Raw genomic sequence first — 105585 nt, forward strand, 5'->3', positions numbered from 1 at the left:
AATTTGATTGCTTGTATCACTTACAAAAAGAGAACAAAAGAAAAATATTTTCATCGTTTCGAAAATATTTGGATATAAATTGTTGTAGATAATAAAACATTTTTCATTGGATAATTAGTTTAAGCAATGCGAGCGGTCGTTTTTAAGAAAATGTTTTTCAAATCACTCATTTTTTTGCAAAACAAACGGAGCCATGGTATTTGAAGAAGATTGTCCAACTTATCCATAGAAAAAGTTGGTGTTAGGTTACAAAATGAATTTACGGAGTGATACAGTCATTATAAGGCTTCATTTCATGAATAATTTGGAATTTTTGTCCCTTAAAAAATGATTTGTTATATCACTTAGAAAAACATTATTTCATCGTCCATGAAAATTTTTAGGCGTAAATTATTATTGGCAATGAAAATACATTTTGCTGGCTAATTATTTCTCGAATCATCCAATTTTTGTGAAATAAACGAAATCTAAATTGGATCTTAGCGTGCAGTACGCGTGTCTACTTGAATTACTCTGTAAAAGGAAAAAAAAAACACTTGATTGAGACTTGTCTCAAAATAGCAAAAAAAAAAAAAGCAAGTTACTTTTCAGTGGAGGAAATGAGTTAGGCTAGTTACTATTTGAGTAAAGCAAGAGGGCGCTTAAACTGTGGGTAGAATTTAATTATGTTCCTTTTATATAATTATTTTATAAAGGGTAGTTTTGGAAGGAACAAAAAGTAAATTAATTGAACTGTTTTTGGTTTAAGGTAAAGGAGATGGTACACCCAGCCTCATCATAGGCCATCTTTCTTTATCTCTCGAGAACCTAAGGCAAAGCTTTCTCCAAACGAGCATTCGGACAATGAATCGTCATCCATCAAATAGTCTATCGTACTAAACTGTTATGAATTATCTTTTTCCTCTTTTAATAAAAGTAAGATTATATAGAAAAACATAGCGTTTACTCAAATCAAGTCATCAAGTGTTCGGTGTGAATGGAAAGAGTCTCGTGCTGAAAACACAATCACTAATTTAAAATAGTTTCGTTGGCTTGAAAGCCTCGGGTAGCGACCTAATTTATTTTTCTTATAAATAGTAATCGAAATGAAAGATTTTGCATCGTAAGAAACTTGTTCGACGATCTCGGCATCAATAGCTTGTTTAGTGATAGAATAATTAAAATATTAAATTACATCTTCATTTGATAATTTAAAATTTTAAAATAATTGGTGGTGATTTAATAAAATTTCATTGACTACCGATAAATGAGACATATGAAACGCAGGGGGATGACGTGACACTTTCGATTAGGTCCATACGACCGGGCATATTCTTGGGAGAACTAAGCATGAAAAAGGTCACTTTCCCCAACAAGTGGACTTCCCCATACACTGGACACGTGTCCAAAGAGCAGGACCTAGGCCCCCGCGTTCCCACTTAGACGACGACACGTGTCGAGCGGCTACTCCCAATCGAGCCTTTGGACCTTTTCCGCAATGTTCTGAGGACGACCAACGCCCCCCCACCCCGGCGTTGACGACGTGGAGCGAGGTCATATCGACACCTGTCACCGTTCCGATCCTCCGGTTCCACCGTTATGCCCTCTGTTTGTGGCGCCGGCGCCAACGCCAACAGCTGTCGTTTCGCGAACCATCGATTTGCAAGCGTCCAGTTTACGGCTCCGGTTGACGTCTCGTCCAACGGGATCGATTCGGGTTTAAAGGGAAGGAGATCCGATTTCAACTTGGACTTCCCATCTTGAAATCACTCTCAGCTTCGTGTTGCGCGCAACCGCTTATCGTAGTCAAGCAAGGAAAGCGTAGTTTCCGCTCCTAATTCTGGATTCATCTGCTTCCGATTAACCGGGAAGCTCCAATTTTAGCCCCACCCTTGATTTCAGTTCCATCGGCTATTTTTGGGGGGTCGTCGATTTCGATCCCTCACTCTCTCTTATGATCTCCCTGCGAACGACAACGTTTGCAACGATTTCGATCCGCACCCACAGGGCAGAGCCTCAATCTCATGGTAAAGTCAGCTGCTTCAAGCCCAACAGGACAAACCCATCTTTAGAAACTCGCTCGCCCGACCAAAAATCACTGGCAATCGCGAGAATTTTAATGGTGATGGAACCAAAGCAGGGCGCATCGTCACCGTCCACCTTGATGCTAACATCAGGCGCGAGTGGCCGCATAAATGCTCTCTTCTCGCTGCGCGCGATGACAAGCCTGTTGATGCTGATCCGGGCCTTCGTCCTTATGCTTCTCATGCCGTTCCGGGGCCGGAAGCGGGTCGTTCTTGTCTCGGGGAACGGGGCAGAGAAGTCCAAGGATGAAAGGAGTGAGAGCAACGGTGCGAGTAACCGGAAAGTTGGGCCTGTGGTGAGGGTCCCGGCGACGGCCCTGCAGTGGAGGAGGACGGCGTCGTCGTCGGTGGAACAGGAGGTGGCGGCACGGAGAGCCATGGCAAAGAAGCGGGTGGCGCAGGATGATGATGAAACTGTTGTTAGGGAGTTTTCAATTTTCACCACCCCGAGGGGTGATGCATTGTTCACGCAATCTTGGAGACCTGTTAATGTAAAGATCAGGTGAACTATCTAGAAGCCCAAATTGTTTTTGGTTTGCTGTCATAATTCTAGATTTGCCTGCTGACTTCTGATTTTTAAGAACGTTAATTTGGGAAAGGATGTTTGTCGCGTTTGCGTAAAATATTATGACAAAGCATTGTGCGAAATTTGCATTGATAACATTTTAAGATTTTGTAATCACATTTCTGCATTCATGATTTACCCAGGCGGGTTCATACTCTTCATGTTCTTCTGTGCGATATCTTGTTTTCTTGCATTGTGCATTTAACACTGGAACATACACGACAAACTTAGTGTTGGTCGTCATTATGACAGAGCATGCTCATGTGTTTTGCAGGGGATTGGTCATTCTTTTGCATGGTCTGAACGAACACAGGTTTGTTTTCCACCCTGAGCTCAGGTGTTTAATATGCTGCTGGTCATCTCTGGACCTGATGATTGAGATTTCTTTTCATCTATTGTGCCAGTGGGAGGTACAGTGATTTTGCAAAGAAGCTGAATGCCAATGGTTTCAACGTTTACGGAATGGATTGGATTGGTAAGTCCAAATCTGTCTCGGTTTTGCATGATCCAGGTTTTGAGTTCACTCCTGGGAACCAAGATGTTCGCATTTCAATTGTCTGTCTTTGTATTGTTAAAGAAACCTGGAGTTTGTGATACTCCTCCCTGTTTTCCTAGAAAGTGAGCTACACTAGGCAATCTCCGTGTTCTGATTTGTTTTATCGACCCGGTTTTAACTGGAAGCTGATAATGGAAGGGAGGATGTCCTAATTTACCAAAAACAAACCACTCTTCTTTGGCCGTGAACAACAGGAAATAGGTTAAGTTAGCAGCTTATCATAAGCTGGAAATCCAGTAATTACATATGAAGTTCACTTTAAAATGTTATACCGGCTTCAACAGTGGACTCAAACTCTGGAGGAAGTATATGATGGATCGGCTTTGTTCAAAACTCCATCTTAACTTCAGGATAGAGTCACATTTTGAAACACTAGTCATGTGAATTCCTGATTGTTTTGCACCATCACTGGCCATTTGCATTCTACTGTACATTTTTACATATTGGGGGTCGAATGTTATTTGCATGAACAAAATTTTAGTTTTGTCGATTGGCTGGAGACTTGCAGTTTCTTTACTTGTGTCCACTGACTATTCTGTGTGCGTTGAGGTGATAACTTGCTCCGGTGTAACAAAAAATTTACTCGATCCGACAGAATTTGCGCTCCTGTGCTCTTGATGTCGGATGCCATTTGTTGGACGCAAGCAATTTTTGTTTCCCTCTGCTTCTTTGTTTACCATGTAAAATTATGTTTCCAAGCAGACATATCTAAAACCCCCATCAAGTGATGGCTGCTTTCAAAAACAGTGAACTGCTTTACATTATTCTAATGTGTTTTATTTATTAATGTTCCTTTAGAAAAATTCCAAATGTTTCGTAGTTATTGCATTGAGAAGAATCATTCATTATCAACAATGCATCTATATTTTGATGCAGGAAATGAGTATTTCATTTCAGATGCTTTTGCGTGGGAAGCCTCTGCTTATGTGTAAGCATAATATATTAGATTGTTGCCTGGCCTTGAACTTCTATGATTATGTAGATGGACCGCGCAAATATTTAAAAAGGTTAAGCCGAGGAGAAACTGTCTAAATGTTTAAGTTAAATACAACTTTAACGGGCGGAAATTGCTTTGCATTTACGTTCTTCATTCTGCGAACTGAGAATGCCATCTCCCACTCCCTCTCTCTCTCTCTCTCTCTCCCCCCTTCCCTCTCCCTCCCTTCACAGTGAGTCAAGTGTCTAGTTGGAGATTGTGGTACTAGTTGCTGCAATTGCAAATTACATCTGTATAGGTTGTGTTTTGAGTGGATGAAACACGGTTCTTGGAGCGTCGGGGCTGTGAAAATGCTGAATTTTCCCATGAGTATGACAGGATTGCTAGGGGGTTGTACAATAGTAAGGTTTTTGAGTGTGCATGTAGTCGACAACATAGTTACTCGTCGCGACTCTTGGAAATTTGACAGATAGCTTCCTTGAAGATTTGACTGGCGTTGCTCTAACGTGCTTTTGTTCGTCTCTTTTGCCATCTCTCAGGTCACGGTGGAAGCGACGGGTTGCATGCTTATGTTAATTCTCTTGATGACGCTGTATGCGATCTGGTAAGTATGATGTGCATTTCATACTCTTCCACAAAGCCTTTTCTTCTTTCAAATTTTGGGATTGTTAAGTGATCTTGCTTTTTTCACCCTTCTTTTCTTGTTCTTGCAGAAATCATTCATCGGAAGAGTCTTGGCTGAGAATCCAGGGCTACCTTGTTTTTGTTTTGGGCACTCAACAGGCGCGGCAATCATACTTAAGGTAAGATTTCAAAGTGAGCAATGTCAAATACTTGGGGCGGCATCTTTAGCCTGTATCATGCTCTCTCCCCATTGGTTAATGATCTGCTTCTCGTAAGTGAATTGCGCATCTTTGCAGGCTGCTCTTGACCCAAAATTCGAAGCATGCATATCAGGCGTCGTGCTAACTTCACCTGCTGTAGGAGTTCAGCCGTCGCACCCGATTTACACTGTAAGGACCCTAGTGATACTTGCAAACGATACAAGGACCCTAGAAAAAAAGTAAGATGCGTCCCTGACTTTGTAATAACATCTGCAGATACTCGCTCCGATCGTCTCCCTCTTATTGCCGAGGTACCAAGTTGGGGCTGCAAATAAGAAGGGCTTGGTGGTGTCAAGGGACCCAGAAGCGCTCGTAGCCAAGTACTCCGACCCCCTCGTCTATACCGGATCCATCCGGGTGAGGACGGGGTACGAGATCCTCCGGATAGCATCCTACCTGCAGCAGAACCTCAGGAAACTGAGAGTTCCCTTTTTGGTCCTCCATGGCACTGCGGACAGAGTGACCGACCCGGATGCTTCCGCGAAGTTGTACGAGGAAGCATCGGCGACGGACAAGACGATCAGATTGTTGGAAGGGCACCTGCACGATCTGCTCTTCGAGCCGGAGCCAGAGCGTGAAGCCATTATGAAGGAAATAATCGAGTGGCTGAATTGTAGAGTAGAGAGGTAGGAAAGAGAAGCAAACTTCAGTTCCTTCTCGTCAAATGCATTGGAAGGGAATCGACTGATTGGTAAAAAAAAAAAAAAAAATTTCAACTTTCCAGTACTTTTCTTTTGTCTGAAAGAGGAGAAGAAAGAATCCTATTCACGGTAAGCTTTGGAGTTTGACCTCCGGCTTACGGTTTTTACCCAAGCAAACTACGTTGTAAATGTTGTGAAATAGGAAAACCTGAGCGCTGGATTGACGATATGGCCAATCTGCCTCGATTACTATTAAACGTTCTACAATCACAACCGATTTCGTGATTGTATCATCTATATAAAGTTCGAAATATGGTCTAACGAAATAGATCATGTAGAGTTGAACTAAACCGAAATACTAAAAAGAACATAGAACAACCGAATTAGAATTTTGTCAGCAATTTGACAGTAAAATTTAACTGAAATTAATAGAGAATAAATTTATCATAACTATATCGGTTTGAAATTTGTCATGGTCACAAAATTAATTTGAAATTTTTTGTGATATTATCATTTAACTAATAGTTTTCTATAGTCGATGGGATTCTAAGGGTGCGCATGAAATCACTTCTACTTCTGGATTTCTCTGCCATAAGTCATTCTGGCGGGGAAATTCGTTTGGTAAAAAACCTTGTCGAAGTAGAAATCCGTTTGGTAAAAAAATTGACTTATGGTAGGATTTTCAACTTCCGGTAGAATTTTTAACTTCCGGCAAGATTTTTTGCCAACTTTGAGAAGTAATTTTTTTTTTACTTCTCCCCTTAGAATCACTTCTTCAATCACATTGACCTCCACCGACCGCCCATCGTTGCCCGCCGCCGGACACCCACCGCGGTCGCCCGCCGCCCGCCCGCCGCTCGTCGCCGCCGCGGTCGCCGCCGCGCCGGCCATCGAATATTTTGTTAATAATGTTCTAAAAGTAGAAATTTTCAACTATAATCAAACGAATTTTTTCGATAAGAAGTTAATCTGAAGTAAAAGTAGAAAAATCATCTTCTGCTTTGAAAGAGAAGTTGAAAAATCAACTTCTGGTCAGAAGTTGAGAAGTTAATCTGAAGTGTTACCATGCGCACCCTAAATAATGAGGATTATGCTATAATCGTACCTCAATGAAATAATCTCTTCTCCCTCGGCCGCCCGCCTCTCTTTCGGAATTCTTCCCACCACATTGTTGCCCTGCGGAGAGTCTCCGCGAAGTTGAGCTCTTTCGGAATAATCCTCTTCACGATCGCGCCCTTCCGTTCATCGGTGCAGGGATCTGTGGAAAAGCTCCAACCTTGATCGCGCCCAGAAGAAACTTTGCCCAACCCACTCCTGAAACACAGCTTCTCTGTGATTCCACCCAGCCACTTCGAAAAACACAGTTCCTCTCTGATGTTTGGACTTGGAGTTGTCGGACGACCATGGACTTCAACCAAGAATGGAAGTCTAAGTTCCCAATTAACGCCGTCTTCAAGCCTCCACTTCTCGTATCGGACCCCTCCTCCTCAAAATCTCAACTGGGTCCTCTGATCTTTAACCCCAAACCCGATTCTCTAACCGAACTCCTATCGTCTCCTTCTCTTGTCTCGCCTCCGGTTCTACCTCCTCTGCCTCGTCTCTCCCTCGCCAGATTCCTCTGCACCACCTCTTCGGTGCCCCCCTCGACGTCCTCCAAAATCGAAGCTTTGTTCGGCCCGGAGCAGACCGACCCGGCTTCCGTCTTCGCGCACAACCGCCTCCAGTTCCTTTGTTGCCCGGACACTGGCGAGGTGATTGTGTTCTTCCCAACAGGTGCTAATTCTGATCAGGTTGGGTTCTTGATTTTGTCTGTGGAGGATGGGAAGTTGAGGGTCAAGATTGGCGAGGATGGTGATGTTTTTAGGTCAAAGAAGAGATTTTGTCACTCCATTGTTAGAATTGTTGTTAACCCAATCCCGGATTCGGGAAATTGCGTGGCGAGCAATGTCGGGTATCTGTTGGCATACACAATGTATTCAGTGCACTGGTTTGTTGTGAGGAGTGGCAGAAACTCCGGGGTGCCGGTCTTGGCCTTTTTGGGTAGTAAGGTTTTCAAGACTTGCTCTATTGTGCATGCTTGTTGGTGTCCTGAGTTGCCTGAATTGAGTGTGGTTCTGTTGGAGAGTGGTAATCTATTTTGGTTTGATCTCAAGGGTGTCTTGCTTGAAGTTGGTTTGGAACATAACTTGAAAGGTACTTGGTTGAGAGTTCCGTGGAGTCATATTGGCGGTTCAGAGAGTGCTGAATGGTTAGGATGTGAGTTCAGCTGGCATCCAAAAATCTTGATCGTTGCACGATCGGATGTGGTCTTTCTAGTGGATTTTAGATCTGAGCAATGCATTGTACGTTGCGTAGCAAATATTGGGATGTCGGGTAGTTATGCCTCTACGGAGAAGGATCAGTTTCTTGCATTTTCTCGGGCTGGATCTGATGGATTTCACTTTGCCTTGGCTTCTAACAAGCTTTTACTTCTGTGTGATACGCGTAAGCCGCTGAACCCAGTGTTGCAATGGTCCCATGGTCTTGATAGGCCATGCTACATCGATGTGTTTAAATTGTCTAAATTGAGATCAAACTCTAAACAAGACACATATGAGCATTCTTCAAAATTGGGTTTCTCCATTTTACTAGGATCTCTCTGGAATTGTGAGTGGAGCCTGTTCTGTTATGGGCCTCCTTTACCTGACGCCAGAGGATTGTTTCCTTCAAAAGTTTCAGGGATTTGCGACTCTTTTTATGCTTGGGGCCTCCCCTCAGAATTCTCACTTTCAGGTCGTGAGTGTGGCTCTGGAAGCTGCCTTTTGAAAGAAGAATTCTTAAAGAAATCTCTACCTCAATGGGTAGATTGGCAACGGAAAAGAGAATTGGTTTTAGGATTTGGAATTTTAGGCAGCCATCTCTTTTTACCAACTTCCGATGACGATGAATTCGGTAGCTTCACACTTATCAGGTTGATGTCCTCTGGGAAGCTTGAATATCAGAGATACTCCACGTCTTGGGACTTCGCAAGAAGTTGCAAAAATGATGTTAAACTCGCATTTGTGGATAATGGTATGCGTTCAGTGGTGGAAGAGGGTTACAAGTTTCCCAAAAGATTCAAGTATCTGGAACTTGACTACCTCTACAGTTTTTTAAAGGGCAATCTTGCTTCAGTGCTAGAAGGAAAAATTGAAAGGACTTCTAGTTGCCCCAAAGAAAAGGAATCTTTTGACCCCGCTTGTCATATAGCTTTGTGTAAAATGCGCAAGGCTTCCGGTTCCCAACTCGGATCTCCTTCAACATTGGCTTTTGACGACATTCGTTCGCCAACTACAATTGGCGAGATTATATCGAGGAAAAAGTGTGCAGGCTTGTCCACGGAGCTTTTACTTTTAGCATTTTCTGGCTACTCTGAATTCCTTGAAGTACTTTTGGACCAGAAGAAAGTGTCTCTGGATTTCTTGGTTGTTTCAGACACGGTGCAATTGCAGCCTTTCGTTTTGAGAGAGCCTTCATTCCGCAGCAATAAGTGGTCAAATAAAGTGCATCGAAGCGATGCTCTTGTTGGTCCTGTGCTTCCTGTCCCCTTGCTATCAACACTTCATCGGGTCAGAGATGGTTCTTCAGAAGCATCAGTAGTTGGACTTTCTTCAGAGGCAGAACTTAGCCTGCAATTCAGTGAAGTTATGCAGGTGGCTACCAAAATGGCCATGTCGGACTCGGGTCCTGAGGTTCGTGATGAGCATGCCGTTTCACTTGCAGATGACAGAGAAGAGACCTGGACTGCGTCGCAACGAGAAAAACCGTTCTTTTTGTACCACATAGGTTCCTTTAAGCCTTACGCGCATCCTGTATGTTCACATATGGTCTCCAAAGTGGTTGACTCTAAGGCCGTTTCTAGCAAGAGCACTGATGCTTCTGGGTTAGAAATTTTCGACAATATATGCCCATTTGAGATGACATTCAATTCCGGTCAACAGGATTTTGGGTCTAAGGAACTAGCTATCTACAACATATTGAAAGGACAGTACATAAAGCGGCAAGAAAGCTTCGATCCCTACCAAGACTTTCTTGGTCGGTGCAAACTTCAGAAGTCAAGAAGCAGCGTCTGAGTACTCCTATTCAAAGCTATAAGCAAATGCCGAAGGCAACTATTGTTTAATAGCAGGAATGTTGATTCCGAGATAGTCATCTGATGTAGGAGAACAATTTTTTTTTTTTTTTTTGGGTCGAAAGGAGAACAAAAATTTAAGAAGCTGAAATATGGACAGATTCATGTGCTCCATACTTCTAACTTGTTCTGTTCATTTTTTTTTTTTTGTTCCCTTGCTTTTCTTTTACACAGTTGGTCTATCTAAATGCCTCCATCCCATTGTCCTATGGAGTAACTCAAGGTGTATATTTATGAGAAAGCTATATACAAATGGGTGCTGTAAATATGTTCTGGTTTAAGCCATTTTGCCTAGTGGGAGTACCCCCTTGGTACCTTAATGAAACTTTTGTTTATCATTCAAAGAGGAAAAGAATTAGAATATATTCTGGGTCATCTTGTGTGTTGTGATACAAACTCAGGATATTTTCTCTCATTATGCCCTTAGTTATGATTCTTTGAGGGTAAGTAAAGAGTCATTCACATCCTTCAGGTCGGTCCATTGTTTGTTCACGCAAAGATATTTTCATGTCACATCTTAATATGCTTTTGACTAGGAAATCCGACATGTTGCTTTATGCCTTCTCGGTCAGATTCAGCGATCTTGATCGGTCGTTTTGTCTCGAATGTGTTCCTTCTTTAGCTCAGGGGTGAGGAAGGTTGATTTTCTGAAGCTTCTTTATCGATTCTTGTATACCTGTTACAATAAGGAACTTGGTTTGATAGGGCTTAATAATTCATTGGGAACAATGACCGTAGAAGTGTAAGTTTCGTATGGCCCTCATTTTAGGACTAAAAGTTTTTATCGGCTTATTTAAGTGCCAAATCAAAGAAAAATTGATCACTTAAAGTATTTCTGACAAGAAGTTTCGATAAAAAAAAAAAATTACGTGGCTTTTATAACTAAAAATTTTAATTTTTTGTGAAGTTGCGATTGTGGGGACTAGTTTTGTTTCTTTCTGTCCACTAAACGAAAACATTTGATTCATTGTTTAATAAATTAGGTGCGATTCTGGGGGCGTGTCTTTTCTATGGTGTAGTCCCAAGCTAATTAATATTTTTTGGGATACGTGTATTGAAAGTCCAATAACTTGTCACGAAAGTTGCAAAAAGTTTCGTTCAAGTTTTAAATTTTGTTAAATTGGTGCAACTAACTACGTTCAATTTGGCTAACGTGGCTTTTTTCAATGTTTTTTTTTTCTCATCTACATGGTGATGACGTGGTTAAAACACGAAATTTAAGGCTAAACGATATCATTTTGGTCGAATTACAATTTATGATACAATTTTTACTTAAACTACATTAAAAAAAATGCTAAAATTAAAAATAGAAAGAAAAAGAAGGAAAAGAAGAAGAAGAAGAAGCTAGAACCAGGCGGCGAGGGTCGCCTCGACCAGAACTCTGCGAGGGCCTGCTGTTCATAATCATGTATTTATAAAGCTTACCAATTTCTTGCTGGACTCATCAGCTATTTGTTTCTTCCTTGATGCTATATTAATGGTGAAAGAGCAATGCACAGTAGGATCTCCAAACAGGTTTAAAAAAAAAAACTATCATGAAAAGAATAGAACTTGTGGCTTTCCTAGACAAATGGAACTGGAAAGCCGACAGTAAGAGACAACCAGCTTCAGGAGTCCCTCTTCTTCTGTCAATTAATGAAGATGAATGTCCCTCTTCTTTTGTCAACTACCAAGCATCTTTGTTTGGAAGAGATAATGACAGTGTTTTTTGACAGCATGAATAAGTTGGTTGTGTATCCTTCCATGTTTTGTGATGGGGAACTGCAGCTGTTGGCTCTAATTAGGACTAAAACTCATGTAAGTACTTCAATTTCTTATTGATAAAGAACATGTTTTAGAGTGGATGCAGTGGAATTAGCTGATGATTTGAGCTCTTTCCATGTTATGAGTCTTTTTTTTTTTTTACTTACCACAGTGTACAAACAGACATTGTGCTACGAAATGTACTCTCTTTTTTCCACCTCATTAGGAGCTTTCATTTTTTTTCAAATATTGGCATGAAGGAAACCTCGTTTTAAATGGGCCCCACAATGGACATGCTAGTCTTAAAAAAGGTCTGACCTTCAAATTGGTTAAGGGTATTTTCGTCTTTAGCTTTTTGAATTTTTTTTCCTTTTGTCTTTTTTACATTTTTTTCTTTTCTTTTCGCCGGTGGCCAATATGATGATGCTTGAAGAGAGAGAGAGAGAGAGAGAGAGAGAGAGAGAGAGAGCTAGGGGAGGGTCGCCGTCTCCCAATGGGCGAGGGCCGCCCCTACCGGCCACAAGAGAGCCTTGGGAGAGGTTGGTATTGCCTGGGCGACGATCGGATGCGGCGAGTGTCATGAGGTCCTCACCGGCCGCAGCAAAGACAAAAATAAAAAGAAAAGAAATGAGATTGACGTGCCCTTATTTGAAATTGTCATTGATATTTTAGGCCATTATTTGAAAATGAACGGCCACTTCAAACCCTTATTTGAAATAATATCCACTTCAAGTCATTATTTAAGAAAATTAATACTCTTATTTGGAATTTTCCCACCTTCTTATTATGTCCAAAAAAATCGAATTCTTGATCTCTTGAATTATGTACAACAAAGACAATCTACAATTAATTCGTAAAAGACATCCATGAGTATTTCCTTTAGCACATCCTCTACCTTTGTCTTATCCTCAAATTGTCCATTTGATTTGGACTTTTTTCCAATATGTGTTCCTTGGAAAAAGTAATCCTCAAATGACTCTCTCTCCCAGGATTAATTCGCAAACTGGTTTCTCATTGCCAAATTATCCCTAAAATTTCCCATCATCACCCTTTTCATCCTAGTAACTTTCATCTCTCTCTTAAAATTGTTAAGATAACATCGTCGGATATTTTGCACAATCTTTATTACCATAAACAATTAAAATCTAAAATTAAAATTAAGGGGCCTATGTCGAGCACGATTATCAAAGCATTGTAAAATAGTACCAGTTCAATAATAAGTTTAAAATATTGTACTATCTAATCGATAAATGAGGAATTGCAATTGAAGAGTGAATTAACTTCTCATTACTTTTGATGGATAAGAACACCAATATGTTGAAAGAACATATACATTCCACTTTTGATTTAATTTGTTGGAAGATAAATAGCTTTGTCTCCCGATACTTAAGCAATTAAAGTTCCCCATAAGCTATGTAATATGATAATGGAGTCTTAGTACTTTTACCATTACTTTTGATATAAACTCCATGAGAGGTTAAATTGGCGGAGTGAAAAATTAGTAAAAGAAAAGTTAGTTGTTGATTGCATGCAACTTATGTTGATTGTGAGAAACATCAGAAACTTTATTTTTATAAATTTTTAAGAGAGAAGAGAAAGTGACTAGTGATCAGGCAATTTTAGGAATGATTTATCAGTCAGAAATCCGGTTAGGAAAGTAGCTTAGTGAGAGATTCATTTTAAGAAGTAATCTTATAGAGATATTTATTTTGGACAAGAGGTCTTCAATTTGTGCGTAACAAATTTTTTAAAAAATTCAAATAATGGCCTGAAATAAATATTATTTTAAATAAGGGCATGAAGTAACCATATCAATCTCAAATAAGGATCGGAAGTGGCTATGGCAGTTTCAAATAAAATTTTTACGTTGAACCTCTAAATATTCAAGCCGATCAAGAGCATTTACCTCTAAAGACAATTTTAATTATTTTATTATTATTATTATTTCTTGTTTTCTCATTTCTTCTTTTTTCTTTGTTGCAACCAGCGAGGGCGACCCTCACCCACTAGCCAAAAAAAACATAAAAAAATAAAAAAGAAAAAAGGGAAAAGAAATTCAAAAAGATTAAAAAATGAAAATGTCCTTAGCGTAGCCATTTCAAGCTTTTATTTAAAATAAAATCCATTTCAAATCCTTATATGAAATAAGGTCAAGTTTAGGTCTTACTTGAGAAAATGAATGCGCTTCGGATCCTTATTTGAAATAAGGCGCACTTCAAGTCTCTATTTGAGAAAATGAGACCACTTTAGCTTCTTATTTGAAATTTTTTCATAAATTAGCAACAAAAGAATTAAATAAAAAAATAAGATTTTGTCCCACTTTTCAAGAAAGGGAAAAATAAATCCGCGAGTACCAAGCGTTGGCGAACTAGCTTTCAACGACCTTACTTCATCACAAGGATCCTCTGACTTTTTCTTGAGATGTCCTTCTAATGTTGTCCCCTCGATAGCACATTCCACGTGCAAACAAATTCTTACATAACCTTTTTACCCAAATATGCGGAAAAATTGGAGATAAGATCCCCATAAATCAACCAGGAGACGCTCCAAAGGTGCTCATGAATAGGGTGAGTAAAAAAATCATGGTTCACCTAAACCGGATCTGATCATACCCAATCGATTGACTTTGGATGGAATTGGCAGGTACCTATTCGATTTTCGATTCCAATTTTCCGGAATCAGAGGTTACCGATTCTATTCGCAATTTCAGGTAAAAAACATCCAACCGGCCTAACCAGACCTATTGTTAAAAAAAAAAAAATCTAGAGTCTAGACCCATCCGTTAAAAAAAAAAAAAAAAAAGAGTCCAAACCCAACCTATTTTCATGTGTGATGTGTTATACGCTATGGATGCATTTGAAAACTTGGTTAATTAGTTGATCAATTGCTATTACATGTCCCACGATGCTCGACTCCATTGCTGACAATAATATTGCTGCTTGGAAAAAACATTGTCCTTAATTTTTTCATGTGATAAGAATACTGAACGCAAAACGTGGGGAATGCGCTACCGAAGTCTCAAGTTGAGCCCTCCTCCTTCAACCGCTAGGAATTGGTTCTTTTTTTTTTTTTATCTAATTAATATTGGTGCTCGACAGGACCGTAATCGGGATCCAATCAAGAACTAGACCAAGCCGATGGTTTGTTTTTCATGCATCGAACGGGTGGTTTACGATTCGCATTTTGCGGAATCGATCACCGGTGAGCGTTGCTCGATTCTAGAGTGTGAGCCATGCACCGGAACCGATCACCCCTGGTCAGGCATAACGCAATCCACACCTTCTCTCGACTCAGCAAGCGAAGTGAGGGGTCAACTCGTTTCTTGGTTCGCCGTAGCATCTGTGCTATTGGAAAATCGAGAGAGTGGTAGCTTGTTTGACCCTAGCGTCTGAATCAGCCATAGTCGCCGATCACAGCTTTTTTCTGGTACTTCGCAACTGTTTGATGAGTAGGTGTTGAGTCAACCTGAACCGTCACTCCTCGAAGTTTTGAGCTTTTTCAGCAAAAAGCATGTCTTTCCAGGGAAAGAAACTCATCCACGACCCAGATGGTTTGCACACGATTTCTTCTTCTGCCTCTTGACACTTGGCTTCATTGTTGTTCCTGTTGCCTTTGGTTTGTTCATGGTTTGATGTAGATGAGAAAGATGCAATCTTGAGTGATGTTGTCGTTTTTTTTTTTTTTTGTCGAAGATGTTGGCGTTACGATCGTGGGGGCTTAATCGTTTTTCTTTTTTTGACGTGTTCTTTGACATGTCTTTTTTGGCATCTGCGGAGTTCGGTGACATGAATTTATCTGTGTCACTGGTGGATAAAAGAAAAGAAAAGGGAAACGCAAAGGAAATGTATCTGTTACATCTGTTTGATGAAATTGCAGATGTGGTGACCGAGTTCATCGAGGGTCTTGTGGAGACTTATCCTAATTTGCAGTGCTTGGATGGTTTTCCTGAGGTTATTCCGGCATCTGTGATAATTTTTTTTGGATGCTTCTTTGGTGAGACTTACAGTTTATGCAGTGACTCATGTGACGTTCCGATCCTATTTGCAGGTGAAGGTCGTGTTGCGGGCTGATGTTTCGCCTGCTACACATGACAAGGTCGCCGTTATATCAGGTTAACGTTGTCTCCCCTGCATTTCTATGTTAATGGTCTAGAATCTAATTATGCGCATTGAATTTCTTAGATTCTTATTTTATCGGTCACCTCCATGACATGGACATCATGGACTTGATGTAGTTGTTATCTTTCAGTTGCTGCCGATGTTTCTACATTGAGAGACACTTTTCTTTTCATTAAGGAACCGTCAATCTGTTCGCAACTCCTCATTCCCCAGAGCTTCTACTTCATCAGCCTAGCTAATTCATTTACAGTTCAATCATCTAGGAAAAGGAAACTGATGGACTTCAAAAGCGGGCCACAATTTATGCATAAGAATCTTCTGTCCAATGATCTATGCTCTTTCTTTGTCAGGTGGTGGTAGCGGCCATGAGCCAACTCATGCTGGATTCGTAGGTGAAGGGATGCTGACAGCTGCAATATGTGGTGATGTTTTCGCTTCTCCAACAGTAGATGCTGTTCTAGCTGTATGTTTACTCATGATCATACAACTAAATAAGGAAAATGTCAGGGATCTCTTGCTTTATGTTTTGTCTCCTTGTCTATGAGAGTGGTTTTGCTCTATCGAATATATTTCAGGGCATCCAAGCTGTAACTGGTCCAATGGGGTGTCTACTTATTGTCAAGGTACTTTACTGTATCCTACCACCTTGAGTATATTGACACATATGTGAACTTACGTGTATACAAGGGAAAAACTGAAAATTTTGTGAATGCGTTTTATAGCCACAGAAACTTGGGGAGTTTATGTAGCTCTAGCAGCTGCTTAGACTACAAGTACTTATTTCCTTGCACCAGAACATTTGTCCAAAACGGAAGATCTAACAGATGAAAGATTACAATCTCCCTTTGCAGAATTATACTGGTGATCGCTTGAACTTCGGCTTGGCTGTTGAGCTGGCTAAATCCGAAGGTTACATGGTTGAGGTAGTCCCCCTGTGATTACTTGCAGATGTGAATGGTGATTTTAATATATGCTGGAGACTTTTGTCAAAAGGTTATGCCTCATTGCAGATGGTGATTGTCGGAGATGATTGTGCCTTACCTCCCTCTCGAGGCATAGCCGGGAGGAGAGGATTGGCAGGGACTATTCTAGTTCACAAGGTTTGTTGTCTTTATCTCCCTGGAAAGGTTGTGCTTTAAATGTCCCTTTTGGCGCTAAACAGGAATCTTTTCTTTCCCTCTTCTCATTGTCCACGGTTGCATGCTTGATTTTTGCCACTTTCACTTTCATCTATTCAAGTGACTACTTCAACCTTACATGCTCTCATAATATCTTGTTGTAATTGATCTGTAACTTAGCTCCTGTTCTGGTGAATCAATTTGTAGAAAGTTGTTCAATTGTTGAATTAAGAAAGTTAGAGGGACATCCCTTGCAGATTATTGTTCTGTAGTGAAAGTGAAGAGTACTGATATGGTTCTTTGCTTTCATTTGTAAATATAAGGTGGCTGGAGCTGCAGCCGCAGCTGGGCTCCCACTTAAGGATGTTGCAGCAGAGGCGAAGCGTGCATCAGAAATGATTGGGACGATGGGTGTTGCATTGTCTGTTTGCACTCTACCAGGTCAGGCTACTTCAAATCGTTTAGGACCAGGAAAGATGGAACTTGGCCTTGGAATCGTGAGTCATCTTGAATTCTCTGCATTATATTTATGACAATGCAGCAAATACAAGCTTACAAATGAGTGATAACGATATGCCAGGAAATAGCTCCACTACTCGCATAGCTCAAGCTATGTTGAGCTTTCCTATCATTCATGAGAAGCATCTCCTTTATAATGTCCGTCTAATGCAAGCATTCTTTTGTGTGTGCTTGTCTGAAATCTTTTGACTATGATTCGACTCCATATAATTCTTTGACTAAATAGCACAATCTTTTCTCTGGCAGCATGGAGAACCAGGTGTGGCTGTGGTTGACATTCAGCCAGTGGACATGGTGATTTCTCATGTTTTGACAAAAATATTGTCACCGGTATGACCTTTAACTTGGTTATTAGAGACTTCGTTGCAAATCAAGTCAAGTCAATATCCCTTTTCTCTAACTCTGTTCAAAATAAGTTTTGGGATTTAATTGCACTTTTTGAAAGTTTTAGGACTTAATTGCATTTTTGTGACAAGTTTTAGGACTTCCAGTGCACTTATCCCTAAAATAAATTAGCAGTCTCCGATTGATTGGTTGATCTCCTCAGGAGTCGAACTATGTCCCCATTTCGCGAGGTAATAGGGTGGTTATTATTATAAATGGGTGAGTCTACTCTCTAACCTTTGTCTTCTGGTGTACTGCATAAGCATAAAGCTCTCACATGCTGTTCGGACAATGTGATTGCAGCTTTAAACATCTCTTACGCTCTACCTTTCTGAATTATAGGCTCGGTGCTACCCCGATTATGGAGCTCATGATTGCATCGGGAAAAACAGTAACTAAACTGCAGCTAGAACATGGACTAGCTGTTGATAGAGTTTATGTTGGGTCATTTATGACTTCTCTTGATATGGCAGGTCAGTTTCTTTTTTATGTGCTATTACTATGATGGACTAGTTCTGATCATTGTGTTTCTATCAGGGTTTTCAATCACTATTATGAAGGCAGATGAATCAATTTTGCAGCGGTTAGATGCTGCAACTAAGGCTCCAGCATGGCCTGTTGGAGTTGATGGTGCGTGCGCATTTAAGCTTTTCCTCTCTTCTTTCTTGGTATTCTTATTCCCTGGTTATAACAAAAAGAAATAAAATCTGCTTTCCTGATGTCGGAACCAACCTTCAGAGTGAGGACGTGCATGCTTTCAATAAATTTTCTATTACTAGTGCAACATTAGTTTTATAATACGATCATGGAGCTCAGCATGGTTTTTCATGCAGGGAATCGCCCAACACCAAAGTTTCCAGTTCCAATGCCATTATCTTCCTTAAAAGCTATGAATGTGGTATGTAACTTGTGTGCAAGAGGAAGTTTGAGATTTTCTAAAACTGTCGTACGGTTCTTGAAGTTTATCAACAACTATCTCCTTGATAAAAAAGCTCATTGATTATGATTTACTTCTGATTAGTCATCAAGTCGGCCACGGGAGCTGAGCAAACAGGGCCTGCTTCTCAAGGTGGCTATTGAAGCTGCAGCGAAAGCAATTATTGACATTAAAGACCAGTTGAATGAATGGGATGGCGAAGCCGGAGACGCTGACTGTGGGTCAACAGTAAGTCCTTTAAAAGTTTCTTCTTGTTCGCCATTGGCGCATTTTTCCTTCCTACCCTTTTGGCTTCCGCTCAATATTTAACTGTTTACCTGTTCTGCAGTTGTTTAAAGGTGCAACAGCTATTTTGGTGGACTTGGAAAATCAGTGAGTTCCCTTAAAACTAAGTCCAACCCCATGAAATTCGATTTTGCTTGTACCTTCTCTGCCATCGATCAAGTTCAAGTAAAGGCCATGACTATGAAATGTTTGACTTTTTCCGTTGCAATGAAATGTTACCCCTATCTAATAAATAAGTAGTTTTTGGATGGTGACACCAATCTTTCAATATTTGCACTGATCGCGTTATTTGTTTCCTTCTACTTCCCAGCTATCCACTCAATGATGCTGCAGAGACAATAAACGAGGTCGGGACATCCATAAGGGTGATGGGTGGAACTAGTGGGATCATGTAATGTACTCTCCTTTGCTCTCTCTTAGATGAGGGTTGGGTTTTATCTTTACATGTGTATCCCAACTAAAAAACTAAAAGGATGCAACCTTTTTCCCCCTCTGGAACAGATATAACATATTCTCTAAGGCTGTGTACGGAAAATTGCAAGGGAGTGAAATTTCACCTAAGCAATGTGAGATCACGCTGTCCTTCTGATACTTTGATATGTTTGATGGCCCTGGCCTCACTCCCTTTCTTGATTCAGGGGCCGAAGCATTTGAAGCTGGCATCAATGCTATCAGTAAGTATGGAGGAGCAAGTGCTGGTTATCGCACAATGTTGGATGCCTTGATTCCAGCATCTACAGTACTTCATGAGGTCATTGACAATAAATAAGATGCTGTTTTTGCCCTCTGTTGTTGACGTGTTTACTGTACAATCCCTTGCTTTCTAAAACTTTCATCAACAGAAGTTGGACGCTGGTGTGGATCCTGTAACTGCATTTGTTGTCTCATCTGAAGCGGCATTGGCTGGAGCAGAGTCAACAAAAGAGATGCAAGCACAGGTGATATAATTAATTAGAAAACCGTCTTCTTTGCCTACTTCGTGGCACTAAATCTGCAGAAAAGATCTTTACTTGGCATATCTTTAGAACTGCATGGAGCTGACTGTTAAGCTGTACAATTGTTGTCTCAAACAGCTCGACCAAAGAGATAATGTTAGTAGATAAGATTCCCTCGACTGAATTGGATATCTGGCATCTTACTCAATAAGTGTGGAGGATTTCAAAATCTGAAGATGCCAAAAAAACTTTAGGCCATTTCTTGCAGAGTTTGCTTGAGATTCACTGAACGTTGGACTAGAAAATGATGAGGGCTCACTTCACCTTTGCATTTGTTCATCGGATCCCGACCTTTATAAACAACGATGGGCATCATTAGAATAGGACCTTACATCAAAACTCGAGCAACAGAGGATTGGTCAAACAAGTCCACATATCGCGATGAACAACCTGGACTAGAATCAGGTCTCAGATGTCGGAGTTTGCGATGTGCAGTGTAACTTTTCTGAATTTTAGGTGCAGGAGAATATACGCGGGGATTTAGTATCGATGCTTAGTTTTGACATCACAGCATGACTACCCCGATGGAATTATCGCTACTAATAGTTGACAATGAAATTTTCTCAACATTTTTTGTGTAAAAGCTTGTGGATTCACAATTACACTGTTCATATAGGCTGGGCGTGCGTGTTATATCTCTGAGGCGAACCTCCGATCGGTTCCAGATCCAGGTGCGATGGCTGCGGCTTCATGGTATAGAGCAGCTGCATTAGCCATCAAGGAAATGACGGCTTCCTGATCTTTTGAGTTTTTTTTTTTTTTTATGCTACAATTATGCAAACCAGAATGTTGCGGGGATTTTGGCTAAGTTACAACGTTTGTCACGAAGCATTAGGACAGAACCAAAAGCAGGAATTGAGAAGACGAGCGATACCATAAATGGCGACGCTGATAATTCCAAAGAGGATGCTGCAACGTTACAAGTTATAAACAAGAACATCGAGAATTTATAGAGTCCATTCTACAGAAGATGCTATATCGGAATTACTGCGCCCGGAATTACTTGCCTATTTTCTGATTAGAATATGCTCTTTTTCGTAGATTTTCTTTTTCTACGCTAAGAATACATAGGGAAGATTGAAAATTCGACACGAAATGTCGTCATGAGACTGCATGTATATACATATATGTATGTACGTATATATACATATTCTGTTGAACTTAATTAATTTCAGAAAATAAATGAGACTGCATTTTTCTTTCGGAACTTAATTAATTTTGATTGGTACCTACCAACTCTTATGTGCTAGTACCTGCAATATATTAGCCTACAAATTAAGGTTTTCTCCGTTATAAACCGTACAAAGGACCACAAATCGAAGCTGTTTTTGGAAGCTGAATCATCAACTATTCGAAACTAAAATGGATATGACAGCGATGACCCGACCCGACCCGACCCGATCACTATGAACCAATACCGTACAAAGGACCACAAATCGAAGCATGAACACATGCTGCATGGAGAGTGAACTTACCCAAAACCTCCAATCACACCCAAATGCGTTCGTACCCCCGTACGATGGGCTTGGACTGAGCAAAGAGTTCGAAGGACGTCGTAGTTCAATTGGGGATCCCAAATTGACAAACGAAGCTTCTGAAAAATCACTCCCGCACAAGGCCAATGGAGAAAAATTGAGCTTCGATGAATGACCATGACATGGTGGTCCCTTTGCGTGCTTGATCGTCACTCCTAATGAGCACGAAATTCTTGTGTAAGACTCCCTCGACACGGCAGCCCAAATTATGTACGATCTAATAAGCTCGCGCGTTTTTGTTCTTTTCTTGAAATTTCGGGTGAAATTTCGCTTAATGCCTGTATTGTGGCGTGATACGCTTCCTTACTTGGATACCACCCTATCTTCGTGGATCACACTTCATGATGCCGATTCCAAGATACAACTACCCCTATGCCGTGTCGATCGACAATCAATGTATTATTAGCACTACATTTATTTATAAACCGACGTGACGTATATATGTTGGCCGTTCAAATGGGTCCACCAACTCGACTTTCACAATCCGTCACATCCAATACATTGGGACTAGCCCGATCCGACAACATTGAGACCAAATAATTCTTTCGTAACTAAACTTTAAGATCACTAATATTCACGCCCGGAATTCAGCGTATAGTGTATGTCGCAGTCCCTCTTGAAATGTGATTTCAACATATGATCTTCTTAGTCTATAATTCCTTGCTAAGTTTGTTAGTTTATGTTCAAAACGAAGGCTTCATCATGCGGAGCTTTAGCTTCCCATTCAGCCCATTGACCAAAAGATTTAGTAAATTTTTGGAATATGCTCTCTTTTTTTTTTTTTTTATAATTTGGATGGGGAATGAGAACTGAGGGAGGTTGATACGTGTCAGCGGTCTTAGCCCATGATGACATATAATTAAGAATGAGGACCAAAAGTAAAAGTAAGGTACTGTCCTCCTTTATAAATCATTTTTTGTCTAGGGTTCTCGATTTCCCGTATCTAAATCTCTATACCCAATTGTTCTTTAACCATCTAAAGCATTCTCTCTCTCTCTCTCTCTCTCTCTCTCTCTCTCTCTCTCTTATCTATTAATAGTACCTCTCGCATGTAGTACTATGTCTCGGACTACACATGAATAATGACAAAAAAAAAAAATTGAAAATTTTCAAATAAAGACTTGAATTGCCATCGTTTTTCTCAAATAAGTGTTTAAAACCGATATTATTTCAAATAAAGGCATTTTTTTACCAAAAAAAAAATAATGGCATTTTCGTCATTTTTCTTTTTCTTTTTTCTTTTTTTTCATTCATTTTTCCCTTTCTTTTCCTTTGTTTTTTGCCCTAGCTTCTAGCCGGTGATTGGGCTGGCCACTCGGGAAGTGAGGCTGCCCTCACCGGTCTCACCCGAGCTAACCGAGGGCGGCCCTCGTCGGGGTGAGCCGAGGGCTGCCCTCGCTGGGCGGGGTGAGGGTCGCCTCGCCCATCCTTTGCTAGTGGTTGGCCCAGTTACCAGCGAGGAAGCTAGGGCAAAAAAAATAAAGGGAAATAATAGGGAAAACAAGAAAAAAGGAAAAAAATTAAAAAAATGATGAAAATGTCCTTAGTTATGCCTTTCTTTGAAATAATGAGAATACTTCAAGTTTTTATTTGAAATAAGGTTCACTTTGGGACCCTATTTGAAAAAATGAGAGCACTTTAGGCCCTTATATGAAAATTTCCCAAAAAATTAAACATATCTTCAATCCTAAATTTTTTCAATTTGGCCATTTTAGTAATAAAAATTTGGACGATTGGCTAATGTAATCCCTTTGGCCCTAATTTTGGTTGAAAATCGTTAACGTAATAGTTCAATTAGTGTTGCCCGTCTTACATGGCACAACAGCGCTAATATAGGCCTCAACGATTGCCGACGGAGGTTGTTGGCCCACAAGTCCAATGAAGGGAAAAGATTACGAAAATCGTCCACATCGGCGTTAGCTATGCTACGTAAAATAGTCGACATCCACGTTGGCGATTTCTAGTAAGAATTTGCCAAAATGATTATATTAGTAAATTGTCAAAATGTTTAAGATTAAATTGACAAAGGCTTAAAAGCTTAGGACTGAATAGATCGTCGTATAATAGATTTATGACTTTTTTTTGGTAATTTTCCTAACCATGCACATGTACACAAAATGCAGCATCAGATAGCTTGAGCTAGTTGGCAATGAAACATGAGTTGAGTAATTGCTTCCAGAGAGAGATTTTCAACTACAAGTATGAGCCTTAATGCTATTATGTAAAGCCATGCAGCCCCGTTAGTAAAGGAACCGAGAGGTGGAGACGCTAGTATCATAGATGCGGGGTTCAACTCGCGCGCTCTGTTAAGAGCGGAGCAAAAGTTAAAGTCGGAAATAGGATGGATAATAAATAAATAAATAAAAAAAACCCATTCGTTTTGCCAAAATAAATTAAGTTCTCTGAGTGTAAAATAGTTTAAAATCTTCAGATTTTATTGTGGACTGATCAAGATGTGTGTGAAGGTCCTAGCAAATGGTCTTGTTCTCGATTAATTAAAAGCTCCCGCACATGATCGTTTGCCTAAAGTTTGTCACGTATGATTGCTTTCAAGAGCTTGTTCCGCTCCATTTATGGTGGAGCGCTGGTGGACTCTCTCTCTCTCTCTCTCTCTCTCCACCTTTTCTTTTCGTTTTTTTAATGAGTATAGAATCGATTGCTGTAAAAATGATTTGAAACTTGTCCTCGCGTTGAAATCACCTTTTCACAATTGTTCTTGATTTGAAAATGAGACCAAGTCATGGGCAAGTACACACCATCCCCACGCTCGACCCTGGCTATCGATTAGGTTGGAATCCTAGGGATGTCAATCAAATCGATCCCACGTCTATCGTACGGATGCCAATTCAATTCTAAACTTTTTCGACTCTGCCAAAGTAATCGTAAACTCCGTTATATAATCACAATGCAGTCTTTCCGGCAAATTTTGACGAGAAATTGATGACACAGCATGGCCGGAAATTCATGTAGACCGCCACGTCATCAATTTTCGAGGACAACTGGCTGAAAGGACTACGTTCTGATTTCGTGCACGGCAAAATTGAAAAACTTGGGACTGAATCAACATTCGTATAATAAGTTTAAGATGGAATTGGTGATTTTAATAGAACCTTATTTATGCATTTGCCAATATAGAAACAAGTGAATCCAACGAAATATAAGGGTTGTAAACCCAATGTACACTGCATTAAAAAAAAAAAAACCCAAAAACCGTAATGTATGCATTACTATTTTTGTGCTCGTAAAACTCGTAAAATCCTCACATAAAATCGGGGGCCCACTTCATTCTTCCCATCCCCGAAGACGTGATCTCCTGCTTCTCACTCCACACAATGGGGTCGACTTTTTATCCGACTTTTTGACCTCATGAGAATCTGACGGCTGGCATCGCCTGCTTTCCGTGGCCCCCGGTACTCCTGACAAATACTGGATCAATGTAAAGCCAAGCTCTTAGGTCGTTTTAACTTGAGAAAATAACATATGCAGATTCTAACTTTAATCCAACGAGCAATCTAATGCATAACCATTAATTTGTTCAATATGATCCTTGAACTTTAGCCTAATATTGCAATATGATCCACGAACTTTTAATGCGTACAATGCATATGTTTAATTTAGTCCCCGAGTTATATGAAAAATGTTCAATGTTATCATTCATTGTCTTCGATCATGACTTAATTAAAAAATAATATTGAACATCTACATATTTTCAAGGACTACATTCAGCATGTACCAAAAGTTTAGGAATTACATTAAAAAAATTAAAAGTTTGAGGACCACATTGCAACATTAGGGTAAAGTTCAAGGAACACATTGAACAAATTAAAAGTTCAAGGCCAGATAGCACATTGGATCAAAGTTTAAAGACCATATTTATCATTTCTTACTTCTATGGGTCCGCCTGGATAAGGAAGAGTTTTTCCATGCGTTCCAAGCATACGAGCTCATCTCATATCAGTCGTCGAACTACGTGAGCCTCATAAAAATATAATGATTGAGATGGACCGGACCCACACACACACCGAATTCAATCAAGATTTGACCATCATCCGGGAGAAAATTATCAAATCAATCCTCAACCTATTGAACGGATGTCAATTCGGTTCTAAACTTCACAATTCGGAAAATGCAGCCTCAAAAGCCTACGTGCGAAATCTCAACTTAGTCGGTCCGGGCAACCGACTCCCGAAAATAGCTAACGTGGCAATCCATGTAAGACTATGTTGGAGCTTTACGCAGGTGCTTAGAATTACATCGGCAAAATCAGAAAGTTCAAGATTGAATTGGCGTCCGCGCAACCGTTTACGATTGATTCGGCAATTATCCCGTTGTTTAGGTGCTGGGCCGAAGTGCATGTGGCATCATGATTTTAGTTCTATTTTTTTTCAGTTTTTTCTTCTTCTTTTTTGTTATTTTATTTTCCACGGCATCATGTCATGATGTTCTATGCACGCTCCAGCTCCGCCCTAATTCGTACCGAGCATTTCAAACTCGAGTGACTCGTTTTCGTAATAAATAATTAAAAATTATTACGGGGTCCACTCTTTTAAGAACTATTATTCTCACAGTCACCTAAAAAAATATTATGCTAACAAAGTCCTTTCAAAATAAATGGCACAAGGCAAGATGAAGAAGCAAGAACAACCTTGTTTTTACCAGAGGATTATATCGGAGATGAATAAATATACACGTCAATATAAATTAAGAGAACTAAATTAACATAAATTAATATTATGAAATAAGAGATGATTTTTTTTTTTCGGTGAAGAATTCTTCCATTGATCATCCAAACGTAATATATTTTATAAATAGCTAGAGGAAATAGAATCCGTGTATACATATACGGTATACCGAACTCGAGATGCATAATTAGAGGTTCGGTAGGATTAATAGTGCCTCCATTCTTCCATGTATGGAAGATGCGGCATTATTTCTCGACTCTTCAGAGGCGACGGGTAATTACACATACTACAATGTCTTGTGGCATTGATGTCTTAGGAAGCATCGACACTCTCCGGGGGCCTCGGTGTCATGCCCGATGCTCTCTCGACATGCAATCCATATGTGATCGGCGTTCTAGACACATGAGTCAAGCATCCCGACTTGCTATTTCTACAAGCACGGTGTCAATTTCAAGCACTTTCAATAAATTAGGGATCAAATGTAGATTTATCAAAAATATATATATTTAAGTCATATATCTAGCAATCCCGAAATTAATATACCCAATCAGTTGAAAAAAAAAAAACCTGATCATAAATCCCTAACGGAAGAAAAAGAACAGAAACAACTCGCCGATATTTTTATATAATCATGTATACATAAAATTATACATTTAATATACAATATGTCCCAACGTGTCAAAATTCTCTATCTTTTTAGAAATGACGTGTCGGAGTATTGTGTCGTGTCGGTGCCCTTAGTTGATGTCTATAATCCGCAACTAATCTCGCAAACAGAAGCAACAAATCAACCCAGTTTTCCACAAAAAAAAAAAAAAGAAAAAAAATAAGAAATGCAATCTTTTTGAAGAAAGAAATGGAAAAGACGAAATCGTCCAAGAAATTAGAGACAACCCTTGGGGGCCGACAGCTAATGTTGTGCCATCTTTCTGACTTATTAACATCACCGGGGAGACATCATATTCAATTCCGACTTTCGTTCAACAGAAAAGCTGCTTCAACATTGTAAATTAACTGCAACAGGTTTGAGCAGCCAAGGCAAGTGGGTACTTTTGTCAATGCACGTTGCCATAATCAGCGAGTAGAAGAAGACAATGGCGAGGGGGGTTGCTGCACTGCACTGCACCGCGCTTGTGTTTTGCATGCATAAATTGTCTTTTTACTGTGCAGAAAAGAATGTATTTTGGACATAAAAAGCTTTCGATCCTTCTCTCCTTCTGGCCCATTCCTTGTTGCCTGATTCAAAAGCTTATCTTACCAATTGATTGGCTCCACCCCCCCTTTCATCACTACACTGCCTCTCTCTCTCTCTCTCTCCATCTCCATCCAGTTTTCGGAGCCTTCTCCTTGCAGGAGAGTTCGCAGAAGCTTCATATGAAGAGCAAGAGGGTCTAGAGAGAGAGAGAGAGAGAGAGAGGGAGGCAGGGAGGGAGCAAGGCTTGATACATGGAAAAGCTGAATGTTTAAAGCCAAAAAAGAAAGCTGATGACCGAAAGTTAAAGGCTTTCTTTTTCTCCCTATCTGTAGTCATGGCTCTAGGCTTCTTGTTGCGCCTCTCTCTCTCCCTCTCTATCTCTCTAGTGATCTGAGTCATCATCTCGTGAAGAAGAATCATTCAAGAAGACAGAAGAAACCTTTGATTCCTTCAGCTCTCTGCTAGTACAAAGTTCCTTCAAGGAAAAGGAAGAATCAACTTGAATCAACACCCATGTTGGGCAACACCAACGCCAACACTTCTAGTTCTGCCCCAGTTGTTCCTGCTTCTTCAGAACCAGCAAATGGACATGGCAACAGCAGCAGCAGCAATAAGAGGAAAAGACGACCCGCAGGCACTCCAGGTACTTCCGTTTATCTTTCCCTTCTTTTCGTCTCAACCAGTCGTTCGTTTTCATTCGATTGGTATTTGAGAGAGCTGGGAACCTTTAGAACAAGGCGTCACTTCTTTACACCGACCGATTGTCAGATCCGGACGCGGAGGTAGTTTCGCTGTCGCCGAAAACCCTATTGGAGTCGGACCGCTACGTGTGCGAGATCTGCAACCAGGGGTTCCAGAGGGACCAGAACCTCCAGATGCACCGCCGGCGGCACAAGGTGCCGTGGAAGCTGCTCAAGAGGGAGAATCCCGGGGGCCCGCCGGGGGAGGCCGCGAGGAAGCGGGTGTTCGTCTGCCCCGAGCCGGCCTGCCTCCACCACGACCCCCGCCACGCGCTCGGGGACCTCGTCGGCATCAAGAAGCACTACAGGAGGAAGCACAGCGACCAGAAGCAGTGGGTGTGCGAGAGGTGCTCCAAGGGTTACGCCGTGCAGTCTGACTACAAGGCCCATCTCAAGACTTGCGGCACCAGAGGCCATTCCTGCGATTGTGGAAGAGTTTTTTCCAGGTAGGATCTTGAATTTTGACTCAAAAAACCATGAATTTAAAATCTATTATACTGCTGCAATTCAGCATCTTTCTTTCTCTTTCTTTTGAAATTCAGATTGCTTTTGATGTGTGAAGAAGTAGTCATTTTATCTTTGCTCAACCCTTTTCATTGCCTTTTTCCCTGATGGATTCTAAAAGGCTAAAGTCGAAAGTCGGAAAGTGTATATACCTCGCTCTAGTTATTGACTGACCATGCGAAAAGAAAACCTCAATTCTGAGGTTGTTTCAATAACCAAAGTTTTGCTTGTGGACAGTTGAAACACAGTTCCCTAAAATCAGATTTTGTTGGTCGTGTCATTTTTGCTAAAAAAAATCTCTTTTTGATGAACCCAAGAACACCAACTCTTAGGATCGTATATATAATTTGAAGCAACTGTCTTCCTCGTTTCAACATGTGCGTACGTTTGCTACACTTGCTTTCATAATCTGCACTCTCTCCTTAAAAAGTGCAAATTTTTTTTTAATGAATCTTAATGAATGATTTTGTTAATGATAATATTTGTATGGCGGTTGACGACTTCATCTCCTTCTATCGCCTTGTTTCTCTGCATTTCTTCATCGACGGGACAGGCCAAATGAACAGAAGATGTAGGAAAAGACAAGAACCCTCACTTGCTGCAATTCCTGTAACAGCCAGAGCAACAGCATGTTCTTTCGTTTGGCATATTAACCCCTTGATTCATATGGTTCCATGCACCTTTCTCCAGGGTCGAAAGCTTCATCGAGCACCAAGATTCTTGCAACGCGGGTCGGGTTCGGTCCGAGCTGCAACCGTGGCAGCTGCCTTGTCTCTCGAGAACCGCCTCCAGCCCTAGCCAGTCTAGTGACACCAATTTCAGTGCAACTCCTAATTTGCCACCTTTCATATTGCCAAAGCCAAGGGAAAACCCCATTCCCTTATTGAGCCCTACCAAAGACTGCTCTTCCAAAAATGGTCCGGACAACCACCACCATAATTTGGAGCTTCAGCTCTCGAGCTCATCGATCCCTGCCGAAGCGGCTTCCATTTCCTCCAAGGGAGATGAGAAGGACTCGACCCCATTGCAGCTCTCGATCGGGTCGTGCTGCGATGCCGGGGAGAAGAATGAGTCGAACAATGCGACCCACTCGATGAGCAACATGGGCGATAGACCTGATAGAGGCGCCGCCACTTTATGGATGAGGGAGGAGGCGCGTGAGCAGTTGAGATTGGCAATGGCGGAGAAGGCTTATGCTGAGGAGGCGAGAGAGCTGGCCAGGAGGCAGATTCAAATGGCCCAGGAGGAGTTTGCCAATGCCCAGAGAATTAGGCAACAAGCACAGAGTGAGCTGGACAAGGCCTTGGCACTACGAGAGCATGCATCTAAGCAAATAAATTCCGCTGTCCTTCAGATCACTTGTCATGCTTGCAAGAAGCAGTTTCAAGCAAGGGCTGTAAGGGACATGGCTAATGAGGATGAGAAGTCTTCTCTTCTGGTGTTTAGTTACACGTCATCAGTCGTTACAGGAGGAGAGGTTGGAGAGAGATGATCGATTCGCAGGGATTACTACTTGATAGAATCATCAGTTCAGTTGCTTCTTTGATATGCTTATGCTTATTGGTACCCACATGGATGTGGCAATAATGTAACATCAACTTGGTCAAAGTTTAAGGAGGAAAAGCTCCATCTAAATGACGCATCGCGAATTGGTCGATCGCGGGCGATATTCCAGGACGATTGTACAATAATCGTGGTTAGAGGTGAAATGCCGCGCGCCCCGCATATGGTCTAGGTTGAGACTAAATAAAGTTCCTAACCTAGAAATTGATCTTAGGAGACTTCAGTTCCTTATTTTCATGTGGGGGTTAGGATATGTTTACGATTGTGGTAAGCAATGCCAGAAACATTAGAAAAGATTACATATTTTTTTCTAAGAACCTACAAAGTAGATCTTGTGAAATCTTTTTGCAGTTGCTTTGATATTTCTCGCATCAATAAAGTCTTCTGGGAAGAGAGGGTATCATCATGAGCTTTTTGTTTGCTTGAACGAGAGCTGCTAGCAGTAGTAAGGGAGGGAATCTGCTTGCCTCCTGAATTAGTTAAATTATAATATTCAAAACATGTATTCTGACGAGGACAATAACATCATGAGGTGGTTACTTTTTACCCTGAAACCAATATTGACATTGAATGGCGAGCTTCAGAGGCACTCATTTCTCTCTTCTTACTACAACTGTTGATGGAGTTGGAACTTTCCGTTTGGACTATGTGGGGATCTTTTTAGGGCGAGGCTGAGGGTGGGGTGTCTGTCATATTAAAGTCTCCTTCTCTTAAAGCATTAAAAGTGGCAGGATGTGTTCTTTTCTTGACTTAGAGAGAGAGAAAGAGTGTCAAATTAAAGGCAATTCGATTCACTGAAGGCTGATGACTGTTCAACATATATGCAAGAGGTTTCCATTCTCCAAAGTGTTGATACCTAGAGAAATATTTTGTATGCGCTACCTAATTTAAACTTAGACGTTTCATGATCATGACTTTTGTGTATCGCTAGTTATATTGTACGGATGACATGTTGTAGAAGCCAGTCAAATCATAAATTAAATAAGATCCGTATCGTATATCCCATCAATATTACCGCACCACATAACTTATAACAAACAAAAAGGTACAACCGACCTATTTGGGTGTCCACCCATTAGATTACGTGGAATTTTCCTTCACATATGGAGAGAGAGAGAGAGAGAGAGAGAGAGAGAGAGAGATTTATTCAGGGGTGGGTTATAAATGCCAAAGAGAGAGGCCATGTTTTTCAGTGCCATAGTTTGAGAGGGAAGGATCAACAGAGAGAGATCAGTGGTCCCTCTCAAACAACAGAGACCCAAACAAAGCTGCATTCATCCCTATAGTCACCACCACCACCACTCTCTTTTCTTTCCCCTCTCTCTCTCTCTCTCTCTCTCTACTGTGTCTTTTTTGTGAGAGTCAGGGAGCCTGATAAACCTGTGTGGGGCTAGCAGTTGCAGCAGCAACAGCAGCAGAGAAAAAGCTCAGCATCTTTCTTGTTTATGCAGACACCCATTCAATACTTTTGTTTGTTGTATTCACTAATCTGACCAAGAAAACATGTATTCTCTTAACTTCTCTTGAAATACCAAAAACCCCAGAACAACAACAAAACAAGGCAAAAAAAAAAAACAAAAACAAAACCAAAACAAAATAAAAGAAACTTGAGCTGAGAAGCTAAAGGCCTATACACCAGATCTTCAATTTCCCTTCTTTCTCCCTTTCCCTTTCATTGCTTTCACAGCGCGCACTGAGAAGCTAGCTCTTCTTCACTTTCTACAGGCCTGTCACAATGTACGCAGTCTAGCATGCTGAACACTCAATCAAGTATTAGGTTTTGAAGTGAATTGTGTCGTGTTTATGAGATTGTATTTTGTGCACATCAGTTGAAAGTTTATTATAAATTGTACAAGAGATGTAGCCATAACTTTGTGCTAATACAACTGCTCGTGAAAACCGACTTTTCATGCCGTCGAATTGCTACCTTTAAATGGAAAATATATATATATATAGACACACACACATATGAGAACTTACTTAGACCCCAAAGACTTTATTTTGGTTGCGCCACCATAGAAAAGACTCACTTTTGCAATATTGATTGACAGATGGAACTTTAGTATTACTAAAATAATCACCTTTCTCCACTGTGAGCTGCTTCCAATAATTTCACTTTTTTCAGCAACCTTAGGTAAGGCAACGCAGGGTTGTAAGACTATACTGGCCATATGTATGATTGAGTGCTTTAATCTAAAAGTGGAAATTTCAAGTTGTCAAGGTTCACCGTTTAATGTGCATCTAACGACGATACTCCAAACTTTGCGCATAATCATTGATCAGAAACATTGTTCGATTCAATAACATTCTTGAAGAATTCTCAATGCACTTCAGTTTTAAGGGTTCTGCCTTAGCTTCAATAACTATATATGTAACTATACCGTGCCCAAATAGTCCATACCAATAGAAAAGATCCCAAGAGTTCACTAAGATCCTATGCATGTCCATGTACAATTTCCACTATTTTTGAGCCCGCTTAGCTCAGAGGTTAGACCATCCGCATTACGAGCTCGGCATATGTGCAAGCCACGGAGAGTTCTGGGTAGAGACCAGAAGGTCAAGAGCCAGTCACTCTGGTGAAGATGGGACTATCTCTAGGGTTCAAAATCGTGAGGCAAGCACATAACTCAGAGATAAAAGCAACCTAGCCTGGCTGGTCACATAATGGTCCTGCTTTGTCCAGGTCCCAGTTTCCATATAATTTCTAGTTGCAGCGTCGCTTTCTGAAACCTCGAGAGATTTCAAAGAACCCCATCATTTCTTCGTGCACTCGAAGCTCCAGCGACACAGAGATACAGACAAAAAAAGCGAACAAGAGGAGAAGAAGTTCCAAGATGGTCCCCTCACCTCACCTCACCTCACCCATCAAAAAAACGCTTCGGAAGGGGAAAAAGGGGGTAATGTGCATGTATACACGTCTGTGCCATTTCTATTCTCTCTCTCTTTCTTTCTTTGGGAGGCCATGTGTGTGGGGGGAGTACTGGATGTTGTTCATCAGCCTTGATGAGGGAGTTAGGTAACCCACAAACCCTAATCATCAAAGCTTCGTGCTGTGTCGTGCTGGGTCCCCTTCGCTTTTGAGCAATGCCTCCTTAGTGTCTTTCGTTCTGGCCACAGAAGTTGGAAAACCCTTTGATGGGGGAAAAAAGATGGAAGATGGTTCAATAAGAAACGAAGCATGTGAGAGGGTTCTCGGGTTAAAAGGGCAAAGGAAAAAGCCATTTTTGCCTGAGAAAAGTCCAAAAGTCAAAGGGCATCAAATCGAAAAGATCAAAAAGCTCTCTCCTCTCCTCTCTGTTTTTTTTGTTTTTGGCCATTCAGAGGAGAACTCCCAACGTGCGACCACACCATGCATCATCCTTCCTTTCCAGCGGCAAAAGTTAAAAAAAAAAAAAAAAACAAAGAAAAAGTTGAACATGTTGATGCTGCAAAAGTGGAATGGAATCCACCTTCTTGAAGTTGGTGCTAACTTTTTGTCAGTCAAAGACATGCTATAGTAATTGCAAGACCTTATGATAATGTAAAATGTTTCGGGTGCTCTCTTTGAAGAAGAAACTTAAAATACGTGCATTACAAGATTTTGCAAAGCATCAAAATATAAGAGTGTAATAAGGTGGTGAGATGTTTGGTCCTAGTTTGGAACCTTCACAATCAGACATGCATTTGTATGAAATTACTGCTACGATGTAATAATAAATCATTTTTGAAAAAATTTTATCCGAATCGTTCATCTTTCGCGGAACAAACAAATTCTAAACAGATCAATACCGGACTATAAATATGTGTCGGGTTCCCATACAAAAAGTTTCATGGCATTTCATGCAGTTTTCACATTTAGAAACTACATTCTTTTAAAAAAAAAAATTGGTGATTTTTTTATCTCACTAGTAGGCTGCAAGGAAAAAAGTGTCAAAAAAATCCTAAACTTATTACATTTTTTCCAATTTAATCCCGAACTTTTTAAGTTTGTGACAAATTTTAATAATATTTTAATATGTTTTTTATTTTTGCTTTTTTATTTTATTTTTTCCCTTGTTTTATTCTTTTTTTTTAATTCATCCGCCCTCATCTGCCGTTGGTGAGGCCAGCCCTGATCGTGGCTGCGCTGGCTCACCTGTGGTTGGCGAGGGCCCAGCAACCCTTGCCAGTGGCCAACGTAAAAAAAGAGAAGAAAAAAAGGGAAAATAGAAATTTAAAAAATACATTAAAATATTATTAAAAATTCTCCACATCCACGCCGATCACTCCACTTCAGTGATTTCTGATTAAAATTGGCTGGAATGATTGAATTGGCGTAAATGCAAAATTTTTAGGATCGAATCGATAAAAATGCAAAAAATGTATGACTTTTTGGATAATTTTTTCAGATTGCAAGTGTAAAAGATCGATAATGGTGAATGTAATGGATTAATTTGTATATGCAAGATGAGTAGGGCAAACTAAGTAACTCAACTTCCAAAATTGTCTATTTTGTTACTACTGTGAAGACTAGAAGAGTTAAGAGATCTCTCCTATGGACGGGAAAAATTACCAAAAAAGTCCTAAACCAATTACAATTATGCTAATTCAATCTTAGACTTTTTTTACTACTGAACGCTAAACCTTTTGCATTTGTACTAATACAATTCATGGCCAATTTTGTCCCAAAATCGTTGACGTAGCGTGATTGGCGCTAAAGTGGAAATTTTTTAATAATTTTTTAATATATTTCTATTTTTTTTTATTTTTTATATATTATTTTATTTTTTCTCTCTTTTTCTTTTCCTTCCTTTTCTTGTCGGTCGTCAAGGTCCGACGACTAGCCAGAGGTGAGGGCCGGCGAAGTCAACCTCACCGACCTTTGACGAAGCTCATCCTCGCCAGCCACTAGAGAGGGGCGAGGAAAAGGCACACTCTCGCCATCGCTAACACTTGACCATGAGAAGGCTCGATCTCGCCGAGGTTTGGCAACCGACTAAAGGAAGAAGAAATGGAAGAAAAAATAAAGAAAGAGAAAGAAAAAAATATAATATCAAAATATTATTAAAAATTATCCACGTAAGTGACAGCTACGCCACTATAACTATTTCCTGTCAAAATTAGCCGAATAGATTGAATTAACACAAATGCAAAAGGTTTGGCACCGAATTAGCACAATTGCAATAGAATTAGGATTTTTTTGGTAATTCTCCCCCTATTGATGTTTTAGACGATGTGACAAACTTTTGTAGACAGCCCTTTGTCGGGAAAATTACCCAATCGGTGCTATACTATTGTATAGATACTAATTCAATCCTAAACTTTTCAAATTTTCCCTAAATCTTAGCATGAAAGTAGTCATTTTGATCAATTTTTGTCAAAAACGGCTAATATAAGGATATGCCACATAGGATGACTAACGCCATATGAGCCATTTATGGAAAAAAATAAGTTGAAAGGACTATACTAGAATTTCTTGCGAAGGTTTAGAATTCATATAATACATTTATGATTAATTGGACAATATTCCCACCCTTTGTCAGATCGAAATTGGTCTAACAAAGAAGAAAGAACTTTCTACTTCTACCCATCAATGATTGGAAATATTTTTCACGTAAATAATGACTTTCTGAATGGAAGAATAACTAGAAGTTTTCACTAATTACAATCGGCAAATTTTTTCTAAGAAAACGCAACCACGTTCAGGATTCGGCCCACCACTAAATAGTAAACTTGTACGAAATGCAAATCAACTTCTATGGGACTCGTAAAATTTACATTACACGGAGAGCCATAGAAATTCCAAATTATGAGGGATTTTCAATGGAACTTGGAAAGATATAAAAAATCCAGAGTGGATATTCATTTGGTGCCCCAAGCTTCAACGATCTAACACCGCCCATGGTAGCCCTAACCAGAATGCATCGATTCACCACCGGAGGTGTTTCTGATACAATTTCAAGGGTGCGTTTGATTCATCTTTTCTAAGAAGCTTTCGGTCTTAAAAACCCTTTAGGAAAATGCTGATGTACTTGGCAAGCATTTCCAAGGGACATTTGGCCAAATGCCAATCTTTCCAATCTCAATGCTGATAGGAACCGCTATCACAAAGGTCGAAATGACAACAGAAGCTAGTCAACGTCCGTAGTAGGCCCTTTGACCTTCGCACTTCATTACTTTGGAATTTCAGAAGAAAAGACCAAGATGCAGAATCACCAGTGAATTAGTTATACTGCCATGTCAAAACTTCCTCCTAATTTTTCTTCCTTTTCACGTTGGCTCGGCTGCGAAAACCAAATAGTCTCAATGCTCGATCAATGGTTGAATTCCAAATATGTTGTAGACATTGAACCAAGCGTGCCGGAGAATGGTGAGAAGAGATGGAGAATTGGACACAAAGTATGAAAGGCAAGTCGGAAAATACCGACCTGAAAAAAAGAAAAAAAAATTCATATTCCTAATTAGACTGGAAAAGAATCGGCACGAACATTCAGGGTAAATAAATGCTAAGCCCATTTTTTCAAGTAGCAAGATGTGTGAGGAGAACTATATTGCTTCTGCTTTTCATACAAAGAACTGAAAGCATTTTGTGTAAAGGTTATTATACAGGGCAGTTAAGAAGAAAGGGAAGAGGAAAAGAAGATTGACGAGGACCACCCAGCTACTCGCACTTAATGGATCGGTATATGTGTCGGATGAATAGCAAGGCTGAGCGAAAACCTATGGTACCAAGCATGAGGAAAAATCCATAGCAGACGCAGGCCATGTAGCCGAAGAAGAATGAAGTTTGCATGAACCCGGACATATCTGACCGTGCGTAGTAGTAGTATAAGCAATACCCGTAGATGAATAATCCAGTTGATCCACCACCGAGAAAAGACCTGCCAAATGATACAGGCATCAGGCTGCTGTCAGCACAGACAAAACTCACGTATGTATGCCATGTACACATTCAACCAAAGAGAAAATCATAGTGCCTTAAAAAGGACTAGTTGGTTCGACCTTAAGTCAGAGCACGAATGTCTTAAGATAAACTAGTAATTGCAATCATTATGGCTATGTGCAGGACTCTCCGAGAGTATGTGGAAGCTCTTCGCTGACGTCTCCAACAAAGAATTCATATTTCCACAAACAACCAGCTTTTAAAACATACATTTTATGAGATCTTTTCATGTGTTCACTCAATAACTAGTAGCAGCTAAAACTTGTGAACCTTCAAGGTGTGAAGAAACTATCAACAAAAAGGAAGTAACAAACACCCATCTGAAGCCTCTATTGGCATTTTTCTGCTAATTGCTCTCTAACATAGTGCATTGAGGATGATCAGTCCAGGCATCACCAGATCTTCTGAGTTCATTGACTAATAGTAGCCAACATTAAACTTTTCAAGTTATATCAGGAGAATATGCATCATCAGCCAAATTAATTTCCTGTCATTCAAACAGATGCTTCGCAGAGAATAAGCCATTTCCAACATCTAATTAGAATTGTCAGTTTTGTGCTGCTTCTAACCCATTGTCCAACAAGAAATGTGGCACCCACACCTTCTTATGACCTAGTTAGAATATCTCCTCTGAGAAGGTAGTTTTACCCCTTCCACAATTCAGCCAGTCAAAATTCTAAATTTCAAAGCTTGTCCTTGTGTAATAATCAACATACAAAATAGGACAACTGAGCATCACTAAATTGTGATTGAAGTGCTTCCATGTGTAAATAAAAGCCAAAGAGATATGTGACATTGCTTAGCAATCATCGCTATCTTCTTCTAATATCTCCATGTCACTTTTGCAACTCATACGATCATAGCTGAACAATTTGACTCAAGCAAGCTAAATGTGACGGGATGCCGTGCAACGTGTTAAGTAGTCATTTGTAATTGTGAAGGCAACTCAAAGGAAAACCAGCAAGCAGGAATCTACAGCACATTATTAAAATTAGCCAACAATAAACAAGTACTTGTATGGCATACCTCCACCACCATTTGTGGTCCTCAGCAGCAAGTTGGAAGTAGGTCAATGCCACCGTGATAAAAGCAGTGACTATCAAGAGAATGATGAAGACAACAAACAAGATGCTATATATGGTATAGATCCTGTGACCCCAGACACTGGCAAAAATGTAGTATAGTTCGATGTATATAGCACTGAACGGGAGAAAACCAGCCATTGCCATCTGAGGGATTGTGTCCCTATACCATGGCAATGGTGGAATCTCTCTGGGGTACTTAGTGGTGCGGCATGGAGCTTGAAATTCGGCCTCGCTATTCTTCCCAGCAATCCCGCCTAATATGAGCAAAGGTGATGTCACAAGTGCCCATATAAGAACTATGACCAAAATTGTGCCAAATGGAAGAGCTGCTGTGGCAGTGTAGACAATAGCAACCGTATTTAAGAAGCAGAATGTGAGAAACAAAGGCCCACAAAAGAGGCATCCAGTCAATAGTAAATTCCTGACCTGCCATGTCAAAAACAAGAAATTTGATCAACAAACAGATGTGCTGTAAATAATGTCCATAGGAGGAATTCGGTATCACATACCCAGTTTGTTCCCTCCAGCTGACAGTAAAAGGAGGCAGCAGTATAGCCTGCAATTCCTGACGTGAGTGCATATATAACAACCAGTGCTGTAAATAGTGCGCCTCGGTTGTATGGATAAAAGACACCAACCAATGCCAATATAAAGATGAACACGGTACTGCAGAACACAAATCACAAATTGCCCAATCAAGATAAACAGAGGAATATGGGTCCAATGAAAGGAGGTGCAAATTGCTCTTGCAAATATGCTTCAACAGATGCCGGATAATCTTGAGACTTACAGAGTAAACAGCTGAGTACCAGAACCAAGTGCAGCAGCAAAAAGAGACTTATACTCTGGGTACCTAAACACATCCCCGTGGATGTATTTCCATCCAGTTTCCTCCTCGTCGTCAGCCGATTCTTCGTCATGGGCATACCTATTTGTCATAAACAAAAACAGAACAAAGACAGAGAGGTCCTATCATGTTCATAGAAAGAAAGAAGGCACGCAACTTATCATGTTTAGAGAAAATTAGGAAAGCAAACGAGTAATAAGAGAGGGGATCCTAACTTGACGAAATCATTCTTGAGAACTCTCATGAGGATTGTGGTAAGAAATCCAGTCAACAAAAGAACTGTGACACATGAATTTACGATTGAAAACCAGTGAATCTCGAGATGATGAGGCAGTGAAGATGACAGAGAATATTTATCCATCCTTTTCTCAAAAGGAATATTTGTTTCTTTCCACTTTGCTGTGTACATAAACTGAAGATCAACTTTTTTGTCCTCCGTAAGATCTGCAACGCTGTTTGGGTCTGTCCGGACATTAACTTCGATCACACGGTCCTTGTTGTAAAAGATCTCGAAGATAACGTGCTTATAAAGAAGATACTTATATTCGCTTGGATCCCTACCCTCCTTGTCAACCTTCCCAATGAAACCCCAAATAGGCAAGTCATCATAGTACATCTGAAAGTAGTAGTCCTGGACGATTGCAGACCGGAATCGTGCCACTTCTACCTTTGAAAGTGTTCTCTTGCAAACAACTTCATATTCCTTATTCGTCAAAAAGTCCAGCTTGAAGGGAGCACTAACTAAACGATCTCCATTTAACACTTCACCCAGAGCTTCTTTTTTCTCTTTCATATGATCTGTGATAGGAAACAAATTAACAAATCAAGGCTTCCGAGGTATAATGATGCAGAAAGAAACCCAACTCTGGAAATATCAGCATACAGACCTGGTATGCAATATGGAAGATCGAAATAGCGATATGTTTCACTGCACGAAGAAAATGTCAAATCATAAGCTTGGCTTGAGATATAAAAGTTTCTTGGATTATTACCCTTAGAAGACACTCTATGGACAAGTGGAGGACAGAGAGCTATGAGTCGAAGCAGATATGTAAAGGCTTGAAAGAACTTATAAAGCAAATCTAGGAGATTGTTGAAGTTACATGCCTCCGAAATTATCCCTCTTAGTAGATTTGAAGTCTGTTCTTTTGGTTCAGATGACACAGTCATGACGAATCACAATTTACAACAAATTTACACCAAAAAAAAAAAAATCTAAGTTATATAATCATTTTTTTTTCACTTTCCTCGATTTAAGAAGGCATTATGATGAATTCATCAATAATTCGGCTCTTATATCCTGCTGAAACCATGTAGAAACCTGAAGGACGCAAGATCAACTAGTCTAGCAATGTTCGAGCAAATATCTACATGATCTGATGCAACCGCGTTTATTCAGGGTCAAATTGCCCGTGCTTAGGACAAGAGGACACGTGTTTCCATTGAAGACAAAATTATTGGTTTCCGTTATCCACAGTTGCAACTATGCAAGCAAGATTTAGATTACGTGTTATCAGCAATAAAAGCATTGCGCTCTAAATGAGCTACACTTCTCTCATGAATATAATGATGCATAACTCTCATAGCAACGGCAGCTTCAAGGAAGTAGTAATGATTGCTGTGCATAAACAAGAATCTGATTCATTAGCATCCGAAGAGCCCTGGTAACTTTGAAGGAAACTGTTAAAGCTATTTCTCCCCTTTACCTTTTAACTATTTGGGGAGAAAGCAACAAAGCAAGAAATGCCCATGTCGCATATGGAAAGCAAAAAAAAGAAACCTGTAGATTGATCAAAAAGACCTCAAAATTTACCATTTCGCACATTTCTTGGATTGATTTCAGATGAAAAATCAAAACCGTAGAAGGAGTAATCCCTGAGTCTCAAGGGAACGCATGATGTAATTTCCCTATCTAGAACTTAGTTCAACAAGACAACCTCTTTTTTCATTCGGACATAAGTTGGATTCCATTACATTATAGCAATGCAAAGCAAATAGCGTGCCATCCCAAATGGACGTTCTAATCCCAATTTCATCGGAATTCCATCGAGCTCAGGAAGACGCGCGAAATCACCAGTACTCAGATATAACAGTCATATGAGCAACGCCATCTCTTCCAGACGAAAGGACACGCACAAGTTACAATCGGCTCGACCAGGTCAACCCCGGACATTCGAATCTCCTATCTCCGTCCTACCCTTCAATTCGCTTTGCTGAATCAGAAGTCACATTTCTCCGAACTCAGCACTCAACATCGCCCGGCTGATCAAAACTCAACGCACAAAAACAGAGAGAGAGAGAGACGCCGTCGTATCGAGATCGATCGCGCAGTTACGACTCACCTCGGGTTGTGAAAGGGACCGACTTTGTTGGCGTAGAGAGGGACGGGCTCGCGTTCCTTGTAGCGATGGTTGGAGGGGCTCGACACGGCCGCCTGAACGAAGCAAAGGATCAAGACGGCGAGGTCGAAGATGGGGAAGACGGTCTTCTTCGCCATGGTCTCTGTGATCCGAGACCGAGCAACGAGAGACGGAGACGGAGAGATCGGCACTCGTCACCCCTCTCTCTCTCTCTCTCTCCGTTGCTAGTTTCCTAGTTTTCATCTACGAGAAATGAATTCTTGACCCAAAAAAAACCAAAGGAGAAATGAATTATTTCATCATTCGCCGTCGGGTTGAACGAAAGAGACGTCAATGCTTGGTGCTTGACTTTCAACACATTTACACCTAAACTTTAATTAAAGTTAACCTTTAAAATTACTTCATATCGTTTCCTGTAGGTCTTGAGTTATTCTCACTCGACCGAAACGAGTTAACCTAAGAGAGCCACGGTCGTTGGAGCCGACAATTTCACCTCTTTACTAGAAAAAGTTAAAATCTTACGTCAGCTATGCTCAATCTTTATTAAATATCCGGTCAGGTTTGGATTATGGCATTTCTCTCACGTCGAAAATCAAATATTTTCTTATTAAATTTATTATATTATTACCTCGTTTCAAATCTTGTTGTATTTAATCCTGTTGATCCCATTGAAAAGAAAAAATCGGACACCTACGGATAACCTTAAACGTTGCCTTTTTGGACACCGAGGCAAGCTCTTACATGTTTTTCCAAGATACGAGGGTGTTATGATTGGCGCCTCGTGATTGGTGCGTTGGGGGTGGGTTACCTCGGATTTGCGTTAGATCTTGTGTCCCCCCCCGTGTCATCCAAGTCAATGCGTCGGTAGGAACCATGACGTTGACCCCTTCACATCCAATCACCAAGACCGATCGTGGGCCCTCAGCCACGTGGACGGCCCATTTCGAGGAGGGTCAGTGGGAGACATTTGGGCCCCGTCCAGTTACGACGGCGTTTTGGCACGACTTCGTAATCTCTTTCCCAAATGGTTAGCTCAGTTAGAGCAAAACCGTAGATTGCAAAAAATAATAACGTATTAAGTTTTAGAGAATTGGAGCCCTAATACGGAACTGGAGCCCCGCGGGCTCGCCCAGATTCGGCCCAAGTTAAAAGGACCCGAATACATCTTTGGGCCCAAGCCCGGCCCACTGCACTTATATCACATAATGGGCAGGCCTGCACTTATATAATCGCCATTCACCCTGTGGAGGAGAAAATTTGATGAAATAACGAAATATCCAAAGTCAACCCCGAGGACTGCTCTTTCGTGGATGCTGAGCCATTTCTATCGTCTTAACGTCTCTCTAATTAATAAACCATTCGTTCAAACTTGGTATTCGCAAATGACTGAATTTGGAGCCGTCTACCATCGCATCCTAATTAATGCTTGGGGTGTGAATGCGGTGCCCGAATTTCTTCATCGCTTTCTAGTCACGGCACGTTTTGCATGTTACCGACCGAATTATTGCTTTCCCATGTTTTCTTTTCCCTTATTGCAAAGATAATACCGGCAACAGCTTAGAATGCCGATCCTTCGCAATGACCTTTTTTCCAACATGTGTTGTAACAATACCAGCGTCACCATCCACGTCTTGCGTAAAAACTTTGAGCTAGGTTCGTTTTTTCCATGCCAAAGACTTCGCCTCCTTATGCCGTCGCCTCCGCCGGCCCGAAACCCTCTATCTCCGTGCCATTATGTGATCAGCTCTGAGCACGTGCAGAGCCCCGCCTACGCAATGGTTGTCGATTAACTTCCTTTTTTTGGGGGGGGGGAGGGGGGCAGTATCGTTAGTAGATCTAATCGAAGCCCCTTATTGAATAACCTTAAACTGGAGCTGATTAATATTCGTACGTTGGAAGTAAGAGAGAGAAAGAGAGAGAGGGGCTCGATGGTGGTTGGAGAATTGGAATACCACCCCATTGATGGTGGACCTGGTGCGAGTACAATGACATTGGTACAAGGTTGTTATGTAAGCAAGAGTACAAGAGGGAGGGAGGGAGGGAGAGAAGTAGCAACTCAAGTTAGTTGGAATGGCAAAGACAATACCAACGATCGAGCTATGAATGAAGAAGACATGAAGCCTGTCCGAGAAAAGGAAATGACAATGTTCTTGGGTTGGAGGGTCACTGGGTCAGAGCTATTTACACCGGCAATACTTTAGGTCGTTGTTCTTGGTGCAACCCTCTCTTTTCTTTTCTTTCCTCTTTTTGTATTAAATTTTTTCCATCTTTTCTTTTCTTTTCTTTTTTGGAATTTTGAGCAATTTTTAGTTCTTTTTTTTTATTTGTCTGAGAGTAGTAATTGATCCCCTGGACGTGTACAGCCCACCAAATCCCAAGACGGTCATCGGACCATTATCTAAGTTAGGAGTACTCGCAAGTAGTGTCAACAAAAGGGTCCATACAATGAGGCCGGAACATGTAATTCTACGTGTGTTGTTGCAACTCAATTCGACAAGTAAGTTCTTTTACCATCTTAGTGCTACAAATATATGAATGGAACTAATAAGCTCAAATAGAATTGCGGATCTATTGGTATGTGAAGTTACACGCAATTAAATAGGGTTCTAACTAGATGTTGAAAAGATAAGCATATTGTGAATTTCTTCTCTCTCTCTCTTCTTTTTTTTGTGATGATCGATTGCCATGATGGTATTCCGGATAGTAAGTGATGAAAACTAACTACCTAAGTAAGCATATGCGCAGCAAGCTAGATGCTTCGTGGTATGCATGATTTACGAATTAGTCGGTATATCGATTTCATTTCCTAATCGAGTTGAGGCATTGTTAGAATCGGATTTTACTTCTTCGGACTACGGATATTTTGTGTGATGGGATCAACTTAAGGTTCACACTGATGACGATGGGCTCGAATGTTGTTAGAAGTCGCTGTCGATAACTATATTTTCGATCCACGTGCGAGCCTTGCGAAGAACCATCAGGCTCAGCATTATTTCTGTGGTTTGTTAAGGTTCTTGAATCGAGTAGAATTGGGTTGTTATAGGTCCAATCAAGACGATATTGCTCCATTATCTAAATTACATCATGCTGCAAAATAACCATGAAAGCTATCCGTAAATCAACAAGATTATTATAGCTATCACACGAAGATGGGTGCTTTAATCACCCAATAACGGTTGCGATCAAGGATAATTAATTCCACGTCGCATGTGTTAACGGGAATTTGTTCATTCCTCTAGCTAACATAAGCTTCGGAATCACGTTATTCAGTAGGAAAAAATGAAATAAAAATTCGTTTGCTTACCTCATTGAACGAATGAAATGAATTTCTATCTTTCGAATAAGTGATTATTTCACCGGCAACGTACAATGTAAAAGTCCTTTAGTTTGTCTGCCCTTTAGAAAAACTAACAAATAGGGTGGCATCGCGTTGACGATGATACAAGTAATTCACGCATGTTGGTCCGATTAGGGTTTCTCATTTTGCCAACTACTCCGCTCTTCCACACTGAGCTTTTGCAAGGTGGGATCATAACATGATGTACGTAATACAATTTCGCTTCAAGGAAAAAAAAAACGTCCTCCTTTAATTCCGAAATCTCTTCCAAGGTAAACTTCAGCTAGCAATTAAGGATTTGAGATTAAAACATGCATGGGTTAAGGAGAGTGCTAGGGCAAATTAGAGCAGGTAACAGACACATGCAAAATCCAAAACATATGCAAAATACTATAATTTGGATATGCTGAATGGTCATAGTTCCTGCTTTTTTCTCCAACGTGTGTGCGCTTTTACACTAACATGTAGCTCAGTCTATGTTCTGGTTTCTAACGAAGTACATAGGGCCTTTTTCGAGCTAGAGCTGTATATATATCTCTCATTGAATAATTATAAGTACGTATCTCTATCAATATCGAAGTGGCCAGTGTGATCTACGTAATATTGAGGCTCTACGAAGCCATTCTTAATTGGTCGACGGGTAATTTGCGGTTCGCAAAATACCCGGCCTATGAAGAGCTTCCAACCGATAAGAAATCGAAGAACGGAACACTACCACCCTTGGCTTCATTATCTGCACCGTCGTCACCCGCTTCTTGATCGACCTCTTCATCGTCTCTTCTTGCATGGACCACGTCGATGACCTCGCTTTTGTTAGAGTCAGTATTTACTTGGAGAAAATTATAAAACTCAGTCGGCTGAATTTTATCTGCAAAGACATGTACAAAAAGAGAATAAGATAACCTTGCATGTGGAAAGCCCAAGAAATGGCATCTCCATAGTCATTTAAAAACTTTAAGAACATCGGATTTATGATGACCCATCCTCATGTTGCATGTTCGGTTTGTGCCTTGTGATTAAATGAAACCATTTTACCCTTTGAAGTGCTCATTTTGTTGAGATTTTCGGACCTAAGCCATGTCTGATGAAATTATTTTGCCTTTAAGTTTAATTTGTGTTAACAAACTGCGGTGTGTCTATCGTCTAGACCATTTCCTTAATCAAGTGGAAGTTTATTCTGTGTGTATGAACACATGATAGTGTTTTAAGAGAATAATTTGACTACACAAGAACTGCAATATTTCGAACAAAGGGAGTGATAAAGTATATAAACCTAAGTACAGCAATGTGATTCATCAAAATTCACTAACTCCAGAATATAGTTTTTCTAGAATTCACCATTTCAACGATGTAATTACCTTCACGAACAGGAGGGTTGGGAGTAATCTGATGGTCAGAGTGGAGCTGTTTGGCCGACAGGAGACCGGCATGAGCGAAAGTGCGCTGGCCTAAACCGGAGAAGTTGTCGACAAACGAAGAAGCGAGCTGGTAATTTCCGTTGGCACTAGCGTTCATCATCATGTTCATTATCTGCGTGTCTTGTTGTTTATTAGCCAATGACGGCGGCGAAGAATACTTCGTCCTCTCCTCCATCAGAGTCTGGGCGGCTCTCTTGGCGTAGAGCCTCGACCTCTCTCGACTCCGCCTCGCCATGATCACGTGCCAGTGGTTCTTGACCGCATTATCGGTCCGACCGGGGAATAGCCTCGCGATGACAGACCATCTGTTGCCGTGGATGCGATGGGAAGCCAGTAGCCTTTCTTCTTCCTCTTCGGTGAATGGGCTCCGATTGATTCTTGGATCCAGCTGATTGAACCACCTCAACCTACAACTCTTCCCTGATCATCACCAAATCACACTTCCCATAATTAGTCGTTGCTTCAATAGAAATAACAAAATCATTATTAACGTCTTATAATAAAGGATTAATACATAGATTAGTCATGTTTTAACCATTGGATTTGCGAGGCTCGCATGGATCTCACTTCATAGAACGAGGTAGTTCTTGCATGGATCAGCTCAAATGAACTCCATACCGTCAAAACCATTAAATGACTACGATCAACCGAATTAGATTAACCGATCTCTCATCCATGATTGGCTAAAACAGGGCGGCTACTTCCAACCCATGATGTCCAACTGGATCTAAACTTTCTGGAACGAGTCTAGTCCAAGTAAGGACTTATCTTATCATTTTTCTAATGCCCAACGAAACCTAGCCAAGATCGAAACCCTGCACAGCATGCATCTATCGGATAGAAAACAGAAACTCCTGCATGGAAGCTGCAAAACTCGGTAAAGACCGAGGCCAAGACCAAGACCGAGCGAGCACCTGATCTTCCTTGGAGCTTCTCGGCGATGGCGTTCCAGTTATGGGGCCCGTACCGTTCCACCAGGTCCCGGAGCTTCTCATCTTCGGCGGGCCTCCAGTGGCCTCTGGTGCACATCTGATCACAAAAAGTCCTCTCTACCTTAGAGCTTAAAAAGCTTCTTCACACGAGAGGACCGCGGACGACCGGAACGGCGAGGAAGAAAAAAAAGAAAAACCTAGAAACCGCCCGGGAACAAGATCGGAAACCCTAATTGCGAAACCACTATTCCGAAAACCCGCGAACAGCCGCTCTCTCCTCCACAGCCACAAGAAAGAGGATGTGGTTGGAGATCTCTTCAGGAACCACAGAACCTGAGCAACTATATATCTGCTAGATTTCTTGATGGCAAGGAGTGTACTTTGAGCTATAAAGAAGAAGAAAAAGTAGAGAGGGAAGAGGGGAAGGAGGGTGGGAACATAAAGAATTTAGGGTTTGTAGGAACTTCGGAGGAGAAGAGGAGGGGGAAGGAGATTTCCGTTAGAGAGTGCGGTGAGTTTGGAGGGGTTTGGACAGACCTTCACCAGCGATTGATGCAACGTCTAGGCTAACAAACCCTTATATGCAAGTCATCCACATCCTTATTCTTTTCTCTCACTTATTCATATATATATGCAGCTCTAAACTTAGATGTATGAAACATTTAATAAATATATTTTTATCTGAGAGGTTGCTTGGTGGGATGAATTTCGTTCCCCTCTCAACGTCTTCCCTCGTGTTTTTTTTTCTAACCTAGCCACAACGCCAAACTACATACATGTACTCCATGTTTAACCCGCACTTTGGCCATAAAAAAAAAAAAAAAAATCTTAATCCATATATTAGATTGATGTATAATCTCTCAAAAAGTGGGGTTTTAATCAAAATGGGTTGTCTTCACTCGCTATAATTAATTCTTGGTTAGCCTTTTTTTTTTCAAATTACATAAGTGCTGACTGTTATTACATTGGAATTGAACGTATAAATGCTGGACATTAAGGATGTTACGTCATTTGAAGAATTTTTGCTGCTTTTTGCAGTTTTTTTTCTTTTTAAGGTCGTGAGTTGATGAGGAAGGGGTTGGTGTGTTCTTGTTAGATTTTATGTGGGCTTGATGGTAAAGGCGGGGTATTTAGGTTTTGATCACCTTTCAGACCTAACCGACAATTTTTTTGCTTGGAACCTCAGAACCGCACGTGGAGGAGGCTCGTCGACACTTGGCAAAAAAAAAAAAAATGGGAAAAACCAGTGGTGTGCTCTCTTAGTCAAACAGAGCCGTCTCGTAATGATCTGGAACCTGCCTTTGCACCAAATGACAGATATAATAGTAACGCCACCTCCATAGCTTGGGAATTAACCTTTTGTAGGTAATCTAGGGCAGTAACTACTAGTTAATTCGTTAGTTCGAATTTTGCTGCTCCATGAAAGGGATCTTTGTGGTCTGATGTGATGAGAAATCGAGACTTGCTTTTGCTATGTTATCTCGAAGTAACGCCCTGGATTTTTCTATCGATGGATTAAAGATGCAAGGTTCGGACATCCCATGAACTTTTTTTTTTTTCTGAGAAAATATAAAATCGAGGCGCGTTTGTGAATTATTCTTCACCACTTTCATGTACCGTTATGTGACTTTGGAATTAACTGCATTTGATAGCCACTTTAATTTGTAAGGAAAGCGAACCCTAGCCGGTGGTTTCATTTGATTTAAAACGTGTATCTTGCTAATTGAAAAACTGGTTCCTACGTAGACTATGCGCATGATCAATGGGGTTGGCTTTCCCACCTTTGTATTCATAGCTAATTGCGTATCTTTATTGCGTCGTCTTATAGCTTCGTGTAGTCAAATCTTATGTACAAAGTCTAATAAGTGGATAATTGCAATTAATGTATATTAAGGAAACATTGAACGTGATTCATTGATAATATGGATTATGGTTCAATAATAGCCCGTTCATCCACAAATTGTCAGCATAAAACAACATGGATAATCTAGATAAACCCATTTCTTTTCTTATCATTCGGATTCTAAAGTGATTGCCACTTTTGTTGAGAAGAGAAGCAAATGCTCAAGTTAAAAAAGGGAAAAGTGCATTAAAAGTTTTAAAATTTGTTGCGAAAATATAATTGAATCCTAAAATTTAAAAAAAACTACAATCAAATTTTAAAACTTATCATGGAAATGCAATCAAGTATTAAAACTTTCAAAAAGTGCAATCAACGAAAAACACTTGATTTCACTAATTTAACAAGTTTTAGAACTTAATTGTACTTTTTGAAAGTTTTAGGACTCGATGGCACTTTTGTAATAAGTTTTAAGACTTAATTTGCATTTTGTAAAAGTTGTAGGACAATTGTACTTTCGTGACCAGGTTTCGGAACTTCTAACGCAGTTATCCCAATTAAAAACAGACGGGAACATCAAGAACACGAGTAAAGTCTCACCCACACACCTCCACAGGGACAATATGATACGAATATCAAGATAAGAAAGGGTAGTAGAAAAACAGAGAGGGAATGTCTGAATCCTAAATTAATGCACAGCCAACGACGAGAAGTTGTCTAATCTCGGCATGGAATAGAGTAATGGAAAGGGGGACAGGAGTCTCCTCCTTTGACCGTTGGCCTAACACTCTCAAAGTTGGAGAAACAGATTGTTTAATGGGTTCGACGTATCCGTCCCCCATTTTTCACCCAACATATGTCTAAATTTAAAGGCACCAAAATTGCCCACAACATCGGTCGCCGTCGCTACTGGACTCAACCGGTTTCTTCAACTGTGAACAACTTGGTTATCCAACTGCTTTTCAACTGTTCGATGCCTCTCTCTCTCTCTCTCTCTCTCTCTCTCTCTCTCTCTCTCTCTCTCTCCATGTTCTTCAACTGTGAAGATGGACCCATGATCGGTGATCGCCTGCACCATGAAAAGCTCTGTAGAATCAAGCGAAATCCTAGCTTCTGAAAGGAAATAGAATTTGATTAAACTGACAGGCTTAGCAGTAGTTTCATGCTTAAACTTCTTCTCAAGTCCTGACTGTTCACCAGTTTCACCTACTTTCCTCTTTGTTTTGCTTCATGTGTTTCCCTTCAGCCACATGTAGTTATCCTGATATATCAGGAGAGGCTGTTCAATTCTCGCAGGAGCTTCAAGATCATGTTTAATTCACCTGCATGCTTAACAACAGCAACAACACCGCATCCATATGGATGTAGACAAAGATGGTAATAATCTTGAATTAACTCAGACTATGCATACAGTCTAGACAGCTTCTTTTGGAAGTATTCGATGCACCGTATACATCCCCAAGCTGATATATTTGGTCACCAAAGAGCTTCCTTTGAGCAGATATTGGCCATCTGTCTCTGCGTTAGTCAATAAGAATCATAATTAACAGGTACGACGTCAGATTTTTTTTGGCAGATGGGTTTCTCAAAGGAATGTTGTTATGGACATCTAACTAAAGAGGAAAACCTGAAATGAAGTAATCACTTGACTGTAGCACCACCACAATTGACCATGTGAGAGGAATGGGTCTTACAAACCCATGGAAAATTGTTCCTCTAAGGAAGACTATTTTCTGCTTTAAGCATGGGCAAGTACCTGATTAACGCCTTGCCTTTCTTTGCTCGGTTCATACCGGCTGACTACGACCCCTATGATTTATTCAGAATCAAGGGTTTCCCATTCCAGAAGAAATCACAACTTCTCAACTGTGGGCAGCCGAAAGCTAACTTATAAACCATTCAGATTCTAAAGAAATAGCATTGCACATTGGGTGTCTATCCACATGATAACCAACTCACAACTATCTATCACTAACATCTCATCTCTCTCTCTCTCTCTCTATCACAAATCATCACAAGCATCTCTCGAAAGTCTTTTCTTCTACCTATAAACAAAAAAAAACACAAAGAAAGTCTTTTCTTCCTTTGTAATGTAAACCAATATTACTCATCCTCCTGCTTGCTTACCATAGCAATATCAATCTCTTAAAAAAGTGTTTTACCATTCTTTTTAAATATCTGTAGCTCGGACTCTGATACCTGTAATAGAAATCCAGTTGAAGAAATTAGATAAAATGCAAATATGTATGAGTGCAAATTACTTTTCAGACTGGGTATTAGGTGGCAGATAAGGATATCTTAAAGTCATTATTAGCCATCACTTTAAATGGAATAATATACTGAATCTGATGGAGTATGACACCTTCCGTATCTATACTTAAGAAATTTAGTGTCTTTCACAGTATGACCCTAAATTCAACTGAGCTTTTCCTTCTTTCTGATAGCAACTATTTTTTTTTTTTAACTTAAGGATTGCTTCAAATGGGGGCAAGAGAATCTAGCACGACGTTTGCTGCAAAAGGCCTGGAATCGGCCATCTAAGAAGTGCTTCTGATTGTGAAATTTTCTGAAAAGGAATGTCTACAGCCAATGAGGAGCCCTTGACAATGGAGCACCCACTATAAAATTGGAGGTATTAGTTGAAGAAATCCTTTTCAAGTAGGAAGCTTTATCAATAGCACGAAGAACAGGTGCACTAAAAGACCATTTCTTTCGGCTCAAGTGTGGATTGAGGCTTTATATTCACAAGTCCAAGATGATTACAGCACTTTGTCGTGTTCATATTCGACAGATAAAGGAGCGTATCTTTATAACAAACCTCTCGAGTAGCATCATGTGGACAATAGTGCGTCCAGAATCTTCAATATTACTCCAAGAGTCGGCAGCATCCACGGAATAAAAGTCCAAGAAAGCGACAACGCCATCGAGCATCCAAATGCAAATTTCCAACTTCTGCAATCGTCATTGCCATGGTGTACTCCACGAAGCTGGAAATGATTACACCACATCTGCGTGTAAATGAAGAAATACCATCACCCTTAAAGTTACGCGCAATCTTGAAATGTGATGTTGATCGGTCAAATGTCAATTATGCTTCTAATTGAATACAGAGGCAAATACTTATAGCGCCTAATCGAGATATAAATGATGACATTTTCAACTTATCTACATATTAAACCACGATTTACAGACCACGGAGTTTCAATTTCTCCATGTTACAGCTTATATCTACATTAATTCATAATAACCATCTTAAATCGGATCCAACGCTCAAACCGGTGACCCTCTTATGCATTAAAAAAATAATAGCAACAATAATAATTCAACTATACTGTCAAGACCCACTGCATGCAAGAAGCAATAAAACCTACACTCTGGTGCCTTTTGTCCTCTTGTGTATGATTCTGATAGAGCCTAGACAAGGTTAAACAGGTTCCGAGCAGAATCGAATGTCAAAATGGAAATTCATGCAGCCTTAAAGGTCGAAAGGAGCTGAGCCAAGTATAGATAGGCCATCTATGACGAGCTATTGAGAGGGGATTGGAAATTATAACTGAGAGCTATGAGAATACTGTAGTTTGTGCTAGAAAGTTGACTTTATTCCTTAGATCACATATATTTCTTAGATTGGTACATTTTTCAAAGATTTTTTCAGACTTCCATGAAGGAATGTGTAAAAAGAGTTCAGTTGGAGGTCAGAGAAACCAGGCAACTGGAGATGCTTGAATGGGAATGCTTGATCTTGAAACTCAACTCTTCTTATAGCATGTTCAAGGCCACATGCATCACATACCTTCATAAATCGCCGACAGAAAATCTAGGGAACCATGTCGAGAGCCTTGTCCTGCATATAGGTCATATTTTTGTTGTATAACTGTAACATCCAATAGGTGGCTTAACCACATAACTATTATAGCATGTTGACAATCTTACAGCAATCATTGCGAGAGAAGTTTGTAACATCATCTGCAATATGTAACAGAAGTTCATCATACGGGGAGAGAGAGAGAGAGAGAGAGAGAGACTCGTGATCTTGTCAACATGCTTAAGAGCACTAAGTTGATCGAAGATAATGAAAGAAGCAAATTAGAGTATTCAAGATCATCTTGTGGCAAAGGCACCTTGAAAGTGCTATAATAGCAATAGAGTAAGATCGAACATGACCATTCCTGTTTACCAAGATAGCAAATGATATGAGCGCCAAGAAAGAAAGTTCTGTACCTATAACTTTAGAAGTTTGGAATTAAAACTAGTGCACTAAATATTCCTCATGCCCTTCCCGGCCTATTATCTCTGCAATGCCCAACTCAGTGTGGAAACATTTTGTCTGCCATTTCCAATCTCCGCTTAAATATAATCTTGTAGAGGCACGCTGTTAAAAAACATGTTATATTAACCATCCCCTTCGGTGGAAAAGACAAATACACTATTATTTTTCTTATTCAACGATTATGTAATTGGGGAAAAATCAAAGCCATCCCAACTAGGTGGTTTAAAGTGGATATGATGGATCTCCTTCCTAAGACAAACGAGCAGCAGAGCAGGGAATGGCCATACCTAACATCAGCAGATGCCAAGATATAAGGTAAACTACACTTGTTCTAGAGGGGTTGAAACTGCAGTAATAGCTGGTCATATCACTTTTCATCTTTGCATCTCCAGCAAAGTTCCACCTCAATTCTTTATCATGTCAGTATTATCAATTCCCAATATTAGAAAGTTGCAGAAAAGCAAAGTGCCCTGCTATTAAGATTAATAGAGAAAAAGATATGTCAACCTCGACACAAGTTAAGTGGAAGAAGAGAAAGCAGACAAATATACAACAAATTGTAGAGTAAGAGTGATAGAACAGTGATCATTAATGTTTTATGGCAACAACTAACTGTGGCATTATACATAATAAACATTCATATTAGCTACTCGAGACAACATTTCAATTAATAAACATAACTGAAATTTATGTTCAATAATGCTGCAGATGTGTTACATGAATCATATATGCAGAGACACTATTTGAATGTTCTATAGAACAGAAACCTTGGAAATTCCCGACTATGTAGGCATGGAAACGAACGACAAAAAAACACATTCCGTGATATCATCTGAAAAGCATCTGTCACCATGTCAAGTTCAACCAGCAATAAATGGTCCTATAAGGACTACAGTTGTTAAGCTATATAAAGAACAATCTGAATTATTCCCGTCATGCATCAAGCTATGGGCAGAGTAATTTACAGCCAACCTCAAGCAGCAAAATCCAGAAACTGAAGTACTTCGAGCTGAAAATATTTTGTTACCTCAAATTCAATAGCCTCCATGATCCGCACTTAGCATTCGAAATAAATTGACGAATGGTTCCTAAGATGCCACATTTTTTCAAAAGGGAATCCAAGATTATTCTTGTTCCTATACAATTCTCAATGGCATGTACCAGAAGGCCAAAGTCCCCAGGCTCCAATTTGATCGCACGTAATCAAATGAAAAAAGAGTATAATACCCCAAGTCCCACAAAAAGAGACTGGACTCCCTATTTATCTTCTACACTAAAATTGACTTTGTTTATCCATCATCAATAGTTTCTCCAATACTCCTAGTGGCACACTTAACCACGAAAAAATCCATAAGAAAAGAATAAATCCATCACATGTGAGTGCGGGGCAAAGAACATGTGATATCTCTAAATAGGAAATTGAACTACAGAGATAGTCCCATTACATAATTCTACCAATCAGAGTCATCTGCCAGTCTCTCTATCCACACTTCAAATGGCAACATCTCAGTTGTTAAAAGATTGTCTATAAGAATAACATCATAAGTTTCTCACACTTGTATTGGCAGATAGAAACATGAACCCACATTTTCAATCACGTTTAAGGAGAACAAAAGCAAATCGATTAAATGTTCCAATACGTGATCTGTCTTCAAGTAAGTGGAACATGGAAGAGGAATTCGAGCATATCAATTTCGGCACTGTAAAAGAGTGAGAATTCCAGGAATTCACGTCAACAAAACTTGAAAACAGCCATTTCCTCTCTGTCTCTCTCTCTTGAGCTTCAAACCCTAAATTTTGGATTTGTTGGTAACTTGAAAGCATCCATTTCCTCTCTGTCTCTCTCCTGACCTTCAAACCTTCAATTTTGGATTTGTTGGTTGTTTCTCCATTGGTGTTGAAAGTGACTTCCTGATTTTGGCCACAAAGCTCTCCTTGGTTTGTTGTTAGGCAGAAACAGCACTTGAAGGATAGCAGATCTTACTGGTAAGAGAACATCTTCTGACGTCTAAACCTATTTCCCTTTTCTTGAAATCTGTCCTCTTAAAAAGAATTTCTTTATACAAAAGCGATGAAAGATACATTTATAGGCAAGTCCATTGCTGAAGACAAATTCTCAGGAGTTCAGATCAAGGCTGATGCAATAGAGCCAAGGACTGTTGAATGGATCCTCCTTCCTTGTTGACAGCACTGGCTAAATTTCAAACCACAGCAGAGATTTTGAACCCAAAACAGCAAATGGTGAAAGATGATGCATATTCATCCCTTTCTTTCTTTTATCGACAGCACAAACACCAGATTTGAGTAGGGCACTTTAGGCTAGTTGAGGCCATCATTGTCCACATCTTTGTCTTACATTTTGATCAAATAAACTATTCTAGCAAAGAACGCCATTAGCCGTGACAAATATCACCACCAATTTGAAGCATTTCTATAGACCCTAGCAGTTTTAGAAGATAAAAAATTTGGCTTGATGTATGAGAAAGAAGTACAGGAAAGTCTCAAGGTCAAGGTCATCATAGGCAGCTATACACATAGTTATCCACATCATAATGAGAAACTCTTGGAACGTTCTTGTACTTTTGTGGGATAACATCCTCAATTAGCATGCAGATGATAGGGAATGACTAGACAATAAGTCAGGTCTGATAATACAGGAGTTGGCTGGTGACTGCGTCCATATTTTCTCACTTTCCTCTCAACCTCACACTATTCCTCTTTTCGTTTAGTGCAAATCGTCTGGCCATAGCAGGATTGTAAAACTGCCTCATATGCTCTGAAAGTCTATGAATGGTTTGGAGATCCCCAGTTACCGATAAGTTCATCAGAAAAGAGTCAAACTTTCGATATGGTAATTTCAAACCTTCATTTATGACTGCATCCAGAAGAAAACGCGCATCTTCCACCATATTGCAGTCAAAAAGCCCTTCAATCATCACACAGTATGTATCTGCATCCCGTGCACAGCCCCTCTCATCCATCTCATGCCATGTCTCGTATGCCCCTTCAGGATCACCCATCCGAAAGAACATTGAGATCAACATATTGTAGGTTTGCACGCTGGGCATGCACTGGATCTCAATCATTTTCCTATAAAGCCTAATTGCTTCATCCACCTTTTTGTTGTCACAAAGAACCCTTAAGAAGCAGTTATAGGTGACAATGTCAGGGGGATAACCTTTGTTTCCCATCTCTTCCAGGAACTTATAAGCTTCCTCGACCTTCCCAGCCATACACATCCCTTCAATAAACTCCTTGTAGGTTGAAACATCAGGAAGGCAACCGCTGTTTATCATATGTCCCAGGAGTTTAAAGCACTCGTCCAATTGATCATTCTGAACCAAAGCCGCAATCATTATAGCGTAGGTCTTTGCAGTGGGAGAAGACATGGTGGAGCCTTTCATTCGCATAAACTCAAACAGCTCAGCTGCCTCGCTTACCATCCCTGCTTTACAAAAAGCATCAATCGCAGTATTATAGGTGAAATTATCAGGCGTCAGACCCATTTGGATCATCTCTTCCAGAACCTTCATTCCTCTATTCGGATTTCTTACTCTACACCACCCAAAGAACAATATGCTGTACGTATTAGAATCGGGTTTAACCGTATTTTTCACTCTCCCGAACAGTTCTTCAGCATCCTTAACCAAACTGCACTTGCACAAGGAATCCAATAGCAAGTTAAAGGCGTTTATCTCCGGCTGAGTCTTCACCCTAATCCTCTTCTTCTTAGCAAATTTCTGAAGATGGGTCAAATACTTCTCTGTGTACTGTCTCAATATCCTCAGAAGAACTTCCATAGGAACTCTCTTCTTCTCATTCCTCTTCATGTAATCCAACAGGTCGCAGACAATTCGAAACTGCTTTGCCTTGTACTTTGTACAGGACAATATGTCAATCATAACGTTATAAGCCTGAGGCTCGTGCTCGTAATCTTCCTGGTGCCCCGCCCACGTGAAGAACCGGAATGCTATCTTCTCCTCGTAATGAAGCCTCTGAAGGACACCAACAACTAAAGCGGTGGTCAAGCCAATGCCAGTCTGATCCAAGGCTTTTTCCATGTCATGATAAGCACAAGAGTGATCCATAACGGTTTTATACACCTTATCGGCATCGCTATCTAAACCATCATCCTCGACGCCACAAACGTCTTCGGGTCGCCCCGACGAGACAACATCCGTGCAAAACAACCGCACAGCACCCCCGGCCGCGGCAGGCGGGCGCCGCAGGGGAAATAGGAATTCGTCGAAACTCCAACAAGGCGCGGACAGCCCCCGCGACATCCGCTGCGGAGACCCAGGATTCCCAATTGTCGGTACAACACCGAGCGGCACAGCAGGCGGAGATAGCTTGCGCTCCCGAGTGAGATTGCGACAACAGTGGCCGTATCTACAGAGCCTCCTCATCCCGAACCAGAGGAACTCTACACTAGCCTTCGCATCGTTCTTCTTCAAAGGAGTGCTATATGCACTCGACGAGAACTATATGAACCATCGACTACTGGAGCAAGAGAAGGTTGGCTTGCATATTGAGGAGGAGGAGGAGGAGAAATACCTGGTTGAGCGAGAGCGTCGCCATTGTACCGTGGTCTGTTGCGCCGTCGTCTCCGAGCAACTTCTGAAGAGAGTCCGATGAGCTCAGCCCAAATCCGATCGCCAAAGTCCTAATAACGGAAAAGTAGGCCTTTAAAGTGGAGGCACGTGGATTAGCCCATTGGGCTTCGGCAGCATTTTGTAACGATTTTGGGCCTACGGCCCATACTCTAGAACACATGGGCTCGTACGAGGCCCAGTCTACATATTCCCCTTTGGAGGTGCCCTTTTTTTTTCCCCTTTTTTGGGTTAATGTTAATACTTAGCATGGGCTACAATCATACAATATTGCACTCACGGGACGACGAACCGACCCGACCCGACCCAGGTCGAGAATTTGAGTCCTTTTTCGATCAGGCCAATGTGGATTTAAGGCTCGAAATTTTACCAGACCATCAAATACCCATTATTTTACTCACCACTCGAATCGAAATAAACTCAATTTGAAGAGACTCCAAATCTTTTTAGAATGAAGTCGATTCAATTTCGGATTTCAGTTGAAGAGGTCTTTTTTTTACAACCCTATGAGCATGGTACTGCCATCGGACTTCATGCCTACATTGTATATGTGAGGAATTTTCCTATTTTTTTTCTCGGGATCAAGAATGATATTAGAATCATTTGTCGATATTATTTCCTTTTTATTTCTTATTATTGCGAGGTCCATCGACAATGCCACAAAAAAAAAAAAAAACTCACACGTCCACCGTTCGACGAGTGGCATGCGTAGGTTATATGACTGATAAAACTCTTTTCTTCCCATCATCATCAAGATTTTTTCCGCGAACAAAGAATCGAACTCATGCCATGCTCGTGATTCTGTAAATATTCAGCGTTCCCCGCCGAATTTGAAATTTGGAGGGACGGGGAAGCGCTTCGAATTTCGAACTTCAAGCTTTGATTATTTTCACTTTTGTGGGTGCGACCTCTATTATTCCATGGTTAATTGGCTGTAAATAATTGGGCTCGAAATCAAAGCAAGAATGGAGGCAATTATTCTGTCGGCTATCACGTGAGATTGACCAACTCAATTGAATCGTTCGCCGTGGGCCCCCACCCCCCAATCCATCTCGCCTTGGCGCGTGAAAACACGCCGATGTTATAAAGAGTTCCCCACCCGGACAAAAAAGCACTTTCCCTTTCTCTCCTTTTCGTAAATGCCCAAAGCCAATGCACGATCGCATGTTTTGTGGTGGATTGTGGTGGCTAATTCGTATCATTCGACAAGCAATTCAGATGAGATTTAAATTTAATGGACATCCAACTCTCTATTATTCATATTTTGAGATCCAGACCGGTCCATCGGAGATCGCCACGGCTCCTTTCTATCCTTGAAAATTCATACATTCTTTATTGGTATATTAATAGTTATGTCCCGAGCACGGATTTAGGTTCAACTTTAGTAGGAGAATAAGAGGATTTTTATTTTGTACTTAGCAAACCCGAGGAACCAATCACTTCACAAAAAGTTCTTTAGCTAGATGATGTAAGGGGGAAAAATGAAAATTTCAAATTATACCCATAGTGACACATTTATCTCTTGTAATACTAAGAATCCCAAACTATGTCAATTGTGACGTGTTTACTCTCCATTACATTTCCTTTCCAAATCACTGTTAATAAATCCCACGTGATACTTTTAAGGACAAGGTAGCTTTGATGTTACCGGAAAAATAAAAAATAAAAAAGAATGGCACTATTCATCGTCTTCCCCGGTGCTTTGTGCAGTAATGTTCATGTCTTCAATCGCTTAGCCAAACTCTTCCAGTGCTCTTGCTTGGCGGCGCTTGTAGGCGCTTGCTCAGCCACCCGGGAGCTTCCAAGATAGAGGTCAGACCTTCAAGCTAAGTTTCGAGCTCGAGCGGCCATGGCAGTTGCGAGCTTTGAAACTTGGTCTTAGCGGCTCATGACTACCCTCAAGCTACGAAGGTCAAGGTCAGACCCTCGAGCCAAGATTCGACCTAGAGCGGTCATGGCGGCCCAGAGCTTCGAAGCTTGGTCATGGCGGCTTGCGACTACCTGTGAGCTTTGAAGGTCAAGGTCAAACATGCCAAGCTTCGAGCTGGAGCAGTCACGGCAGCTGCTCAAACTCGAAGTTTAGCCATGGTAGGCGCGAGCTTCGAAGCTCGACATTCAAGATGCTTTTGAAGCTGGCTGTGGCGGCTTGAGACCACCCACGAGCTGCAAAGGTTGAGGTCGGACAAGCCGAGCTTCGAACTGAAATGACCATGGCGGCTGCTCCAGCTCAAAGCTTGGCCATCGAGGCTTGCCACTAGTCTAGTGTTTAGAAAATTAGAAGGGTGTTTGACTGCGAGACCCACAACTTCCCACCAGTCAGTACGAACCTGACCTTGGTTTTATCCTTATCCTGCATATTATTATAGAGTTTCTAGATGTGAATCCAAATTCATCGACGTGCCTAAGTAGTGAGATTTAAAGTATTGAAGCTTCATTTTTTGGACAAGAAAGTACTGTTCTTCCTCGCCGGAGAAGACGATGAACCGTGAAATTTCTTTCTTCTTTGGTGGTGATGGTGACTTTGGATATGTAATAGAGGCTAAACTTGTCGCAATGAGCGTAGTTTGAGATTTTCTATGTCACAAAAAAAAATTGAGAGGTAAATATGTCATCATCGGTATAGTTTAGAGTTTTTTATTATTTTTTCTCTAGATTTTAAAAAACCACTTCAAAATTTTAAGGAAATTATGGACTCTAGTTATATGTGCACGATAATACAATGTTGATCTCAAGTACACCAAACTGTCCTTGAGATGATCCTTACGCGCTGGCTAGCTAGCGAAGCCGAATGCTTGGAAGATAATGATTAAGTTACTTTTAAATTTGTTATCCAATCTGAGTTTGTCTTGCACTCGGAATTTTTATCGCCGAACATCTGTTACGATATTTTGTTAACCTATTCGGACTACCAAATGTAACCTAATGCGCAATTCTGTCATATTCTATGATCTTCTCCCATAAATATCCCTAACTTTCTTGACTAGCGTGCTACTTTAGAAATGATTTGTAACAACTAACCGAGTCATCGGCCACAATTATTTCTGAATCGTTGGAATTCTCATTGATTTAATTATTAATTTTTGAGTATGTTTTGAGTCAATCAATCGTGGTCACGGATCACAAAACCATATCTATTGTAACCCGGCGATCGAGGTAGGTCTTCAAAGTCAAATGTACTGCCATGGCTACTGTCGTTGATGATCTTGTTAGATATTTCATCAATCGTGCCTCGTGGAATAAGCATATTGTCATGACCTGATTTGGGCCATTACATTTTTTTTTTTTAATGTTTGGGCCCACATTCGGACCGACTTATTATTATTATTATTATTATCAACGAAGATTGAAAATGTCATGACCTCCTCATGACGTCACAATTCCCGTTTCATTCGGCATACAATATATTTCGTCTATATGATAAAATATAATAGGACAATATAGGAATAAAATGAAAAGCAATGGACTTAATTTCCATTTTTGGAGTCATTTGATTGGGAGATAGTGGCTCCTTTGTCCATGCTAAATACTAGACGAGATTGAATGAATCATCTTCGATCGGGATAGATTGGTATAACATATAAAAAGTTATCGTATCATCGATTCTTTCTATATTTAAGCCAAAGCACTCTCGAGAGTTAATTTTTTGCGTTCGCACCCAAGAAGAGCACTTTTTTTTTCTATTCGGACCGAAAAGAAATATCTTCATTTCATATCAAAGAGAAATACACCGTTTCAAAATGAAAATGAAAATCTCACAAGAAGAACACTTACCGGGCGCAACGAAATAAAAAAAAGTTAATTAACAAAATGGACTGGAATGCGAAGAAAACAATTTTGGTAAAATCGATTTTTATTGGTGTGAGAAATTCGAAATCACCATTGCCCTAATGAATTAGACGAAACCGTATAAATTCCACGTTGCTCTTACGTGTAATGGGTAGGTTCCGGACCTAGACTCGAACCTTATTCGTTATAGCCGGTTCTTAGTTTTTGGAACTTAGAATCTACTTCTTCTTCTTCTTCTTTTTTATCTTGGAACATGTTTTGGAACCTACCATATTTTTTTGGTGCGATTTCAAGATCTACATGAGAACCTAATTTTTTGTTTCTTTTTCTTGTTTCATTTTTTCCAGCAAAATAATGCGAGTAGTAATGAAACGATTAAAAAAAAATGATAAGTAAAACTCACTATTCATCAAAAGTAACAATTCTTAATATGAACAATAGGAATTACAATCCACAAAAAATAAAGAAAGCGGGGAGCGCGAGACTAAGTTTTTTTTTTTTTAACAGTAGATAAGAGCCGGATTCGGAATCGGTCCGGTCCGGTTTCCAGATAGGTCTTCACTTGGAATCGAGAACCGGATCTGTTTCAACAGATTCCCAAAAATCAGTATTGTTTCCCGGATCAATTTTTTGCGAACCTATTTTTGGGTGATCAGCTTTGATTTTTAGTAAATCCGATCCGATTGTACATCCTTTATCGTTGCCGCATTGGCCATTGGAATTGGACGTCAGTAAATAAAATAATAAAAATAAAGCATCAGTAGAACCATCGTTGACCATAGTCCACCCAATAATCAGCACTCTCTCTCTCTCGCTGTGTCTGACTTGCAGGGCTCTCGAATAAAAAGAAGGCGACGAACGCCAAAAACACGCGAAGACAGAGGCAAAAGCGGGCGAGTCCAATTCACTACTCACCAGCTCGAACGCCAGCAGCAGCAGCAGCAGCAGCAGCAGCAGCAACCAACCGCCATTACCGCCCCTCAGGTACTCCTCCGGGAAGAAAACCTCACCGCTTCGCCTTTCGGGGCGATGCGCTTCTCATCTCCCGCTTCGTCGACTACATTCTCGCCGTCGCTTTTTCCCTCTCCCCGCCTGACCGCGAAATGCCGTTTCGCGGCACGCCGAGCGATGTACTCGGACTCCGGTTCGTGTCCGAGACATTCCGATGCGGAAGCGTTCCGATCGGTCTCTCAGCCGGATTGTCTCTTGCTTGAGATCCGATCTACCTCCTTCTTTACTATAACGCAGGCAGCGAAAATACCGCGTTGTCTTGTTGCTTTAGTTTGGCTGATTTTCTTATGGAAATTCTGTATGAGCTGTTAGATTAGCATTTGACTGACTTTCTCGAGGTGTTGTGGTCGTTGATTGTCGCTTCATACTGTCCTGCGATGATGGGAAGAGGTTAATCAGAAGTACTACATTTGTGGATAAAGAGAGGAGAGCGACATATTTAGCTTCTATGAGTAATGCTGGTGCATAAGAATCTGCTTAGAGCTGATTTTGGAGTATGGTTTCTAAGTTTGTTTGTATGCTATTATTAGGTTGCTGTTGCTTTGCAAGGCGTCTTTGAACTGGACTGAAATGGAACAGGTATGCATGTTTAATTTTGTTTGATTCTTCTAATTTTGTCTATCTGATGCCGTTCCTCCTGCTTTATAGATATTTTAAATTCAGTCAGTGGTTCTATAATTTTGGATATCTCCATGGATTTTTTGTTTGACAGTATGAGAAGATCGAGAAGATTGGGGAAGGAACTTATGGCGTGGTCTATAAGGCTCTTGATCGCCTCACCAATAAGACGATAGCTCTGAAGAAAATTCGATTGGAACAGGAAGATGAAGGAGTTCCGAGTACTGCAATCAGAGAAATCTCTCTCTTGAAAGAAATGCAGCACGGAAACATTGTCAAGTATGTGATGTTCTCCTAGATTTTCTCTTCTTTAAGTGAACATATAGATTTGTTGATTTTTTATTTTTTCAAGCTGTACCTGGGGAGATATGTCATACTTTCATTTTTTGTTATCAAATTGGAATATATTTGATACTTGAAGACTGATCCTTACCATCATATTCCGAGGCATTCAGCATCTCTGGGAAGTTGCATAGTTGAGGTTGTTCTCATATCAACCTCATTGGATTCTGCGGCTATTGCTCCTTTAGCGTATTCTTTTGCCTTACGTGCTTAATTCTATGCTTTATTAGCCAGGAATTTCAAACCCCTTAGCCAGTTTTTTGACAGATTCACATCTTGTGAATCAAACAATGTCAGTGACTGAAAGCCAAGTAAGCATATGGATATATTGGCATAAAGAGAACAGTTCCACATTGCAAGCAGTATCAAGGAAAATGGGATGGACTACATATCTTTGTTTCAACATTGGGTGTGGTAACCTTTTTTCACGAGGACTCCATTAATCATATGTATAATTCCAATATCTGGTCTAATCTTGGATCATTTGTGGGAGGGCCATCCTTCAAGTAAAACTTAGGGCTTGTGGGAGTTGTAGGGTAGAAGGATTATATTCATCCATGTGGGTGCTTCCTGCATCTCATTTCAGCTGGATGTGACTTGGTCTTAAGGTGCTCATGGTGGCTATTAACTTTCTTCTGATTAACTTGGGAGGCTAGTATCTTCCAAAATTCCCTTTTCTTAAATAAGTCAATGCATACAACTGTTAAAGGTGATGGTAAAACTGAAAAATATAAAAAGCATATCCATGGGAGACGTGCTTTTCTCCTAGGAGTGTTTGAAGAGGTGACGTGAACTTACTTAACTAGCCTTTTTCAGCTATTTTATTTCAATCTATAATAAGTACCCTTTTCAAGTGCTGTCTCTTACAACTTCTCCTTGGTTTAAGGAGGTTTCTTATATTAGATATCAGGCCAAAAAAGAGGATTTTACTAGACTGAGCATGTAGTAGCTCTACGTCCTTTGATGATATAACTGGCATTATCCTGTCTATGTCTGTCATGGAGAATTCATGCTATTTGGATGCTTCGAGTAGCTTCTTGTGAATGCATGATGCTGTCAATAACAATAAATTGATTCATTAGGTCACTTTTCTGTAGTTCTGGATTTTGTAGAAAGGAGACTGATCAGTGCTTATATATGCAAAAAGATTTAGTTCACTTCAAATAATATGCAACTTCTGTTTGAGATGTCTTTGTCATGGTTTAATCATAATATAGCTCATACACTTATGAGTTGCAGGTTGCAGGATGTAGTGCACAGTGAGAGGCGTCTATATCTAGTTTTTGAGTACTTGGACTTGGATTTGAAAAAGCACATGGATTCATGTCCAGAATTTTCTAAAGACACCCGCACGATAAAAGTGAGTGAGCTCTCTTTCCCTCAGGGAGGTTTATTCTGTGTGTAATTTTCATGATGGTCACATAAGCTTATTTAAGCTTTAATTTACAGAGCGATATTGCAGTAATTTATCTTGGTTCTTTTTGTTTGGGTGTGCTATCTTCTGGATGGCAGAGGTCCATGCCTATGATACCATGCTTTAGTGTGATTTCACCGTGGCTTTTCAGAAAACCTAATCCTGTTAGGATTATTGGACCTTCTTTTTTGGACTGAATCACGGGTTATAAGATATGAAAATATCCCACCTAATAAGTGGACAACTATCTATGAAGAATCATGTTCTTACTTATTATAATCTTCTTATTTGGCTCTTTATTTTATAATTCATCCAAGTGTTAAATTTACTGGGGAGTGTTGGGCCAAAATGAGGGTATAAGTGCCAAATAGAGCCCACGAAAGCTTAATGTGGCTCCGTAATATCTGGAGCGATCCAATACTGACAACATTTGCAGTCGATCCACAGTCCTCTTTCGATGAGGCAGATGACTTTTGGATCTCTGAGCTCTCTTAAGCATTTGCTCATTTTGTTGTTAGTCTAGGCTCTACTCATTATTCCGTCTGTCTATGTAGATTGGATTGAATTCTCAGTTCGATTGTTTAACATTTTCGTAATATAGCAAATTTCTTGCTGCAGATGTTCCTTTATCAAATCCTGCGTGGCATTTCCTATTGCCATTCTCATAGAGTTTTACATCGAGATTTGAAGCCCCAGAATTTGCTGCTAGATCGTCGTACTAATTCATTGAAGCTAGCTGACTTTGGGCTGGCCAGGGCTTTTGGTATTCCTGTTAGGACATTTACTCATGAGGTACTTAAGTCGTTTTTCTGCCATGATTCAGCCACGAGTTCAGGACACTGCATGAACAGTATGATGCAGTGTCTTTCACATCATGAAGCATTGAAGATTTCCATACTTTGCTTTTCTTGCACAGCCAAGAGAGAATTTGCGAGTAATAATTGTTCTGACTTTCTTTTGTCCATACTCATGTTGGGCTAGAAATTGCTTCGAAATTTGTTTCGGGCATCCTAATTTCTTATGAGTCTCCACCTACTCTCGTTCCTGCTGAAAAACTCGCAGATGATTTAGGAGAACATAATGATATCCTTGGTCAAAACAGGAAACTTAGTCTTTATGGATTTTTATGCTAGTTAATGGTACAGTCCCATGAATGTATAACCTTTGGAATCAGTGGTACCTTGTTAGGACATTCACAGCAAACTAAGGTTATCTAGCCTACCCATTTTCATGAATAACTGTCCACTTATTTTCTGTGGGTCTTTCTTTCTTGCGGACTTCCTTTACTTTCCTTATATGCTTCTTTGTGCAATTGGGATCAATAGTTAACCTACACACAAGGGAGCAAGGTTCTCTAAATGGCCATATCATGTTCATTGTTTATGTTTATTTCATTTTTGTTATGTTTCTCTGTAGGTGGTGACTCTCTGGTATAGAGCTCCTGAGATACTCCTCGGATCCCGCCATTACTCAACACCTGTTGACATGTGGTCTGTGGGTTGTATATTTGCAGAGATGGTGAACCGGCGGCCACTATTTCCTGGGGACTCTGAGATTGATGAATTGTTTAAGATATTCAGGTGCTACAGTCTATCTAAGTCTCGAGAATCTTTTTCTCTAGCCTTTTCTTTCTAATCGGACCCTCTAGTTTGTCAAGTTGCGCTCTATCTGCTACTGCTTGGAAGTAGCTATTTGGTCAGAAATCAATTACAAATATATTTATGCATCCGAAGAGCATGCTTTTATTATGCACCTTAAAATAGCTTTGCACATGCTTTTGTCATGAAATAAAGCGCAGGTTGATTGAGCTAATTAGAATTCACGGATTACGATTATTTTCGATGATCTATCCAAAAGGTTAATACATTGTAAACGAGACATCGCTAAATTGTCTTTTCCTAGTTAGCTTACATCTATCTTGCATCGATGTATATTCATTTTAGATAATGACACCTCAGTCATGGCCTAGAACACCCTAAATAGCTCCTCTTGTAAAGGTAAGCTTGGTTTATTAATGCTGCATAGTCTTGAGGAATCATAGATGCGTTACCACTGCTGTCCTCCCTGTAGTTCTACATTCTCCAAAATGCAGACTATCTTATTGACTTGGAAGTTGGAAGATCAAGTTAGTCGTTAAGAAAATGCCATGAAATTCTTATTCTTTTTCCTTTGCCTATAGACTAGAACATTACATAGATTGTTAAGTCCATCAATTACTTATATTTGCTACCTTTATTCCTTTTAATTTTTCTTGGTTGAAGAATAATGGGCACGCCAAATGAGGATTCATGGCCCGGAGTGACTTCTTTGCCTGATTTTAGATCAACCTTCCCTAAGTGGGCTCCACAGGTAGCTGGTCTTCTCAGCTGTTTTCAGAGGAGATTAAGAACTATCCATGGTTGTTTGAAAAAGAAACATCATGCTCTTTATCTTGCAGGACCTAAAAACTGTTACGCCGAATCTTGATCCAGCCGGAGTCGATATTCTTTCTGTAAGTTGACAAAATTCATGCATGTGTTCCGGAGGTTTTTAATGATCCCGCCAGGAATAGGAAGGAAAGCAGTTCTTTAGTATTTAATCTCCATTAGGCAGATAGCACACTTGAATGATCAAATTTACAAGTTTTTCACTCAGAGGAAATCGAGTTGCTAGAAATCTACCTTTGTAGAAAAAAAAATGATAGGTAAGCCAGAAGGGACTTCAACTGTAACATGGTTAAATGCCGGATAAGTGCAGAAACAGGACTCAATTGGGTCTTTCTTAAAACCTCAACTTACCAATTGAAAATAAATCTTGAATCCCCAATTCACCGATGACCAAAACGTCGAGTCCTGTTTCTGCACTTATCCAGTTAAATGGCTAATGCTTTAGGCTCTTTCACAATGGACAAAACCCAGCGTTTGCAAAGATCGGTTAAAAAATTCCTCATGCATGTCTGACTGCGTTCCTTGATAGGCACAGTGGTCTTTACACTGTTGATCTTATTTTATGTTTTGCTATTTTTATATCAGTGGACCTGTAAAAAATGGTAATGGACCCATCCTCTACTGAAAATCGTAGACGTGGTTGGCGATCATGTCTCCTTTGTTGCCCTGAACCAATGGAACGAAATGTATGAAGTGATATTAAATTGCTAATTCAGCATTCTTATTACTGATGCAACTGCTGGATTCCAGAAAATGCTCTGCATGGATCCTAGAAGAAGAATAACTGCCAAGGTTGCTCTTGAGCACGAATACTTCAAGGACGTCGGCGTCATACCGTGAAAATCGTTGCTTTACTCACTAGGTGAGGCGTGTCTATATGGAGTTTGTAGCATATTAATGGGTTTTGATGGTGTGAAATGTGAATCTTTGCAATTCTTAACCGCAATTTCTTACTTGAGTCAAATACTGAGTCCTGTTGCACTTGGATTTGGATGTCTTAGCGAGCAAGTTCATCTCGTATCTCTTTGTGTCCAACTTACCTCATGGACTCCTTTCGTTTCTTTTTATTGCCCTTCTTTTATTTGAGTTTTCCATTATGAAAAGGAAAAATGCAAATTCATTTTCGTCTATTCTTTCACGGATTCCGCTAGCATGACAGTGTGGGTGGAATGCCTTCAGAGGTGGGTTTCACCATGATTGCTATACATTTTCTGCCATTCATAATACTTGGCGGTTGAGATTACAATGTTGACTTTTCAAATTCCTTCTTTCACGTTGTGTGATTTGCAGCAGAGCTTCTGAAGGAAAACATAAAGCCTGCTTATTACCAACAGTTAAAAAACGAAATTCAAGGTAATGCATGCCTTAACATTTTTTCTTCGGATAAAAAAAAATGATAGTGTTCTTGAAAGAACCAATGGAGTAGAAGCCAATTAGAGATCGGCGACTTCTTGTCGTTATATCAGTATGTCATAGGGTATTAAATCAGCCCAGACGAAGTCCTCATATCAGTACGTCATACAGTATTAAAGGGGGAATGCTGTATGTCCAGAAGAAGTCGTCATGTACGTACGTCGCCCCAGACGAAGTCCACAGCTAACGCATGTCATGACTTTTTTTTTTCTTGGTCGAGAACGCGTATCATGACCAAGACCCAGCAAGACCCAGCAAAACCCAGCCATAGCAGGTCGACGTTGACCTCTCTGCCTTGATCATATTACCCTCCCACTCTCCTTCTGGGATCCATTAGAACCACTTTTCATCTGCGAGAGAAATGACTCAGCTCACCTATGACTCGCACACCCACCACCCTAGCCACCCTCACCGCCTTGAGCTCTCTTACCTGAACTCGCCGATGCATGCCACCGCCGCCCTCTACCTGCTGTGCTGGGGTTGCAATTGCCAAGCCTCGGGACACACCTACTTATGCAAGCCTTGCAACTTCGCTCTCCATGCACCATGCGCCCATATGCCACCACTCATCACCCATCCAGGCCATGAAAAGCACCCTCTCAAGCTCCTCACGACCCCCGCTTATCCCTCCGGCCGGTTCATCTGCAATGGGTGCCGCCAACAAGGTAGTGGCTTCGGCTACCACTGTGCTGAGTGCAGGTTCGATCTCCACATAGTCTGCGCATCAAAGCCCTTGCGAATCCACGATCAGTCTCACCGTCACGAGCACCATCTTGCTTTTAACTGTCCGTACGAGACAGGAGGGTTTCGCTGCAACGTTTGTGGTGCCCCGGGGGGTAATCACTGGCTGTATCGCTGCAGTTCCTGTAATTTTGACGTGCATTTAGAATGTGCCGTCGTGGCTACGGCTAGGCCGGCTCAGGTGGTACCGCCAGCACCTCAACAGGCATCATACGCGGTGGCCAGATGGCCGGCTTACATTTCTTCGGGATTGAACCATCAGTACCAATATCAAACTCACACGTTTTTAGGGCAAAGCAACATGCAGGGAGTTATACACAACCCTAACGGTATGAACATATGGAGTTCTCAACATCAAGCGCAACCCGCTATGAGGCCATCGGCTATAGGGTTTGGAGCTTTTACGGTGGCGGCAGCGGCCGAGCAAGGTTTGGTCGAGGGCATCGCCCAACAAGTCGGTCAGAGCGTCGCTAATTGTGTGATGGACAGCAGCGGCGGCGGCGGCGGCGGCGGTGGCGGCAGTATCTTCGATGTTTCTTCTTTTCTGGACTTCTCATAAGTTGTCCATGGCATAGGCCGTGTACTAACTGAGTGCTGGTTGACGTGGATCGACCTTAAAAAGAAATCCTACGTAGGTTCTGCCTCTAAATTTATGTGTTTGGAGGTCCTCCTCCTTATGTGGTTGATGCGTACTTATTAAAAGAACGAAGACTGCTGTGATTCTTCTTTATTTACATGAATGTGACTTGAGAGTTAACTAGTGTCCTAAGTAATTTCCTTTTCCTTGACAGCCAGTCGAGGCAAAATCTTAGCCCATCGCTTTCTCTTGTTTAAGTTCCTTGGTGCGTTCCTCAGCCGGGTTCAGAACGAAAATCTTTATTTCATATGACAAAAGGAGTACATAACTTTAAGATAAATATCCGAATCTGACAAAGCAAGTAAAATAAGAAAATCTGAAAAGTGAATCAACTTACTTGCTAAAATTGACCCATTCCTTAGAGACGGATTTATTGTAGCATCAAAACTCATATGGCTGCCGATCATCAAAACTCTATCGCATCATCATCATGATGAGCACACACCGAGAAATTCCTCTCTCGTAACTACGATTTTGCCAAAAGACAATGCGCACCTAGGTTCGACGTGCCCAGCACCATCACCATAGAAAGACTATAAAAACACCAAAAACTCGAAGGAACACAGAAAGCGTCTTGTAAATCCCATATTTATCTTTATATTGGGATAGAAGAACACTGAAATCTAGATCTTGCTCTAAATCGTTGTGTTGCCCAGAAAGCCACGGCACGCTAGGCACCCGTGCAAGACGAGCCTCGTCCATTTTTTTTTTTATCATTTTGTCGGGCGAGATTCGACAATGATTTTTACGCGGATCCACCAATGAAAATCTTGTTACAACTTCTCCTTCCTCTAAAGGGTAAAGTTTAGTGGACTTCTCACAAAGCCATCGGCGGTGAACCGGCCCACATCGCCGCAATCCAATCACTTCATCAAACCATTCAATTGATAGGAGCTAGGAGAGGTGTGCGCCAAGGGCAAGGACGTTGTCACCGCGAGCTACTAGGAATTCCTCGTTGAAGATCAATAATCTTAAATATCTATCCCCTAACCTTGCAATAGAAGCAATCCCACGAACTAATTTAGTAGACAGAAGATCAATCATACCGTGAAAATAAAATAAAAAAAAAAGCTGCTAGCTCTCACAATTTAACAAGATGCGTCGGTTATTTCTGACCACGCGATCTCCTAATTAATGAGTACTTCATACAAAACACGAAGTGATGGTGTGTGGATCTACAGTTGAGATTATACTATCCCGACAGTATTGTCAGGAAAGCATTTCCCAAAAAAAAAAAGCACGAGCAGGTAAAGGGTAAAGTTTAGTGAACTTCTCACAACGCCATCAGCAGTGAACCGGCCCACATCGCCGCAATCCAAACACTTCAACGAACCATTCAATCGATAGGAGCTAGGAGAGGTGTGCGCCAAGGGCAAGGATGTTGTCACCGTGAGCTACCAGGAATTCCTCGTTGAAGATCAACAATCTTAAATACCTATCCCCTAACCTTGCAATAGAAGCAATTGCATGAACTAATTTGGTAGACAGAAGATCAATCATGCTACGAAAATAAAAAAAAAAAGGAAGCTTCTAGCCCGACAATTTAACAGTATTGTCAGTTATTTCTGATCACACGATCTCCTAATCAATGAGTATTTCATGCAGAACACGAGGTGATGGTGTGTGGATTTACAGTTGAGATTATACTATCTCGACAATATTGTCTGGACAACATTTCCCAAAAAAAAAAAAAAAAATTTCTTGTTCTCTTGGTTTGTAATATTTCATTACGTAACAAGTTCACAAAACTAATCTCATCTCTTAACGGGACTCATCATCAGTGAGCCCAGTTCTATGTTAAACCCCGTTGACAATATTTATTTCAACTCGTTAATCGGAGAAGTCATTTGTCTAAAACTTCACCTTTGATCTGTTCTACAATGATGACATGTATGCCTTGGCTTCAAGGGTTAATCTTAGTCTCGCGTGCGGATTTATAATAATATGTCGCGCCCCGCAGCTTATTCACCTTTCATCAGATCAAACCTTCACTTTTTCCTAAGGATAAGAGCACAGCCATTAGTCATCCCATTCAATGAAATATAATACCTCGAGCGCGTTTGTTTCGCAAAAAATCAATATTTTGAAAATATTTTTTTTAAAAAAATTAAGCATTTATATCACTTATAAAAATGAATGAAACAAAAAAAAAATCACCGTCCACGAAAATATTGAAGCATTTATTGTTCTTGATAATGGAAACATTATTTATTGACAATTACTTTGAACAATACAAACAATCATTATATATATATATATAGACAGATGATACGTTTTTTTGTGAAACAAACGGAGCTTTTAGTCCACAATTATTCCGTGGCCGTCCCTCTAGTCCATCCTAGCAATATCTAAGTCTAAATATCTAATATTATAATGCGCATATTGGATGGAAAAATGGGGTTGGAATTGAGTTCGATGTGAAGCAAACGATTTCTAGCTCAATACTTTCACCACAACATGGGGTAATCGAGGGGCGAAGAGGAGGTGGACGAAGATCCACCACTGGACGGTGCTAGGGCAACGAGTAACAGGGCGGACTGGCCTCCGTTGTGGACAACTATCTCGAACGATCCGACGCACCTCGCGAGAAGACTCGAGTTCTTCAATAGCGACAGCCATATGACGTGTAATTTCTTGTTTCCGCCTCCGATCTTTGGGACTCGATCGACTGGCCGGTGATAACGATCGGCACTGGCCGGAGTTGACAACGATTGCGCGGTGCTCAGAATTGGCTCCTACGATCGGCCGTCCTTGAGATGATCCTTACGCGGTTGCTGGCGAAGCCGAATGCATGGAAGATAATTACTAAGTTATTTCTAAATTTGTTATCGAATCCGAGTTCATCCCACGCTCGGATTTCTTTTCCAGCGCTTTATCTGGATATAGCGGAATCTCTCCGATCCGATTGAATCGATTCCGGAAAATGTCTATGTTCCAAATTACATTCAACAAAGAGACTCTTGAGTTCATCGTGAATATTCACGGGACGAAAGGGTGAACACGAAATGGCACGTACCATTCAACCATGAAAGATTGAAAAATCATGACCTCCTTGTGACGTCATAATTCCTGTTTCATTCGGCATACAATATATTTCGTCTATGTGAGAAAATATAGTAGGGCAATATAGAAAGATCTTCATTTCATATCAAAGACTTCAAAATAAAAATGAAAATTTCACAAGAAAAGCACTTTTTTTTTTTTAGTCGAAAGAAACATCTTCATTTCAAATCAAAGAGAAATAAATCTTTTCGAAATGAAAATGAAAAATCCCACAAGAAGAGCACTTACCAAGCGCAATGAAACAAAAAAGTTAATTAGCAAAGTGGGCTGAAATGCGAGAAAATAATTCCTCACTCTATTTTGGTAATATTGATTTTTATTGGTGTGAGAAATTCGAAATCACCTTTGTCCTATTGAATTATGTGAAACCGTACAAATTTCATGTCGCTCTTACGTGTCATTATTAGGGATGAGCATGGTTCGGGTGAGTAGGTTTCAAACCTAGACCTAAAACTTACCCCGTTATAACCGATTCAAATAAAAGGCGAGTCAAAATTTGACCAAATCGTTTCACAACGCTCGGTAAATTAGTGGCGCGAGGGGGCTGAAATGTATGGATGCGAGCCTTTTCATTGTAGATAATTGAATGTCTCCTCCTTGAGATTACTTTTCTCTCAAAATCACCAGTAAACTTTTAAATAAAGAAAAAGAGTATTCTTTTTTCTCGTGTGGGATAAGAAAACGAGCCAATAAGTCTTCAATGCCATTACGGATCACGTGATTTGGAACATGTTGGGCTGTGATTCATACTCCCCATCGACAAAAAGGCACAAGACTATTATAGCTTATGTCCATACATTATAGGTAATTTGGGTTTTGATCCATGAATAGCTACTAAGTGGGGTGTGACCTTTTACACCCTTAGGGTTTTATTGGAATGTCTATGTACAATCTATTCCTCTTACAATTGAGAGCTGTAAAACCTGCAATAATGGGCGGTGTTAATTATAGTGGAATTCTTTGCTGGATATATCACTAGTTTAAGCGTGAATCGTGATAAAGCTAGTGTCTCGATTTTTTTTTCCTCGCATTTATCTCTACTTCGTTGTGTTTGTGTGCCTAAACCCAATAGGACCTTTGGTCTTCTGTTATGTGTTTGTTCGCATGTTCGATTCGAGCGGCCACGAGTTCGAAACCTTCCCGACTAGTGGAGTCCACCCATCTTTTGACCTATCGCCATGGTTACCATGCACATATCTTGACCCCAAAAATCATGCACGAAGGTATGAAGCATGAACCAATGCAAGAGCACCTTTAGAGTTTACATGTGAATGTTGGAAATGGACGAATAGAATTTAGGCGAAGGAGAAAGGAAGCACGAGAAGGTGCCGAGCGATGACGGGCTGGAGTGGCCACCAAAATCCAAGGAGCAGATGAATATGGAGCTCATCTTTCTCAGCCACGCAAATATTTATTATGCTCCTTTTTTTTTTTTTATCGATTTTTTTTATTTTACTTTTTGCCCTTTTTGGCCGGACCGGTGCACCCCAATTCATGCACCTTTCCTTGCCAAGACAAGCCTAAAAAAAAGTCCTAAATTTATTGTATTTTATTTTTTTACCAATTCAAGTCGTAAGGTTTTTAATAGTGCTAATTAAATCATAAATATTTTCACATTTTGCTAATAAAGTATATCCGGCAAACTTTGATCCAAAATTACTAACATGAAAACCGGCAGCTTTGCTTGGCATGATTGGCATTTACATGTTTTTATCGGCACGGCCGTTCTACTTCCACCCGGCGTCTCTTGCCGGCCACGGTAAAGAAAAAGCAAACAAAGAAGAGAAAAAGGAAAGGATAAGTTAATAAGAATTGTAAAAATATTGAAATGTTATAAAAAAAAAATCTTTCGAGCACGTCGATTGTGCCACTATTTCATCGATTTTCGGCTAAATTAATTGGATGGGACTTAATTAATATAATTGGAAGTTTTCGGATTAAATCTATAAAAAAAAATTCAATAAAAGGAGCTCCTGAAGTTCGATATGTTGCTCTAATCATCGTGTCATGTATAATCGACAATTCAAATAAAAAGATCCTCTCGGCCTCACACTTTCATGACATTGGCTTGTCCCGCGGGGACACGTGGCAGCAACCCAGAAAGGCTTTGCTTCTGATCCAACTATCTTAACCGTTCCACGGAGCCCTAGGAAAAAACAAAGCAAAGAAACTTGTGGCCTCCATTTTTTCCTGGCTGAATTTTCAATTTTTTTTTTCATATATTGGGAATTTGTGTGTGCGGTTGGCGTTGGCGTTTTGCAGGAAAATCCACCCAAAAAGTGGCGTTCACTGTTGATCTCGTGTCGCAAGATTGACCCTGAAAAGGGAAAGGGGGGAAAACAGAAGAAGAAGGATCGTGAACAAGCCATTGGTGACTTTTTTTTGTACTCGTATCCTTGAATGACGTGATAAAGTTACTTAAACAATCCGATTTACCATGAGTTTAACCCGATTTGACGATCCACGGAACGATGCATTCTCCCCATTCTTATTTGATTATTTCACTCGAGACCAGAAAAGAAACGAGAAGGAAAAAGGAAATTCGACAAGAGCTTTGCGGATTGAAAGAATAAATCATCAATTTGTCCGAATGGCATGACGATGCAATTTTTTTTTTTTCTGGTCTTGGGGGAACCCGTTTGGATATTTTTGTGGATCTGCCGGGTACCGTATGGATAGAGCTTGAGTTTTTGTCCCGACCCAATCTTCGAGAGGGACGCTTCAAGAAAACCCACGAGCGCGGTGCTCGGCTTGGGCTTCATGGGGCCACGAGCCCAGCTCAGCTCGGCGCGGCGCGTGTGGTTGCAAAAAAGCGTAGCGCAAAAGCATCGGAGGGTGGGGACCACCATCTATCCCCGGCTGCTGCGCTAGAAGCCGCACAATCCACACCACTTGGCAAGCCGTCGTTGTCCCCTCCCTTCCTGTTTTCTTGAGGCCCTTCGTGACCCCTCCCCCCCATATTTTGCCCCCGCTTTTCCTCTTTGGACCTCACATTGTTTTTTTTTGCACGGCCGGCCGGAGTACCCCGGGCAACTTCCACCACACCTGCCGGTTTTCTGTTCAACCTGACTTTCTTTGGACCTCACATTGTGTTCGTAATTAGATTTTTCATTTTTTTTTGGGTGAGATCATCGGACCGTTTGTCTCGATTAAATCTCTCAGTTTTTACGAGACGAGACGCGGAATTGATTTTTGTAGATGGACGTGATTTGTATGATTATGTCTTCTCACCAACAAAGCAATGAATGGAATCTCAAAACCATTTTGAATGAGAGATTATCACTAATTCAAATCTAGATCTTTTTCGAATCGAGCATTTGACCACCCAAATTAATCTCTTGGGAGTGATTCACACGCATCGATTGACTATTCAATCGCGAGCCAACCTGATACCTACGGCCTTTTGGCTATGTCTACGGACATTGTTCTTTAAATAAGGATCGGTCGGTTATCTTGTTCGCAAGTTAAATTGCTCGGTCACCGGTATAAATATTTTCTGATAGACAAAGGGCTTTCGATCGAGATCCTATTGCCGTTCCTGGCTGTACCGGAGCATGTCCTCCGTTTCGTACCGTTAAAAAAAAAAAAGACAAAAAAAACAAGGTCAAATGATGTCCTCGCAGCTTTTGAAGTTAAGGTTTTGACGCCCAAAAAAAAAAAGTGAACCCCGAGAGAAATTCCGTCATGGCTCGCATGACGAGCCCACCGCGAGGCTCCCGGTCGGAAGCGAGTGGCCAGCACGGCGAGTACCAAGCGAGACCCCTCTACTCGCGCGTGGAGTCCGACAACCCTCTGTCTCAAACAACCTCTGTTTCAAAAAGTTAAGGTAAACCTCGAGAGAAAAAGTTCTGTCCACGCATTTGTTTCCCTACAAAATCCTCATCCTCTCCTAAGTATCTTCTCATATCTCGTATCTTCCACGACCCCACCTCCACAAAAAAAAAAAAATATAATAATAAAGAGAAAAGAAACCCCTAATAAAACACATGAATAAAAGAATTTTTAAATAAATAAAAATATGAAAAAAAATACAAAAAATTTTGTTGACTAAATTAATAATAATAAAAAATCGAAGAATTTTAATTTTAATTAACTATGCTTAATGAATGCCGGAAGATTTTGAATTTTTTTTTTGGTGGAAGATAAATAAAGAGAAAACAGACCGGACGCCAAGTATGAAAAATAGGTGGATGGCAGGGGGGAGAGCCCCGCAGCTGGACACGTGTCCTCCCCGCCGTGCGTTCTCAGCCACAAGGCTCGGCCTCCTTCTGGAATTTTCCATCCAACTTTAAATCTTTTTTCCCCGGAAAAATCAAGCACCAATATTTTTTTCTCTTCCCCAAATCTGACGTGTCTCCTCCGCCTTTCTGTATATCGTCCTCCGCGATCGTGCTCCTTTTCCATTTTCTTCTTCCTCGCAGAGCTTCTGATCTCTCTCTCTCTCGCGCGGCTCTGCGATTGGTTTCCGTTCGGGTTTCGTTCTCCGTCGAACTTTCTAGAGCTTGCGGTCTGCGAGGGAGACGGGACTCTCTCCCTCTCTCTGTTTCTGTGGATTTGGAGTGAAATCTGATTCTGCAGGAGCTTTTGGCGGTTCGTGGACGCAGTCGCTCGTTCTGCTGTTTCCGCGCCCTTTTTCCCTTTGGGAGAAAATCGATTCGGAGGACTTTTTGCGCTCGGTAAGTGCGTGCATGGACTTTGATTCTCCTATTCTCAATGCAAGGTGAAGATGATTTAGTTTGACAATGGGAGCTTTTAAAATCTTCAATTGTGTGGCCATGGAGAGGTCGATAGATCTGTGGAGAATTTCTGTTGGTTATGCGGTTAGATGATTTGGGGTTTTTTTTTTTTTTTTTTGGTCAGTGTTCTTGCGTGGTGTTCTGGAATTTGCTCTGAATTAGGTGCGATGTTGTTGTTTTTTCTCCTCAGGGCACAGGTCAGGATTTTTGCTGAAATGGCTGGTGAGGTAAGCAACGCATGAGTCAAAGCTGAATCAATCTTGTCCCTGCATATGTTTGAGGCAAAAATGGCATTAGCTTTAGGGAAAAGAGTTAATAGCTTATCCCAAAAAGCAGAGAACGAAGTAGAAATCAGCTTGAACCCTGGAGAGTAGAGGTTATGCTCATCAGATTTCCGGTCAGATGATCTGGTGTAATTTGATGGTGTATCTTTAATCTCATGTTTCAAATTCAGAGTTCACCTTACACTATTGGTTATGTATAGTTAAATTCATGGTTTTGCTGTATCTTTAACTCTGTTTGTCCCCAAGTTGGATATCCTGGACGTCTGAAATAGGTGGCTTGAGTTGATTAATGAGACGAGCGCTTTATTTGCTGTTAAATTTCTCATTAGTACTTCAATTTGTCTGGCTAGCTTATATGGTTCTCTTTTTTGGTATGTGTTAGTCTGAAGTTCACTTTTGTGGCCTGCGAGATTGTCGAAATTGGCAACTCGCCTTATTTCCTATTCTGTCTTTGTGTTTATCTGTGATTCTTTGTTCCTTTGCATCCTAATATAAATCAGTTCGTCAATCAGGAATCTTCATCCTAATTTGTTCAAAGTGGATATAGGCACAGAATGAGGGTGCAGCATCAAGTGCCTCGTTCACGGTTCCCAATAATTCTTCCAAAGTCGGGCCACAATTGGAAGCTGTGGATAATCTGCAAGAGTTGCAAGCCCTGGAAAATGACCAGACACCTAAGGTAGTTTCATTCAGAAGTTACTTTTGTTGCAATATCTATAATGTGTTTCCAGGAGCGGCATTTTAATTGGTTTTGACCTAGTTTCTTTCTGTTTCTGTTAGGTGAGGAAGCCTTACACCATCACCAAGCAAAGAGAGAAGTGGACAGACGAAGAGCATGAGAGGTTCCTTGAAGCTTTAAAACTGTATGGCCGCGGTTGGCGTCAGATAGAAGGTAAATATTACTGTATGCCTCTTTTATCTTCTGAACATGCAATTTGTAGATCAGTTTCCAGTGTATTTACTAGTGCATGTATGCAGAGCATGTAGGAACCAAAACTGCAGTTCAGATACGAAGTCATGCCCAAAAGTTCTTCTCTAAGGTGGAAAGCCCACATTTCGGCTTGTAATTTGTTTGTGAAAGTGCATGCAAAGGTTTTAAGCTTTGGCAATCGGAAAACTCTATGTTGAGAATACGTGTATGTGTTTCTCTGTTTCTCCCTTGGAATAGGTGATCACTGCTTAAAATATTTGTTATGCTGGTTTCCTTTATTCCAGGTTGCTCGTGGGTCAAGTAGCAGGAGCGAGGGTGCAATTAAACCAATCGAAATACCTCCTCCACGGCCAAAGCGGAAGCCAATGCATCCATATCCACGTAAATCTGTTGATTCTAAGGAAGTGAAATTGTCCTATCAACAAGAGAGGTCTCCATCTCCAATCTCTTCGGTAGCAGATGAAAACACTGGATCTCCTACTTCAGTTTTGTCTGCTCATGGTTCAGACATGGTGGGATCGGCAGCTTTGCATCAACAAAATAGATGCTCTTCACCCACTTCATGTACCACTGATGTACCATCTATTGGTCTAGCTGCAATTGAGAAGCAACCCGACTCATTCAAAGAAGAAGATAAAGGTTGTCTCTCCTCAACTAAGATGCCAAGCGGTTTGACCTTGGGAAATTTACCTTCACTGGTACAGTAAAATCTCAGCTTTGAACTAGTTTACTTCTTTCTTAGGCTACCACGTGCTTATGGCTTTGTTTTTTGTGATCTTGATCATAATTTTTCCAGAATTGTGATTTGAGTTCCAAAAATTCATGTCCTGAGGGAATTGGAGGCACTGAAGCCCCCTTCATCAAGCTCTTTGGAAGGACCGTTTTGGTCACTGAAATCCCAAAACCAGACCATGCAGATGCGGGCACTAAAATATCACATGCAGAGAAGACTGGTGAAGAAGATTCAGTTACTGATGATGAGGAAGTTGGTAAATCTCTACCTTCAAAAGAATTTGACACGCAGTTATCTCTTGGACTAGCTTGTGGTAACAATGGATCCTTGCACTCTGGTGCCTATGTTGCTCCTGCCATGAAACTTCAGAAAGTGGATGTTGATCCTTCAGAGTTTACTTCTGATTGTTTCTTGCAGTGGTGGCCTTTGTACCAAGGTCCACCCTGCATCTATTTCACTCCATGTGACTCAACATTGATTCAAGGACCCTTAGATTCTGACAAGGATCGAAAGATGGAAGTACAAGAAATCTTCAAGGAAAGATCCAGCGAATCAAACGTGGTAGCAGACAAAACAGAAGGATATGGCGACAATAATGTAGATAACAATGCAGATGGTGTTTTTCCCAAGTGCCAAAAACACGTGGAGCGGAGAACTCTCCCTGGCGACTGCAAGAAAGGTTTTGTGCCTTACAAAAGATGCTTAGCAGAGAGAGATGTCAAGTCTCCAGTAATTGTTTCTGAAGAACGTCAGGCACAACGAACCAGGGTGTGTTCATAGCACTACCTACTCGGTAAGACACGATCTTATCTGGTAGAGTAGAACCTGTTTATAACTGAGCTGCAGGATTCTTGAGCTCCCTCTGCTCCGCAATTGTGTGATATTCCTCTACGTACTAGGGGGTAGGAGACGAAGTACACAAATGTTTTTGACTTCTAAGTTAAGCATATTCGATCATTTCGAAAGAATGACTGGAAGAAGTTTCTGCCTTTTGTATCAACCAGAGCCTCGCCTATCTTCTGACCTTTTCCTTTGATGCATAAATAGTTAACAGTTGCTGCTAAAAGCATCTCCTCTTTTGGGTTTTAGAAACAATCACCGCGATTGTAATCTTGGGCTGATTTTTGTTTCTATCATTTTTTGACGGAACAAGACTCCGTTTATTCGAAACCCGTCATGTGTTTGTGCTCCAGCTCAAGATCTTAGAGACTCTATTTCGACTTTAATTCTCTATGCAATTCTGGCTCCGATGTCATTGGCTGCTGCTGGTACCGATAGTTAGTCCCTTTGAGGTTGTACCTGGGCATTTCAAGCTACATGATTTCACCATCCCTAGATGTTTGATCGAAGTGACTTGTGATCTTCATATATTATCTTGTATTCCAATTAAGAAACTGCTACGACACGCGTGCATTCTGAAATTGAAACCTAAGTAGTTTTTTTGTGAGACGGCGCAAAAAAGCATAGACAAGCATATTGGCTGGACATGGTACGATGTGCTGTGTCCAATTTATCGTAGTGTGCAGTAAGAGATGGGCCCATTTATGTGGCCCAAAGAAACCATTGTTAGCAGACGAAGACCTCAGGCCTCATCCAATTCCAACCCGTCATCTCCCGACCTTGCTACGTGGAAAACGAATTCGAAACTAACAGGCATTTCGCGAGTGTGTAGCAACAACTTGTACTCCCCGCGGTAAAAAGCTAAGTAGAAGAAAGATTTACAAATCACTTGGCTTATTATGTATAAGTGAAGTATGTGCTCATCGAGTTATTCACCTCCAACCACGTATCGATATCCATAACTCAGGCTTCAACTTGCGGATGTCCTACCTGTTAGAGCATCGAGACTTCTTCTGATCCATCCTTCGGGGCGGCGCTTGAAGAATACCACGCGTCGTCCGTGATGAACTGCATCCACGAGTCGTCCTTTTCCTCCTCGTCGATGCATGAGGACTGCCCGAGGAGCGTGTCGGGCGACATGGTCTCGTAGTCGTTCGTCAACCCCGGCGAGGTCTCTATCAAGGCCAAGCTGGATTGCCCAGCCGGCTCTTCCACCTCGACGCAGACCCCGTTTTTCTTGAACACGCGACACAGCGCGTAGGAATCCTACATTGAGCAAAAGGAGGTTCCCGAGCTTAGGAGCAGGTCTCGCCCGTCTCATTTAAGAACTTTACGTGCCCCATAAGGCAGTAACACCGCAAGGTTCATGATCTACTAGATTGAATGGTTAGAAAATGCAGAGGAGGAGACAAAAACTCCAGTAACATTTCACAATGGAAGTTACAAACTTGCAAAGCCAAAATTCAAATTAAAGGTCAAAAGGAAGGGGGTGGTTTCGTTTACACGAAAGAGAAATGTTTCGTAAAAAAAATAGTACAAGGAAAAAATACAAATGAAAGGTCAAAAAGGTCCCTTTTTTTTTTTGACAGAAAGATGTGACATACATGGGGAGAAGCGAAAAGTTAAAGAGATTGTCCAAAACCTAAGAACCCTTCCTACACGAGATCTTGGGATGCTCTGACGAAGTACTTTTGTCTCGTTTGCTGCATCTGTTTGTACGTACTCGATGTTAAGGATAGAGCATCAAAATGCCCAAAACCAAACATTTTAAAGTTTTCTAATACCATCTAATGTAATTTAGACATTAAAGCATATCAATTGGTTCGTAGCTTTGTTCATCCACCTCTATAAGTACAAAATATCACCAAAAAAAACTTAAAATTATTATAATTGTGCCAATTCAGTCTTAGATATTTTTTTAATTAAGTCATAAATATTTTGCTTTTATATCAATTCAGTCCATTTGGCTAATTTTCATTGAAAATCGCTGATGTGGCACGACTTTCGCTGGAGGGAAATTTCTATTATTTATTTTTCCTTTGTTTTTTCTTTTCTTTCTCTTTTTTTCCCTTCCTTCTCACTTTAGCCGATTGCCGAGTCCGGCAAGATCGACCTCGCCAGCCATTGGTGAGAGCGAGGCATGACCTCGTCCAGCCATAAATGAATTGGTATAAATGCAAAATATTTATGATTCAATTGATAAAAAAAAATATATCTAAGATCGAATTGGCATAATAGCAATAGGTTTATGATTTTTATTTGGTGATTCTCCCTCCATGAGTATGTGCATGAAATCAACCCGTTTTCCTCGGATGTTGCTCCTAGATCTTAAGGCCAAACGCACATGTCTCATGAACATGGACAATCTACTGTGCGGAGTCTTGTTCTTGGTCCATGAAGAATAAAGTGTTAAAGCAACCGACACCTTAGTTACGTCAAAGAAAAGCCAATGTGAACATGCACTTTTACCTTAGGGGAAAACAGAAGATTAAAAAAAGAAAAAGAAAAAGAACATGAAAACTTAAGAGACAATGAGATCAAAGAATGTAAGGAAAGACCAGAGAACCGAATTATTAAATTCCAAAGGATCCTACTTTTGTCTCACTTGCTGGAGAAGAAGACAAAAGGCAAAAGTTGAAGGGGTTAGACTTCGTCCCTTAGCAGTTAGGAGAGATGCTGACAAAGTGCCAAGTAAGGAATACGAAATCGAAAGCAAAGACGCGATGATAAAAGTGACGTGGACATCTTCAATTCAAGAACAGCAAAAAAAAAAAAAAAGTGGGCAAAAGCCCTAACCCTAAGCAAGGGCTTTAGGGCATGCATTGTCTCATGAACTTCCCCACGTTACCTACGTCGCACCCATCGCAAACCCTAAATGCAACTTTAGCTTTTGTATTTCCGGGTCTCCATTCTTGATGAAAAAGAGCTGAACAAAAGTGACGACAACAACCCCTTTGGTTTTTCCAGATTGGGCGTGAAGCTGAGTCCGTTGTCCAGGAGAAAATCAAGGTAAAAGAAGAAAGGGTCCCCGATTCGGGCCATTTATTTTCCACGACATCGGGAAGAGGATCTCTCTTTGGGTTCAAAATTCAGATATACTTAGTGTTTGTCGTGCTGACGTAGGGTTTGGTGCACCAACCCAGCCCCAAGTGTCCGAGTCTGCGCAGAAATGTTCATCTGGAAGAATGCCGTGTTTTGCATGAAAACACAACAATGTAATTCAAGATGCGCGGCGCCGAATAACCGGGTTTATGCACATAACAGCAGAAGCGTCTATGACTGCACTTTGCAGAGCTCAAGTGCTATGGATGTGTGATTTCACTGGTTCAGAGATTCAAGAGCAGAATTCAAGAAAATGAAGGATGAGAATTTAATCCGAGTGGTGAAGATGGCGTAGCCGGGTTGAGTTATGAAGAACAAAGCCCAACTGAAGGAATTCTTTCGTATTCGGAGAACTATGTGATTTCGTCTTTCATTAAAATGATTGCGAATGAATGCAAAGTAGAATGCGTAGTGTATGTACTGTATCTGCAATAAACCCAATCAGTTTTAGCGCACGCATGTGAGACTGACTTGTTGATTTGAAACTTTGAATTTGCACACGAAAGTTTCATATTGATGTATAAATTGTGAAAAGAGGGGCTGACTTGCTGCTTGTTTTTGTATACACATGCATGTGATCATTCACAACTTATAATCACAGCGTCAGCATTTTTCTTGATTTGAAACACAATGTAGTTTGCATGCTGAAGTTTATTGGCAAAGGGGTTTGATTTGAATCACCTGAAGTCCCGACGTATCCTCGCATTCCTTGTCGTCCAGGCGGTACTCGTGCATCACCCAATGAGTCCGAACTCCCTGAGGAGCTCGCCCCTGGTAGTAAACCAAAGTCTTCTTCATTCCGATCGCTCGGTTCTGGCACATCACCCTCCGATCTTTTCCGGTCGACTTCCAATACCCGGCACGTGTCGCTCGGTTCGTCCTGAACCCGTTCGGGTACTTCCTATCCCGTGGCCCAAAGAAGTACCATTCGGGGTCTCTACTTGGAAGAAACGATTTGTCTACAATAACATGAGCGATCGTTAGACCGCAAGCTCGACGAATTATCAAGATTTGCTACAGGTGCGTATCTTGACAAAGAGGATGCCTTTAACTTCAAGCAATACCGAATGGTACCCTACCACATTTAAAATCTCCATTGATTAGAGAGAGAGAGAGAGATAGACCTGCTAATTCCCATGGTTCACATTTGTAGAGATCAACCTCAGGAATGATGTCGAGCTCAATCTCCAGGCCATTGATCTTCCTCTTGAGATAGTAGTTAACGAGCTCTTCGTCGGTCGGGTGAAACCGAAAACCGGGTGGTAAACCTACCGGTGCCATTCTTTTCTCTCTCTTTTTTCCGGCTTCTCCTTCCGAACAACCGCCTCGGTTTCCCCCTCTCTCTCTTCTCTTTTCCCTCTTATAGAAGAGGATTCAAAATCCCTTCTCTTTGATCTTCTCTCCTCCTTTTTTCTCCTACTTGATGGATCACTTTTTCTCTCTTCACAGATTCTCTTCCCGGACAAACGTTTCGCTCAAGCCCTTTTCTTTCGCAAGACAACGAGAGAGGCAAAAAACCGTGCATGCACCGCACCGTCCCCACTTCAAATTCATTGCAAGTCTCGTTATTCATGCACGTATGACATGATCATAGTTACCCCTGTAGCTTAAAAGGTTAAGCCTGCTTAGGGTTTCGTGTGTCTGTTCAATGTCAGCATATAATACTCATTAAGGGCACATTAGTTACTAATGTTTCTTGGCCATGTATGCATTGTACCAAAGGCATAGGTGATGAACGATGCATGCACGGAAAATTGTCAAAAAAAAATCCTAAACATAATTACACTTTTTGTCAATTTGATCATAAACCTTTATACATTTTGCTAATTGAGACATAAATCTTCGCACGTTTTGCTAATTGAGTGCATCCGGCCAACTTTGGCCGGAAATCGCCGACGTGGATGTTGTTTGTCATACATGGCACAACCGGGGCATTGACGTACACGGTTTTTAATAACAGTTTACGATCGTAGCCGACCACGTGCGAAGGTGAGATCCGTGTGAGGGCCACGGTGCCACGGTGCTCTCGCCTGATCGGGGATCAAGTATGAATGCACCTCAACCAATTGTATGAGCTCATGAGTGGAGCGTTATGAGATGATATCTGATGCAAAGCACATGAAGAGCTTGAATTGACCAACAAAGACCCACTTGAACCAGGCCCTCATTCTTTCTTTTTTTCAGGTACAAAAAAAAAAAAAAAAAGGCGAAATCGTCATCGAGAAGAAGAAAGAAGAGATCAGCAGGCCCACTTTCTTTCTCTTTTTCCTTTTTCCTTTTCTGGCAATTAATCAACTTTTCTCTCTTTTTCTTTATATCTCCTAACTTTCTACGTCATAATTGCTCAGCAAGATGATGACTCCTTTCTCTTTTTTGGCTTCGAGACTTGCTTTACTTTCTGATGACCGCTCACAGTCGCAGACGGACACTCTCTCTCTCTCTCTCTCTGTCCCACTTTCTTTCTCTCTCTTTCTCTTCATTTTTCAGAGATTTTACAGGGTTTTTTACTGGGGCCATGGAGCTCAAAAAGAGGCCAATTGCATTCGAGATCTCCCCTTTTCTCATCATAAAAGAAAAAATAGATTTGATTTGTCTTTATTGCACTCTAGGATGTCAGAAACTAGAGGTGAGCATGGTTCGGGTAGGCGTTTCCCACTCTAGAACCAGTAAACGCCCACTAAAGACCAATTTCAAAAAGTTAAAACCGGAAATCGCTTGTTGATTCTATATGGAACCGGTCCCACCAAGGTTCATCGGTCAATTTTGGAGATTGAAAATTAAGGATTTGGTGAGTAGATTCAAGATTAGGGATTTTAACTTATGGTAAGTGGAGGCGACCAAGAGCGAGAGAGGGAGGTGATGAACAGTCGGAGGCGTGACCTTGAGTTGACGGGAATCGAAGCCGTGAATCAACGGGAATCAAGAAATAAAGATGGAGGTGAAGAAACGAACATGAGAGCGAGACACTAAGAGTCCGAGACAAGAAAGAGTAGAGATCAAGATTTGAGTGAGAGTTTGATTAGGAATTTTTCATTTTTTTAATTATAAATCATACATATTATATATATTGCTGATCCGGTCCGGGTGAACGGGTGGGCGGTTCCACACTTGGGACCGAGAATCGGATCGGTAGCCACCGATTCTAGGCCGGTCCGGTCGAGTCCGGTTTTAGGCGGTTCCCTGTTCTTTTGCCCACCTCTATTAGAAATCGTCCAATGCGGGTCAATCTCTAGTACATCTAAAATCAGCTACCCAAAACGGATAAAACCAAAAGGGAGACCATGATTAAACATCCGATTGCGCTGGTGTGAAATCAGTTTCACATAATGCAATGGAATTGACGAAAATCCTAAGCGTGCGGAAAATAAAAATAAAAAGAAAAGTTAAGGAAGGCGAAACCGTTTCGGGGCTCCTTTTTGGACCGAGAGTCTCGATTTGGATTTGGCCCGACCTAATCTGGGCCGAATTGAACATCTAAAAGCAATGGGATGGGCCGAGTTGTCCAATTAAACAGAAGGCCCACTAAAGTGGGCCACGGCATGATTCCAAAACACAGCTCAACCCGTACGATCCCCTCTTTACCTTTAGCGTCTTTATGCATCTCATGTCCGGATGATAATCTCAGTTTTCATAAATCAATGAGTGAGACTTATTGAGTTCTGTTTTATTTTATTTTTTAAGTAAGAGATCGAGATTTATTGAGGCACCAAAAGGAGCAACGTGCGAGACGCTTGATTGGTTGCGAGAGGAGTTGCTTTTGGTGGGACTTGATAGAGACGCTTCTTAAAAACAATTGCATCGTTTAAGACTCATTTAATGAATTTGTCGTCAGAGCCTCTCCGATCACTTAACTGATGTAATTGACTTCGCGAGTGGTCCCCCATCTCGCCACAAGCGATCAGGTGATTGCCGAGAGATGATTCCCCTGGAATGGCCTTGAGGAAGTTATTCTAGTCACGGGACAAGCCTATCGCCACCATTCGACACCACCCTCGACCCCGAAAAACTCATTTGCACCCAAAATCCCTCTCCTACTCTTTTTGCCCGCGTGTTCTCTCTCCTCACGGTAGCAACACAAAACTATAGCGGCGGGATTATTTGCAGCTTGCAATAGCAAGGCCATACGAGCTTTGGCTTGAGCATAGGCCGACCACGAGCCTTTGCGACACTCTCACAAGCCGCGCAACCTCTATAGCAAAGCTGTGCCATGGCCGCAATTCGACCCTTTAGTCCTTGAGCTAGCTCGGCGGCTACTGTAGGCTTCGGCTCGAAGGTCAGTGACGGCCTAGAAATAAATTGAAATTCATGGTAAAAATGAAGGCAATGCTAGTAGATTTTTGAAATGTGAGGGCGGTACTTAATACGATCGAGCATAATGGATTGATCAAATAAGGAATCGCCCGGATCGGACCGAATCAGCCGGGTTGGAGGCTTCGGTTCTGTTCTTGGAACCGATTACAATCGGTTCGGTTCCTTGTTCCGAGAGGGAACTGGATCGCCCGAATTTCCTAAATATCTTTTATTTTAAAAACAAACATAAACTTAATTTAGCATCTTTCATTTATCCTTTTGCTCATCAAATCTTTGTGGATGAGAAGAAGGATCACTAGATCTCAGCTTGACAAAAAGGATGGGCGGGCGAGTGCTTATAGCAATTAATTCTCTCTTTAATATCCCACATCAACCACGAGACATAATGAAAGAGAATGGCTTGTTATGTGGGGTATTAAAGAGAGATAGCAAGTCATTCGCTTTAGGGTGTATTTGGCAATGATTCTGATCCGATTAAAATTGATTTTTTCTAATTCTATTCCCTAGATGAATTGTAGAGAATCAGAACGCATTTGATAACTGCATAAAACTTCTATTCCCAGAACGGAAATGTATTTGATAACTACATAAAATTTTTGTTCTTGAGAACAATTTCTCTTCTCAATTTTTTTTATTTAAGTCAAATAATTACGTTTTTTTCAATATAAATGCAATCTATATAGCATCACTAATAAAAGGCTAAATTACATTATAAATGCCAAAACTTGTGTACAACACTTGTTTATTTTCAAAACTTTCAAAACGATTACTTAAATGCAAATTTTTTTTTTAAAGACACTCATTTTAGTGCCAACTCTTATTTGAACTGACATGACTCGCAAGAGTTAGTACTGAAGTGAGTGTTTCTCAAAAAAATTAACACTTAAGCAATCGTTTGGAAAGTTTTGGCACTCAAGTGATGGTTTTTCAAAAAATTTAGCACTTAAATGATTGTTTTGAAAGTTTTGATACTAAAGTGAGCGCCGCACATAAATTTTAGCACTTATAACGTACTTTAGTCCTAAAAAATGAATTTCAAATCTCCTTCTATCAAAAGCCTAAATTTTTTGGTCTTTTCTTCAATATGTCCCCGCAAATCACTCGAGGTCAAAGATGTGGTGGATAACCATGGTCAAAGATGCTATTACCTAGGGTTACCATTCAAACGATGATCAGCGATTCATACCACAAGCAATTCACGAAGCATAAAGAAGCGCCCTGCAAACGTTTGCCATGCGTTTGCACTTAAACACTTTTATATTTAACTAAACTCATGCCCAACCCGATTACTACTTCTATAGTTAACCAAATCATGATATATTCCTTTCTTATAATTTGCTAAGAATGCAATACAAATCTAGAGAATTTTTTTTAAAATTTTTTTCAAAAAATATTATCATTTTTTCTAAAATTTATATTTTTAAACAATTAATTTTAAATCGAATTATTTTATTAATTTTTTTTATTAATAAAAATTATATTATTTTTTAAAAATATTTTAAATTAATTTATTTTATTATTTTATTATCGGCGGCGATTGGCGACGAATAGTGAGAGGTAACGGTGGACGAAACAAAGTGAGAGCATTCTCTTGTTCATCTTATTTCTCAAAAGTGGTTATGGAACAAAGAATCAACTTCTTTTTTATTTTCGTTTCTGCTCCAAATGTGTTCCCATGAACATAGTCAGAAAATTTTAGGATATGAATCATTTACATTATCGAACAGGTTTTTTTATCCTTTTTTGTTTTGAGGAACAAAATTAGGGAATCAGAAGAGTTGCCAAACAGGCTCTTAGTATCTCACTTTAACCACGAGACACAACGAGCTCAGCAAGTTTATAGCAAGGTATTCTTTCTTTTTATTATCACTTTATTGTCCCACATCGACCAGGAGACATAATGAGAGAGAATGACTTGCTATGACATGGCAAGCGTAACTCACTTATTTTAATCTTTGATTGGTTCATTGGACCGCCTGGGACCAAATCGGGACCGGCAGTCCCGTCCCTGATTCCAAGTATCTAGTATGGTCCCCAGTCCCGGAAATCGAGAACTGGTACCACAATCTAGTCTTCGATTCCTGACGGAATTGGACCATACTCACCGCTAAGTACTAAATTGAAATTAGAAAACGATTCTTATGACTTCCGCAAAAAGAAATCCCTTCTTCTATATCTTCTGCACAAAATTTTCTTTTGAAATTGTCCCAGGGAAAGCCGTTAATTGCTCGCTCCAACGAAAGTTTTGCTCCCGCCGCGAGCATGTACCTGTGTTGGATTCGACCTAAAATGTAAATGCTTAGATGTCTTAAGGGCATTAATTGTTCCTTGATAAATTTTAAATGATCACCCGCGCCCGGTGAGCGCTAAGCGGAACGTTCATTTAAGAAAATCTACTTGTCGAAATTTTGTATGTTGAGAAAGTTTCGGGTGTTACGCAGTAAGAAAAAGTCGAGTTGCAAAATTGGAATTAAGCAAAAAATAAGAAAGGAAAAGAACAAAAATTTCTATCCCGACACGGCAAGTCCAAGTAAGTAGATATTGGATGTGATATTTAGCCTCTGTTTATTTCGCAAAAAAAAAAAATGATTGATTTGGAAAACATTATCTTAAGAATGATCTCTCGTATGACTTCCGAAAAATAAATGAGGGGAAAAGTTCGAAGTCTCTAAAGAAAGGACAAAAAACTTTCTCATCATCCATGAATAAGAAGACTGCTTGTAGGAGAAGCAAATATCAAAATGGAAGAATGTCCTCTTTGATATAATATTAAGATGGACTATTAGTTAAATCAAGCTTTGCCTCCAAAGGAAGAAGACTACTTCTAGTAGGAGCACAGCAACCCCAGATCAGTGGCTGATGCAAAATTTGCTTTTGAGATCATATGATTAGTGGCCACCTATGCATTCCATCTCCAAAATATATTATTAGCAAAGGATAATGAAAGCGACCTTAATGGGAGGTGAAGGATCAGCACACGGTGGCAACTCCAATTAAACCCAGTTCCCCAAATTTTCAGGATCTATTGTATGTATTCCAAGGCTTGCAATCCGTAGTCTCGTATACCTTGTCGATATCGGTATTGAGATATCAAGCGTCGATTCAACCTGCGTGCGCAGAAAGAAACGAGACTTGCGATGTTTGGTTCGTTTCTATAGATACTCGGATTGAGCATATCGCATCGAGTTACATTCGAAATCGCGGTGCCGAGTCAGCTCATATCGACAACTTCTTCTTCTTCTTCTTTTACGTGCATATTTTCGAATGCGATGGAAAGCAACAAAGACATAAGGATAGCCGAAAGCTCTATTCCTTTCGGTGCTTCCAATGTGGTGAAATCTCGGGTCTGTCGTCTCCGGGTTATTTCGTGGAAAACCAAAAGAGGGTTTTCCTAGCAATGATCATTTACGTCCGTGTGAAAAAGAAAGGGGTAAACGGCACGTCGTTTTCTTTTTATCAATTGAAAAAAAAAACTCCCCGAGAACGAATCGTCGTCGCGACGAAAACGTTTTCCGCCGCGTCTTGAATTCCAAACGGCTGACTTCGGTTCCTCGAGGGAAGAAATCAAATAATTGCACCAAGAAAAAGTTGCACCAAACTGGAATTTCCTTCCCTTTCGAGCATGACGTGGTTTGGAGAGACGGATTTGGCATCGCCTGCTCGCTTTATTAGGATCACAGGTGTCGCGAAGCGGGCATGTGATCATGCATGCGCCGCGGGATTCGATCCGAGAATCGATGGTGACGCTATAAAGTCGAAAGAGCCATTTGCATTAATTGCACAAAGCTGCCATTGCATTGGCAGGCAAACCCATTTGAGTATGAAAATGCTTTTGCTTTCTTTGTTTTGAACTCGAGCTTTATAATTTTTTTGGGGGGGAAATTTTGAAGTAAAATGCAACACTAATTGACTTCTATCAATCATGAAGATAATAAGCCGAGGAGGAATTCGTAAGAAAATGGAATGATGATAAAGAGAACCACAAGTTACTGCACATGCATCTTTGTTTAGGGTTGGGGTTTAGTAGAAAAAGGCGCCATGAGATCTTGGAAAGCGTCGGCAAAAGCTGCCCCCGGGTTGAAGGAGATACGAGGGAGGAAATTCTTGGGTTGCTTTTGGTTCGGCTTTTTCAAGAGGTTTGGGGCAAAATTTGAGGCGTTTGGAAACTTCTTTCGAGACCCCTTCGGCCAAATACTGACCTTGACAAAGCTGAAAGTCCAAGACAGGCTTAGACTTGGGCTTTCGGCATTTTCGAAATGCCACTTTTACCAATTAATGAAGTTTGGTCGGTTACCTTTTTCGCCCTCAAAATTAAAACCCTAGTTCTCTGCACTTCTTTCGCTTCGATCAGTCCCTCGTCTCCACCTCTTCGCTCGGTTTCTCGCTCGACTTTGCACTTCGTTCACTCTGCTCGCCCTCCGGTGTGATGAATGGACGAGTCTAGGCAAGGCCTTTAGTTCAAGCCTAGTTTGTTATCGAAGCCTGTTCATAAGAATAACGTCGTGTGTACTGTCCAAGTTGAGCTGCCGCGGGCATAAATAGCATTGTCCAAATTTGCCCAAAGGTGCCATTTGAGCTCGTGGTCGGGTTCATTTCTTACTCTATTATTCTGTTGTAATCATGCCAATGATGAAAGAGCAAAATAGAAATTGTTTGTTTTTTTTTCAAGAAAAGCCTGAGGGCACTTGTTAAATTCTTAAATATCCATAACGGTGAAAGTGTTCAATTCCTAAAACTTGATTGTACATGTCACGAGAACGGTCACTATGTTGGAATAGCAATTTTTTAGCATTTATTGTGCAAGAAACTTTCTATACAATTTGACTTTTATTTAACACGAAACAATTAAAACCTTCAAAATATTTAACTTTGTAAAATCACATAAAATCTTTTCATAATTTTCAGAAATTTGAGTAATTCTAAGTTTTGACTGGAAGATCAATAATCGATTTTTCTGCTTAAGAAAAGGAAAAAGAGTTATCACGTTATAGACAGATTCGGTTTGAATTATATCGCACCTGTTGCACTGTTGCCTATGGGCAAATCCATAATGCTCAGGGAGACCAAACACCCATTTAAGGAATGATGAAAATTTCCATTGCATTACTTCGGATGTATTTTGTCTAATCCAAATATTTTCTTAATGCAAACTTAACCAGCATCAAGAGGGACTCGTTAACATTACCCTTTTTCAAATGATAAATTAGGTACGAAAATCCAAAATTATTGGTGTGACTAACTTCACGAATTTGAAAGACAAACATGATATTCTTGTTCTCCCCCCCAAAACCCTAGCCACCCAAAACCTTCTTCTCTCCCTCTCATCTTCCTTATTCTACCTCCGGGTCGGGAGGGTTTGAGCTAGATCTATGACATCCAAAAATTTCTCGTATTAGGAAACTTAGAAATAAAGTGGTATATCTAGATATTTTTCAACTTAATCAACAAGCCACCGAGGAGCTTCTCGAGGAAACTACCCTTTGGCTTCTTGAGGAAGCCACCCTCTAACTTGTTGAATAAGCTAACCTTTAGCTTATCAAGGAAACCATCCCTTGACTTGTTAAAGAAGTTATCCCTTCTAGCGACATCCAAACCTTAATTATAAAATGATTTATATAGAAATAAAGTGATATATCTAGATATTTTTCGACTTAATCAACAAGCCACTAAGGAGCTAGTGGCTTAGTGGCTTGTTAGGAGCTTCTCGAGGAAGCTACCCTTTAGCTTCTTCGGGAAGCACCCCCTAACTTGTTGAATAAGCTATCCTTTAGCTTATCGAGGAAACCATCCCTTGACTTGTTAAAAAAGTTATCCCTTGTGGCAACATCCAGACCTTAGTTATAAAATGATATATCTAGAAATAAAATGATATATCTAGATATTTTTCGACTTAATCAACAAGCCACTAAGGAGCTTCTCCAGGAAGCTACCCTTTAGCTTCTTGAGGAAGCCACCCCTTAACTTGTTGAATAAGCTATCATTTAGCTTATCGAGGAAGCCATCCCTTGACTTGTTAAAGAAGTTATCCCTTGTGGTGACATCCAGATCTTATTTATAAAGGAAATTGTAGAATGACCATGGAATCAAAAAGGAATCAATCACGAGACAATCGAATCGGTCATATGGATCGGTAGAAGATTGATCTTGAATCGACTTCGGATCGAATGAATTCGATGGACCAATTGTGAATCGGCCTCAAGCCACGAGTTAGCCACAAACCTTGTAACGGCCTCGAATGGATTGAGGATTGATTGAAGGAATCAACGATAGATCGGAACCAAGCGATGTCAACGAACAAGCGGGATTGATGATCTATCCGAGGTGAGGCACACTCGACTAGCGACCAGCCCTCGCCTAGCCAGGCCGAAACACTCTGGCTAGCCCACACGGACCGAGGCAATCGCGCTAGAATCGCATCGCAGATTAAGGGCGGTGCCGTCGCCGACCAAGGGCGGTGTCGCCCGATTGGTAACGACCAAGGACAGCAAGTTTGGATCACCGCAACCGATCCGATTCTATCATGATCCATCCTTGCCGCCCGAGACCGATTGACCGTTGATTCGATTTCGGATGATTCTAGATGATATTTAGCTTAACAATCATCATTAAATTAGAAGAGATTTAGCTTAACATACATCATTACATTAAAAGATTTTTTGCTTTGATACTTTGGTTAAAGTCATCATTAGCCTTAGATATTTTAGCTAAGATATTTTATCGAGCAATGATTACATTCAAAGATATTTGGTATTTTGACAAGTGGATCAATTAAAAAGAGACACAAATCTAGTCTAAAGACATAGGGACACCTCACCAAAACTAGATTAACATTTGGACCAATTGGAAGGAGAGACGAGATATTTAATACAATCCAAGCGGGCCGGGTTCAATTCGGCCCCAGGCCAACCGAGTCCGGGACGGTCCATCTCGGGTTTTGTCGGGACCACGAACGCGGGCTGGCCCAAACAGTCCTCGCCCCATTCCATGATCGAATCGAGAATGTTTCTACCAATCGGGCCCAAGTCGGGTCGGGTGTCGCCCGGGCATGAATCGAGTTGAGCCTCATTCCCGTCGAACCAACCTTGCATTGTACATGCTAAGAGCCGATCATAAATCGGCGCATGCGCTTACAGAAGTGTGCTTGTGTGCAAAGACGAGAAATTATTACAAGCCATTGTTCGCCTAAGGGAGCATGATTACAAGTTTGGCTATGAGTTAGCCTAATTACGAGAAAGTATTACGAGCGCTTGTTCCCTTGAAGGCCTAAGGGAGCAGTGTGATTTCAAGCTTGGCTATGAGTTGGCTTGATTACGAGAATGATTACGAGCCGTCGTTCCCTTGAGGCGGCAGAGTGAATGAGATGTCGTTAATTTGAGCAACGTTGGGCCTACAAGAAAGTGTTCGAGGAATGAATGATGAGAAATGAGCTTACGAGCTCACGGCAATACGAGTAAATGAGCCTATGTATGATTACATTATGGAATCATTGCACGCTTGCATATTCGATACCAAGTGACACATGATATTTTTTGCGGTGGATCACAGGACAGCTTTGTTTTTGGCATGTTGCTAACACCACAACATTGAATGTTAGGCTGGCGCCTTGACTTCGGCCTATTTATTTCATTTATTGGGCTATTTGCTCATTCTTTTATTTTTCGTAAAACCGAGATGGATGTGCCACCCGCCCTGCTCTTTGGTATGCCTACTCACTTAAAGTTCTCCCATCGCGATGTAGTGGACGTGGAGAACAATACTACGTATATTAGAGTCACGGCTGTTGTATGGATAGATACTGGAACAGCAAAGATGGTTCCCCTTGCCTTTGTAGCCTTGCATCAAAATATTGATGGCACGCTTATGGGCCCTCTATGTAACTTTGATGGGCCGCCGGGTTTTCAAGCCGGAATGACGCCTTAGAGTGGAGGTTGAACTGGGGAGGAGGAGGAAAAGTCCAATAAGGGGTAACGGTAGCAGTAGGGACAAAATCATAGTCACCGACTCCACCTTCCGTAAATTTGATCGTATATAAGATGGGAGGTTAGGTTGTACAATGAAAAAGATGACACATATAATAAATAGTAGGAGGGGCTGTAAATGTTTCGGAAGCTGTTATGTCTGCTTAGTTGGGTTGCTTTTATGTTGCGTTTTCGTGTTTCAGGAAAAAAAGAGAGAAGAAAAACGCGTTCGTGAGGTGACATGTCTAGGACTTCACAGGATCTCTCCCTCCCCATCCCTCCCCTCTCCTCTTCATTGACGGGTTTAGTTTTTTTGTTCTTTTTTTCTTGCTTTTCTCCCATTTGATGAGCCGTTTTTTTTTTAAATCTAATCTAGATCTGGAAGTTTCTCTTTCTCGTTTTGGCAAGTTTTCTTATTATATGTTTTCGAGGTTTTGCTTCCATCGGATTTCGTTAGCGTACAAGTTTAGTTTTAAAGGAGATCGGAAGAGCCTCGTGAAGGTTTTATTATCGGTGTTCGATTTGTGCTCATTCAAGCTTTTTATACTGCATGGCGATGGTGTTGTGGACACCGAACCCAGGTGTTCACCGCCGAAAGGCAAACTCATAGCAACATATGAAGATCTCGGTGTGTGCTCATTATCGAAGACAGATTCGGCGATCGGCCGTCGTTCTTGATTTGAAGAGGTCATAGATTTGTTTTTTGAGTATGCGAACCCTATCTTTATTTTGGTGATTCATCTTCTTATCTCAGGTTTGTTTTGTGTTGAAGTTGTAGCGCTTAGATCGCGATATTTCATTCTCTTTTTTTTTTTTTTAATATGAATGAAATGTTATTTCGGAAAAAAGAAGAAGAAGAAGACAAATATGATACCGCAAATTGGCATCTTGTATTGACACTTATCGCAAGAAGATTTAGTTTTGAAAAATAATCATCCTCAAGGCACACCGGTGTCTAAGACGTAAGAGTAAGGCCCTGTTTGGTTCAGCATTTAGTTAAGGGACTTTGAGAAAATGCAAATACCTTTGGGCTAAAGGCCTTTTTCAAAATGCAAATAATGTTTGGTAAAGTGTATTTTAAAAACATATTTGGAAAACAACTTTGACGTAAATGTTGTTTGGTGAAATATAAACTTTGTAAAATATTTTTACTTTTTGAAAAAAAAAGCAACGGCGGCCGCCAGGGGGCGGGCGGCGGAGGCCGGGCGGCGGCGGCGGGGCGATGGCGACGGAGGGTGGGGGGTGATGGTCGGCGGGCGGGTGGCTGCAAACGAATGTGACAAAATTAAAATAAAAAAAAATTTAGTTGCATTTTGTAAAAGTCCTTTAGCCCAAAGTACCTCTAGAGGTACTTTGGGCTAAAGAATTGGAGAGCATTTGAGATGCAATTGTATCTTATCAAAGTGACCCAAAAAATGAACCAAACACCATTTGCATTTGGCCAAGGGACTTTAGAGCCCCAATGCTCATTTTCAATATCGAACCAAACGGGACCTAAATCTTTGATACGGTAATGCGTGGGTTTTTGGTGAAGCGAGTATGCTCTCCACCCATCACTCCGAGAATCAGAAGGCGATGCGTTGGTTTCGATCAATTCTTTAACTTCATGCGAATGAATATGCCTTTTGGTACATACGGTGGCTTTTGGTTGTAAAGAAACTGAATATTCACGTGTAATTGATCAATATATGGTCAAGTGCTACCTTAAAGTTGTCTTCCCGTTCAAGACATAACTTTTTACTAGCGTGAACTATAACATCCTCCACGAAGTAGCCGCCTCGCCTTTCATCAAATTACACACGATGTTGGAGCAAAACGATTTCAAGCTCAAAATCGTGCATATCATCGCCGAAAATGAATGGTTCCGAGAGCATCATTCTGAATATGGTCGCTTGCACCGCTCAAAATAATTAGCCAATAAAAAACGGTGTCTAGACGTTTCCGTGAACCACGAAAATGTTTTTCATCGACTCATTTCGGGAAGCATATGAGTGATCATTTTCAAGAAAATGTTCTTCGAGTTATTCATCTTTCGTGAAATAAACGGAGCCTTCCGATGCGTTTGTTTCGCGGAAAGTTCGAGATTTTGGGAAACATTTTTTTTTAAAAAACGATGGCTCATGCCGCATATGAAGATAAATTAATGAAAAATATATTTATTATCCACAAAATTGCGAGATATAAACTATCATTGATAATGAGAATATTTCCTGTTGATTAAGTTTTTTTTTCTCATCAACGTTCGACAAACAAAAAAAAAAAACTTTTTTGACCGTTGTAATTAATCATCTACCCCTCAAATTGCACTCGTTTTGCGAATCCCACCACCGCCTAGGGTATCTTAGAAGAGGGGTTTAGTGCCAAATTCGGACCCAACAAAATTATCTTCCCATGCATTTCTCCATTTGCAATGTCGCGTAACTTGTACGGGAGTGCAATTCTTGACAAATGTTGAAAAATGGGCCTTGAATCACGATTCCTGCTTACGGTTTCGTCCTCATCTGCGCTGGCCCTCACTTTTTTTAAAGTTAGAAAGCTTCTTTTATTTCGTAAAAGATATTTTTAAAAAAAATATTTTAAATTTTTTTGATATTTAATTCACGAAAAATAAGCTAATACCAAAAAATACTTTGCCCTCGTGAGAAAAATTCTTTAAAAAAATGGAGAAAATATTTTCCTCTTTTTCTCATCTCTTTTACATATTTGTTATTTTTAATTATTTTTTACTTTATTTTCATTTTTCATTTATTTTTTTTCAAAATTTGGAAATTCTTAATTTTTTATTTTTCAAATAAAAATGATTTTTAATTGCTTTCTTTAATTTGTTCTCTTCTTTCTTCTTTAATTTCTTCGTCAACCGGGCGATTGGCCACAAGTGAGGCTCGGCCTCGCCGAATCGGGCTTGACCAATCTCCGGCCTCACCTCCGGCTGGCAACCGACTAGCGAATAATTAAAAATAAAGAAGAAAAAAGAAGAAAAAAAAAATAAAGAAAGTAATTAAAAATTAAATTTTGCATTAAAAAAATAAATTAAAATAAAATAAAAAATTATTTAATATTTTTTAGGAAAATCAATTCCTTGCCAAACGACGGAAATTGTTTTGCAATTCATTTTTAAGTCTTGGCCAAACACTGGAAAATGACATTTCGGAAAACTTTTTTCGAAAATATCACATTTTCCGCGAAACAAACGGATCCAAGTCATGTGAGGCGCGGAGGTTCAGTCTTTTGATTTTTGTCGTTGATTTGACCTGCTCCAAAAAATGTCGTGCTTGTAAAATTAAGGATTTTAATGACGCGTGAGTTCATGTCATTGACCAAAGTCAGTAAGTAGCAACATGTGACCCATGTTTTAATGCCTCGGAAGAGGTACACGGAGGCGTGGTTTTACTTTTACGCGCAGCAGTCCAAACCGATGGCTCCACGAGCCCATTCGTTTCGTATTGGCCAATTTCTCTAATCGATATAACTAATCATCTATCCACGAGGTACTTTTCGAAAATTCCGAATTTTTCACGAAACAAAAGCGCCCTCGAATTACACTCGAATTACCACCTAGCCTAGCGTATCCCGGAAGAGGGGTTTCGTGCCAAATTCGGACACCAACAAGAAACATATTCCCTAAACCGGACAACTTCCCGTGTATTCCTCCATTCACAACATCGCGTAAACTTGTGAGGGGGTGCAAGTATCGTCAAATGCGTTGAAAAGTGGCCGTTGCATCACGATTCCAGTCACGGATTCGTCCTTTATCTGCGCTGGCCCTCGCTTTGAAGCAGCTCTCCATTGGAAGTTAAGTCACGCGGGGCGGAAAGGTTCAGTCATTCCGTTTTTGTCTTCTTGATTGGGACCTGCTCCGAACATGTCGTGCTTTGCCAGACTAGCGATTTAATAAACGCGGGGGAGTTCATGTCATCGACCAAAGTTAGTAAGGTTGCAAACACGTGACCCCGTGTGTTTAACTCCTTGAAAAGGGCCGCGGAGGTGTCGTTTTTACGTGGAAATGTGCGAATCGATGGCTCCGCGAGCCCCTTTAGGTTTCGTATCGGCTTCTCTCTGATCGAGGTCCACGCCTCTTCCGAATGGTTTCGACCATATGGCTAACTCTGTTTTTTTTGTCTCGTATGATCGGGTAATGTTTACATCCAGTTATAAAACACGAGTTCGTTATCCGATTTCGATGCTCTAAAGAATTTCGCTTCGCGGGACGCTCGAGCCGAATCAAGAGCAACCCCGAATGTCCGGTCGATCGCCGAGATCGGCTCCCGAGCTAATTGGACAGCCGAAACTGGCCGGAGCATTAGCTCCTCTCCCCCTTTTTTTTTTTTTTTTTTTTTGGGAGGACCGAGCGATGGTCGTACGAACGGGTCCGGGCCGTGAAGTGGCGCGTTGGGTTCGCATTTATTAACACGCGTGGCCAATTTTCACCGGTAGCGGAAAAAGGAAAAAGGAAAAGTTAAGGGAAATGGTCATAATGATAAATTAAAAAAAAAATAAACCGACCAAAAAAAAAGAAGATTCTGCTTTTTTTTTTGGGCCGAAAAAAACAGTGAATTGATTGGACAGTTATCCATCTGTACCAAAAGCGCCACCCATCGGACCGCTCTCGTTTAAAGCCTCGTCCCTCCCACCAACGGTCCGATTTGACCGAGCCCAATGCACAGCTCGCTGCTGCCTGCCCGATCAAACTTCGCCTCCAAGTCCAGAATCTTCTAGAAAAACGTCTTGCTTTATTTTGCGAATATAGAATTCATGGGTAAATACGCAAGTCAATAACCGTTAAATAATCTCTCCCGTAAATTTTAAATTTTAGAAATTAGATCCTTTTTTTTTTTATCGAACGGCAACCTCCCCAAAAAAGGTTTCGAATCTTGAAGTACTTTGTATCGTTCCACTCATCACTATACGTTTGTTGAATACGTTATATGATATCGTTTATTGTAACCAATAAACTTGAACTGGCATAATAATTCGGAGAAAGCGATGACAAATATAATAAAGACCAATGAATTTCTTAATAAGTAAAGATGATTAAACTGCAGATCGAATATGGATTTGCAAAGTCGCTATAAAATGTGATAGAACGAGACATGAGGTAAGGTACAAATTACAGAACCTCCTCAAGGAATTAATTCTTGCCAATGGTGCTTTGCAGATTTACGAACCGTGCCTCCCGAGATACAATATCTCAAAATTTTTTGGAGTAGCATTATGCAAACGGGACTTAATCGAACGTTTCCTCGAGCCGGTAATTTATAGAGTTTGGAAGAGAAGAGACGTATTACATGTTCTTCTTCTTTTTTCTTAACGGAGAATAGTTTCATTTCAATTTACAGAGTTTGGAAGGTCGTGTACTAAAGAGATGCGTGAAATGCATGAACTGCAGAGATACATGGATTAAAGAGACATGTGAACCGAATAGACACGTCTCGTTTTGCTAACTTTTATTGGTCCATTAGCCCGTAATTACAACAATATTTCTTATGCGCATTGTGTATTTTCACCGGCAATTTATTTTCGTTATTTAATAATTAGGATTTTTTTTTTTCGATTTGTCTACCCTTTTGTTCTTTTACCCCTTGCACGGGCCTTGATCCTATGCAACCTACACAGCTCTTGCTTAAACACGAGCAAAAATGTTGTTCCTCTTTTTCACACGATATATAATTTGTAGTTCACCGGTACCTTCATGTTATTTCAAGTAATGTTAATAATAATATACCTACCTATCTCGCAAAGCTCGAAATGGTAAGAAATCTACATGTACGATGATCCAAACATCCGTTACGGATAAAACATATCCATCGTTTAATGTGAAATGTCGTTTCTTAAAATGCACGACGAATAATACACTTTCATTTCATTGTCGCTACCGATCGCCTCTGGGGGCAAGATTATGCTCGCGATAGGAAAAAAAAAAAAAGAAGAAGAGAAAAAGAATAAAGAATGGTGTCATGAATAATATACTATAATTCGAAGGTTAATCACGATAACCTGAAATCCTCAATTTAACTTATTACAAATCGGAATATAATACATTTATATATTTCAATCAATATCGAGATAGAAAAAAGTTTCGTGATATCATATCGTGGTGGATATATTATTTGAACGACCTCGAGATATGTTTTTCAGTTTTGTATGTAGAAATCCATGTTATTTCCTTACGTAAGTAGATATATATATTATTCTTCGATTTGTATATTTCAAAGATTTATTTTTTTATTGAGTGAATCCAAACAACTTTAATATTAAAGAAGGGGGCTTATGCTAAACAGAAAATATTATTCTATCGATGTGAGCGAGGGGGAAGCTTGGGGAGGGGGGAGAGACTGAAGAGGACTGTAGGGTGAGAGTAGGGACAAAGTTGTCATTTTCAAGCACCAACCTCTGCTTTATAAGCTGCCCTCGGGTGGCATTCTTGTAGATATTACCTAGACACGATTCTGCTTGTCTTTGCTTCTCTCTCTCACTCTCCGAGAGAACGGTGGTGCCGGTACAGCTCACTCAACACTTTTACCTTCCTCCTCCTCCCCCTCCTCGTCGTCTCGCGCCGATTGTCGCCAGAGTGCGGCTTCCCGTCCGCCGATTTCGAGGTACCGCCGCTGCTTTGCATTTCTAGGGCTTTTTCGGTTTTTCGGCTTTTTTTTTTATTTTTTGCGTGGCCTTTCTTTTGTGGCCGTCGCCGTTTGTTTTTCTCCGTCCCGCTCTGCAAATGGATCTGGCGCGCTTCGGTCTCGGCCGGGAGTGACTGTGGCGGTTTCTCCGTGGCTGGTTGTGCTGATCTGTTCGGTTTTGTGAAGTTTTTAGTGTCGCCTTTTCGGCTTTAGCTTGGTCGTGTTTCGCTTTGAGCTCGGTAGATCTCGGACGCTGGATTTGTGTTTTAGGTTGTGGATGTTGTTTTCGGTGATCGGTTTGTTTTTGTGCGGTGCTTTTGGTCTGTCGATCTTCGCTGGGAGCGCTAGTGCCTTAAGTAGATAGATACCGTAGGTGAAGAGCTTTTCTCTTAGGGTTTAGTTTTTCGTTCACTTTTGATACTGAGTTTTGACTGCTCACTGGCCTTCTGATTTCTTTGTCGTCAATCATTTCTAAGGGACGGATTTCTGCAGCTTAGCTTTTGGTTTGCTGTCTATATTTGTTATTGAAATCCGAACATGGTAGGGTTCATTTCTGTTTCCGAGTTGCAGACAGTCATCGAAATGCTTGACGCATTTACCTCTCTAGCAATTAACATTATGATTATTCTGTAGGTTGCATGTTCTGTGTCTCCTTAACTATTCAGTATCATGGCAAGCCTGTCCATGCTTTCATCACGCTGTTATTGATATATTTCTGCCGATTTTAGTCCATCTCTTTTGTTAATGTGGTTGCTTGGTGTTTAATTCCTTCCCCGGGGGGGGTGATGACGGGGTAAATTGCTTTAAGTGGTTTTGTGAAGTCTTGTTTTACAAATTTAGGCATAGTAAGGTTTTGTCCATTTTCTTTGTAATTTGTATGATCGATATTAAAGCAGATTCTATGGGCATCGTAGGGAGTCCTGAAATAATACTAAAACTTGTTCCTGTCTACCACAGATGATATTGATGTTTTTTCTGAAACTGTAGGAATTCTCAAGTTTTATTAGTCTAATTGAATTATTGCTAATGCTCTGCAAATAAACATGGCAGTATCATTCTAGGTTTTTTGGTTGACCTAAATTGGTGTTGGTGACTCCAAATTTATAACTTGCTCATGGGAATTGTTTTTTTAGATCTCGAGTCACAATGGTGAGGAAGAAGAGATCTGAAGGTTCAAGTGGAGGTGAGAGCTCTGAGACCCAAGAGCAAGGTGGGGGTAGTGGCCGTGGTTCTCAACGCCCACCTGAAAGAAGTGCTCCACCTCAACAAGGAGGGGGATATCCGGGTGGTCGAGGTTGGGGTCCCCAGGGTCAGAGAGGAGGTCATGGAGGTTATGGCGGAGGACGTGGTCGTGGGATGCCGCCGCCGCCACAGCAGCAGCAGTATGGTGGCCCTCCTGAATATCAAGGTAGAGGAAGGGGTGGGCCTCCTCAACATGGTGGCCGGGGTGGGTATGGCAGCAGTCGCAGCATGGGAGGTAGCAGTGAAGGCGGACCTCCTGGTGGCCCATCCAGATTTCCAGTTCCCGAGCTGCACCAAGCTACCCAGGCTCCATATCAAGCCGGGGTGACTCCTCAGCAGATGGAGCCCAGTTCATCATCACAGCCACCTGAACCATCAGAAATTGCAGAGCAAATTCAGCAGCTTTCCATCCAGCAAGAGGGTGCTACACAACATGCACCACCGTCAAGTAAATCAATGACGTTCCCTCTTCGTCCTGGCAAAGGTAGCTATGGTACAAGGTGTGTTGTCAAGGCCAACCACTTTTTTGCCGAGTTACCAGACAAAGATTTGCACCAGTATGATGTGAGTTGCTCCTCATGCACTATCTGGATGCATTGGCTTAGGACGCTTGCATTCCTTTACATACATCATTTGATTTCTTAATGATAACTAGGTTTCCATAACACCTGAAGTCGCATCACGAATAGTCAATCGCCAAGTCATGAAGAAGCTAGTGGATTTGTACAGAGAATCTCATCTGGGGAAGCGACTTCCAGCTTATGATGGTCGCAAATCACTTTATACTGCAGGGCCTCTGCCTTTTCTGTCAAAGGAATTTAAAATCACTCTTATTGATGATGATGAAGGGCCGGGTGGGCCAAGGTTGTCATTCTACTCAATGTTTAATTAGCATTCCAACTGCATCTTTGTATATGTTTCTAACTGTCTCAGTCTTCATACAGGAGGGAGAGAGAATTTAAAGTAGTTATCAAGTTGGCTGCTCGTGCTGACTTACATCATCTAGGTTTGTTCTTACAAGGAAGGCAAGCTGATGCACCTCAGGAAGCTCTTCAAGTTCTAGACATTGTTTTGCGTGAATTGCCCACTAGTAGGTATGAATATGTTTGCTGATGCTAAAAAAGGGCAGTTCTGAATGATATTTTTTTTATCTTTGTTTTTCTTTTGTGTGTGTCTGAATTGCCTAATATTAGATAGGTATAAAAAAAATGACGTTCTTTATATGCAATATTGCCTTCATGCACACAATCATGTTGCGTCAAAATCTACTCCAGGTATTGTCCAGTGGCTCGATCATTTTATTCTCCTGATCTTGGGAGAAGGCAGCCGCTTGGTGAGGGACTTGAAAGTTGGAGAGGTTTCTATCAGAGTATTCGACCAACTCAGATGGGCCTGTCTTTGAATATTGGTGAGTACAACTGCTACATTGCTTATTCTTTCGTCTTTTTTCGTCCTTAAGATTGAATCTTTCTTTTAGCTTGAAACACTCATTGTCTGGTAATTTCTATTGTTCTGTTCTGTTAACTTTGTTTTTCTGTCTTGCAGATATGTCCTCCACTGCATTTATTGAGCCCTTGCCAGTCATCGACTTTGTGACTCAGTTGCTGACTCGCGATGTATCCTCCAGACCATTATCTGATGCTGATCGTGTGAAGGTTGGGCATTC

General features: G+C 40.7%; 12 protein-coding genes across 15 annotated transcripts in view; 8 read left to right on the top strand and 4 right to left on the bottom strand.

The window, feature by feature from the left end:
- Positions 1–1643: 1643 nt before the first annotated feature.
- Positions 1644–5820, top strand: LOC115730652 (monoglyceride lipase). Its single transcript, XM_030661266.2, has 7 exons — positions 1644–2565; positions 2903–2941; positions 3033–3103; positions 4661–4725; positions 4835–4924; positions 5042–5134; positions 5222–5820. Exons 1-7 carry the CDS (start codon positions 1934–1936, stop codon positions 5633–5635), a joined length of 1404 nt encoding a protein of 467 aa, XP_030517126.2. The 5' UTR covers positions 1644–1933; the 3' UTR covers positions 5636–5820.
- A 945-nt stretch (positions 5821–6765) lies between these two features.
- Positions 6766–9741, top strand: LOC115734868. Its single transcript, XM_048282576.1, has one exon. It carries the CDS (start codon positions 7050–7052, stop codon positions 9735–9737), a length of 2688 nt encoding a protein of 895 aa, XP_048138533.1. The 5' UTR covers positions 6766–7049; the 3' UTR covers positions 9738–9741.
- Positions 9742–11239: 1498 nt separating this feature from the next.
- Positions 11240–30181, top strand: LOC115734906 (protein indeterminate-domain 16-like). The gene is made up of 4 exons (XM_030665904.2): positions 11240–11250; positions 27740–27950; positions 28076–28493; positions 29242–30181. The coding sequence occupies exons 2-4, from the start codon at positions 27821–27823 to the stop codon at positions 30041–30043; spliced, it is 1350 nt and encodes a 449-aa protein (XP_030521764.1). The 5' UTR covers positions 11240–11250; positions 27740–27820; the 3' UTR covers positions 30044–30181.
- LOC115734904 (putative 3,4-dihydroxy-2-butanone kinase) lies at positions 14810–20697 on the top strand. The gene is made up of 21 exons (XM_030665901.2): positions 14810–14905; positions 14992–15089; positions 15416–15489; positions 15587–15650; positions 16008–16120; positions 16233–16280; positions 16509–16580; positions 16668–16757; positions 17099–17272; positions 17541–17624; positions 17842–17897; positions 18021–18151; positions 18216–18308; positions 18512–18576; positions 18700–18843; positions 18944–18987; positions 19211–19291; positions 19402–19466; positions 19539–19651; positions 19743–19838; positions 20512–20697. Exons 2-21 carry the CDS (start codon positions 15050–15052, stop codon positions 20632–20634), a joined length of 1770 nt encoding a protein of 589 aa, XP_030521761.2. The 5' UTR covers positions 14810–14905; positions 14992–15049; the 3' UTR covers positions 20635–20697.
- A 6003-nt stretch (positions 30182–36184) lies between the features above and the next one.
- On the bottom strand, positions 36185–57687 carry LOC115734903 (transmembrane 9 superfamily member 2-like). 2 transcript variants are annotated; one of them, XM_048282749.1, is made up of 12 exons: positions 57659–57687; positions 51653–51842; positions 50246–51033; positions 49832–50156; positions 41290–41508; positions 39835–39875; positions 39163–39745; positions 38891–39028; positions 38610–38766; positions 38042–38526; positions 36732–36953; positions 36185–36354 (listed from the first exon to the last, which is right to left on the bottom strand). In XM_048282749.1, the coding sequence occupies exons 5-11, from the start codon at positions 41442–41444 to the stop codon at positions 36734–36736; spliced, it is 1779 nt and encodes a 592-aa protein (XP_048138706.1). In that variant the 5' UTR covers positions 41445–41508; positions 49832–50156; positions 50246–51033; positions 51653–51842; positions 57659–57687; the 3' UTR covers positions 36185–36354; positions 36732–36733. The 2 variants fall into 2 exon arrangements, with proteins under 2 accessions (XP_048138706.1, XP_030521759.1); XM_030665899.2 differs by lacking the exons at positions 36185–36354; positions 49832–50156; positions 50246–51033; positions 51653–51842; positions 57659–57687 and having other exon boundaries at positions 36509–36953.
- On the bottom strand, positions 45008–47557 carry LOC115734907 (transcription factor MYB54). Its single transcript, XM_030665905.2, has 3 exons — positions 46977–47557; positions 46003–46482; positions 45008–45512 (listed from the first exon to the last, which is right to left on the bottom strand). Exons 1-3 carry the CDS (start codon positions 47089–47091, stop codon positions 45313–45315), a joined length of 795 nt encoding a protein of 264 aa, XP_030521765.1. The 5' UTR covers positions 47092–47557; the 3' UTR covers positions 45008–45312.
- On the top strand, positions 52839–70220 carry LOC115734738. Of its 2 annotated transcripts, XM_048282751.1 has the most exons (4): positions 52839–52861; positions 59798–59802; positions 69095–69139; positions 69323–70220. In XM_048282751.1, exons 2-4 carry the CDS (start codon positions 59800–59802, stop codon positions 70022–70024), a joined length of 750 nt encoding a protein of 249 aa, XP_048138708.1. In that variant the 5' UTR covers positions 52839–52861; positions 59798–59799; the 3' UTR covers positions 70025–70220. The 2 variants fall into 2 exon arrangements, with proteins under 2 accessions (XP_048138708.1, XP_048138707.1); XM_048282750.1 differs by lacking the exons at positions 52839–52861; positions 59798–59802 and having other exon boundaries at positions 69071–69141; positions 69325–70220.
- LOC115734905 (pentatricopeptide repeat-containing protein At1g73400, mitochondrial) lies at positions 54504–57701 on the bottom strand. Its single transcript, XM_048282747.1, has 2 exons — positions 57659–57701; positions 54504–57552 (listed from the first exon to the last, which is right to left on the bottom strand). Exons 1-2 carry the CDS (start codon positions 57680–57682, stop codon positions 55792–55794), a joined length of 1785 nt encoding a protein of 594 aa, XP_048138704.1. The 5' UTR covers positions 57683–57701; the 3' UTR covers positions 54504–55791.
- LOC115734850 (cell division control protein 2 homolog) lies at positions 62324–68346 on the top strand. The gene is made up of 9 exons (XM_030665812.2): positions 62324–62484; positions 63042–63090; positions 63224–63408; positions 64711–64831; positions 65504–65677; positions 66302–66465; positions 67147–67234; positions 67323–67376; positions 68062–68346. The coding sequence occupies exons 2-9, from the start codon at positions 63082–63084 to the stop codon at positions 68149–68151; spliced, it is 885 nt and encodes a 294-aa protein (XP_030521672.1). The 5' UTR covers positions 62324–62484; positions 63042–63081; the 3' UTR covers positions 68152–68346.
- Positions 70221–77514: 7294 nt separating the features above from the next.
- On the top strand, positions 77515–81019 carry LOC115734776 (protein REVEILLE 7-like). 2 transcript variants are annotated; one of them, XM_030665697.2, is made up of 7 exons: positions 77515–77841; positions 78092–78128; positions 78733–78864; positions 78966–79077; positions 79164–79225; positions 79401–79814; positions 79913–81019. In XM_030665697.2, exons 2-7 carry the CDS (start codon positions 78117–78119, stop codon positions 80627–80629), a joined length of 1449 nt encoding a protein of 482 aa, XP_030521557.1. In that variant the 5' UTR covers positions 77515–77841; positions 78092–78116; the 3' UTR covers positions 80630–81019. The 2 variants fall into 2 exon arrangements, with proteins under 2 accessions (XP_030521557.1, XP_048138444.1); XM_048282487.1 differs by lacking the exon at positions 78092–78128 and having other exon boundaries at positions 77668–77841.
- A 157-nt stretch (positions 81020–81176) lies between these two features.
- LOC115734777 (NAC domain-containing protein 86-like) lies at positions 81177–85135 on the bottom strand. Its single transcript, XM_030665698.2, has 3 exons — positions 84916–85135; positions 84473–84750; positions 81177–81955 (listed from the first exon to the last, which is right to left on the bottom strand). Exons 1-3 carry the CDS (start codon positions 85070–85072, stop codon positions 81683–81685), a joined length of 708 nt encoding a protein of 235 aa, XP_030521558.1. The 5' UTR covers positions 85073–85135; the 3' UTR covers positions 81177–81682.
- Positions 85136–102500: 17365 nt separating this feature from the next.
- LOC115734688 (protein argonaute 1-like) overlaps positions 102501–105585 on the top strand; it is an 8643-nt gene continuing 5558 nt past the window's right edge. The window contains exons 1-6 of the mRNA XM_030665582.2: positions 102501–102656; positions 103811–104483; positions 104575–104783; positions 104864–105013; positions 105194–105327; positions 105465–105574. Of these exons, the coding sequence (XP_030521442.1) occupies positions 103824–104483; positions 104575–104783; positions 104864–105013; positions 105194–105327; positions 105465–105574 (1263 nt within the window). The 5' untranslated portion in view covers positions 102501–102656; positions 103811–103823. The remainder of the gene's footprint in view (positions 102657–103810; positions 104484–104574; positions 104784–104863; positions 105014–105193; positions 105328–105464; positions 105575–105585) is intronic.

Source organism: Rhodamnia argentea, chromosome 7 (genome assembly GCF_020921035.1).
Source record: "Rhodamnia argentea isolate NSW1041297 chromosome 7, ASM2092103v1, whole genome shotgun sequence".
Classification (NCBI taxonomy): domain Eukaryota; kingdom Viridiplantae; phylum Streptophyta; class Magnoliopsida; order Myrtales; family Myrtaceae; genus Rhodamnia; species Rhodamnia argentea.

What these genes read in the sequence shown, in the direction of transcription:
- LOC115734907 (XM_030665905.2), bottom strand. Translation starts at nt 47,091, where the DNA reads ATGTGCACCAGAGGCCACTGGAGGCCCGCCGAAGATGAGAAGCTCCGG. An exon ending in GAAGCTCCAAGGAAGATCAG is followed by an intron (nt 46,483 to 46,976) that starts GTGCTCGCTCGG and finishes GGTGATGATCAG; the next exon opens with GGAAGAGTTGTAGGTTGAGG. An exon ending in CAACCCTCCTGTTCGTGAAG is followed by an intron (nt 45,513 to 46,002) that starts GTAATTACATCG and finishes ATGTCTTTGCAG; the next exon opens with ATAAAATTCAGCCGACTGAG.
- LOC115734868 (XM_048282576.1), top strand. Translation starts at nt 7,050, where the DNA reads ATGGACTTCAACCAAGAATGGAAGTCTAAGTTCCCAATTAACGCCGTC.
- LOC115734738 (XM_048282750.1), top strand. Translation starts at nt 69,086, where the DNA reads ATGACTCAGCTCACCTATGACTCGCACACCCACCACCCTAGCCACCCT. An exon ending in CCTAGCCACCCTCACCGCCT is followed by an intron (nt 69,142 to 69,324) that starts TGAGCTCTCTTA and finishes AAAGCACCCTCT; the next exon opens with CAAGCTCCTCACGACCCCCG.
- LOC115734850 (XM_030665812.2), top strand. An exon ending in AAGACACCCGCACGATAAAA is followed by an intron (nt 64,832 to 65,503) that starts GTGAGTGAGCTC and finishes TTCTTGCTGCAG; the next exon opens with ATGTTCCTTTATCAAATCCT. An exon ending in TTAGGACATTTACTCATGAG is followed by an intron (nt 65,678 to 66,301) that starts GTACTTAAGTCG and finishes GTTTCTCTGTAG; the next exon opens with GTGGTGACTCTCTGGTATAG.
- LOC115734905 (XM_048282747.1), bottom strand. Translation starts at nt 57,682, where the DNA reads ATGGCGACGCTCTCGCTCAACCAG. An exon ending in CGACGCTCTCGCTCAACCAG is followed by an intron (nt 57,553 to 57,658) that starts GTATTTCTCCTC and finishes ACTCCTTTGAAG; the next exon opens with AAGAACGATGCGAAGGCTAG.
- LOC115734776 (XM_030665697.2), top strand. An exon ending in AAAATGACCAGACACCTAAG is followed by an intron (nt 78,865 to 78,965) that starts GTAGTTTCATTC and finishes TGTTTCTGTTAG; the next exon opens with GTGAGGAAGCCTTACACCAT. An exon ending in TGGGAAATTTACCTTCACTG is followed by an intron (nt 79,815 to 79,912) that starts GTACAGTAAAAT and finishes TAATTTTTCCAG; the next exon opens with AATTGTGATTTGAGTTCCAA.
- LOC115734777 (XM_030665698.2), bottom strand. Translation starts at nt 85,072, where the DNA reads ATGGCACCGGTAGGTTTACCACCCGGTTTTCGGTTTCACCCGACCGAC. An exon ending in TGAACCATGGGAATTAGCAG is followed by an intron (nt 84,751 to 84,915) that starts GTCTATCTCTCT and finishes ATGTTATTGTAG; the next exon opens with ACAAATCGTTTCTTCCAAGT. An exon ending in AGGATACGTCGGGACTTCAG is followed by an intron (nt 81,956 to 84,472) that starts GTGATTCAAATC and finishes TGCTCAATGTAG; the next exon opens with GATTCCTACGCGCTGTGTCG.
- LOC115734903 (XM_048282749.1), bottom strand. Translation starts at nt 41,444, where the DNA reads ATGGCGAAGAAGACCGTCTTCCCCATCTTCGACCTCGCCGTCTTGATC. An exon ending in TCTTCCATATTGCATACCAG is followed by an intron (nt 39,746 to 39,834) that starts GTCTGTATGCTG and finishes TTCCTATCACAG; the next exon opens with ATCATATGAAAGAGAAAAAA. An exon ending in CTCAAGAATGATTTCGTCAA is followed by an intron (nt 39,029 to 39,162) that starts GTTAGGATCCCC and finishes TATGACAAATAG; the next exon opens with GTATGCCCATGACGAAGAAT.
- LOC115730652 (XM_030661266.2), top strand. Translation starts at nt 1,934, where the DNA reads ATGATCTCCCTGCGAACGACAACGTTTGCAACGATTTCGATCCGCACC. An exon ending in CCTGTTAATGTAAAGATCAG is followed by an intron (nt 2,566 to 2,902) that starts GTGAACTATCTA and finishes TGTGTTTTGCAG; the next exon opens with GGGATTGGTCATTCTTTTGC. An exon ending in CATGGTCTGAACGAACACAG is followed by an intron (nt 2,942 to 3,032) that starts GTTTGTTTTCCA and finishes CTATTGTGCCAG; the next exon opens with TGGGAGGTACAGTGATTTTG.
- LOC115734906 (XM_030665904.2), top strand. Translation starts at nt 27,821, where the DNA reads ATGTTGGGCAACACCAACGCCAACACTTCTAGTTCTGCCCCAGTTGTT. An exon ending in ACGACCCGCAGGCACTCCAG is followed by an intron (nt 27,951 to 28,075) that starts GTACTTCCGTTT and finishes ACCGATTGTCAG; the next exon opens with ATCCGGACGCGGAGGTAGTT. An exon ending in TGTGGAAGAGTTTTTTCCAG is followed by an intron (nt 28,494 to 29,241) that starts GTAGGATCTTGA and finishes ACCTTTCTCCAG; the next exon opens with GGTCGAAAGCTTCATCGAGC.
- LOC115734904 (XM_030665901.2), top strand. Translation starts at nt 15,050, where the DNA reads ATGTCTTTCCAGGGAAAGAAACTCATCCACGACCCAGATG. An exon ending in CCGAAGGTTACATGGTTGAG is followed by an intron (nt 16,581 to 16,667) that starts GTAGTCCCCCTG and finishes GCCTCATTGCAG; the next exon opens with ATGGTGATTGTCGGAGATGA. An exon ending in GTGGTTATTATTATAAATGG is followed by an intron (nt 17,898 to 18,020) that starts GTGAGTCTACTC and finishes TCTGAATTATAG; the next exon opens with GCTCGGTGCTACCCCGATTA.